Source organism: Vulpes vulpes, chromosome 4 (genome assembly GCF_048418805.1).
Source record: "Vulpes vulpes isolate BD-2025 chromosome 4, VulVul3, whole genome shotgun sequence".
Lineage (NCBI taxonomy): Eukaryota > Metazoa > Chordata > Mammalia > Carnivora > Canidae > Vulpes > Vulpes vulpes.
Genome location: NC_132783.1, coordinates 93137931 through 93269985, shown reverse-complemented (window position 1 = coordinate 93269985; position 132055 = coordinate 93137931). Strand labels below are relative to the sequence as shown.

Genomic DNA, 132055 nt, shown 5'->3' with positions numbered 1-132055 from the left:
GGGTGGTCTCCGCCGCCGCCCCCCGCCGCCCTGGCGGGCCGGCCTCCGCGCCGCCCGGGCCCGGCCTCCCCCCTGCACCCGGCGGTGGGCCCGGGACCCCCGGTCCCTCCCCCGCCCTGCACCTGGTCGTGGCCCCCGGACCTCCCGGCCCCTCCCCCCGCACCCCGTCGTGGCCCCGGGAGCCCCGCTCCCTCGCCCCCCGCATCCGGTCGTGGTCCCAGGACCACCCGCCCCGCCCCCCGCACCTGGTCGTGGCCCCCGGACCTCCCAGCCCCTCCCCCCCGCACCCCGTCGTGGCCCCGGGAGCCCCCGCACCCACACCCCGCGGCGCAGCGGCCCGGGGCTGGTGGGCGGGCGCAGGGCGGGCGCGGGATCCCGAGGGGCCGGTGACCTGGGGGCGCGAGGCCCGGGGGCGGCCGTGCAGGGCTCAAGGCCGCGGACTGCGGATCCTGCGGGGCCCCGCGTGCCCTCCGCCTGGAAGACGCGGGGAGCTGTCACCGCCTCCCTGGCCGCCCTCGGGGCCGGCGCGGGCACAGGTAGTCGGTCCCGGGGTCCCGGGGTCCCGGGGTCCCGGGGGAAGCCGTAGGCCGCCTTTTAACGGCCCGAGGTGGCCCGAGTCCCCTTGGTAAATGTTGCGACTTTGTAGCGCGGTAAATGAAGTCGCTACAAAAGCTGACTCCTCTAAAGGCCCTTTTATAAAGTCCCTTTTGCAGCTAGGGAAAAGGAAAGAGGGGAGAAAAAGAATGTGCCAGGCACTGCTATTTGTTTTTATACATTCTCCCCTAAAGAGATGTTTAGATTCCAGAGTATTCCCTTTTAATCTTGTTTAAATGTCTAAATTCTTTTACATTCTTGTTTAAAGACTTTTTTTTTTCTTTTCCTCCTCCCTTTTTCAAACCACCATTGTCCTTGTTACTTCAGATACCTTCTATAATTCCAAGTGTTTGTTTGTTTTCAACTCTGGTTATTCTCTTAAATTTTTTTTTTTTTAATGAACTCTTGGGGTGTCTCAAGTTTGAGAGTCACGGGTTGTAGTGTCTTGCTGGGCAGGGAGGATGTGCGATAAGAGTTTTCGTGCATCAATTAAAACATCACTTTCGAGTTTTTGATATTTTTGCTTTAATTTCAGGGGAAAGAGTGGACCTTTTGCTTAAGGAGATTCAGACTCATTGGCCAAAGAACTCACTGACGTATGCTGAGCAATGTGTCATGGCAGATAAAATCATGACAAGTGTGTTAATATACCCTCTGAAGCCTACTTTGATTTGGGGGCATATGAATCAGTCCATAAAATAGACAAGAATCTCAGGCTAAAACTTCAGTACATCAGATTTCTGAAACGTAGAAATTGGTGTTGCCCGGTTTTGTTATGTGTAGAAATGGCAGCAAAACAGAGGCCCCACGTTGCAAGTCATGAAGCCTTTGCCTCTCCTCTGTTCAAGTCTTTCAGACTTTACTCAACATCTTTTGTTCTCCGTAGAGAAAGCCCACCCGGTGACCAAGCTTAAAACCTTAGCATTTTCGTGGCCGGCAACCTGCCTGCCTACACCTGAGCCGGGCACAGCGTGCCCTCTAGTTCCTGGCATGTGCATGCACGCCAGCCTGTTTCTCCAGTTTGCCCACTAAATGAGCAGAGCAGCCAGGAAGCCCAAGGAGACATCTGGACACCTATTATCTGACCCCCAGATTCAGGCAACACTTCAAGGTCCAAGTTTAACAGATCTAACACATTGAACATTCTCTAACGTGACAGCTTTCTGTTAAGCATGTTAATAGGGTAGCTGGACGTGGGCTTTTTTTCTCTGCACAGTTTGAGGTATAAGGTCCCAACAGTCGAGGCTGTGTGCTCCAATCACCGAGCCTTAGTTGGGAATGTAAAATGACCCTTCTACAGCCCCCATGTGCTCAAAGACACCTTCCCTGATCACTTGTCTTAAATTAGCACCCAACACGGCCCAATTTTGTTTTCTTTATACCATTTTTTTACTAATTGAGATGACCTTGTTTGGTTGGTTATCAGTTTATGGTCTGAGTTTCTCTGCCCTCCCCGCCCCCCCCCCCCCACCCCCCAGAAGGTAAACTCCATGAGAGCAAAGACCTTGTCCATCTCGTTCTCAGCTGCTTCCTCAGAGCCTAGCTCCTGGCACACAAGTGCTCATATCTCTCAAACAAATGGGCGAGATAAGGATAGAATTTCCTCTAAGCATTTCTGAACCTTGTCATTAAGGACCTAGCTTTTAAGGGTTGGCATGGACTATGTTGAAAAGGATAAGGGTGGGTCAGGGCAACTGGGTTATACCATTTTCAGGGAAGGCAGTAGTTCTAGATTGATCCAAGTTAATCTATCCAAAGTCATTTTCCTATTGTAAAGATTGTGTGAGGCAAAGGCAGCGCTAAGGCTGTGGCTACGGGGAGAAGTCAGAGCCCGGCAAGGAGGAGCGAGGGCAGCAATGCCCTGGGCACGGTGAGACTTGAGGTTCGCTTAAAACCCAGTGTTAGATGGACAAAAGCATCGCAAAGAAAGGAAACAGCTACATTTTTCAGCGTGGACGCTGACAAGTTCTTGTACTGGTTAGTAACGCCTGTCATGGTTTAGAAGGAACAAGCCGAAACAGAAGTTGTGTTTAAGAACAAGGTGGTAAAAAAAAAAAAAAAGAACAAGGTGGTCATCTACAAATCAGTGCCCAAAGTACAGTTCAAAAATCTCAAGCTTTTCTTGGTAACGGACTTCTTTACTTTTCCTCCTATTTTGACTTCTCAATCACTTGCTCCTCTTTCTATTTCCACTCCTGTTTGCTTCAAAGCACTTGTGTACAGGGATTAAAAGATGGTTCACCGAGACTCTTGCTGCAGAGTAGCCACCCCTCGATCCCACCCAGCCGCAGTCACAGTCCTCCTGTCCATGCTCTGGGTGCACCCCTGTCCACAGACCCTCGTCGTCCCCTGGCCCTGTGGCAGGAAGGCTTCCCAGAGCCCCAGGCCCAAAGCCAGGACCCAGACGTGCTTGGGGAGCCCCGACCGTGGCACCTTTCTTAGAACTGACTTTCTTAGCCCTTTCCTTGTGCTTGAAGCCCTGGCCTCCCAACCCATGTGGAACTTGAAGTTTCTCTGCCTGCCTGGACTCTGCTCTCTCGAGTCGGCCCCAGCCCTGCAATGCACTCTGCTGTGCATGGTTTCCCTTGGTGGCAACACTTAGTGACCTCCGGCTGTTTGTTCCAGATTCCCTCTGCCCGTATTCTGCCCATGTGCTAGGCCTCCTCTCCCCATTACCTCGGGCTGGACGTCCTGATGCCTGCTGCTCTCCCGGACTACCACCTGTTGTTTGCTCAGCTCTCTGGCTATCAGGCTAGAGGCCTGGAGTTCCTCTCACCCGGCACCTGGAGCTGGGGCCTCCCCACCCCAGCCCCGCAGTAAATCTTTTCCTTCTCCATTTTTAGCAGTCCCTCACCCTGCCTTTCCCTTTCCCGAGAGCAGTGGGTTTATGACTTACTGTACTTTGGTTATTTGTTAACCAGATAAAACCCAAACACAACTGGGGCGCCTGGGTGCCTCCTTTGATTGTCTGCCTTGGGCTCAGGTCATGATCCCAGGGTCCTGGGATCCTCCCCCACATGGCGCTCCCTGCTCAGTGGGGTGTCTGCTTCTCCCCGCCCCCCCCCCCCCCCGCCCCTTTCTCCACTCACCCCTGCTCATGCTCTTTCTCTTGCTCTCTGTCTCTCAAATAAATAAAATCTTTAAAAACAAAGACAGCAACAAAAAACAACTATATATATTATGTGTGTGTGTGTTTGCTTTTATCTGGTTAACAAAGTATAGGAGGTGTGTGTGTAAAAACCCATATCTGATTCTACTTGCTGCTCCTAAACACCGGTTCTACTCAAGTATTTCTTTGGGACCAGAAGCACAGAAACCCCTGCCTCTGGAGCTGAGGGTGATTACCTTGTGAATGGCTAGTCGAAGGAAGACAAGGTGTCGTGGTAAAGATCTGGGCTGAGATAATGGGGGAAGTGCAGTCCTGGATCAGGAGTGCTGAGTCATGAGCAGCTGTACTGCACCTGCTCTCTGTGGCCTGCATGGTTACCCAGATGTGTCCCAGGTGTGGGGGGTGCCACCGATGCGACCAGGCATTCTGGTTTATCCACCACACACGTTGGGGGTGCCTGTCCTTCTGCTGAACACAAAGTTCTGGGGGATAGAGACCATCTTATTTTCACTCCCCTGTATCCCCAGGATCTAGCATATGGCCTGGCATGCCAGTAGGTGGTTAGTGAATACTTAGTGGATGAATGACTGAATGCACTGGCATTTTATTGGACTCCTATTTTCTAAAGGTTTAAAATCTAGTAAAAAAAAAAAAAAAAAAAAGACCTGCAGATAACTCCTTCATTTGATATTTGCTTCTGAGTCAAGGTTTATTGCCCTGAAGATTGTTGATACTTCATTTTGTTCTCTACTGCTAGTTTCCCCTTACTCATTTATTTTGTTTTTATCAACTAAGGCAGGGTTGTATCATTAACTTTGAATTCCAACAGCTGGTTTTCAATAAATACAACTTGAGTTTTAGAGTTCTATATGCTCTTTAAGACAACTTCCTCACTTCTTTCACGGGGAAGCATAATCATACAGATATTCAACCAGCAGCCAATACCTGTCAGTGTTTCTATAAAAATGTAGATTATTTTACATGTAGTTTGCTGCCCGCCTTGACACCTGTCTTCCTCACTGTCTACCTGAATTGTATGAGCTGTCCTCCGACTTGGTCATTCCCTCTTTAACTGCTCTTGCTCAGTTTTTCCAGCTTTCTCTTAATGAAACAATACTGTGATCAAACATCTGGGAGCCACAGACGTGTGGCAATATTCTGTTAGGCTGGTCTCTCTGACCCTGCAACATGGGCCACATTCATTCTTTTGATGTGATTCCTGCCTGCGATGCCCAAGTACCACCTCTTGTGGGAGTCATCCTCGATGGCTCCATCCTAAACCCCTTAGGCTTTTCTCTCTATATCATTGACATTTTTCATAGTCAACTCTTTTTTTTTCATAGTTTCCTAGGTGTCTCTCCTAAATAAGATTTTATACCTTGATTCTCTTACATGTGAGTAGGGGCTTCTGAGCCCCCCAGCCTGGGGAAGGATAGGTAAAGACTGTCAGCATGCAGGGGGTCTCAAAACAGTAGCCCCACGCTGGGGCCTACCACTGTAATTACGAAAGTCTTGCTTCTGCCAATCCTTTGTTTTCAAAGTCCAACCAGAGTCAGAGGTGGTCCCAAACTCCTCAGCGCATCTGCCGGGCTGCCTCAAGGTCAGAGAGGGCATTCCTCCCTCCTTTCTGCCCTCCCTTGCCTGGCTCTTAGCACGGTTGCCGTGGTCACTGCACTGAGCATCAGGGTGCTTACCTCGCAGGACTTGACACCATTTGGATCCTGCTCCGTAGGAAAGGTGCTCCTTGGGGTTATGCAGCCTAATACCTCCACCTGGCCCTGCTGAATCCCAGAAAGCTACCACCCCAATTGCAGGCAGGGAGCCTCATCCCAGGCTTGCTTGAAGAACCAGCTTTTTAATTAACATTATACGTTTTACATAATGTTAACATATAATAATACGTACATGTACTATATACGTGTAACGTATCTTATTGTATAACATTAAATACCTTATACCTGGGCCGCCTGGGTGGCCCAGCGGTTTAGCGCCTGCCTTAGGCCCAGGGCATGATCCTGGAGACCCGGGGTCGAGTCCCACGTCGGGCTCCCTGCATGGAGCCTGCTTCTCCCTCTGCCTCTCTCTCTCTGTGTGTCTCTCATGAATAAATAAATAAAATCTTTTTTTAAAAAAATGCCTTATACCTTTCAGGGCATTTGGGGGAAATGAAAATGGCAGGATGTGTATTTGTCAGAATTAAGTCAGTGAGAATCCCATGTGAGATGTATGATTAATCAAAAATTTTATTTATTTGATCAAAGTGGATGTTCTTAATAACAAAAGTTGTTTTGGGTTGCCTGGGGGGCTCAGCAGTTAAGCGCATCTGCCTTTGGCTCAGGGCGTGACCCCGGGGTCCCGGGATCGAGTCCCGCATCGGGCTCCCTGCATGGAGCCTGCTTCTACCTCCGCCTGTGTCTCTGCCTCTCTCTCTGTGTCCCATGAATAAATAAATAAAATATTTAAAAACTATATTTAAAAAATAACAAAAGCTGTTTCATTGTTATACTTACAAAAATACACCCTTCTAATAAAAATTTAACCATATACACACCATATTTCATCAAAACTACGATGTTACCGGTTGTAAGAAGCATTATTTCATGTACAATTAGGAAAGAAAAACACTGCCAATTAAATTAAACTCTTGACACATTATCTGTTTTAAGACATTTGAATTTCAAAGATGATGGAATGTCTAAAAATGTGCATCTAAGAATTGATGAAATACAGTGTGTTTTAAGGCATCTACAAGGCAAAGCAACACCATACAGGCCAATAGTTTGAAATGCTGAGTTTCTAGGTTTTGACATATAATCTTATTTGTTTGTTATGCACAATCCTCGAATAGCCACACTATGAATGTTAACCACAAAAGCAGAAACAGCACAGTTCAACTGTATATAAACATGTAAAACAAAAGTGACTATCTTGGGATTCAGTCACAAAGTTCAGAAGAAACGCCAGCATCACGTCACAGGCATGGGTTATATTACAAATAAAAAAGTAACTTTTTGACAGCTGCTTATACTGAAAACATGCAACGACCAGAAGAATTGTAACGTGGATGTTACCCAGGTTTTTGTCTTTGGAAAAGTCAAACCAAACAATCAGAAAAATCTCGGCGGCGCAGTAGAATGACTTTACATCTATCCCGGAAGCTGAACAATAGTGCTCGTAGCTTATGGGGCCATCAGGAAAAGCCAGCTGTGGATTTCTTTCTAGTACAATTAATTGCTTCCGCTGTATATAAAATTGAAAGAATTGGGTGCTTTAGTGCGGAAAAAGGATATCCTGCTACACTGCTCCTATTTCCTCACAGAGGCTATTAGGGAGCCTTTTGCCATTAATTCACATGCATTGGATTATCCTGTGATGAAAGACCGAAAGGCTTTTCATTTTTATAGTTTCTTATCTCTTATTTATTTGGCACCTCTCTGGAGATACCTGCTCTTCTCCCAGGACTGGCTAATTGCTAGGATGTCAGAAGGTGGCTAATGACTGACTTCCTTTCCAGAGACTAATTGTGAGCCTGTCTCCGTATTTTTCTTTCTTGGAGTGGTCCTTGTCATCGCTGAGGAGTATTCTGAGCTACGTCATTATGGGAGATGACGGATGTGGCCTGCTGGTGCCAAGTGTCAGTCCCTGCCCGTCGCCCGCTTTGGGACCAGCAAGCGACCCATCTCTAAGCGCCTGTGGGGGCCTAAACTGCAGGGGGTGCGATAGTCACAGGCCGTGTGTCACTGTGTACATTTTAACTCCGTTCGAAGTAAATAAAATTAAAATTCAGTCTCTCAGCCTAGGCCCCCTAGTGCTCAATCGCCACGTGAGGTTAGTGGTGACCGTCGTGGAAGAGTGTGGCTAGAGGACATTTCCAACCTCACGGAAAGTTCTGTTGGCCCCGGTGGTAGTGCCTGTGACCTGATCGGCTCGGGCCTCCTGAACCTTATCTGAGCCCGTCTCCCGAACTGACTCTTCTCTGTTCCTATTCTCACCATGCAAAACAAAGGGCAGACAGACGGCTACCAGGCATCACTGCTATAGTTTGCTACCAGTGAAGTCTTGGTGGACGTGTCAAAGTGCCAGAAATAGAGGGTTGCTGTTCACGAGGTATAACATTACAGTTACGTGATAAGTGTTCTCACCACAGTAAAATAAATAATAAAGTTTTTAAAGAGTAGAAAATAAAAATAAAATAAAACCCTAGAAAATAAGCCAAAATACTAATAGTGGTTGTCTCCAGGTAGTGGGACTAGGATTGCTTTTTTCTTCTTCCTGTTTATACGTGTTTTTTTGGATTTTATTACGTATTGCTTTCTTAATTAAAAAATTACATCTGTTAAGCTTCAGGCTAAGGTGGTTTTATCCAGTCCCTTAGTCTGAGACAGAAGGTAGTCATTCTGAGCCACTGCTTCTTTAAAAACGACTCCCAGCCAGCAGCTTTTAATTGAGAGATCAGTATTCCCGTTTGATCGTTGATCATAGCATGAAAACCGTCAGAACCAGCCAACGGGGTGCCCTCGAGCCCTGCTAAATAGAACCGCAGACCATCCCTCTGGAAGAGAGGGCTCAGGGTCACTAGCAGCCCCCCCCCCGCCCCCCATCTGTTGATCTGTTGAGCACCTCGCCCTTCTAGAGTGCAGGGCAGTCTCCGGATCAAGGCCTCGCAGGTTACGGAGGCTCGTCGAGCTGAAGAGGGCTCTGGTTTTACCGCTGAGAAGAGAACCATAAAAAGGAGCCCTCGTTTCCTAAAAGTTCAGGCATGATCGTACAGGTTTAATTAGGAACAGCAAGGCTGTTTACAGCAAATTATAAACTGTATAAAGCAGACCTCAGAGGACACGCCCAGAGGATGTCCCATGAACCCTTACTTCTCCAAGTCCAGATTCAGCAGATCTGGCCTGGCGAGGTCGGGTGCTGCAGTGCCAGCCAGAGGAGTATCCCAGAAGTCCCTTTCCAGAACTTTCCATGACCAAAGGAGATGGCCAAATCGCTCGTGGAAAACGTATGTTTTTCTTTCCTTTTGTCCTCAAAACTTGAAGCCAATCCACCGTTTTCTGGCCTGCTACTGCCCTCACCCAGCAGAGAGACACTTCAGAATGAGCTAAGCAGTACGATATGGTGCGCAGAACACCAACTTTGGAGTCAGCATTCTGGCTGAACTTCTTGATTTTTGACCTTGTGTGGACTTGGTCAACCTCTCTGAATCCCAGTCTCTTCCTCTGTAACACGGGGACAAGTAACTAATATCAAACCTAATGAGACTGATGTGAAGATGACCTGAGAATATATGGAAATCAGTTGGCATAGAGTCAACACTCAATTAATTCTTGATACCTTTGTTTTTCCTTCTAGAAAGTGATCGGTCCATCAGTGTTTATGTTGAAGGGGAAAGAAAACAAACTGTAAAACTCTTAATGAGACTTACTTCAAATACAGCCCAGCACAGTTCAGTAATTAGTATAGAAGCTCTGGTGCAGCTTGGGCTGGGCTCCAGTTCTCCGTTCCAGCGTTCACTCAGGAATTTCCTTCCCTAGGAAGCCTTCGCTGCCCACCCCAGGCTGAACTATGTCCCTCCTGACTGGCCCCGTGGCACCTCAAGCTTATTTCTGGCCTATCATTTACCTCGCATTCTGCTTCTCAGTCCACAGTACCTAGCATTGGGCATGGAGTACATGATGTTATGGGGCATCTTCTCCAGGGCATCAGTTTACCTAATAATAAATGACTTAAAGCAAAGGGTGTAAAAACAAAAAACCAAAAAACAAAAGCAAAGGGCGTACCTTTTTTTTTTAAGCTAAAACATTAGATTATAAAAGAAATTTCAGAATTCCATAGGGTCCCTGGAGTGTTGGTTTTTTTGTATGTTGGTGGCCCTTTGCTTATAAGTCTGCTTTGCAGAAAAGCTGGAGAAGCATTTATTACCATAGGATAGTGAAATCACAGGGAAACTTGTGAGCTTCTTCCACCAGACTGTGAGCTCTTTAGGGCAGGAACTGTGCCTCATCAACCTCTGAACTCACAATATATAGCTACTTAGCCTGAGGCCAGGCTCCAAGTAGAGGCTCCATGAATGTGGACCTGAACTCAACTGTCTTCTCCCAGGACTTTGAGGAGAATATCGTATTTCCACTCAAGACAGGAACTTTGAAACTGTATAACGGATAGGACTTCACATTGAGTCTCTAATGGGAAGAATACAATTCAAGCTGTACTTTTTGGGGAGAGTATTTAACCTATCTGACCTCTGGCTTCCCGACCTGCCAGGGTCATGAAGATTCAGTGAAAAAAGATTCATAAGTGCCAACCACTGTCCTTGATACAGAGAAGGTGCATGGAAAAAAAAAAAAAAAAGAAAAAGAAAAAGCTTCTTTACTTTCCCCTGAAGTCACATTCTGGTTGTTAATCTACAAGCTTAGAGATGATTCTTACCATTTTAATGATTCCAAGCATCTCAAAAAGGACCTGATATCCATGGTTCGGGCTGAGCCAGTGCCTGGGGCTTCTTGTGTGACACTCTGGTCCTTCCTCCTAAACCTCCGACCTAATATTATATTGCCATTCCACAGCTTACTTACTGCCTCAGTTACTTTTCCATCAAATCTGGGCTTATCAGCTGGGAATAATTTAAGAAGAGGGTAGAAAGATACAACCACCTGTTAGGAGCTACAGGCTGCGAGTCAGGGCCCATTTCAAGCCTTACCTCACTCAGTAATCTGATTTACTCTCCCCACTTTGAGGCATGTCTCTGTCCTGGTTCTGGAGACAGCCCTGGACAAATATTGCCAATTCCTACCAGAGCATGAGCCAGGCAATCATGATCCCCAGATGGCTTCATTCTATTGGCCTGGGTCCAGGCTAGCTTTACCAGGAAACTAGTGAAGCTTAAGCGTCAGGGTCCCTCACTTTCAAAGGCCCCTGTGAATGCTGAGGGGCTGGAATGTTCTAGATTGAGAGAGGGAAGTCAGGTTACAACTGGGGAGCCTTCCTCCTTTTTTTTTTTTTTTTAATAAGATTTTATTTATTTGTGAGAGACACACAGAGAGAGGCAGAGACACAGGCAGAGGGAGAAGCAGGCTCCCTGGGGAGCCTGAACCCCGGGGTCATGGCCTGAACTGAAGGAAGACGCTCCACTGCTGAGCCCCCGGGCACCCCAGGGAGCAGTCATATGTACACTTTCCTGACAATCTGCTTGTAGAGCTTTCAGAAGAAAGAGACCTAGCGATCCCATGGTTCTAATCATTTGTTCTGATTCTTTCTTCTCATTTTATTTTTATTTTTTTTTAAATTTTTTAATTTATTTATGATAGTCACACAGAGAGAGAGAGAGAGAGAGAGGCAGAGACATAGGCAGAGGGAGAAGCAGGCTCCATGCACCGGGAGCGCGACGTGGGATTCGATCCTGGGTCTCCAGGATCACGCCCTGGGCCAAAGGCAGGCGCTAAACCGCTGCACCACCCAGGGATCCCCTTTCTTCTCATTTTAAATGACTGCTTGGTTTTAGAATTAATTTGGTGTTTGGAATTTTATTATAGTCTTTTTCTTAAAGATGGACCCGTAAAACCTAGATCCCAAACCAGATCAGGTCCTTACCCAACCTTTGCCTACTTTTCTTCAGTGCCTCCTTAGCCGAAGAGTCACAAGCGTGGAAGGGGACCCTGCAGGGGTGTCTGTAGTGATGATGACATGCAGAACGGACGTGCCCTCACTGCTGACTGTCTAGCTTGGGCCGCAGGCACACACTGGAGGCCTTTCACCAATTCTGCAAATGCAAGGACCCTTTGGCATTCAAAGTGCTTCATTAGAAGTGAAAGATAAGGCTCTGGTAACTGGATTCTCCCCCTGAATCTGCAAACTCTTTTGAAATAGTCTCTTTATACCTACTTTTATGCATCAATGAGACTTTGAGATGGGCTCAGGGAAGAGGACAGCTGACGTGCAAAAGGAATTGCAGCCCTCAGAATTTACTTAATGAAATGTTTTGGTTTTTTAAATGGGATTTCTTTGTGAAAGAAGGAACTCGGCTCCCAGTTAAGCCGCATCAACGGTGCCATGCTTTTGCCATTTCAGTCCTAAATCTCCCCAGCGCACTGCCAAGCTGTAGATGGGGGTAGGGGGGGATGGTGACCAATGCTTACGCTGCTGTGGAAAAGCGTTCAGTTTTCACAGTTTGGCTAACCCATAAAGGTGCTCCAAATGGCTGTTGCTTCTAGCTGCTTCTTGTGTAAACAGGTGAGAAAGACTTGGATAAACAGTCCGTTATTAAGTAATGGGAAAGTGCAAGAAGGCTGTGGAAGTACTGAGGGCAGAACGCTGGCCCCCAGCGAGGCCGGGACCAGAGGGTAAGGCCATGACAGGGCGACAGGCAGGGAAAGCAACGGGGCTGGCATGTGGGGTCTCGTGTGCAGGCCACTTTGGGCTTCACTGAGGGGTGGCGGGCAGCCGTCTGTTGGGGGAAGCAGGAGGTCGCATGGCCAGATTTATGAAGAACTCACTACGGGTGGTGAGAGGGAGGGGGCTGCAGGGGGCCCAGGTCCGTGAGCTGGGGACCTGACCGCGAGGGAGCCATTTGGAGCCAGGAGGGTCCTGAACTCTCCAAGACAGGTGAGGACATAAACCAGGCAGTGTGTGGGAGAGCGACCCGGTGACTCCCAGATTTTTGGGCACAGTGTTGGGGTGCCATCCCCTGCGGGGAGCAACGCGGTGGTGACTCGGCCAGGCAGGCCCGGGACTCCTGGGGGAAGAGGTGCCGGCAGCAGGACGGGGACTGGTCCTAGGCTACGTGCGCAAGACCAAGCACCAAGCACCCCGGCTCTTCAGACGGACGGCAGGGGTGAGGAGTGGCAGGCAGGTTACGGGGGCTGAGTTCACCCTGAACTAGTTGGGGGGCTCCTGGTTGCAAGTGACAGAAACCCAATGTAAACAAGCTCGAGGGGCGAGGGGACAGGCCTTGAATCAAGAAAGAGCTGCAGGCCCCGGCCCCAGGCTCCGTGCTGCTCACGTCTAACCTCGGTTCTCGGTGCGTTGGCTCTGTGCCCTCCTGCCTTGGCACTAGCGGCCTCGCAGCTCAGCCGCTAGCCAGGGTGAAGCCCATCTCCCTCCAAGCTCCGGGTTCAAGCAAACCTCAGGGGAAGGTTCTGGTAGTTCGCTGTGGTTCGCAGACCTGCTTCCTGAACCCAGCACCTGCCTGAAGGGAACCCGGGGAAGAGAAGGCAGGACTACAGCCACGGCCACTCCTCCGGCCTCGGCCTCGGGGGAGGCTTTCAGGTGGGCCAGGAGGCTGACCCCGGATATGCGGGTCCGAGGGTCTGAGGGGGCGCCCGAAGATGCAGATGTTTACCCATCAGAAAAGCAGCTCCCGGCCTTGTCAAAATTCATGGCTCAACCTATTCCCACAAGCTCAATAAGTAGATTAATTTAGGATCATTATTATTGAGATATCTCTTAATATGGATTTTATGGGGTTTCTTAATCTATTTTTTTAAATAATCTCTAGGGATCCCTGGGGGGCTCAGTGGTTCAGCGTCTGCCTTGGGCCCAGGCCATGACCCCGGGGTCCCAGGATTGAGTCCTGCGTCGGGCTCCCCGCATGGAGCCTGCTTCTCCCTCTGCCTGGGTCTCTGCCTCTCTCTGTGTCTCTCATGAATGAATGAATGAATGAATGAATGAATAATAAAATAAATAAAAAATAACCTGTACACCCATCTTGGGGCTTGAGTGATGACACTGCGCTCAAGAGCCACATGCTCGGCACTGAGCCAGCTGGCGCCCGTCGGGGTTTAGGCAGGACCCGACTGTGAAGCTCGTAGTTGAAACGTGAACGGTTCCCAGAAGATAGCGGGTCTCCGGGCAGTACGTGTGGTAGGACTCCAGTCAAGCAGGACACAACGCGCGTGCGGTTGGCGCGGCCGCGTGCACAGCGTGGGGCTGTTTGCCACGTTTCGGAGGCCGGCGTGGGCTGCGTGCACAGAGCGGCCTCCCACCCTTCACACAACCGCGCAGAGCCTGCTTTGCCATATGCAGCCAGAACTGCTGATGGACAGTCTCGATGTTTTTTTTTTCAAGTGAAAAGTATTGCAGGAAAAGTTAAAAAATTTTTTTTTTTGCTTTTTGAGCGAGGGAGCGAGCGGGGTGGGGACAGGGCTGGAGCGGAGGGAGGACCCTGAGGGGAGCCCACCCCGGATCGGCCTCACGCCCCGACATCACGGCCTGAGCTGCATCAAGAGTCGGGGCTTGCAGCCCACGAGCCGGCAGGTGCCCCGGGACGAGCCGAATGTATTCTTCTCTGCAAGTGGGAGTTCTCGCCTTCCCCCGACGGCCCTGGCCACCCTCCTGCCCCCCCCGACCCGGGCCCCCCAGGCCGTCAGCCCCACCTCAGCCCAGGTGTCACCTGCCCAGCAAGGTCTTCCCCGTGCGGCCCAAGTGGCGCCTTGCAGGCCCGGCTGCTGGGTGTCCCCGCATGTCTCAGGTCACAGCGTCACCCGCTTATCGCTCGTCCCCCGTCCCCACAGCAGGCCTGGCCGCGGGCTGAACGGCCGCCGCCGCCGGGACACATTGCCCGGCTGGAGCTCTGCGCTGTTAGGAGCCGTGAGAGGCGGCCACCCGCTGTCACCGGCCCGGGACGCCCGAGCAAGGCCCGGGCGGGTGCCATGTGGTGCAGGAGCAAGGCACCTGGGGAGCCTCGCCGTGAGCCTGAGGCCGCTCTGAAAACTAAATCTGCTTTTTAGCAACAACAGCAACCACATACGGTGGCCCAGGTGTTGAGAGGCTCTCGGGGAGGGACGGGAAGCCGCAGGGGCCGCCCCGCGAGCTCGGCCGGGAAGCGGGGGGCGGGAAGCCCACGCCGGCCCTGCAGTGCTCTCCAGTGGGTCCCACCGGCTGCACCCAGGCAATAGGCGACAGGTGAGGGCCGGCCGCAGGGCCTGAAGCCCTGGGGGGTCAGCAGATGCAGCCACGTCCCAGGGCCCACCCAGAACCCCTTCTACGTGCCAGGTCTGTATCATTAAGGAGCCTAAGTGCAGGGCAGCCCAGGGGCGTGGGGGCCCAGCGGTTGAGCACCGCTGTCAGCCCAGGGCGTGACCCCGGGGTCCCGGGATGGAGTCCCACTTCGGGCTCCCTGTGTGGAGCCTGCTTCTCCCTCTGCCTGTGTCTCTGCCTCTCTCTCTCTTTCTGTGTCTGTCATGAATAAATACATAAAATCTTTAAAAAAAAAAAAAAAGACTAAGTCCCGCTGAATGCCAGCGGCTACCCCTGGAGCAGCTTTAAATGATCATGTATTTCTCTTTAGAACCAACCCAACAGCAGTCAGTTATCATCCTGTTTTGCTGATCCAAACTGCTGGAACCTAAGTTCCGGGAGAATAGTGGTTTTTGTCTCTTTTATTTACTATTATGTTCCCGGGGTCCAGAGCAGCGTTTGGCATATAGCAGGTGCTCAGGAAATATCTGTCGAAAGAACGAATGAATGTACCAATAAACAATTCTGTGAAAAGGGCAGAAATTTAAAAAAAAAAAAAAAAAAAAAAGAAAAAGAAAAGGGCAGAAATTCTGGTACAAGGTAATTATACCAAACTCTGATCTGGGTGGTTCATATTTCTGGGCTATTTGTGTAACATTTCTCTTTTTTAAAGATTTTAATTAACTTATTTGACAGAGAGAGAGAGAGGGAGGGAGGGAGGGAGCCCAAGCAGGGGGAGCAGCAGAGGTGCAGGGAGAAGCAGGCTCCCTGCCGCTCAGAGAGCCCATGGTGGGGCTCAAGCCCAGGCCCCTGGGATCATGAGCTGAGCCGAAGGCCGACGCTTAACCCACTGAGCCCCGGTGCCCCATGTGATAGGCATTCTTGCTGCCCGCTTCCCCCAAGCATCTCTTTCTGAAGGGACATGTGGAAGGATTTAAGGAATCCAAAGATGGGACCACCCCATTGCTGGTAACGCTGACGATCCTGTTGGTATTTCCAACAAAAGTCATTGCATTTGGCTCTCGAAACACCTGTGAGGCAAGTGTCATTACCTCCACTTTGCAGAGGGATGAGAGACACTCTCCCAGTGTCACTGCAGTGATGCTAGATCAGCCTTGACCTGAGCCCTGGTCTTAACATGTCAAAGCCCCTGCTCATTCCGGGGCCCGCTCCCACATCTGGAAAATGCCCAGGGGCTCTTAGAGGCCCTCCAGCTTTACAGTCTGTGACTCTAGGAGCCTGGGGGCGGGGTGTCTGCATCTAAATTGCTACAGCTTTAAAAAGTGCTAAAATAGCATCTTGTTCCTTCTTGCAATTGCACAGCTCTTCCAAAATCTGATTGAGGTGCTAAAAAACTCAAGTAAATTGTGAAAAATTTCTCTTTTTATGTAATGCCTGGAAACAGAATACCTTAACAAAGAATGAATTGGTTTTGTGGATCATGATATCCTCTGAAAGGTCTTCCTTTTTAAAAAAAAAGAAAAAATTGCCTTGAGAGGGTTTCTCAGAGCTTATCTCAAAACAAAAGACATGGAAGAAAATACAGCAACTTTTCTAGAAATGAAGCCATTTAGAATAAAAATAAATAAATCTGAAATATTTCATCACCTAGTAGCCAAATAAAAAAACCTTTCCAGAAAGAAAAAAGCAAAGCTTGGTCTTCACTTTATTATTTACGTGGTAAATTCCCTTTGTATGCAAGATATTTGTATTATTCGCATATCCCTGTCTGTTGAAACGAGTCAATTAAACTGCTTGTTGGGCCAGACAGCCAACAGAGCAAGTGAGTTTTATGTGTGTTCATACTCCACAGGACATTTTGTTTTGTCTCAAACTTTTTTTTTTTTTTTTTTTTTTTTTTTGCAGCCACACAGAAATAATCTGCTTTTGGTGTCATGTGAAAAAAAAAAAAAAAAAAACCTTAACACAGAAAAATCTGTATTTGCACATCCTTTTTAGGTTTTATTGTGCTAAAAAGTAGATTCACACAAGCAAAAAAACAAAACAAAACAAAGAAACATGCAAAACATTTTTGTGCACACGTCTAACACACTTTCTACTTTTGAAATCTGAAAATTAAAAAAAAAAAAAATCCCAAAGCAAGAGTACTTGGGTTGAAACGCTAACATTATAAAAGCTACATTCCTGACACGAACACTGCAGACACAAGTCACTCCGTTGCAAAAAGTTAAGGTTTCTAAGTGTTACATAAACGTCAATAATGAGGAGACAAGAACTGTAGATCCAACTTGTACTCCCCAGAGGAACTATTAGAAATTGCCTGGCGTCCTAGGACACCCTGATGTTACCTTAAAGTAGATCCCACCTTAACCCCAAAGCTATACCCACCCTGCAAACACTGAGGGAACCCCGTAATCAGAACTACCTCCTTCTCCTGTTGCCTTTAAGATGGTTTTGCCCTTCTTTTGTGTTTTGGTGAATGAGAGTCCCTCGGATCGACACTCGGCTCTGAGATGTGGAAAATCCAAATCAGTTAGTGACCCGACGAAGTCCTCCAGGAGGCCTCCTTTCTCGTTCCATCCATCAGGTACTTCGAAATGATCGCACGTGCACGCGGGCACGGCCGTGTGTGCATGAGGCCTTTTAAAAGATATTTTTGGAGACTTAACTCTCAGGAACTTTTCTTTCTTTTCTCGAGACCAGTCCCTGAAAATGTGTTTTTGTTTGTGCTTGAAGAGAAAACCTTTTTTTTTCTTTTTTCCTAGAGCTTTTCTGTACAGCCAGCGACCTCCTTATCCCCGTATATTTGAACTTTCCAAAATTAACAGAATGCTCCAAGGTACTTGTTTGCAAGTCCTGAAAAATCTCAGTCACTCCCAGCAGGTTTTACTGTGTGGTCCTGGAGATGGACTTTCTTACCGTGCCGCAGGTGGAGAAGGGCCCTGTGATAGGAACACATTTAAGGCCCTCCTGGTGCTCCCTCGGGGACGGCTCCCCCCTTGGGAGAAAGGCCAGGGCCTCCTGCCGCTTCTTAGGGACGCATCCTGCGGCTTCTTTCTCCCCGGGGAGAGGGGACACACTCGGTAGGAAGGCAAGCCCTTGGAAGCCTCAGTTCTCAGAAGAAAATATGTTCTAATGCATTCTCGGAAAACATGCAAAGAGAAAACCCAAAGCAGGAGCGAGGAGAGGGGCGGGGCGTTGCAGGGGCCCGGGGCAATCGCCTGGCACCCCTGGAAGGCCTGCATCCCGTGGGCTCCGTGGGCCCGGGGCTTCCCAGAGGGAGAGGCTGTGCCCCAGCGGCTCCGCCCCAGCTGGGCCCTGGGGACGATGCCTCGACAATCTCATGATCTTGACTCTCAGCCCCAGCGGTGGGCAGGTACGTGGGCCCTGTTCCCTCCCTGTTCCCTCCCCGTTCCCTCCCGACAGTCAAGGCCATGGCCCGGGGAGGCCAAGCAGGCCCGGGCGACACCTGCCTCTAGGGACACGGGAGTGCGCTCCCCTTCCCAGCCTGGCTTGGGCTGGAGGGCGGGTGGGGGGGGGGCGGAGGGGCATTCTGCAGGGCATGGGGGTGCTGGAGGGCAGGGGGTGCGGGGGTGTGCTGGAGGGAAGGGGGGGTTGGAGGACAGAGGGGGGCCGGAGGGCAGGGGGCTAGAGGGTGCCAGGGGGGGGGGGGTTGCTGGAGGGCAGGGGGTGCTGGAGGGCACGGGAGGGGGCTGGAGGGCACGGGGGCTAGAGGGCGTGGGGGGGGCTGCTGGAGGATGGGGGTGCTGGAGGGCAGAGGGGGGCTGGAGGGCACAGGGGTCCTGGAGGGCAGGGGGGCGGGGCTGGAGGGCGGGGTGCTGGAGGGCACGGGGCGGCTGGAGGGCGCGGGGTGGGGGCTGGAGGGCGGGGGGGGGGGGGGGGGGTTGGGGGGGGGAGGGGAGGGCAGCCCAGGGCTGGGGGCGCAGTAGGAGCGCGGCCCCACGGGAGGCAAGACGCCCGCCGAGTCGCCTTGAGATCTCCTCTCAGGCAGCAAAGCAAAACTGGAGAAGGGCAGCTCCACCTCCCCGCGCACGTCAGGAAGGAGCTAAGCCTTCCGGGGACATGGGATGTGGGAGACGGAAGTGCAGTGGCGCAGGGCCCAGGCGGTGTGGGGTGTGGGCCGCAGCCCCCCAGCCCCCTCCCCGGCCCCCCTCCCCGCCCCTGGGGACACCTGCTGGGCCCCAGCCCTGCCTGAGGTCTCCCTCCCGAGGGACAAGGGACTGACGAGGAACATGCTTCCTTTTTAGGCGCCGAGAGCCACCCTCAGCCTTGGCTCTAAATATAGCCAACGGGCGGGTGGCCCTGCAGTGGCGGCCTTGCGGGGGTGGCCTGCGGGGATGGCCCTGCGGTGGCGGCCTTGGGGGGGGTGGCCTGCAGTGGCCGCGGGTTGGCTCCCCCGCCCGGGAGCGCGGTGCCCCGCAGGGTGACCATCGAGTGTCCCTGCAGTCCTCGAAGCCTGCCCCAGCCCAGTGGGGACCTACAGCTGCAGCCGCGGACTCCCTGGAACTCGGTCAGGCATCTTCGTTTGGCTTCTAGACTCAGCTATGCAAGTACGCACTCTGCGTGCAGAAGAAGGACTAAAATCTTACTTCAAAGGGCTCAGTAGCTTCCTGTCTCCCCCTTTACCCCCAGAAACACCAGCCTCCTTGCTCCTCTGTCGCCGGCAGCAGGCGGCCGGCCTGTCGGCGTCAGGCGCTCCGGGCTCCCTACACGTTGATGGCGTGCGCGTGCTTCTTGCACAGGGGCTTGTCCTTCTTGGAGTAGAACGGCTGTCCCTCCAGATTCACATGGCACACCTGCGAGAGAGCGTGGCATGAGGCACGGCCTACCTCTCCCCGCCCCAAGCCCTGGCGTGCTTTCTTTAGATTGTGTTTATTTATTCCTGAGAGACACAGAGAGAGGCAGGGACACAGGCAGGGGGAGGAGCAGGCTCCCTGCGGGGACCCCGAGGCAGTCACGACTGGAGTGGAAGGCAGATGCTCCCCCGCTGAGCCCCCCAGGCGCCCCTCACCACTCTAAAGTCTTAATGCCTTAAGCAGAGTAGAGGGTCGAACTACAAAAAATTTAAGACTTCCAAAGAGGAGCTGGGAACTAAATTCAAATGAAATTAAATGGAATACACAAAATACAAAAGATGAAGATGATCCATCGATGCTCTCCAAAAGGTACAAGAAACCAATACAAACTCATGAGTCACTATCCGCAGAGGCGATTAACATCCAAAAAAAAAAAAAAAATACCGTGAGTAAATGAACAAACCCATCAGAAAAAATTATCCTCACTAATAATTAAAGGAAAAATAAATCAAAATCTCCGTGAGAGACCACTGGGTACCTGTTAATCTAACAAAATCAAACAAACAAAAACCCTCAATCTTTTGTTACCTTTAATGTTACAAAACCGCAGCCAAAGTAAAAGAGAAAAAAAAAATACAAGCAACAGTAAACAATGCCAAGAGGGTCAGGCCTCCTTGCGCCCTGCTAGGGACACAGCCCAGGGAATCGCCCCAATCTCCTGCGGGGGATGCGGCAGCCCGAGGGAGCCCTACCGCACAGGAGGGGTTTATCTTGCCAAACCTACTGCATGGGACAAGGTAGGCTCAAGCGCAAAACCGAAAACCACTAAAACGTCTCTCTGCAGGGAGACGACGACGTAAATTCCCGCCGTACGTTGTCCAGTGGGATGCGGTCACGGGAAAGGTCAGTCCAACATGGGAAATGGCATGCGGGGAGATACTACAGGAAACGAAGAGGCAAAGTTATATGTCCCCGTGATGACAACATATGAGGGCAGTTTGAAGATGGCGACATCACAGAAAGAAGAAAACCAAGTAATATTTGTTGAGGTTACGGCAGGTCAGGCGGGAGGCCAGACCCTCTGTCTGCATGATCCCATTAATTCTCACGAAGACGTACGGGAAGGTATGACTTTCCCCCATCTCACAACTGAAAACTGCAGCTCCGAGAGCCAAGTGTCTCGCTGAAGCCGCAGACCAGGCAAGTTGGGGAGCTGGGTCTCCAGCTCCAGCTCGATTTCGATTTCCCCATGCCCCCCAGAAAGAGGGGCTACACTTACTTGAAATTGTTCTGGGCATACGGACGTGCACGGAGGTAGCCCTCCACGTTTGCTGGACTACGGGTGTGTAGGCCAGCCCTGGGTGCGGGATAGGCCAAGGTGTCGGCGTCCGCTGGGAAGTCACAGTGGCTGGGATGCGGCCCAGTGTCATAGAGGACACGGAATACACCAAACAGGGAGCACAGCTGGGGACCACATCCCAGACACTGACATCAGAACAGGTGCAGGAAGGGCTGCTCTTGTGGCTCAGCGTATGCCCTTAGGCTCAGGGCGTGACCCCAGGTTCCCAGGATCGAGTCCCGCATCAGGCTCCCTGAAGGGAGTCTCCTTCTCCCTCTGCCTGGGTCTCTGTCTCTCTCTGTGTGTCTCTCATGAATAAATAGATTAAAAAAAAGAAGAAAAAAAAAAGATTTTCTCTCCCTCTCCCTCTGTCCCTCCTCCCCTCTTTGAAAGAGGCGGCAGGGAGAGTTCTCACATACAGAGGCACGAGGATAGACAAATCAGCCTCTTGAGAGGATCTCAGGTCTGCACGTGTGACGGCTCTGAGACAGCTGGAAAGAAAAGTGGTGCCATAGTGGGCCCCTGAGCCAGTGAGAATGTTACGCCTGGGATTACTCAGGATGGCCGACGGGCCCTGGAAACCAATGACCTAAAACAAGTGACTGAGTGGCGCCTGGGTGGCCTGGTCAGTTAGGTGTCTGCCTTTGGCTCAGGTCGGGATCTTGGGGCCCGGGGAACAAGTCCCACATCAGGCTCCTCGCTCAGCAGGGAGGAGCTCCTCCTCGTCCTCCCCCATCCCTGCTCCTGTGCTTTCTCTCTCTCTCTCTCTCTCTCTCTCAAATAAAGAAATAAAATCTTTAAAACACAGAAGTGGCTGAAAGCATCGCAGGTGGGCGCGGTGATGTTGAGTGTAACCAGGCTCTCGTGGGCTTCAAGCTGCTGGTGAAAACATGAAGTTGAGCCCAAGGTCCGACCGTGAGGATGGGCCAGATGGAGACAGGCGGCTCTGGAGCCAGTCATCAAGGAGCTGCCTGAGGACATCTGGGGCTCGGCTGTGAGACCCCACCTTGTCTGGGACAAGGCTGCCCACTTGTGAGACCTCTGGGGTGAGCTGGAGAGCTACCCGGAGGCTAAAGACCAAGAAGGGAGGACGGCCAGAGCCTTGGGGGTGGCCCATTGATAAGATGGAGCTGAGGGCAGAAAACATCATAGAAAGGTCGGGCTCAGTGTCCTGGGCTGGGAGACTGGGGGATGCACGGTGGCTTCCTAGTGGAGACCCCCAAACTACTCAGCAGAAGGTCCAACCCGCGGGCTCTGTGGTCTAGTGACATCAGGACCTGGTAGGAAGGAGTAGTGGTCATGGCCAGTGTTGGAAGGCAACGAAACAGAGCAGCGGTCGCGGCCTGTGGCACCGCCTGCAGGTCCTCCGCTGCCCTCCTCCCCGATGCCCACACCAGTGGGGATGGGCTGGAGGCCGGGAAGACTCCCGGGAAGAGAGGAGCCCCAGGAAGACACCTCTGACCCGCTGAGATGGGCCCCACATCCCTTCCGTTGGAACTCAAGTTCCAAAGCCAGGCAGGAGCTTAATCCCTCACCCCACTTGACACAGCCCTTCTCAGCCATTATTTTATTTTTTTACTTTTATTGTTGTTTTTCTTATTGAGAGAGAAGGACAGAGAGAGAGAGAGGGTGAGCATGGAAGGGGAGAGGGAGAGGGAGAAAGAATCTTCAGCAGGCTCCAGGCTCAGCACAGAGCCTCATGCGAGGCTCAATCTTGCAACCCTGAAATCGTGAGCTGAGCCGAAATCAAGAGTCGGACGCTGAACTGACCGAGCCCCCAGGGGCCCCATCTCAGCCATCATTTTATATGCCTGAGGCTTTGGAGGGGCTGTCTTGTTCTGTAATTGCTTGTATGTGCCAACTTTGTTTTCCTTTCAAGATCCAAACTCCTTGAAGGTGGAGATTTGTATTTCCCCAAACTCAAGCAATATTTGGTAAATTGAAGTAGCCTCAAGTTATCTGCTCTCCTGAGATCTGACTGATGGGAAAACAAGCTTATCAGCTGGAAGAGCCAGTTTTGATCTTCCTAAGTCTGTTTGTTTTAGTTATAAGAAAACATATGTTCATCAAAGATGAGTTAGAAATATAAAGTGATGGAAAAGGACTCCCCTTGCCCCCCCCCCCCCCAAAATAATCCTCAGAGTTTTGCCATCAAAAGATTGCCTTCCAAAAATCAAAACCAAAACCATGTTCCTCTTCGGTACATCTCAGCAGGGCAGTGAGTGGCCCAGAGGCCCATCCTGGTGGAAGACGCAGGATTCACCAGGCTGAGTCTCCAAAGGACAGGATCTGCCTGGCTTCCCGGGTAGACCCTTTGGCAGCGCGACGGGTCTCTCAGGCCTTTACTGGAACTTGCTTGTAATCGTGGCCTGAACAACCCTATGCTCTCCTGCTCCTTCTGGTTTCTCTCTGGGGTTTGTGCCACTGTCAAGCTCAGCCAGACTCAGTGGCGCAAGGGAGCAGCCTCAGGCTCACCCTTTGCCATGGTGCCTTCTGCATGTGACATCAGCCTGCCCTGAGAGCACAGACCTTCTGTGCCACGGCCTGCCCTAGACCTTCTCCAAAGTCTCTTGGATCCTTCTAGAAGTTGGGCCACCAGGCTTGCAGGCGGTGTCTTAGCCTCAGACAAGCCGCGGCTTGAACGTAGGGGTCGGAGGGCCCTGTGGGCCTCGCTGAGCCGCGGCTCTGTAGGGGCAACCCAAAAGCTCATAAATCTTTTTTTTTTTAAAGTCCGTAAATTAACATTGTTGTCCCTCTTCGGTGGGGAGGGCCTGATGTAGGTAAAGGACCCTAAAAGGCCATTAGAAACAAATTTTCCAAAAGCTGGAAAATCAGAGTGTTTTGACTGAATCGTGTTGTTTCCTCCCCCAAATTCACATGCTGAAGTCCTGACTCCCGGGACCGTCAATCGACTCAGCACGGGGACACACCGGTGACCTTATCCAGAAGCAGGATCTTTGCAGATATAATTAAGCTGTGAGTTAAGTAAGATGAGCCCTTAATCCAACACGACCAGCGTCCTTATAAGAGGAGAAGCATATAGAGACGGACGCACGGAGAACGCCGCATAAGGACACACACGCAGCGGGCAGGCTGCCGGGTGACCCCGGGGCCAGAGACTGGGGTCCTGCGGCTGTGACTCAAGGAACATGAGGACTGCTGGCAACGGCTGGAACCTAGGCCCTGCCGACACCCGAAGCTGGACTTCCAGCCTCCAGAACCACTGAGAGCAGCAGCGTTTAGTCGCTGAAGCCATCAGACTGTGGTCGTGTAACCCCAGCCCTGGCAAGTGAAGGCTTGGAGTCAACACAGGGCACCCACCCCATCACCCCCTAAAAGGTGGAGTGTGGCTGTAGCGTGGAGCCCGGAGTGCAGCAGACTTTCTGGCGAGGGTGGTCCTCTACCGGAAGTCTATAAAATTGTCCGGTCTAAACCACGTGGATGCCTTAGACATTGCCACACTTCACCTCGAGCAGCTCTGCTAAAACAAACAGGACAGTCGTCATCGCAGCTCGCTGGTTTTCCCAAGTAAAGTCCAACCGATCGCAGACTCACATTACAGGCCTTTCCCAGGGAGGAATAATTCTCGGATCTTTTTTTTTTTTTTTTTTTTTTTTTTATAATTCTCGGATCTAAGCAGAGTCTCCACGTCAGTGAACTGACTTCCGTGTCCCCTCTCCAACCCCACCCCTCGCAGGGAAATGCATCTCACGGGGAAATGACCCGGCCGTTGAGTAGACCTCGACGGCACATGGGTAAGAGTTCATCCTGGGCCCATGTCAAGGCTGCCTGTCATGTCAGGAACTCACACTACTTAGGAAAGTAAAGGGATGCAGGTTCTATCAAAGGAGCCTTCTCTCAGCTTTTCATAGAATGAGTCAACGGGCTCCAATCCAGTGTTTCAGGGTGAAAATCTGGGGGAAAAATGCTCGAATCGCTTCATCATATCCACAGCAACTGCTAGGAAACCAGCCTGCTTGGCTCTGACCCAAGCATCATTTGCTGCTTCCAACTATGAGGGCCATGCTGGTGAGGAAGCTGCTGGCTTGAAGATCCTGAGAGGACACCCTGTTTTCCTTAATGGAATGGGGAGCCACAAGGCCACGTTGGTTCCTAAGTAACTATCAGTAATAAAACTCCGCTAGACTGTGACGTACGGAGGCGCCACGTACCTGCCGGCTCTTAAAAACCATCAGAATATCAGAATGTCACACTGAAAGGATGTGGAGAGCTGACCGCGCGGCCCCACTAGGCCCCTCCTGCCCCTCCTCGGAGAGTGAGAACCCCGGCCAAACACATACTGCGCAGATGAAGCAGGTGTCGTGCCAGGTATGCCCCAGGGCTTCGATGAACTTGTCGCCGGCCTCCACAGGGAAATCACAGCCATGACACTTGGTGCTGAACAGGTTGACGTAGTCTGAAATGAAAGGCAGAGTGAGGACCGGGCCTCCAGGCAGGCTGGGAGAAGCATGCTGGCCATGCTGACCCGCTGCCATAGCAATGACGCAGCCCCCCGGGTCACCAAGCTGGGGTAGCGGGTGGGACCTGCTTGGTTCCTCGTCATCATGCAGACAAAATGCTCAGCTACAGGGCTGTGTTCTTTTCCTAGCAATAATTGGCCCTGGGGTCGTATGGATTCACGCTTAGTTGCTACTCTGTGCTGGTTTGATTTGCAAACACTTTCCAGATCTCTCATTAACTTTCTACAGGGTGATTTTCTCCTCTTTTCTCTGTCACCCAAACAGACCAATCTCCCCAAAAAAGAAAAAAAAAGATGTTTCCCGATAGCTATGCTTAATTTGGAAGAAGGAGAGCCCTTAACATTTTTAGCTGTTAGACAGTATGTTCTTTGCCTAGCGGTTCTTTGGTCATTGGGCATTTGGGTTCATAACAAACTTCCGCTCCTGGAAACAATATTTGAGCTACTGCGTGAAGACGTGCCTCCCTGCCCCACATCACCGAAGCGGTAACAGTACCAAGTACTGTTTGTATGATGCTCTACAGTTCGCCAAGTGTTCCCGCACACATAGCCTCCTCCACCAGCATCTCGATGTCCTGATCCGTGGGTTAGTCAGTCCTAGTTTTCTTCCCACCCTCGACATGGTGCCTGGCACACAAGTCAGTACCCGACACATACGGCCCGAGAGCGTGAATGGATGAACCAGTGAGTCAACAAGCCCATGAATGAACTTAATCTTCTAAAAAAGTCCCTCAGACATTGAACTTTCATTGTTTTTCTGTTTTGTCTTGTGGATGAGGAAGCCGAGGCTTGCCAGAGTCACGGAGCTGAGATGCGGTGGGCCGGGTCCCAACTCCAATGCAAGGGCTGTGTTCTCTGGGCACGGGGGCAAGCGGCCGACCACTCGGTGCAGAACCTTCCAGATTCCTTCGGAGCAGCCGGACGCCTCTCACAAAGCCTTCATTCCCCTCCAGGTGCCCTCACCTCTCCTCGGCTCTGCCGCCCATGGCCTCCCCTTACAGCTTCCCGTCTCTGCTCCAACCTCCTGTGGGCGGCGTGCGCGCTCGCCACCCCTGCCCGCGAGCCAAGAGGCAGTGTGCCACGGGGACGGTGGGTTTGGGTTCTGAAGAACCAAAGCTCTGAGCTCAAGTCCTGGCTCTGTTCAGGAACCGGTCCTTCCAGGGGGAGTTGCCTAACCTCAGCGCCTGTTTCGGCGTCTGCAGAACGGGAGCACGAAGCGGTACTCGGGTCCCCGGGCCCTGAGCCATGGGCTTGCTGTGCGGGCTCGGGAAGGTCACGTATGTGGAGGGACTTGGCACAGGACTCAAAAACGTGGCTCTTACTGTGAATGTCTTTATAAATGACGAAAGAAGGGGAAGAAACGTGGTTCCGGGGCCTACTCGGCCCCAGCCCCATACTAATGCTTTTCTAGGTTTCCCGTTTCATCTTCACTGTGCAAAGATGCATTATTCCCATTTTAAAGACGAGGCAACTGGCCGCAGAGGTTCTATCCCACGGGCAGCACGGGGCCAGCTCCCTCCTCTTTCCAGGACTTCATATGGGGCCGAGGTCTCTCCTCTTTCCAGGACTTCCCACGGTCTCTAGCTCTCTGTCTGCCTTTGAGCTCTGATACCTTCCATCTCTCGCCTACTTTTCCCGATGCATGGTTTCCCGGTCCGGGTCTGACTGGCATTTGCCACGTGCAAATGCTGTCACAAAGTCAGAGCAGGTTTACGACTCCTCTGTGCTCTGCAGGAGCCAGCATGGGTGAGAAGCGGGGCCCCGGCCTGCCCCATCTCCGTTGGGGTGGAGCCCCGCGCCCCTCCTCGGCCTTCTCGCGCCTCACTCCGGGCCCAGGTGCCCTGGGCTCTCTCCTCTACCTCAGGCTTGTGCAGGAACCAGGCCCGGGCCTGGAAAGCCCTCCCTGCCTTGCCTACCTGGATCTCCCAGCCCTTTGGGCCAGGTCTTGCTTCCAGAAAGTCCTCGTCCCCCACCCCACCCAGGACGGCTGAGCTGGCCTTCCTGAGGGCTTCTCTGGGGTTTCCCTGCCTTCTCACCAGATTCGTTCATTCATTCAATCATTATCTCTTGACTATCCATTTATGGGCCAGCATATCGCAGGATAAGGTATCCGCTTGAGGTTTTTGAGGGCAGAGACCCACTCCTAATGCTCAGCGTCTTTCACAGTAACTGGCACACATTTGACGGACACGTGATGAATGGACAAATAAATGATTCGGGAAACCTTATTGATGATTCCTTCTCTCGTTGTGCAGCCTAATAGTAAAGCTCTTACAATGGAACGTCCAGTCTTGCCTGCCGATAGGTTTTTCTGCCTTGTACTTGATTCCGTATGGTCTGGAGAACTGCCACTTTGCTTTAAAATCTGGTAGCACAGGTCTTGATCCTAAAATTTTTTTTTTAAAGGTCACATATTTCATCATTTACCCCACCCCCTAAAAAATCTGAGAATATAATTGGAATTAAGTTTGTGCCTGTGGCTTCCCCACCATGAGCAAAATCTAGTTCCTCATGTATTTATTTCTTTATTTCTCCTATTCGGTCTTTGTAATTTTCTTTGACTAACTCACTTATGCCCCAAGTTGAATTCATACCCTGTAGTTAATGGATTTTATTGCTATTGTAAAAGGGTTTCCATCCATCAAATCACAGGTGCTCTCTCTGTTGAAAAAGGGCTTAGTGCTTTCCGAGAGCGGTGGTTCTCCAACGTTAGGATCACTCCAAGCGTTCACTAAAACACAGATTGCTGGGCCCCACTCCTCAGAGTTTCTGATTCAGCAGATCTGGGGTGGGGCCCAAAGATCTGCATTTCTGTGATCCTGATACCGCTGGTCTTGGGATCATACTTTGATTCTCAAACTTAACTGAGTATAGAATCATCTGGGTGGAGGTAGGAGGGTGATGAAATTCTGCATCTGTAGGTCTGGGAATTGACCTTCTATACTTTAAAGCTTCCCAGGTGACCATGATGCCCCATCAGGTCTGGGTGCTGCTGCCCATCCGTGAGGGGGGCTGACCTTCCTAGCTCTCTCATTCATGCACAAGGGATCATATGTGACAGTGTCAGCTCATCGTGGCAGTTGAGAAAATCCGTGAGGGGGGCTGACCTTCCTAGCTCTCTCATTCATGCACAAGGGATCATATGTGACAGTGTCAGCTCATCGTGGCAGTTGACAAAATCTTTTTGAGTCTAGATCCTATCATTCTGGCATTCTCCCTTCTGTCTTTTCTTCCAAGTTGTTGATAAAAATGATGACAAGGTACCACAACAAGACACCACCTCACCCTCATTAGGATGGCTGCTATCAAAAACCCAGTAAAATAGCAAGTGTAGGCAAAGATGGAGCAAAATCGGAACCCCGTGCATGGTTGGTAGGATCGTAAAATGGTGTGAGGCTGTTATGAGCATAGTATGGAGGTTCCTGAAAAACTCAAAAATAGAAATACCATGTGACCCAGCAATCTTACCTTGTGGCATATACCCCCAAAGAACTGCAAGCAGTTCACAGCAGCATTATTCACGATAGCCCAGAAGTGAAGCAACCAAAACGTCCATCAGATTGGGGGGGGGGGCGGGTGTTACTATGGAGAGGGGCAGTGATCATAGTAGAAATCTATCATTCTTCTGCAAGCCTCAGACACGAATTCTAGAAGTTGTAATGCTTTTAGTCAATTAATAATAGCAATCCAGGTTTTTGTGGGTTTTTTAAAAGGTCTTATTTATTTATTTATTTAGAGAAAGAGCATGAGCAGGGAGGAGGGGCAAAGGAAGGGGGAGAGAGAGAGAATCCCAAGCAGACTGCGCACTGAGCGCAGAGCCCAACATGAGGCTCCATCCCATGACCCTGAGATCATGACCTGAGCTGAAACCAAGAGTCGGATGCTTAACTGACTGAGCCGCCCAGGTGCCCCAGTAACAGAGTCTGTACTGGCAGGACGACACAGCTACTAATTATCTACTAATTATCTAACAATTATCACCACACACTCCCAATAAGGGAAAAGACATTCTTATGTTCTCCCTTTTACAGATATGGAAACTGAGGCACTGAGTGACCAAGTAGCTAAGTCATTCAATGGGTGAGACCTACAAAGAGATCTCAGCCAAGAAGCTTTTTGTCCTACAATCTGTTGCCAGGGGAGAATAGTGTTGCTGCTCTGCTTGCCCCCTGGAGGGGCTGCGGTGTTCTCTCCCTCCTGACTCTCAAGTCTGCGAACTCCCTGTGTTTCTTTCTGCCCTCAGCTTTGCTGCGCAGGCGCCGTTGCTCTGTTTCCCTTCAGCAGCAGCACGCTGGCTTCTCCCTCTTTTACTTGGTGCTGATTTTTTAGTTCGATCGTCTTAACTCCATGTCTAGGCACCTCTGCTGGAATCAGCCTCGCATCCTCTTCCGAGAGAGGCAGTCTAAGGGGCGCCTGGGCGGCCCAGTCGGTTGAGCTCCTGACTCTGGATTTCGGCGCAGGTCATGATCTCAGAATAGTGCCATCAAGCCTGGTGTCCAGCTCCCCCCGGGGAGTCTGCTTTTCTCTCTCTCTCCCCCTGCTCCTGCCCCTTCCCCACCCCACCCCCGACTCAGGCGCTCTTTCTCTCCAAAATAAATAAATAAGTCTTAAAAAAAATAGGCCGTCTATGAATAAATGAATAAATAAATGAGAAAGTGGCTCATCAGCCAGGACAGCTAATTCTCTAATGGAGCGCTCCCTCTACAATAACTTATTCCAAGTTTTAAGGTAAAATGTAACATTTTGGGGAACATAGAAACTCTGAATTCAGGCAGGGAGATTACGAGACTCTGAAGGAACATCGGAGGAGCAGGGAAAGGGATTTTCACGGGCTCCTGCTTGAGGGTTGCCCACTTCCTGGGGTTAGTTCTCACCACGCCACGTGGGGCAGGTGTTTCACAGGCCCCTTTGTACAGATGCGGGCAGTAAGGCTCAGACAAGCTGAGTAACTCGTCCAGGGTCACAGAGACAGCCCAAGGTGGAGCCTGAACAGAACCTAAAACAAAGTCCAGAGCCACAGCCTTTTCAAACTCCAGATCAAAATCATCTGGAAGGTTTCCCAGGTGGTTGCAAAATGCCAATGCGTGACCCACATATTTGGTGCAGAGAAGGGAACGGAGATCGAGCGTGCAAAAAAAGAGAAGATGAAGAAGGCGGCGCTACGGGCCTGGCCCCCGCCCAGCAAAGCCCGATTTGGCTGCTGGGAGCCTCCTAAGGGTGCCCCGGAGTGCGTGCAGGCAGGGGTCCCCATGCTGCTGCCCCCCCACGTGGGGCCTCCCCCAGGCACCGCGGTCCTACCTTTCTCACAGTAGGGCTCCCCGTCTTCCATGTGGAAGAGGCTGTTCCCGAAGGGCTTTTTGCAAGCTGCGCAGACGAAGCAGGTGGTGTGCCAAGTCTGCCGCAGGGCGTGCATCACTTCCTGGGGGAGAGCCTCAGCTCAGGCTGGGAGGGCCGGGGGCAGCGGGAGCTGGGCGCCCTCGGCCTCCGCGGGCGCATCCCGTCGGGGAGCAGGGCAGGCGAGCCCGGGAAGGGGGCCCTGGACGCGCGGAGCCCAGGCCCAGAGGGCAGGGAGCTCACACTCGCGTAGCGCTTGCTGGGGGCCAGGTTCTGTGACCAAAGCACCCTCGAGGCTGTTAGGGAAGCTGTGGTTCTCCCAGCTTTGCCTAGAGGGAGCGGCTGCCAATGGGAGCCGGGCCACCTGGGCACGGTGGGGTCACCGAAGGCAGCCTGTAAATGGACTACTTGCTTTGCAGCAGGGGCCCCGGCACCCAGTCACCTCTGCCCCTGCGCTCCTGGGGCACAGCACCCCCCCCCCCCCCACCCAGGACAGCAAGCTGCTCTCGCTGTCAGCCACCTCCTCCTCCTAGCTTCCCAATGGGGCCCCATGGAGGGGGTGGACGGGCAAAGACAAGGGTCAGGGGAGAGGTGCCGCCCACTTACCCCCATGATTTTGGTGTTGCACTTGGCGCAGATCGGAGCAAAGAACTGCTCATAACAGCGCTCGCAGTAAACGTTGCTCTGCTCCTCCACGAAGCACACGTCCGCCAGGGAGGTCTTGCAGTAGGCGCAGTTGAACTCCTCCGGGTGCCAGGAACGGCCCATGGCTACCAGAAAGGGGCCCCTGGGGGAGCGGTGAATGGCACCTGTCAGGCACCCTGAAAGCCTGGGGCCAGAGATTCTGGACCCCCAGCAGCGTGCAGACTTTGGCCCGATGACCCTGACTTTGTGATCGTTCTAATGAGCAAATGTGAAGTTCGGAAAAAGCTCTATGCAAACCGAGATTCATCGTTGCATCAATAACAATAAAGAGACAGCGGGGAGGGACTCTGGTATCTGCCGGTGGGGGGCAGGAGGCACGGCTACCCCGTCCTTCAGTGGACAGCTGATGACCGATGATCCACCGAGGAGGGCTCCCCTGCCCCGTGCGGCTTAAGAAGAAACGCGCCTTTGCCAGCTTGTTTAGGCCTCACAACAACCCTAACAGGTAGGACTGTGGTCCCCACTTTCAGATAAGGAGGCTGAGGCACAGAGAGGCGAGGCCAGCTGTTCAAGGCTGCAGACCCCGGGCACAGCCTGGGCAGCCCGGCTCCAGCCTAGCAGCAGAGCAGTGAGACTACGAGACGTTTTGCATTTTATGTTTTACTTTTCTGAACTCTCTACGTCCGTGAAAGGACTGGGCTTCCTTCCAGGGTGGCTGCTGCCCACCTCAGGCCTGAGCGGCCCTGGCCTGTCCGGGAAAGACCCAGGGTCAACCCTAAGGGAAAGCTGGGTCAAGGCCAGCACCACCCGCCGGCTTGCAGCATGCCCACCAGACCCACCAACAGCAAGACCCGGGGTCCCCGAACCCGGCCTTGGCCTGGGGGCGGCCCTGGCGCCCAGCAGCCTGCTGGGAGCTTCCTCCACTTACCTCACGCAGTCATCCTGACTCCCCAGGGACATGGGTGTCCCACGGGTGTGGAAGCTGGAGCCCCAACGGGGCCAGACAAGCTGGCGAGCCGGGGGAGGCTGAGGCCACCAGCGGGCAGCCTTCGTGTCCCCCCCACCCCAGGGCTCAGGGCACAGCTGACCATACCTGATGACGTTGTTGCAGTGGCCGCAGAGCGGGGTCCTGCTGCTGGCTGGGAAGCGCTCCGCCCGCTGCACGATGCCCCTGGCCAGGGGGGACACTTGGGGCCCCGGGGGGCCGTAGGCGGGGGCCCCTCGCGGCAGGGTCTGTCTGCTGGCCGAGCTGCTGCTCTTGCCAGGGGCAAACTTCTGAGAGAAGCTGTCATCCGCCACCCATGGGGGACGGCTGGCTGACTCCACGGGGCCGCCACCGTAGGCTGCGGACGGCGTGGGGCTGTATCCCGGGCCCGGGGCCGGCGAGGGGGTGTAGGGAGCTGGGCTGTAGCTGGGCCCCGGGGAGGGGCTGTAGGTCGCCGCGGGCACTGCCAAGCCAAAAACAGCCCAAGAAAAGTGCATCAGGAATTCCTTTCCCCCACGCCCACCCCGGCCAGGGCCCCGGAACGGAGGCCTGTGACCTGCCGCCTAATCCCCGTATTTGTGGAGGATGCAGTCCCCAACCTCCGGACGCCCAGTGCTGGACCCGGGAGCCCGCATGGGCTGGGAAGGGACATCAAGTCTCCGGAGGCGCCACCAGAGGCCTGCAGGTCGCGGGGAGCGGGCCCAGCGCGCCTAGGTCCCCCCGCTGGGCCGGGCCTGGAGCCGGGCAGCGTGGCCTTGACCCCAAGTGCTCTCAGTTGCACTCTGACTGGCAGCGGGACACTTGAAGTGCCTCAGGCCCGTGCACTTGCTGAACCGGGACCTAGTCCAGACCTTGGGACAAAGGGGCGGTTGGATTTTCGGGTTCAGGTTTCACGTTTAGCCATTAATCATCAGCTCAATTTGTACTGGGGGGAGCATTTCACCTTGGTTTGATCAGGGTGGGGGGTCTGAACCATTCAGAGGGAGCCTGCACACAGGGGCTGGGGTGACACAGATTTTCTGGCTGCCTCTGGGAGCCCCTGCTCCCCATCATGGCTTTGGGGGGCACAGAGTAGGCCTGGGCAGCTGCGAGGACATCACCGTGAAGTCAGAGCACAGGACAATGTGCTGCGTCCCTTCTGGAACCCCTTCCTGCAGCTTTCCCAGAGCTGAAAATTCTTTTGGGGTGACGACACAGAGGAGCACTGCAGCTGCTCACCCGAGGCCCTCCGAGGCCCGGGCCCTCAAAACACAGGCTTTGAGGTTCTGCTTCCTCCCACGTGGAGCCTGCACGCACATTCCAGCCAGGGAGGTTCCAGAAGCCTCACCTGCCGTCCTGGGGAAGCGTGTTGGGGCAGCCTCCCTCCATTCCCTAGCCTGCCCCTGTGGCTGCATATGCCGAGTGGTGCTGAGACAGACCCGTCGGTGTCCAGCTGGGAAGGAAGGTCTTGCTCAGGGGCTCATGTCCCCCCTGCCTCTGTCTCTCCCACCTGGCCCTCCTGACCACCTGGGGTGGCCTGTGGCCAAATGCTCTCCTCCCAGATGACTGGCCCTTCAGAGCCAGGTAACACAGGAACCTGTGCTGTGGGTGGGTGGATGGTGGGTGGGTGGGTGGGTGGGTGGGGAGCGGGAGGGATAAGTCCTCCAGGCCCCGCACTGGGGCCATCCTGGGAGCGATGCTGGCCTCGGAAGGTCACACCCTGTCTGTGAGGAATCCATCTTCTTCCCACTTACTAAGGGAGTGGCTGGGCTCCTACCAGGTCACCGGGCTAGTCTCCTGAACCATGAGGTCACTGGGGTGCAGACAGAGCCAGTAAATGGCAGAGTGAGTCTCCAAAACCATTCCTTTGCCCCAAGCTGCCTCTGTAAAGATGAGTCTAATTTCCAGAAAATCTTGCCGCACCATGTCATTGAAGAGTAACGACCGACTTGGAGGACATCCTACCCACTGGCATCTGCGCAGCACAGCCCTAGGTCGGGGCCCAGTGCTACTATGCCCTGGCCGTGTGTCCTCGGGGAAGTCCCTTACCCTCTCTGGGCCAGAATGTCCTTCTTTAAAAATGGCATTAATCATTCTTAGTACCTTGCGGGGTTATCATAAGGATTCGAGGGGACAAGGAATATAAAGTGCTTAGCCCAGTGCCTGGCACAGTGCATCACTTCACGTTAGTGAGGACAGTGACTCTGGGTCACCGGGTCTCTGGGCCTGGGTGGACTGTGAGCTCATCTAACTGCCTGATGGGCACCTGAGGGAACCGGTCCAGGGAGACTGAGGGGTATTGGGGGTGGGGATGCGAGATGTGACATCCTGAACTCAGATAACCTGGAACTGAGTCTGTGGCCAGAGGTAGGAAGCATGATGCCCCTGCCTGCCTCAAAGGGAGTGGCAGGGACCTCCTGGAAGGACATGATGCATGCACTCTGCAAATATGGGAGGCCTAAAGTCGAAGCATCAACACGCTTCCTAACAACCTGTGTAGCACCCAAGTGCCCAGAGTAGGGGGTCTCAAAGTGCTAGCAGCAGGGGTGATGAGGGGAATGTCAGCAGGGAGATGGTGTGAGGATAGCTGATCTAGTAGAATTTCAGTGCAGCTTCATTCCTCTCTTTTACACATAATGGGGTCCTAAGCAAGATTTTGTCCCCCACTCCTTTGCTTTGTAAAGTGGGGGATCTCGGTGGAAGGGGATTAAGAACAAAGCCCCAATCCTATGCCACTGCACAGCCCTCTGTGGCCAGTAAACTCTTGAGATGTGGCGAGTCCAAATGGAGATGTGCTACAAACATAAAATACACGCCAGATTTCAGGGTTTGGCTAGTGTAACGCTACAAAATGCCTCATTAATAATTATTTTATATTGATCATATATTAAGATGATGCTTTAAAGATACTGAGTTAAATAAAATGTCAACATTATTTTCACCTGCTTCCTTTTCCCTTAAAAATGTGGCTCACCAGGAAATCTGTTTTTACTGGGGCTGCCGCCCTCATCAGCACAGCGGCCACCTGGTCTCGCTGCACGCAATGCTTGCTGCGACCGGTGAGGCCCGGGGTGCTTTCCATCCCGTTCTGCAGCCGGAGGAGCGGAGCTGGGTGAGGAGCCTGGGTGACACCACAAGGTTTGGGGCTCCGATGTCCTGCTTAACCGCGGAACAGGCCGAGCGTGCCCCTTCCAAATCGGGCCCTTGCCCACTTTCCTGCTTCCCTCCAGCAACGCGAGCCTGTTCCCTCCGCAGGGCAGACTGTCCGCCCCCTCCGGAAGGCCTTCTGGGCTCCCCGGGCCAGCCTGGTCTGCACCCCCCCCCCCCCCCAGGGCTCGGCGGGTTGGAGGCCTGCGGACTTGGGCCCTGCTGGGGCAGCGCTAGGGACCTCGGGTCCCGCTGGGCTGTGCTAGGGGCCTTGGGTCCTGCTGGGGCTGCGGGTAGGGACCTCGGGTCCTGCTGGGCTGTAGGTAGAGTCCTCGGGCTGTGCTGGGCCGCACTAGGGACCTCGGGTCCTGCTGGGGCTGCGGGTAGGGGCCTTGGGTCCTGCTGGGCCGTGCTAGGGTCCTGGGCCCCCGCCGGGCTGCGGGTAGGGCCGGAGGAGGGTAGGGCCGGAGCAGCCTCCCCCCCCCCCCCCCCCCCCCCCCCCGCCCCGTGGCCTCCGCGCCCTTCCCGCCCCTGCCCGCGCCAGCAGCCGCTCCGCATCCCACCTCCCATCATCTCCCACCTCCCATCATCTCCCACCTCCCATCATCTCCCACCTCCCATCATCTCCCACCTCCCATCTCCGGGCCGGGGCTGTTGCTATTTCTACCCGACGGGCTGAGGCCCGGCTAAATTAGAAGGTGCGGGTCCATCTCTAATTGGCAAGTTCAAAAGGCCCCTATCGCACTCGGGGGCCGCGGGGATGTGTAATTAAACAAGGTGATTTCCGACTCCTTCCAGGTCGGGCCTGCCCCTCCCCCCGCCCCTCCCCCTACTCCCGCGCCCCAGGTGCTCCGCAGGGCGCCGCGCAGGCGCGGAGGAGGCCGGCGGGGTCGGCGGAGGGCGGGAGCGGCCCGGCCCGCGTCCCCGCGTCTCCCCGGGCCGCCTGCCAGCCGCCGGGCTCCCGGGACAGGGGACAGGGGCGGCGGCCGGGCGCCTCCTCCCCCGCGGGCGGGCGTGAGTTCACGTCTGCGCGGCCCGGGAGCCGCGGAGGGAGGGGCCGCCTGCGCCCGGCCCGGGGAGCAGGGGCGGCGCGGGCCGCGCGTCTTCGGAGCCCTGCCGCCCCCTGGCGGATCCGCCGCCGACAGCCCGCGCCCGGGGCCGCCCCAAGGTGTCCCGGAGGCCTCGCCTGCGCAGGGAGCCGCGCCCCGCCGCGCCGAAACGCTCCTGCTCCTGCGCGGGCGGGGGGCGGGCGGGGGGGGGATGCAGAGCCTCACCTGCACGGGGGAGTGTGTGTGTGCAGAGCCTCACCTGCACGGGGGAGTGTGTGTGTGCAGAGCCTCACCTGCACGGGGGAGTGTGTGTGTGCAGAGCCTCACCTGCACGGAGGGGGGGGGTGCAGAGCCTCACCTGCAGGGGGGGGCGCAGCCTCACCTGCATGTGTGTGTGTGTGCAGAGCCTCACCTGCACCGGGGTGTGTGTGTGCAGAGCCTCACCTGCACCCGGGCTGGGGGCCACAACCTCACCTGCACCCACTGGGCTCACCTGAACTCCTCTCCACCCTCTGTCCCCTGGCCCCAGCCTCAAAGGGCAGCCGTGTCCTCCGGCTCCCTGGATCCCTGGGAGATTGTCCCCCATCACAGCCAGCTCCGAATTGCTCCCTAATCCTGTGGATTTGGAACCTCAGAACTCGGAGTCCCTGCCTCCCCAAGGACAGGGGAGGACACATCCCGGGTGCCAGGTGCTGGGCCGCATGCTTCATTTCATCCCCAGAACACGAGGTCTACATAGCTTCCTGCCCATTTTTCCAGAGCAGGGAATTCAGGCGGCGGGGATGAGGTGCTCCGCCCGGGTGGGTGTGGGTATGAGGCCCACTCAGGAGCCGGTGTGATGCTGAAGTGGCCCCTCCGCCCTGCCTTCCGGGTGAGGGCCCCCGCGGCCCCCCGCAAACACCCAGGCAAGCTATCCGCAGTTGAGGCCCTTGCTGCCCAGTCCCCAGCTGCCCCCCACATCAGCTCTCCAGCTCCCCTGAGGTCTCTCATTGTCCCTAAGAACTCCCGTCTGCCTCTGCTGTTTCCTTTACCTCATCACTTCTTGATCAACTCTCCCTCTCTTGCAAGACACAGAGAAGCCCCGTCCCTGTCCCCATTCTTCCCCAAACGAGTCATCAGCGTCCTCACCCCACCACTGTTACCATAGGTAAGCAGAGTGCGAGTGTAATAATTTGGGAGGGGGCGGAGAACAGTGGGAACACTACTGCAGGAGGAAGACACCACCATGCCCTTGTATTCAGGGTGGCCCTAAGAGAAAGTGTAATGCTCTCCACGAGAAGTGTGCGCGCACCTCAAATCCTGTCTCAGCCACCCATGGAACTCGCACCAGGGTCGCCCTGGGAGCCCTTGTGACCACGGCCCGTGTGTTTGGCCGCCAGAGGGCACGGTTCACAGCCTCTCCTCGTGCCACTCCTTCCCCCCGACGTGGGTTCCTTGCCCGCATCCACACACTCATTTATACCTTCACTCACGACCTGTGCTGAGCAGGCCGAGTTCTAGGCCTGGGTCGGGTGCGGGGTGTACAGGGAAGAAAACCCGCCGCAGCCCTCCCTGCCTTCCTGGGAAGGAGGGGCCGGTGGGGTCCCCGGCGGCGGCCGAGATGCCCACAGCCCTCCTGTGACACACCCATAGGCCAGGCACACACGCCCCCCGCCAGCCGGGGACATACCAGCTACAGGGCTCTCAGCTGTGCTGCGGGGGACGGGGGCTGGGGTGTAAGCCACATTAGAATTGCCCTCGGGCTCTGGGGAGCCTGCCAGCCTGTGCCTAGGAAAGAGGGGCTCCAGGCCGAGTCCTCACGCCTATGAGGGGCTGGGCAGTGATGCAGTAGGGACCAGAGCAACAGAGCCGACGGCCGAGTGAGCTCGGCTGGCCCTGTGCTGGGTCACCGCTGCTGCTGATGGCGCCCCCCCCCCCCCCCCCCCGCCCCGCGCCCCCAGCACCCTGCCTCAGCGCAGGAAACCAGCACCAGGCGGGATGCGCATCAGGGCTGCCAAATCCCGCGGCATTTTCACTGCACCTGCAGCTGCACCTTGCAGCTCTCGCCCGCCCCACACTCCTGGAGGAGCTAGCTCCTGCCCTGAACCCTGGCGTCCTTCATCTTGAGCCTGGAGATGCCCAGCCAGGAACCCTACCGTCCTAGAGCTGGGCGGCTCCGTCCCTGGCTGCCACCTCCTCCCCAGGACCAGAGGCAGGCTCCACAGGACTCTGGCCCACACTGGGGGCAGGGGTGGGTGGGTGGGATGGCTCGGAGTCTCATTAGCAGGGTGCCTGTGGCCACAAACGCTCTGGGATGTGGCCGAGCAGCCACGTCCAGCCTGACCACACGGCCTCCCCTCTCTTCTGCCTCTCACCTGGCTGGTAGACAGAAGGCCGGATGCTGGCGGTGGTGACAACCCGGGGCTTGGGCGCAGGGGCAGCTGAGGCCTCACTGTATGTATGAGAGGCGGGTGCCGGAGAGGTCGCCTTGGCAGGGCTGTAGGCAGAGGCCTGGGGCCTGGAACCAAGGGGGGAGGAGTTAGCAGCCAGAAGGACAGCCCCACCCAGGCCCTGGGGCCTGCAGCCCTGGCCTAGCTCCTCCATCTTCAGGAGCCCCTGCGAGGAGGAAGCCTGACAGAGGTCACTGGGGAGCTACCCGAGATCCTGAAAGAAAGACCCTGGTGGCCTTGGAGGAGGGGGAGCTGCTTGCGAGTCTGGTTAGAACATACAGCCCCCTGCTGGTGCCGCCACCTGGGGAGGAGTCACCAGCCACACGGGGCGGGGCGGGGGGGGGGGGACATATGGAGGAAGCCCCTGACTCCCTGGGGAGTCAGGTGGGGCTGGGCCGAGCAGGAGCGGGCGAGGGGGGCAGAAGGGGGTAGCTGCCCCCATCCCTCAGCCTTTGGACCTTCTGGGGCACAGCCGCTGACCCCCCCATTCCCCTTCCTGCTGTTGCTGGAGGGAGCCAGCAGGCCTCAGGTCTGGGTGCTCCAGGGAGGGCTCCTGGGAAGCCGGGGACCCCCATCCCCAACACACACACACAAGTACATGCAGAGGCTTCTCTGCACAGAGTTCCTGTTGGCCTCTTCCCACGGAGTTGGCGGCCAAAGGCTCTGAGCAGCCTCTTGCCCCTTATGACCCAGGAACCATGGGATCTCAGGGCCGGGGTGGGGGTGGGGGGGAATGTGCCCCAGTTTGTCGCCCACCCTCAGGAAATGCCGTACTGGGCCCCTCCCCTCGGAGAGCTAAAGGCTGCAAGAACTGGGGTGAAGCAGCGTGTCCAACTTGGTCTCATTCCCAGTTCCACTCATCAGTGAACAAGCCCCCCCCAACCCGCCCTTTTTAAAATTTAAAACAGAAGGACACCTTATAAGCATACCCTTGGTCTCTCCCTACATCTTTCAGATCCCGTTGGGGACCACAGGTGCACACCCTGGGCAAACGGGGCCTTGATGGGGATGCTAGTGACCCCCCACCCCTGCCGCCAGCCCATGGCTTCCCACCTTCCTTCCAACTGCTCCCCATGGGCTGGGGCGCTGGGCAGAGTCAGTGGGTCAGGAGCCACCTTCTTCCCCAGGAGGGGTGGCCCTGGGTTAGATCCCACTGCCAAGCTCCTGAGTGGATCCATAAGGGTGTGCGGTGCCCCCGATGGTACAGAGTAGAAGCAGCCCTGAGGCCCGTGTCCCAGGCTGTGGGGAGCACACTTACCGTGCCCAGTTACCTCTCCTGGTGGGGCCGGGCCGTTTTCTCCCCTCCCCGAGCCTGCCTGCCCTGCTCTGCCCAACCAAGTGCAGGAGGGGCCTTACTAGAGGGGGCAGCACCAAGGGGTGCTCAGCTCCCATGGCGGCAGGAGGCTGGGGGTCAGGGGGCTTAGCCACTCTCCGTCGTGGAGGAAGCTTTGCCAGCACCCCGGCAGCCACAGGTCCTGTGTCAGGGGTTGGCGCTGGGGGAGGAGGCAAGGATGGAGGCAAGTCCCCATGCCCCCCACGGGCTCCCGGGGCGTGGTCCCTTCTGCCCCACACAATGCTGGAGCTCCCCCCTGAGCCGGGCCGGCGTCTGGAGCTTCTCCATCCGACTGGGGCGCATCTGCGCACCTGCCCACATAACAAGACATTCCTTACCCCTGCGAGCTTTCTTCCGTGTGTCCTTACCTGGAGAGATTCGTGTGCAGGGGCAAGCGACGCACTAAGGGACCCCAGGAAGCTGGAATCCAACAGCCCTTGGAAGCCCGGACGGGCTCCCCCTGAGGCTGGAGTGGGGCTGGGCAGCACTGGGTCCTCGTGGAGCGGGGGTGGCCGCGGCACACAGGCCCACGGGCCACTCTGCCCACCCTCCGTCCTGCCTCCAGCCGCACCAGGGGCCTCTGAATCCCGCCCCAGGGAACCCTGGACCTTGGCAGCGAGACCCTGGGAGGGGAGCACGGGACACTGGGAAAGCAGCTTGACAGCTTGAGGTGCCCACAGAGGGTCGTCCGTCTGGCAGCGACCCCGCGACCCCCCCCACCCCACGCCCCAGCCTCGGCTGGGAACGCAGGAGGTCAGACTGAAATGTGGCAGCTCCCGACACTCAGGACGCCCTGCGGGCCAGGGGGTTTGTGCCCACTGTGTCCCCATCCTTAAACACAGATGTTGCGTCGATGTCTTAGCAGATGAGAAACTGAGCTTCAGAGAAAGTAAGTCATTTTCTGTAGATTAGAGGCGGTAAGTGGAGCAGAGATTTAAGTCGCATGACGTCAGGTGCCTCTGGTGTCACCCGCTCTCTATCAAGACAGCAGAGAGGGTGAAGGAAGAGGGCGCACCAGTCACTAAGTATCTGCCCAGACCTGACCCACTTTACATGGTCAGGTCAACACTGCCTCTGCTGCCTCCTCCAGGGAGCCTCCCTTGACTTCCCCAGGCCATAGGGACAGTTGCCATTCTTCCCTTTATCCGGGTGGTTCGGGGCCTCTCTTTGTTATCTAACTGTGTGTGTCTGTGTGTGTGTGTGTGTGTGTGTGTGTGAGAGAGAGAGAGAGAGAGAGAGAGAGAGATAGAAGGAGAGACAGAGGCAGAGGGAGAGAGGGGGAGACTTTGTTCCCGTCTTCAGAACACGTGCTGGACGCAGGGCAGCACGGCCCCGGCCCCGCGCTGAGCCCCGCAGTGACCCCCAGTCTCCCTTTCGCTCTCAGGACCAGCGCGCTGGGTCTGGCCCCCCAAGGACCCCGGGGTCCTCGCCCCCTTGGACCCGGCGGCCAAGGGGTGGACGTGGGCAAGGCCTCTCCTGCCTCCCAGCAGAGGGCACGGCGGGCACTGTGGGCAGTTACCTCGGGCTGTCCGCAGGGCTGGAGGCGGGGGTGGCGGCGGCGGCACGGGCAGCGGCTGCGCTTGGGGGTGGCGAGGCTGCACTGCGGGGGGCGGCAGCGGGCGGCTGGGCAGAAGCGGGTGGCAGCGGGGTGGCAGCCTGGCTGGTGCACACTGGAGCATGCTCAGTGGGGGTGCTGATGAGGTGGGACCAAGAAAGACAACAGGTCAAGGGGGCCCCCGGCACGGGGGGTTGGGGGGCTGCGGCAGAGGCAGGCTGGGCGGAAGGCACCATCCACACTGCAAACGGAGTAGAATCTTCCGGAAGGCGTGCTTCCGGCTCCAGGAGAAAGCTCCTGAGGGCCCAAGAAGGAAGGGTGGCAAGCACTTGGGGGACCTCAGGACCGCCAGAAATGGTCTCCAGCCTGGCGAGTCCCCCCCCCCCCCCCAGTTTCTGGGTACGTCCTAATTCGTCCTTCTCGATCTATACTGTGAAGATACAGTGTGGTGGGAAAGCGGACTGCAGTGCCACCTGGGGCTCCGCCCCCATCCGTCTTCCTGCCCCTGCCCGTGTGGGCGCTACAGGCATGACGCGGGCCCGAATGCGCCCGGAGGTGGATGGACGCGGGCGGCCAGGTCGACGGCACCTGGACCAGAGGGGCGGCAGGGGGATTCCAGAGGGCAGGCAGCGGTGTCCCCGACTGGGAGAACCCCCGGGGTCTCCCACTCGCGCTGGCTACGGTCTGGCCAGCAGACCCAGGCAGCCCAAGGATCCCCGGGCCCTGGGAGGCTGCCCCACGCTCCCGAGGGATGGGCACATGCGGGCCCTGCAGTGGGGACAGAGAGGTCCTGTGCTGCCAGCGTGGATGGGCGGCCCGGGCGGGGGGAGGGGAATGTCCCAGCAAAGGGCGGCAGCAGCCGGGGACCAGGTGCCCGCAGGCCCACCTGCTCCCGGGCTCCTGTAAGTGCCCGTCCCCCCAGCCAGGCCGGGCACAGGAGAGCGTCGGAGCCTATGGCGACGGGACTGGGCTCCTGCCATCCGCATGGCAGGGCACCATAAAGATGCAGTTATGGGAAAGCAAAGAAATGCACGTTCTCTGCTCATGAGAGTTTGCACGAAGACTTGTAGTCGCTGCAGTAGCAGCAGGACACACAGCTCCCACAAGCGGACGAGACCGCCCAGGTGCCTGAGTCACTGGTCGGGCTCCTACCACCTGCCAGGCACGCGCCTGTCCTTCGTCCTCACAACAACCCCCGGTTACAGACTGTTTCACCCACGAGGGAGTGGAGGCTGAGGCAAGGCAATCGTGCAACCTGAGCCCGCACTGGTGCTGCCTGCAGGATCCAAGTGACGTGCAGGGGTCGGGGGCCTTACCCAGCGCCCCACGCGGAGCCTCAGGGAGAAAGAAACTTCTTGTGATTAGCGAAGCAGACTCTTTGCCCAACAAAACACACTCTTCCCCCTTGAGGACAAGCGGGATCCTAACCTCCCCTCTGGGTGTGCTTCCCGGGCCTGTGCTCAATGACTGAGCAAGGATCCCCCCGTTTGACCCCCGCCACGGCCCTGAGCAACGGGCATTGCCCTCCTGGCTTTAGGGGTAAAGAGCCCGAGGTCCGGAGAGACCGAATCTCCACTCCGCGGCACACAGAACCCTGGGGAGGGCTGGGGGCGGGGCTGGGGGGACGTGAGCCCTAATCACCGCAAGCCTCAGCCTTGAGGAAGGCGGGCTGCCCGGGAATCTTGGTCGAGTGTGGCCTCAAGCTTAGCAGGTCTGGGGGCCGGGAGTCTACACTGCGATCGGCCCGCTCTGAGCTCGTGGCACCATGGAGGGCCACGGAGCACCACGGAGGGCCACGGAGGGCCACGGAGGGCCACGGAGGGCCACGGAGGACCATGGAGGGCCACGGAGGGTCGTCCTGTCCCTGGCAGAAGCGCGGCGTGAGAGAGGCAGGCGTAGGGAGCGTGACCGGGCCGGGGAGAAGGGCACGGCGGGGGCCATGGCAGGTGGCAGGCGCTGTCTGCGGGGGGGCGGGGGGGGGGGAGCGTGCTTCGGCCCCGTGACTGTGCCACAAGCATCCGGGGTGGACAAAGCAGTGGCCGCGTCCCGTGCAGCCCTTTCGCAGCCTAGCAGCCGCGCTCTCAGGCCTGCGTCAGCGCCACGAGGCCACGAGGCCGCCCGCCATGGAAGACCCTGGTTTCTGGAAGCCATGCCTGTGAAGTCCCTGCCTCAGAAGGCACAGGGAGCGGCCCCCAGGCCCCCCAGGCCCTTCCCCCCGGCATGGGCAGGTGTGTGGGAAGGCTCGGGCTGACACAGGGCAAGCGTCTCCCCTCTTTGCCCTCCTTGACCCCGTTGCCTGCTCCTAGTGGCTTCTGGGAACCGAGGACACCCTGCAGGGCAAGAGTGATGGCGTCATGAATTCTGGGGGTGGGGGGGCGGCTGCAAGCGGGCCCCGGGAGGATTCATGGTCTTGCGTCCTGTGGTGGACACACCGAGCCGCCGGGGCCTGGGGAGGCAGGGGTGGCCCTGAGGCTGTCCCGCAGGATCTTGGGTTCTTGTTCAGATCCCTCTTGGCCTGAAGTTCCACAGGCCCCAGGATCCCGAGAGCAAGCGCCCAGGGAACGTCCCTGCCCCCACTGCAGGCTGAGGCCCAGGATTCGACCACCACCCCAGACTCAGTCATCATCCACCTTAAACATCAAAGCAAAACCCAAGCCAAACCAGCAAACCCCATACATCCTCCGACGCTCACAGCCCCACGGGGAGGAAAAGCACAGTCTGGCTGCGGCCCCCGGCTCACGTCTCCCTGCAGCCTGGTTGGCACCAAGGAGAGCGTGGCCATCCCGCCCCTGCCGGGTGCGATGGCCCCTGATGGGGGGAACGGCTGGGCTTGGGTGACGTGCTGGCTCTCAGGATCTGGGGTCGGCGGGCCTGGGCTGGCACCATGGGGGTGGCAGTACCATGGCTGAGCTGGGGCGTGGCTGCCCCCACTGAGGCCGTGATGCTTTTGCTCTTTGTTAGGAGAACGGAGCGTGAACGTCTCCACTGATTGGACGACGGCTGAACAGCCGTCCGGCGGCTGTTCTGGAAGTCGTTCACGCCACCAGCGACCTAGCTGGCATGCCATCCCACAGCCTCGTGCTGTTGCCCAGGCGGCCCTGGCCACATGGGAACAGTGGCGGGCGATCCCCGTGGGCTATAGTGTGAACCCTGAACCTCTGCTTGCTCCACGTGGCCTTCAGGGTGCCAAGTCCCCCGGCTCCGGACCACTGACTGTGATGTCCATCCCAGCCACAGGGGACTAGCTCATGGTTCCGGGACACCCCCCTTCTCGTCAGCACCCGTCGCCCCACTCAGCGCACCTGTCCACCCCCCCCCGCTCCAACGGCACCTGCCCCATTCCTAAGTAGTCCTGCAGATGCCCTCCTCCAGGGGGCTTTCCTGGTCCCGTGCGGGGAGGTGTGCCCCCCGTCTCTGGGCCTCGCGCGACCGGCCCCGCGCCATGTTCAGCACCGTCCACAGCAGCCCTTCTCACTCTGTTGGCACCCAGGCCGTTAGGCTCGGTGCCTTGGCCAATGCCCACAGACGCTGAGCGTCCCGTTTACTCCAGGGGGCTTTATGCAGATCCCCGGCCCGGGGCCGCCCAGGGCGCTCGTGTAGGGGCCGGGGTGTTGGGAGACACCAGGCAGGCCGTAAGCTAAGGAGGGCCTTGGGGCGGGGGGCAGCGGGAGGGCTGAAGGCAGGCGGCTGCGAGCCCGGCAGCTCTGACCGGTTGGCCCAGGTCCTCTGCCAACCGCAGGATGCCCATGGCCTAGGACGTGTCTCCCTCCGGCAGCCTGAGGCCCCCGCCTGCCCCTGGGCCTTGGAAGTCCCACTAAAGTTCAGCTAAATATAGGAAGGATGCCCTGACATGAGCAGAGCCCGCACCTGCCCGCCCACCCTCCCCCTGCACCTGGCCTGGCCATGGCCCTACACTCAGTGCGGGAGCCAGGGAGGGGTGCGGGGCCCAGGCGCAGCAGGCTGGCGCGGCCTGGGGCGCAGCTCCTGGTGGGCGGAGGGGCTCTCTCCGCGGCCAGCCCTCCGGTGGGTGGCCAGGTCCCTGGAGGCACAGAGGAAGCCCAGGCCCCGGTGAGGGGAGGGGAGCCACGGGGGCAGCTGGGGGGCCCTGGGGGACGGACCTTGGCATCTGCCTTTATTTCCAGCCTGTGGTTCCCTCAATCGGGGGTGGGCTGAGGGGTGGACGGGGGCAGGGAGGACAGGACCTGGCAGCCGGAACCCTCCTCAGTGCTCAGGGCGAGGAGGGGGGCTTCCACACCCGCCTGCCTGTCTCCCAGCTCCCCTCCTCTGAGTCCCGTCCGGGTCCCACCGAGGCCCACAGCGGTTCCCTCGTGAACTCTTTAGTCGGGGGGGGGGGGGGGGGGGCTTCTCTGGCTTCCTGGACCCACCCGGGCTGGGCGTGACTCCTCGTCGGGGGAGCTCTGACCTGGGGGAGGACGGGCTCACCTGCTGCTTGCGCCTGGCTGTGGGAGGGCAGGCTGGGGCATTCCAGAACCACCCCCAGCCCCACCGCCCGCGGGGTCCCTGGGGTCGGGACGTCAGCAGCGGGGGGCTCTGCTCTGGGCCCGCCCCCGCCCCGGGGAGCCGTGCCCCTGTCCTGGTGGTGCCTGGCCTCGCCCGCCTCGGGGAGCCCTCGCCCCTTGAGCGGGGCACGCACGGGCACAGCAAGACGGGGGCCGGTTCAGTTCATTTTAAATCCTCTTTATTTCAGAACAGGCCTGCATCTATGTACAGGGGGGAGCACTAGGGACACAGCACACAGCGCGGAGGAGCGCGGCCAGCGTCACTGCGGCCTGCGGGGCCTCGGCCTGCCCCGGGGACGCATGCCCTCGGCAGAGCCTACTCCGGCCGCCCGGGCTGCTCCGTGGGCTTATTCCGGGACGGCCCCGGCCAGAGCGCCTCTCCCCAGGGTGAGGATGCTGGCACTGGGCCAGGGGCACGTCCCGCTTCCCTTGGGTCTGGGCTACTTGGCAGCAAGCCCTGCCCCGACCTCTGATCTACCGCGAAGGGCCTTGGCGGGGGGCAGAGGGGTGCGGCTGGGCGGGGCGGGCCGGGCGGGGACCGGACCTCTGCTGTCGGCTCTGGGGCGGGCGGGCGGCTATCAGAGGCGCCCCCAGCACAGCCGCACATTCTCAAGCATCACCGTGGGGCTCACATGCCAGAGCTGTGTGGGGGGTGGAGGGTGGGAGTCCAGCCTGAGAGGAGTGGGGGGTTCCAGACAGCCTTTTAGCTTTTAACATTAAGGATTTGGGCCGAAAGGCCATGGTGCCAGTTGCGCAATTTGGCAAAACGTGGGCTGTTACGTTCCGTTTCAAACCTTTCCCTGTGGCACAGAGAGAGAGAGAGAGAGAGACAGAGACAGAGACAGAGACAGAGAGAAGAGGAGGAAAGAAAGGGGTTAGGGGATGTGTCCCATCGCCCTGGTGACAGCTTGGGCAGGGGGCATGGGAGTGAGGGGGCTGGTCCGGAGAGGCTTTGCCACCCACAGAGCGCTTTCCGGGCTTGAGGCGGGACCAGAGTCCCGAGGACGGGATGGGGGTGAGTGGGAAGCTGTGGACAGGGGCCTGGCTGGTGGGCCTGGGGGCCGGGCAGGGCTGCTTTGGCCGTGGGCTCTGGGACTGCACCAACAGGCAGGTGGGCCTAGCGAGGTCCCTGTCCCCAAGCTGGGCATCAAGAAGGAGCAACGCCTGTTCCCGTGACGAGGAAGCCTCCGAACCACCACTGACTGTTCCCCCCGCCCAGGCCTGAGCACAGCCAGGCACACGAGAGCACACGCGCACTCACGAGGCCACCGGCACACGCACAGAGGACCCGGACGTCCCACCGCTTCCCCCCAGGGGGGCCTCTGGGCTCCCCACCCAGCCTGCTGGGCCCCGGGCGCAGGACGAGACCTGCAAGGCGCCCCCAGACACGTGGGGACCCAGGAGAGGGTGCGCCTAGGGGACGCCAGGGCTGCAGGTGCCAGAGTCCTAGGCCATGCAGGTGGCAGGGCCCGCTGGCATCCTCCAGCCCAGGCGTGTAGCAGGCGGCCCAGGGGCCACGCGTGGCCACACACGCCACGTTTCCAGGCATGTTTAACCCGCACAGTGTTTGAAACTCCTTTTGAAACGTGATGGCTACATCCAGACTGGGCGGTAGTTAGTATTCAGTCGCCAACAGACACAGATGACCAGCTGGCACGCCCAGTAACTTGGGCGAACCCCCAGGGAGTGAGGCTGACAGGAGGAAACCAGCCCCGCAGGTCACGGGCTCAAGGATTCCGCGTACAGGACGTGGAGACGGAGGACAGCAGCGGCTGCCTCAGGCTGCGGGGCGCGAGCACGGTGGGGAGGGGGCTGCACCTGCAGATGGGGGAGGCCCCTGGGGGTGACGGAAACACCCCACGAGCGACTTTTTGCCGCAGGTTTGCAGATCCGTGACCGTGGGACCTCTCTGCAGGAGGTCTTAGGACATGCAACTCCCTCCTGACGCGACGCTGACCCAACGAATTGCCAGCAGGGAGCCGGGAGAGGAGCTGGGTCCCCACGTGGGAGGCTGGAGCAGTGCTGGTCTTACGTTCCTCGCGCAGCCACCTTTCCACCCGCCCACGTCTGCCCAGCGGCCAGCTCGCCCTCCATGCCTCAGCCCTGCTCCGCGCCTCCATCTGCGATTCCTACATCAGCCGCCCGCGGCCCACGTACTGGGAACTGAAGCCTCCCCCGTGCCAACGGGAAGCCAAGGTCCAAAGCCCGCGGAGGCTCAGCCGCAGGGCTGCGCTCTACCTGGGATCTCGGGGCGGGGGGCAGCCCATGCGGGGGCCCTGCTGGTCGCACGGTGCACGGCAATGGTGGGCCGACCCATAGAGACGCCCCGGACACAGACCCGGCCGCCATCCTCGGTGCTCAGGGACAGCCCCGGACAGCGGGCGACTAGCGGGGCTCTTCTGCTCACTGCTGTTGGTGAATCCCCAGGAGAGAAAGGATATGGGGATGTGCTGGGGCTTCTCAGGTGTGCCTGGCGGGGTCCTGGTTCCTCCAGGTGCGGTCGCCAAACGTTCTAGGCTGGCGAGCGCCAACAATGAGAAATCCCCGAAACGGACGTTCCCGTGGGGGAGGGCTGCAAGCTGGGCTGGCAGCAGGGGATGGTCAGCCCCTGGCGCGGGGACACAGCGGCCTTCCCCGGGGGGGGGGGCGTGGTGGGGAGAGGGCACTGAGGTGCCCAGAGGGGCCGCAGAGGGGACTGCGAAGACCCAGCCAGCCCCTGGGCTCTGTTGGGGGTGGGGCCCCGGATGGGGACCTGGAAGGGTTTTACGTGGTTTGTGGAGGACGGCGCGAGGCCACCCTCACCCTCGCTCCTCTGTGAACGTGTCACTTCCCACTTTGTTCCTTAACACTTGAGGCCTAAGGGAGGTGCCCAGGCAAGCACCAGGGAAATGCAGAAATCGCTCCGGTAAGATGTTTGAGCTACGAGCTGGGGGCCAGAGGATGTCCCTTGTGCACAGGTGACCTCCGGGATGGTTCCCCCAGGCACCAACAGCCCTAACCCGGCCTGGGACAAGCAAGGCTCGCCTCCACGGCCACCCCTGCCAGGGCTGCCCAACGTGGGCCCACCTCCAAGCCAGCAGACCCCCGAGCACGGGGGCAGCTGTGGAGACCTCTCGGCGATAGGAGGCTCGCTTCCGGATGGAGGCACCGCGGGCGCTCTGCTGCTGCAGACGGAGGCCAGCAGCCCCGGTACCCCTGCCCCTGTGGGTTGCCGGCCTACACTTTCCTAAGGCACGGGGGCCTCTCCTAGGAGGGGAGCCAGGTCCACGGCGGACGCCCGGGCTATCCAGGGGCCCACCTTGCCTCACCTGTAAGGACAGGGGCCCTGGAGGGTAGGCTCTGCCTCGGGCTGGCCGGCAGGTGGGCACCGGAGCCCCAGAGGGGAGCCACCTGCTACCAGGGGCCGCCCAGGAGGACGGCGGGGGGCTCCTGCGGACCGGGGAGGGGAGAGCATGTGGGGCCCTCTGACAGGTAGGGCGGCCCCGACCCCAGGCCACCAAGCTGCCGCCTGCTATGGACCCCTGCCACGGCTCATGCACTCCTGCCTGCGCCCACCACACAGCCAGTGGAGAGCAAGCACCTCTGCAACACGCAGAGGACACAGCGGCCTCTAATGGCCTGTGGGCCATTAGCCGCCCCGGGCCAGCCTGGCAACCTCAGTGGAGTCAGCGACTGGAAGCCCCCCAGGGGAACCCTGAGGTTCCTTCCTGCCAGCGCGCCAAACCGGGAGAGAGAGGAGGCGGCGGCCGCCCTTGGCCCACAAGACGGATCCACAGGGCCTGGGAGCGCGGCTTCTACCTTGGGCGTGCGGAAGTGTGGGCGTGGGGTTCGGGCCCTGGGGAGCAGGATCCCTGCCCCACCCAGACCCCGGCTGGGGACAAGTGTGCTGCGTCCTTCTCCCGGTGGCCCCTCGGGTGAGCCCGGGGCCCTGGCCGTGAGCAGTGGCCACAGCCACTATGTCGGACGCCGATCACAAGCTGAAGGGCATCGCCGCACCCGCTGTGAGCCTACTCTCAGGTCCTCGGGCTGCCAGGATGCAGGGAAGCGCCAGTGCCCACCCACCTCCTATGGCGGTGGGGAGAGTGCACATTTGGGGGAAGGCTTGGAGGTCGACTCCCCAGTAAGTAAAGTAAGGAAGAGGGAGAGAAGCGGGAGGCCTGTGCCCTCCAGGCCCGGGCGGGCAGGTCAGCAGGTGCCACAGGGCCCTCACTGCAGAGCCAGGGGCCCCGGGCTGACGGCAGGGCAGGGCCTGCGGGGGAAGCCGCTTTCTCGGGGTGGGGGCCCACACTGAGGGAGGAGCGGGAGAGAGCCTCTTGCTGGGCCCTTTTTCCAGGTTTCCCTTCAGAAACTCCTGCAGCAGCAGCTGGCGGGAGAGGCTATAAGGCCTGCAACCGAGTTATCACACCCCAGGATCCCTTGCCTCCTGCTGGGGGCTGAGCCATGCCCCCCCCCCCCCAGGGATCGGGCCCCTGGAGGAAGAACTAACCTGCCCACATATCCCCAGGACTAGGGACAGCCAGCCCCAGCAGATGCTTCTGGAAGGAGGGAACGGCCCACGAGGCCCGGAGGTGCCCCTTCATACCCCCTTCGGTGTTGTCACTCAGTAGCCCGGCAGGTGTCCCCGAGGAAACACGCAGGAGGGGAGTCCTGCCTCGTACACGGGGTCTGCTTAGGGTGACTGGCCCCCGAGGGACCCCCCAGGCAGGGCTCTGTGTTGTGGGAGGGACGGGACAGCCCGTGGGCCCCTGGCGGGGGCTGGGGAAGCTGGGGCGTTGTCAGGCCCTTCCATCGGGGCGCCCACTGGGGAAGGCAGCAAAGCCGACACAGCGTGGCAGCGACGGAGCAGAGCAGCAGGGCGGCCGCGGTGCCGTCCCACCCCACACGCTGCCAACTAGCTTTGGAGCGCAGCATCTCATCGTCCCGGTTCACGCCCTACAAGGTTAGGACCCATCTGCGCCACATGAGCAGGCCCGGGGTACCGCACCCCCAGCCGGGATGCCCCAGCCCAACAGCTGGAGTGGCCGAGATTGGCCAACATAAGGGCCCGGAAGCAAAAGCCACGTCAACTCTGAGCCGGCGCTGGAGCCCCACTCACCACGCAATCCTGGGGTCACTACGTGCAGGTGAGCCAGGGCCCAGGTCCAGGGGTGCCTGAGGCCCCGCCCTGACAGGGAGGCCGCTGCACGGTGTGCCAGCCCCAGCCACTGGCCCCGGAAGAGCGCGCATGACCCCGGCCGCCCGACATGGAGCTGCCTTGCAGAGCCCTGGCCTCACCAGGGAAGGCCCTAACAGGTCCCGGCGGGCTCCGGGGTGGCGCGGCCCCTTGCGCCCAGGTTCACGAACACCCGGCGGGACGCAGGTGGAGGTTAGTGGTCGTACCCCAGGCCGGCCACCGTGGGGGGGATGTGCCTTGAGCCCCCAGCCCGGCAGTGGCGATCGTGCCTCGAGCAAGCCACAGAGCTCCTAGGCCAGCATACTGGTGTGCACGGCCGAGTCCCAAGGTCGGTGCCCATGCCCAGCACACCCTCGGCGGGCCTGCTGCCCAGCCTCCAGACTCATGGGGGACGGGCCCAGAGGGGAGTGGGCAGGCGAGGCGGCCGGCTCGGTGCCCTCGCAGGGAGAGGTGCCCTCGTTCTCAACAGCCCAGCATAGGCCAAAGCAGCCCTGCCCCCTGCCCCGGGGACAGAGCCAGGAGAGCCCACAGTCCTGATGCCTGCAGCCTGGGCCCGGGGGAGACGCTCGCTGACCCCCTCACTGGCCTGGGACCAAGGCCCCCAGCCAGCCTGTGCTGGAGCCCGTCAGGGGCCAGGACCTTCCAAATACGTAAACTTGAGAGGTTCCTTCCGTGACTCATGTGACCCGGGAGCTGCCTGGGGAGGGACTGGGTTACAGGAGGGACACGGCCACCGAGCCTGAGTCCAGGCACTTACCTTGACCTCCGCAGAGCTTCCTCATCAGGGTCTTGCACTGTGGGTAGAAAATTGCCAATGAGGAGGACATGCGGGGGACACAGGGGTCCCCACCGACGACTGAGCGGCGCTTGGCCCTCGCCCAGAAGCTGGCAGGGGAAGGCTAGGCCCAGGGTGGGGCTCAGCCGTGGGTGGCCCACCGCTGGGGTCAGATGCTGGGCGCAGGACCCGTGTCACCCCGCAGCCCTCCCCGAGGCGCCATCTGTCCTGACGGCCCAGCCCCCGTGCCTCCCTGGCCGCCCCGTGCCCGCCTCACTTACTGTACTCTGTCCCGGTCATCTGGGCCAGGATGCGGAAGGAGCGAGACTGCAGGTTGGAGGAGCGGCGGGCCCACTCGTCAGCCTCGTCTTCCGGCTTGTTCTGGTTCTTGATCACGGCCTGGTACACGGGAGACGCGCTGTCCACGGCCAGGTCCTTAATAGGGAGGCTCCTGCGGGGCGCAGGGATGCCGTGAACGGGGGTCCAGGCTGGAGGGGTTCCTGACCCCGCGCTCCGCCCCGAGCCACCCCCTGCTGCTCACCTGCTCGCACCCCACACCCCGCACGCCCAGCCCGCCGTGCCCTCCCCCCACAGCCCCCCGGGGGCCCGGACGGGGCTTGGCCTGGGTCCTCAGTGCTCAGGGTGGACGGCGAGACAGCGACTCCTCTCGGATCCCTCCTGCCTCCCCCCAGCCCGCCCTGGGCTGACTGCACACACTGACCTGAAACCCCCTGCGTCCCAGCCGCCTCACCCCCCAGGGGGACGGCTGGGTCTCTTTTAAGGGAAGGAGGGGCAGGATAGGTCGTCTGAAATAATTTCCACCTCCCTGAGCAGCTCAAGTTTGGGGCTGGGGACGAAGGGCCTCCGGGGGCCTCAGAGGCTTCTTCAGGATCAGTCCTAGTCCTCCTCTCACTGTGGGACCCACACGGGGAGCCCCCAGGGCCGTGACCACCCTGGGAGGGGCTGGTGGGCTCCTGCTCAGCAGAGGCTCGGTGGGGCGGTGGCGTGAGGAGCCAGGCAACAGGCTTGTGGGCCTGGCACTGCCTGCAGGGGGAGGGAGGGCCTTCTGGGCTGGGAGGGCGAGGGGCAGGGGGCCATCAGTCCTCTGCTCCAGGGCAGCATGGCCTTTGGAGGGGGACCCGGTGACCTTCCCTTACACCCCCAGGGTCTGGCACACAGCAGGTGCTCCAAACGTATTTGAATGAATAACCTTAGCTCAGGGCCAGAAGAGACCCCAGAGCCCCTCGGGTCCAGTGCCTCCCAGCCTGAATCCAACTGCCCCGGCCAGTGAGAGCTGGGGGCCCCCCTCCCAGGAGTTAGGGTGAACCAGGCTCAAGCCTATAGCAATGAGGGCCTGGCTCCCCACCCTGCGGACCCGGGTAGTGGGGTCCAGCCTCTGCCTTATGGACGCCAACACTAAGGTCCCCGCAGGTCAGCCCATGAGCTCTCGGTGACGGCACCGAGGGGCCTGCTGATCACAGCCCAGGCTTCCCGGGTCCCACCCACTGTCCCTTCCCTCAAACTTGCTGCAGCAGCAACAGCTCAGAGAGGCGGTGTCTGCCCACCGGGGTCTCGCAAACCCTGGATGCTCACGCCTGGAGGCATGGCCCGGCCCAGGCGCTCGCTCAGCCTGGCGTCCCCTTGCCGCTGCTATGGTGGCCCCTCCCTGCCCGCCAGAGGGCCAGCTCCTAGGAAAGGGACCTCCCCGGGGCCCTCATCTTCTGGTCTCTCTGCAAGGAGCTGGAAGGAGGCACTCGCCTACTTTCCCAGGACTGGTCCCCGTGTCTGGCTCAGCGTGGGCTCTCAGCAGAGGTGCACAAAGGAGAGCAAGACTGCATGGAGCTGCCCCTGCTTCCCCGAGGGCCCTGCCCTGCCCCACAGAGCGACAGCTCCTGGCAGCCTCGGATCAGGTGGGGAAGACCAGCGGATCCTCGGGGCCCAGCCGGGAGAAACCCGGGGACACGCAGGGAGCAGCGGACATGGTAGGATCTCCCTGGGGAGGCCGCTTCTGGCACCGGCAGGAGTCCCAAGGGCTCCCAGGCAGCGGGGTCTGCTGCCCTTGAGGAAGGGGTGCAGTAGGGGGCACACGGGAAGGAGGAGGACCGTGCCACGGGAGAGGGAAGGTGTCCGCCCAGGCCCGGGCCTGCCCTGAGCCTGTCTACACAGCTCCGTGGTCCAGAAAGTGGCTGCAAGGTGGTGGCTGCCATTTCCCTGGAACGTGCCCTTGAGGTGACTACCCTGCTCCCTCCATAGCCCCGAGGGCTCCAGAAAGCTCCGCGGGTGAGTCCCTTAGGAGTCACACGGGCGGCTCCACTTCCTGCAAGGCTGTGCCAAGACCAGGGACTCGTGCTGCTGTTGTGACGGGCACCGGGAGTCGAGGGAGGATGGGACGTGCCCCACGGTCCTGGGCCCTGGGTCCGAGGCTGCTCTGGAGCCACTCCCAGAGAGATGTGGCCTCCCAGAGGCCCCCGGCAGGGGCCTCTCGCCACCAAAAGCCTTCACAGTCACCACAACGTCAAGGTCACCCCGGACACTGATTCCCCTGCAAATCTGCCTCGTCTTTGGCCTCGCCTGGGTGCTACTGCAGGCACTGGCTCCTCCAGGTCCATCTCCGGTGAGGATCCCAGGGGGCCTCCAAAGCCCCCTTGCCCTCTTCCCCCGCACAGTGGCCGGGCATGGATTGCGACATTGGTCTATGCCGTCCCAGAGCAGACAGGAAAGGCGGTGGGGAGCGCCCGCAAAGCACAGCAGAGATCTGTTCCCAGCCTTGGGTGCAAGGGGGCCCGTGTGATGTCATGACTCTGATTTCCCCGTCCGCAGGGACCTTATTCGAGGCGACCCCCGAAAGCACTTGCCTGCACAGGCCGCTGAGCATGTCGTTTGGCTGTGAGGTGGGTGTGAGGAGGAACACGCACAGAAGCACCGTCCTCGGGCATTTCCCACCAAACCCACACACCATCCCTCAACCAGACAGACGACGACGGGACAGACACCGCGGGATCTACTTACGCCAGCGGCGATGCCCTGCCAAGCAGAGGAAAGCCCAGCAGTGAGTGCGTGTCCATCAGGGGATGGCAGGGGCCGCGCACACACAAGGGAGCGGGGGTAGGGTCGCAAGTGAGTTACGGGAGTGCGGGGTAACGGAAGAAGAGAAAGAGACAAAAAGAAAACTGTCAGTGAGGAAGGAACTGCGGATTCACAGCAGAGAAGGAGCACCTTAGGGCGCAGGGGGCAGCGCCTCCCCTGCACCGTGGCAGCGACAGCCCCGCAGGGCCCAGTTAGAAGGGAGCGGCGGGCGCGTCGCTCCCCTGCACGGGGCGGGAGGACACGGGAGGGGACACTGGGGCAGACAGGAGAGGGACTCTGAGAAGCCCAGATTAGGTCCATGGTGCATCACCTTAAAAAAAAAAAATCACGGGTGCCCCAGGGGTAAAACCACGTGATAATCATCTTTTTTTCCAAGGCACAGAAAATATAAAGTTAGCGAAGAGCCATTCTTCCATTATTTTCCACCGAACTTCCCTTTGGCGACGGTCACCACTCTTGAGAGCACACCAAGGACACACAGGGCCACCAACTGTTCCCAGGAAATCCCTGCAAGCCTCCTGGCTTAGTCGGGCAGCCTGGGTTTTCTGGGCGCACATGAGCTAACGGTTGTGTTTTTAAGCTGGCGGGGTCTTATTTTCTGCTTTGAACAGTGGGATTGAATAAATCAGCACTGTCTGGAGTTCTCCCAAGGGCTGCAGCTCCGAGCCTGGTGGGGGTGAGGCCCAGGGCTATGGGGGCAAGCAACCTCTGTCCCCCGGGGGCCCCAGGGAAATGGGTGAGGCTCAGAGGGGAGCCGGGGGACCGCACCACACTCCGTCCTGGGGCCGCTGGAGCCTCGGCCTGGGAGCGTGCATGTGGGTCCAGGCCACAGGGCCCGGGTTCTGCAGGGGCCCGATGCCGCGGGAGTTAGCCCGGACTCTGTACCCATTTGTCCCCCCGCCCCAACATCTGCTTTCTCTGCAGCTTCGGGAAGGAACACAACCATTGCTTAAGACTTCCTGCCTTGAGCATTTTTGAGATCCTGACTTGGGGATGAGAAGTTGTCCAAAGAGATAATCGGTCGATTCCTACAGTCAACGACGACATTGTCAAGTGGAAAACAGTGAGAGTGTGTGAGAGACAGAGAGACGGACAGGGAGGCAGAAGCATGGAGGTAGAGAGAGACAGAGACAGAGAGGAAGGCAGAGATAGAGAGACAGAGACACAGAAAGGGGGAGATACAGAGCGACAAAGAGAGACACAGAGAAAGAGAAAGAGACAGAGAGGAAGACAGAGCTAGACAGACACACACACAGAGAGATACAGAGAGACAGAGTAAGAGACACAGAGAAAGAAACAGAGAGGAAGACAGAGATAGAGAGACAGAGACACAGAAAGAGAGAGATACAGAGAGACAGACTAAGAGAGACCCAGAGAGAGAGACAGAGACAGAGAGGAAGACACAGAGACACACACAGAGAGATAGAGACAGACTAAGAGAGATGCAGAGAAAGAAAGAGACAGAGACAGAGAGGAAGACAGAGATAGAGAGACAGAGACACACAGAGAGAGACAGACTAAGAGAGACACAGAGAGAGAAAGGGAGAGCGGTCCCTATCAACCTTTGCACTATTAGCGTTTCTTTCCCGCAAGTGACTTCAGCCAGCCGATTCCCTATCCAATGCTCGCGTTCCTCAAGCAGAGCTAGGAGGCAGACCCGAGGAGGGAAGGACGTTCCAAACCCCAGTGTGCGGGGCCGGGGCGGCCCCAGAGCACCAGGAGCGGGGGCAGCTGTGCTGGCTGCTTCCCAGAGGGCTGACTGCTCAGCACCTTGGACGCCCACCCGGACGCCCCCCAACAGGACACCTGGTCACGCGTCGGAATCGCTCTCCTCATCGGAAGAACGCGGCCAACCCAAAGAATGGCTTAGTGTGTGAGAAGACTGGCTTATCCAGGACGTGACCCAGGGTTCCAGAAGTCTCTTTCTAAACCGACCCCCTCGTGGAGCCCGGGAAGACGCAGAAGCTGCAAGAAGCGCTTGGAGCAACCACCACGTTCTTCGACTCTCCACCCTTCTCCTAAAGCTGACTGTGAGACTGAATCTGGAGGGAGATGGCGGCGTTCCGGAAGGCCCTGGCAAAGCGGGCTCCCCTCCGATGGCTGTGCCCAGAGGCCCAGGGCGAGGGGGGAGAGCGGGTGGCGAAGCCTAAAGTCTCTGCTGGCGCCCGGCGGCCTGGTGCCTTGGCCTCCACGGGTGAGGAGGCCCAGCCAGCGGCGGAGGTTGCCCGAGGAGCGACGGCGAGGAGGGGAGGCGCTTACCCACTGAAGTCACTGCCCTGGGCCTGGGCCTGCCCAGCAATGGCGTCCATGATGGCGTCCTGGGAGTACATGCTGATGGGCGTGTTGTACTGCGCATGGATGATGGTGGCCTTGCCGCCCAGCCCCTTCACCTCGATGGGCTTGTGGGTGGACAGGGCCGAGTCCTTCAGGGCGCTGGGGTTGAACCGCTCCTGGTAGTCGGCGCTTGGGGGAGGGCGGCGGGGACGCAGGAGGAGGGAGGGGGGGAGGCAGGAGGAGAAAAGGCAACAGGTGGTGTTACAGGAGGCCGGGCGGAGGGCGGGCGGCGGAGACACTCCCCAGGCCGGACCGGTGGCCCACCCGAGCCGCCCAGCTGTGGCCCGCTGGCTCTGGAAGGGAGAGCCCTCAGCACCCGAAGCGCTCCGCAGGCGGTCCTGCCCGCCCACCGCCCAGGGCAGCAGGGGGCGCCAGGCAGCGGAGCGCTCTCACCCCGCGGCGGGAAGCGGAGACACGCGGGCGGCGAGCTGGGCCTCGAGCAGGCAGCGGCGGCCCAAGCCCAAGCAGGGTCAGGAACCCCCCAAAGGCAAAAAGCAGCCGCACGGGGCGCCCTGGGGCTTCGGAGCATGTTCCTCCACCCAGGACCTCGTCCTGCTGGGCCTCCCGCTCGGTGGCGCGGGGCTCCGCTGCACCGGGGGCTCCGGGGCAGGTGCGTCTTCCTCCGGGCCGGACGCAAGGCTGCTCGGCCTCCCGCAAGTCCACCTGGCCGCGGCCTCCGGGGCCCGCCCAGCGCGCTCTCCCCGCCTAGGTGAGCACGCTCGGGTGAGAGGGGCGCAGCCCGGCCGGGGCCGCCAGGACGCCGGCGTCTTCGGGCTCCCGGGGACCCAGTGGGGCACACCTGCGCAGCACACCTGCACCCCCTGCCCCCACAGCCGCCTGCCGGCCTCGAGCAGCCGCAGCAGGCAAGAGGGAAGGGAAGGCAATGAGACAGCGCTGGCGCCCTCCCCGGCGCCTCCACTCCGACCCTGCAGCTCCACACACATGCAGGCTCGCTCAGGGGCACGTAGGCACGCCCACGCACACATGCACACGCATGTACACATGCTGCCACGGCCGCGCTGTCCGGGTCTACGCACACGGACGCATGCGGGGATGTGCACACGAGCGCACGCACATGCTTTCCTTTGATACTAACTTGGCTGGAGAGTTGGCTACCACCTGGGGAGGAAAGAGCACAGAAGACAGAAGCATCAGTGAGGTCCTGCGGGCCAGGGCGCGGGGACCACCCCCAGGACCACCCCGCGTCCGCAGAGGACGGGGTGGGGGGGGCGGTGCGGGGAGCTCAGTCAGGGGCGGCCAGAGTTTGGGTCGGAGGTGCTGGCGGCGCTGTGTCCCCCTCAGTAGGCGCACAAGTCCCCAAAGCTTTGCCGGGAATAAGGGGTCTCCAGTCCATGTTCACAGGCACCCCACGCACCCTGGCTGGAGACCCCAAGTCAGGAAGGCGCAGAGGGAGACGGGACGACGGGGGCTGCCCTGGGCGAACCAGAACCCGGGCTGCAGGTGCCCCCAGCTGGTCAGCGGCTCCGGGCCTCCCACTTACAACTTCCACATTTAACAGGGTCAGTTCTGGGGGCTCCTCTCCCGGAGCAGGACTGCCGCGGTGGCCGCGGTGCTGGGGTGCATGCTGGGGTCACCCACCACCCCCTGACATACCCTCCCTCCCGGAGGAGGGCAGGCAGCCCTGGCAGCTCCTTCTGGGGCTCCAGGGTGGGTGCAGTCCCCAGTGACTGCCCCTAAGGGCCCCATGGAGGGTCAGGAGAGCTACTGGCTCCGGGACTTATTGCAGGAACGACCCCTGCCAAGGCAGCCCAGCTTGGACACAAAGGGACCCCACCCTCACTTTTGTCTGGAGTGAACCTCCGGGAACACTATGTCCTGGGGGACGCAGGGCCTGCGGGATGTTTCCTTAGATGCATATCCCTGGCAGGGCAGGCCCTGGCGAAAACCTGAGAGGAGAGTGCAGAAGGTGGTACCCCTGCCCCCAAACTGCCACTGTCCCAGCTCAGGCCGCTGTGGGCTCTGGCTGGGAGCCTGGGCCCCAACTGCCTGCCCCTGCCCCTCCCTGGGCCAGCACTGAGAGGAGCCGGGCCAGAGCCAGGGGGCGTCGAGCCCCAGGCCCTACGCTGCTTGGGAGCTGATATGGTTCCCTCCATTCCAGGTCCTCTGGCTCCCACGGCGCCCAGCGGAGCTATATTAGGAAAGACGTTCCATCCCGTCTCCATTTCGGGCCAGCGCCGACAGCTGCAGGGTCAGCCCTCGCCCTGACCAGTAGGGAGGGTGGCGCCAGCCAGGGTGGGAGGGGTCCCGGCACCCGGCGGCCAGCACCTTCCTTGGCTTTGACTCTGGCTCCCTGCTCAGCTCCGCCTGAGGCCCTGGAGGCTGAGCGCCCGTGGGCCAAGGTGGATGGCTTGGGGCGGGGCCAGGGGACAAGAAGCTGAGGAGGTAGGACCCACCCAGCAGCCCGAGGGATTGGCCTCTCACGCCCTGTCACGGAGGAGGGAAGCGGGCTGCAGGGACGCTCTGCCACCTCGCCCCTGCTCGTCCCTCCCATCCCCCCGAGGGGACTCAAGCTGCCAAGCACCCGTGAGTCCAGAGAGGACCGGAGGGAGCTCCCTTCCGGAGCCAGGCTGGACAGAGTTCAAATCCCAATGCTGCGTCCTCCTGGGGACTCTGCGCAGGTCCCCGCCCGCCAGTCTCAGCCTCAGCCCCTCACTCACGGAGTCGGGATGGCGGTGCCCACGGCGCAGACGGGTCGTGCACCCTAAACAGAACGCTGAGCGTAAAGCCCTCGGCATGGCTTGAGCGTGTACCAGGCGGATGCGGGGATTGGCCTTTACCAACCCTGTCTCCCTGGAGCGCTTAGCCACTGGGCCACGGCGCAGCCTCGGCCAGCTCAGGTCAGGGGCTCCCCTCCCGGCCCACGTCACCTGGGGGCCACAGCGCCAGCCTTGCCCGCAGGTGAAGCCCTGTGCCCCTGTCCGCGGCCCGCCTCCCCGCAGACACGCTTGGGCCCTGCTGCTCTGAGCGCCCAGTAATAATCAGATGTTCGCCAGCTTCCGGGAAGCCCCTGCAGCAGCAGGAAGGTGCCACCAGGGCCACGGGAGGCTGGGGCGGGGCTGGCCCTTGACCTCCCCGGGCAGCCCGTCAGGTAGGGAGGAGCCAGGCCTTCCCAGCGCCCAGCCTGTCTGCCCTTGCTAGCTGTGTGCCACCTTGAGCCACTCACCCACTCTGGGCGTCTAGGTCGTGCTAAGAGGAGGGAGAGACATGGCTGACCTCTGAAGCTGCGGGGAGCCAAAGGTCACGGAGCACGAGGACCGTTAGCTAGCTCCAAGCCTAGACTGCGGGCCCGTAACGGGACTGCCCCGTTCTTTGGGTTTTCTGGCGGAATGTCCTCACTAGGAAAAGCCCATGGCCCATGGCTCTGCCACTTAGGTCCAAGGGAGCGAAGGTCCGGGTGCTCGGGCTGTGGCGTGCACGAGGCCAGCTTCACTCGGGGTCCCAAAGAGCTGAGGGTCATGGGTGGCTGGCGGCAGGCGGGGGAGCAGCAAACTGTTGGGGGGCAGGCCCTCGCTGGAGCAAAGGCAACAGAAAGGCACGGACGCGGATTAGGATTGGACGCGGGGGCGCATCCGTGTGACCCAGGGAGCACACGGCAAGGGCGCCCGTAACACAGAGAGCCTGCACGGAGGGGAGCCCTGAAGCCCTGACCGCCGGGCTCAATAGCCTCGACTCCGTGTGCTCTGCCTCTGGAGCACACGGATCCTGGAATCGCGTGGGAGAAGCTAGAGGACCCACACAGGAAGGGCGTAGAGGCTGGTAGGGCTCGGGGGTCTGTCCCCTCAGCCCCCACACGATGCCCAACCCAGGCTGTAGGTTCCTTTAGCTCCTGCGCTCGCAGAGCCCCACCAGCTGGCTCGGGGTGGGGGCGGGCCCCTTTCCCCTTGGGGTCCTGCTTCCTTGCTTCGTCCCTCCTCAAGGGTCAGTCCTACAAGCCCAGGACACCCACCCCATCGCTGCAACTTTCTGCACCCAGCTCAGGCGCCCCCTCCTGCAGGCAGCCTTCCCAGCCCACGCCCAGCCCCCAAATCCTGCCCTGCTCCTGCCTCACGGCTGCTGGGGGGACCAGCCTGACCCTCGGCCCAGTTCCTGGAGGCAGCAGGCGTCCCCCTACCCAGGGCGGCGGCCTGAGCCTGGGGAAGTCCGCGTCTCTCGCATTCAGACCTCACTCAGCCCCTTAGCAGTGGGACAGCTGGGCCTCGACTAGACCTCCTCTGAGCCTCAGTTTCCCCCTCCGCAGGATCCAGCAGTCACCCCAGGCTGTGTAAAGCAATGACCCGTCGGCTCAACTACCTCAAGGCAAATCTACCCGTGGGGCTGTTGCTTATCTGGCTGGGGCCTGGCCACCTCCTGGGCCGTGGAGGGACGCTCCTTGGCCACCGCCTGCCAGGCCCCGGTGAGCACTGAGGACCCGGCCCGGACCAGCTGCAGGGAGCCGGGCGCTACCTACCCTCCTGGGAGTCCGGCCCCCCAGGCCTTCCCTCCGAGGCTCATCCGATACACCTGAGCCATCTCCCTCAGGGTCTCGGCCGAGTACAGGCCAATGGGGTTGTTGTACTGCACGGGCCTGCCCTGCCCTCTCGGTCCCGGGGCTCCCTCCGTGCCCGGGCCGCCCCTTGGGGGGCTCTGGGAGAAGGAGTGGCTGGGGCTGGGCCCGAGCTCCGGGGGGCCCGGGGGGCCGGGGCTGCGTGCCGTGGGGCTGCCGCTCGTGTCCCCAGCAGGGTCCTGGCCAGGGCAGCGCCGTAAGGGGAGAGAGGAGAGAGCAGTTAGAGGCCACAGCGTCCCAGCACCCCTGCACCCCTGCGCTCACCTGAAACAGGGGCGGCTGGCGAGCACCCTGCGCCCCCCAGCCTGCACCCCGTGTTCTTCATGCACCCTGTGCCCCACACCCCACATCCTGCACCCCACAGCCTATTCCCTGTACCCACACCTGTGCCCCACACCCCACATCCTGCACCCCACAGCCTGCACCCTGCACCCACACCTGCACCCCGTGCCCTGCGTCCTACACCCCGCGCCCCTCAGCCACTGCGCAGAGCTCAGGAGGGCACAGGCCGACACCAGACACCTGGAAGGGAAGGGCTTTGTTGGCAGGCGGAGGGAGCCCTGCGTCCCTGGCCCTGAGGCTGACAAAGTGGGGGCCCCACCTGAAAAGTCAAGCCCTCCTACAGGGCTGGGCGGAAAGGGGCGCAGATCTCAGGAAGTTGGGGAGCCCCTTCTATCCTCTCTCTGCCCCCCTTCCCCTGAGTGGCAGCTCCTGTGGCCCAGCCCCACCTCCTGCCCCGCCCCCCCCACCCCACACTGAGATGCCCCCCCACCGCCCCCCGCTGGCAGGTGCAAGGGGGGGAGACTAGGGAATGACCTTTGGCTCACAGCCCACCTCTGCAACTTCTCCCTAGCAGCCCTCTGCCCCTTTGCCCAACCTGTCACACACCCCAAGCCCGTCAGCCTCTTCCTGTCCCCTGCCCCCCCTGCCTATCCCCCCCACCCACTGGACAGACAGGGGGCAGTATGGGGTGGTGCAGGGAGGGGTGAGGCGAGTGCCCCCGCTTTGGGTCAAGGCCTTCTGCCCACGGGCTGAGCTGCTTACAGGGACCCGGGAGCATGGCAGGTGTGCTGGGGAGGTGTGTCCCCCTGCACCTGCTGCCTGGCTACCACCCGCACCTCCAGTGGGGCTGACGGGTGGTCAGTAGGGAGGGAAAGTGGGAACCGCAGTGAGACCCGAAGTCAAAGGATAAACCCTGAGGCCCAGCGGGCCCCTCCCTGCCCGGGGTGGCCTCCGGCTTTCACACCCCCTCCCAGCACCCTGTAGGCGAATGAGGGTCAGAGCCCTCCAGATACCTGCGCCCTTCGCCCCCCAGGCTGGCAGGTTGGTCCCTCTCCTAAAAACACCACGGCCTAGGCTGGGTTCCCAACAGCCCAGCCGTGAGGCCCCGGGGGGCGCGAGCGCCCAGGCAGGCAGCCCACACCCGGTATTTCACGGGGGCTGCCCCGCAGCATCAGCAGGGGCAGGGTAGGGCTGCGCCAAGCCAGGACCAGGCAGGCCGACTCGGCGCTGTACCCCAGGAAGCGCAGCCAACCTCAGCACCTACCTTCTGGTGGGGGATCACCGGCAGAGGGGAGTGGACCGGGGGCGCTGTTGTGGAGATGGGGATGGGGCGCTTCGACCTGGAGAAACCAGAAAGAGGGCCAAGTGAGGACACTTGCCAGGAGGACTAGGATCTCCTGCGGGGGCAGGGCTGGTGACAGGAGAGCATCAGAGAGCTGGGGAGCCAGGCCAGGGACCCCGAGGCCCGCTGTCTACCGCACGGACTGGGGTGACCCCAGGAAGGCCCCGGGCCTGGTCAGGATGGAGGAGGCATGGCCCTTGTGCACTCCGCACTCATGGCCTCTGTTAGGTCCCTGGGAGGCTGTCTGGGGCAGCGAGGAGGCAGGGAAGACCCCGGCTGCCAGGCCCGCCTGCCCACACGCTGGCAGCACTGTGACCACCCCCCACCCCCCGACCTCATCCATAAAGTGAGGCTCAGGCGTGGCAGGCATGGAAGGCCTGGTCTTCCTGTCCAGAGGCTGCCTCACCTCCCCGTGTGAGCCTGCAGCACGGGCCGGGCCCATGTGGCTGCTGCAGACACCCTGTCTTGGGCCCAATGCCCCCACCCCTCGACCCGTGCCCTGCAGAGCTCCACTCACTTCTGCAGCGTGAGACTCAGGTTGTAGCTGGCAGACTTGATCTTGTTCTGGGCTTCCAGGTGGGTCATGGTGTCTGTGTTGACTCCATCGATGGCCACCACGAGGTCACCCTGGCTGAGCTGGGACTGGGCGGCCTTGCTCCCCGGTGTGATCTGAGAGGATGGCAGATGGGGGGGCGGTAAGCCCACGAAGGGGGGCTGAGGATGGGCCAGTCGTTGGGGAAGAGTCCCCTGGGGTCATCCAGTAGAGGCCTGCCAGGTCCTCTTTCGTTCACCGTGGCCAGTGCCCGCTGCTCGCCACGTGTGACTCCCCCGCCCGGCACACCGCCACCCCTGTGCCTAGCGTCCTGTGTCGAGTTCGACCGCGAGACTAGCTCTGCCCAGGGGACAGGGGCGGGAGCAATGCCACCATCTGCAGGCCTGCCCCCAGCACCCGTCCTTACCACGCTGCGCTCCCTCTGCTTGTCGGCAGGCTGGGCACAGAGGGCCCAGAGGGGGACACTGAGCCACTAATGGAGGGACCCGAGCCCTATGGTCGCTGCCTGGAGGACGGATGATTAAGAAGCGCTGCATCAGATGTCACACGAGTGAGAAATGAGCTTCTGCTAGGCTAAGCCGTTGAGGCCTGGGAGCTTTGTGACACCAGGTCCCCTAACCTGCAGTCTGTACGGTAGCACTATGATGTCTGCACCCCCAAACACCCACGGGGCACTTTCTGGGCTCCGGGAGAGAGGGTATGCGTACAAGCGGACACTCAGCACCACCACAGACTCGATCGGGCTAGCAGGCAGGACATATGCACCGTCACAAAGCGTCCTGGTGCAGGTGCCTAGTGCCACCATGGCAGGTGGGGGAGCTGGGGAACCCCGCCTGGGGAAACCAGGTCCCCAGGGGCAGGCGGCAGGGCTCAGGGCTCTGGGGCTGGCTCTGTACTTCCAGAAGGCGTGGGGACCATGTCCCAAATCCCTGCCAGCTAATGACATCACCGCGTGTTAGAGTCCGAGGGTCCCCCACCGTGTGATCACTCAGAACACTGTAGATGCGGCACCCCGAGAATACACGCACGTCAGGAAGGCCGCACTCCAGGGACATCACCTAGAATGTCATGGTGGCTCAGACCCTCTCCTGATGACGTCACGCACAAGGCCAGACCCTGCAAGCCTGGCCCCTGGTAGCGGCGGGCTGAATGCGGTGGTAGCCGCCCCCCTCCTCGGTGACGTCACTCGAAGCGCAAAATTCTGGAGGGCCTGGGTGATGTCACCTACAATGACTTGACGGCTGACCCCTAGTGACGTGATGGATGAAGCTCTGCTTCTAAAGGCGTCTCCTGGAATGCCACAGAGACTGGCCTTACCCCGCACCCCACATTGTGTCACCGCACAAAGTACCAGGCAAGCCCTACCCCCTACCGTAACACGCAGAATGACCTTATGACGCGACACCCAGGACATCACGGGGAGGCCCCCCTGGGACACCGCGGGGAATGCCGGCCAGGCCTCTGGGAGGCTGTAACTGGAGGACGGCCCTTGGCTCTTCGTGCCAGCACGCCCACCGGCCAGCTTCCTGGCTTCCCAGTCACCTTCCTGTCTACCCCAGGGACAAGGCTGGCTTCTCGAGCTGGCGGGAGCCATTTTCTGGCGCTGGCCCGAGGGACCATCCTAGGAGTCCGAGGAGGACTCAGGGGAAGTCCCCTACCCTGGGCGCCAGGCCTGGGTGAGCCTCTGGCCGGCCTCCTGCCCCGCCTCCCTGTGGGACCTTCCCCAAGCAGGGCCACCGCGTCACCAGCCTCCAGTCCCCGTGGGCTCTACAAGGCGGGCCACGAGCCGCGAGTGCTAACCCGGGGACAGCAGCAAGAGGGGGGGTCCTTGCGGTGGCAGCGCCCCGTTCGCCCCGGGCCCACGCTAACTTCACAAGCACTGGCCCCTTGTGCCCAGACAGCCCCCGCCCCCCCGGACCCGAATCTGCTGAGCGTGGTGGGGACAGCGAAGGCAGCACCCCTGGGCTCCGGGAAGCCAGGCCCAGCCCCCTCTCCTGCTCTTGCGGGCCCCTCCCAGGCTCGTGGCTGCGGGGCCTGCAAGACCCACAGGAGCCGGTTATTTCCTCTGATTTCAGGGCTTGAACAAAGGGTAGAAACAGAGAAAAACAAAACACTTCCTGGCCGAGAGGGGACTCCTGAGGGCAAGCTGCCTGCCCAGAAAATCGCCTTTCCCGAATGTCAGACCCGTGTGATACCCGACGTCGGACTATCCACATCCTCAAGCAGAGAAAACCCGGAGAGAATCCTACGGAGGGCCTGCACACGCCTCGGCGGGCGTCTACACCAACAGGATGGGTGTCTACTGTGGCGTGGTGGGTGTCTACCCTGGCATGGCAGTGGGTGTCTACCCCAGTGTGCGGCATCGTCTGCCCACCTCTCGCTGTGTCCCCCACCTTAGTCTACACGCATTGCCCAGAAATGGCAGATACCAGCTTGCTTCCTCAGGTGAGCTGTACAGCGCCTCTGCTGCCCTAGCAGGACACCCTAGGGGGGGTCCCACTGGACTCCCCCCACCGGGGTCACTCCCCAGGCCCCCCCACCGGGGTCACCCCCCGGGGCCCCCTACACGAGGGTCATCCTCTCAGGGCCCCCCGACCGGGGTCACCCCACCAGGCTCCCCACACCAGGGTCATCCTCTCAGGGCCACCCTACCGGGGTCACCCCCAGCTGCTTCTCACCATGTCCAGAGCAGTAAGGCGCCCCGAGGTGGGCCACCCCAGACCCCAGACAGAGTGGAGGCTGCCAGGGGTGGAGCATGTTGGGGGAGCACAGATGACCGTCGGAGCAAGGACACCAGGGTGGCGTCCAGGAGCTGCTGGGCCCGATGAGCTGGGGCCACGTGGGCCTGTCCTTGTCCCCCGCCCCCAGCGGCCCGCGACATCAGCCTCCTTAGGAACCAGCGCACCACACCTTCCCACCAGGCCACTGCCTCCCCCTTGCCCACTGCCCGGTCCTCGGGTGTAGGCTGGGCAATCCCCATTCCCGGGGTCCCAGAGGGCTCCTGCCTGCCCCGGCGCCCTCCTCCTGCACCTGTGGCTGCTCGTCAGGGCTCGGCTGGCCCGGGCAGGGTAAGGGTGCCGGGGGCACTGCTGGGGCTCCAGGAGCACAGTCCGGTCTCAAGCCCCTTGGGACAGGCTCTCGGTGTTTGGGGGGCCAGGCCTGCCAGCAGGTCAAGGAGCCCTTCCTCCTCGCGGGGCCATGGTCGAAGGCACCTGAGAGGGGACCCAGGGCTAGTCGGGGTCAGGGTCAGGGCGCAGCCATGGCCCCCGATACCGTGGGCACCTGGTGCGAAGGCAGTAGAGCCGGGCCATGGGCCGGAACCAGACCTGAGAGTACAGGGCGGCCTGCACAGCCCGCGTGAGGACAGCGGCAGCGCCCTCCTCCCACGAGGGCCGGGAGGGTTACATTTTTAAATGTGTTGCTCTGGAAGGAGGTGCAGAGCCGAGAAGGTTTCCGGGGGGCTCCTGACGGGGGAGGTGCGGGCGCTGGCTGTGCCCCGGCCCCTGGAGGGTGCCCGGCTGGAGGCTGGGAAGCTGCATCCCTGGCTCTGCGGGGAAACAAGATCTGGAGCTGGCGGGGGGCCCCTTCCTACTGGCCGGGCCCAAGCCAGCCTGCTGTCCCCAGAGGGGCCCGAGCATCAGCCGGAGGGGAGGGTGCTGCCCAGGGTCCTAGGGAAGCAGGGCACTGGCCGGGCCCAGCTGCCAGGGGCCTCTGTTTCCCCAGGTCCCCGCAGCAGAGTGGGTGACGGGGCCCTCGACCATTCCCAGCCGTCACGCTCCGTGCTCAGAACCACAGGCCTCACTGCCCCTCTGAGTGTGCGGCGTCGGTGGGGCAGGGCCCAGGTGGCATGGGGAGGTAGCAGGTGCCGTGGGCTGCGCAGTTTCCAGCTTCTCCTCCGCACCCGCCCACGTCGACCACCCCAGCACACTTGCCACAGAGCCCTAAGCGCATTCGGCTTCGTGTGATTAAGTTACCATCCCCTGTGCTCTGCTCCCTTCCCATCTGGCCTCCCCGGGGGCCTTGCTCCATCCCTCATGCTTTCACCGGAACCTTCTGTCTCTGATAAAGAAGCCAGGGTCGTGTCTAGGCTCCAGAAGCCCCTCCTTGCACAGAGGATTTCTGTGGCAGAGAGAACATCTTCTGTGATGCCATGTTGCGGGTCTGTGTCGTTGGCCCCAGCCCGTGGAGGGAACAACACGAGGAGTGGACCCACGTGTAAACTGTGGACCCTGGGTGATACTTGTGTGCCAGTGTAGGTTTAGGATTTATAATAAACATGTCACTCTTGATAATGAGGGGAGGGAGGCTGTGCACGTGTGGGGCGGGGGGCATCTGGGAACTCTGTACCTTCCACTCAATCTAGCTGGGAACCTAAAACTGCTCTTGAAAAACTAAGTCTGGGATGCTCGGGGGGCTCAGCGGTTGAGCGTCTGCTTTTGGCTCAGGGCGTGACCCCGGGACCTGGAATCGAGTCCTGCGTCGGGTTCCCTGCATGGAGCCTGCTTCTCCCTCTGCCTGTGTCTCTGCCTCTCTCTCTCTCTCTCAGGAATAAATAAATAAAATCTTAAAAAAAAAAAAAAAAAAAACCACTAAGTCTTAAAAAAAAAAAGAAAAAAGGTCCTCCCTGCCTTAGCTCCTCCCACTGGCTCTTGTGGTCTCGTTTCTTCCCCCTGCTGGCTTCTCCGAGGACAAGGATGAGCAGCAGGCCCCGCTCCCCGCTGCCTCCCACCCTTCTAGCGCCCAGCCCCACCGCTTCACACATTCCAGTGACCTCCCTGTGCCCCAACCCAGGGACACGGGTCCCCTCTCCTGCTGGCCACACCGTTCCCTGGCCTCCGAGCCTGTCTCCCCGGATCCCGCAGTGCCGTGTCCTGGTGCCAGTAGAAGGCTCCCATGGGCCCATCACTCCCAGTGGGCCCCAGTCAGCCCCAGGGGGGGCAACCCCTTCGTGCCTCGTGGGCTGCTTCCTGGCTCCAAGGAGGCGCCGACGCTGTGTGCAAGCCGGCCTTGCTCAGCGCTGCCGTCCCCCCGCGGCTTTAGCTCAGGAGCCCCGGGGCTGCCCCAGATGGGCCGGTCCTGTGTCCTGTGTCCTGTGTCCTGGCCATGGCCGGGAGGGTGCGCTCCTCAGGGCCTGGCCGCCTCCGCCACCGCCTCCGGAGCCCTCACAGGGTGCGCAGCGGCTCCGCACTCCCGAAGGAGGCAGGCCGGGCTGGGGCCTGGCAGGGACCTCCACGACGCGTCCCCGGCCGCGGCCCCTGTTGGGTTAGCCTCCCCACTCGCGGCCGGGGAAGGGCCCTGCCAGCCTCCCGGCAGCCTCCGGAGGCTTGCCTGACCTTCAGCGCGGCTATAAACAGCTCAGCCTGTCAACACCATGAGGCGCTGCCCGAGAAACCGCGCTATGGCCTCAAAATTCCAGGAATGGCCGGCACAGTTAACCCGGAATAGTCCCGGCCTGCCCCGGGGGCCCTCCGTCCTCTGAATCCCCACGCCCCCCGCAGCTAGGAGATCTGACACAGACTGGAACAGAGAGGCGCGAAGGAGCAGAGGCCTCTGGGCTGGTGCCCCGGGGAGCCTGCAAGGCCCGAAGGATGAGGCCGTAGGGCCAGGGCCTTGGAGCAGGGAGCCGACCCCCGCCCCGGGGGGCTCCCCAGGCTCAGCCCACAGCTCCCCAGCCTCGCTGCCGCCCTGCCACAGGGGGAACCAGGAGGAACGACAGGTGCCCGCGGCTGCCCTGGTGGTGCTGGACGCACTGCCACGTGCACGTCCCCGCGTCACAGAGGCCATGACAAGGTTGGGCAGGAAAACCCTCTTTTCTCAGGCGACACTGGGAGCAGAGGACCAGGGTGTGCCTCTTCTCCTGGCCAGGGGAGGCTGGCCTCTGCAGCCGCTCCTTGGGCCCCCCACCCCCACCCCTGGAGAGCTGGCTGGGGCTGGGGGGCGGTGAGCGGAGCTCATGTTGCAGGCCCAGCCGCACCTGTCTGGGATAAATAAAGGCATTTCCCCTCCGCCCTCCCATTCTGCCTCCTGCGCCCCTTCTCTGCGGGTCCTCAGCCTGGGGGTGGGCAGACCGCCCAGGGCTCTCCCGCTGATCCCTCGCCCAAGGGCGGAGGGCGGGCCAGGGACGAGGGGTGACTGAGGTCATGGAGCGCCTGAGTCTGGGTGAGCAGGCGCCCACCTCTCCCAGGACGCGCCCGGCCAGCCCCCGCGGCCCCGCCTCGCCCCCCCCCCACCCCCGGCAGATGCCACCCGCGCCCTGCCGCAAAGCCTCCAACGGCCCGGGCAGCCACTGCGGGAGAAGCCCCCCACCCAGCAGGACACGCCGCAGCCCAGCAGGACAGGGGCCCAGCGGCCGGGGCTTCGGGGATCGGGGCCCCCAGGGAACCGGGGTGCCCAGCACAGCTGGCCCGTGGCCCTGACGACGGGGGTGCCCCTGAAGGAAGCCACCGGGCCCTGCACCTCCGCCTGCCGCCCCCCGGAGCCACGGCTCCTGCTTATAAAAGCCCTCAGGCGTGGGCTCTGTGCCGTCCCAGCGTGGCTTTCCCTGCGGTGGGGACAGTCTTCCTGCCGTCTAACTTAAGGCCTCCCTGCTGCAGTACAAGCCCGGGCGGCCGAGGCCAGGTGGCACATAGATCCCGGGTGAGGTCATGGGCTATCCTGGTGCCACTGAGCCCGGAGGCTGGTTGCCACCCACTGGGGCAGGGGCACCAGCGTGAGGCCTTGAGGACTGTGGAGCTGGGGGACACATGGCTCGGGCCCAGGCCTGGGGGGCTGTGGACCCATGACAGGGAGGGGGACAGCTCCCGGGCTGCTGGGGCACCATGTGGGGCCCTGGGGGCCGGCCACTTGCACAGGGCTCAGATGCCCACGCAGCACATCAGCAGGCGGGGGTGCCAGGCCCTGGGTGTCCTTGGGGCTGCATGCTGTGGTCCCCAGGGTGGAGGGCCTGCAGCCCAACCTCCAGTGGGTGATGAGCATGGCCCCTCTCTGAGCTGGAGCCAAGCCAGTGCCACCCCCCCACCCCGGGGAGCATGGCCTCTCTAGCTGTTACAGCAGCCCTGAGGGGGCTCCTCCTTCTTGGGATCCCCCCGAGGGCCACTGCTCCTGCACCGCCTCCTCTGCCGAGCCCTCCAGACCTCCCGCGGCTGCCCACCTGCCCGCCCCCACCCCGAGGCCCACGGCAAGTCTCTGTTGTCCTGGCCCATCCGTCCCCGCCCAGTGACAGCCTGGAGCTTCAGCCCACGCCCTGGACCCCACAGCAGCAGGGACCCCATGAGGCAGGGCTGGTCTCCACCCGCCCACACCTCACATCCCACCCTGAGCCCCGGGGTCTTCACCCCAGCTCTGCCAGACTTGCTGGGGGCTGCTCAATGAGGGTGACCAGAGTGCCCGCCGCGCTCTGGATGCTGGTGTAGGTCCTGGGGACCTGGCAGCGCTTGAGACCCGGAAAGCTTGGTCCCAAGCACATCGGGCTTCTCGCCTCTCTGGACCTGAATGTCTCTGGCCGGGCCAAACACGGACTGAGCTGTGATGCCCCAGCAGGCTGTTTCCTGACCACAGACGCCACAGAACTCATGCATGGGCCGTTCCCCCCGGGTGGGCAAGTGGAACGAGACGTCAGACAGGCAGTCAGGGCGGCTGAATGGGTGGGGGCTCGGCCAGGGGAGGAAGGAAGCTGCTGGAGGTCCCCAGCAGGCCCCGGAGGGCTGCAGGGTGCTGAGGTGACATGGTCACCCAGGTCCCATGGCAGCGTGGGGGCTGGGGCACAGTTACTGTCCAGCGCAGGCCCGGGCCCCGACAGCGGGCAGCCAAAGTCATCAGTCTACCTGTGTCCACCTGCGCTCTCCGTGCTAGGAGTGCTCTGGCCAGAAAGCAGCTGCCCAGGTCCCCCGAGACGCTCCAGGCTTGGGGGCACCCTGGGCCCACCCTTCCTGGGGAGGCCTTAGGCTGGCACTACACCTGGCCACCTGCTGCCCATGCAGCAAGGGTGGCATTGCCTTCTTGGCTCAAAACACCCACCACCTGCCCGTCTTCCGCACCCACGACGGGCTGGCGGGCTCAGGTAGACCACAGCCATGGCCGAGACCAGGGCCCGTGGCCGGCGTATCCCGTTGGAGCCCCAGACTGCCGATGGGCACGCATGGCTTTGCCGGAGCCTCCGGGAGGGTGGTGGAGGGATGGAGGGAGCCCACCGCCCCCTCTGGCTGTGCCCTGTCCCTGTGGGTGCCAGGCTGCGCAGGCGGCACACTCACCCGGGAGATAGTGAGCGGCATGTTGAAGTCCTTGCCCCCCTGGAGACGGAAGCCCCAGGGCCCGGGCCCGGTCAGGGTCACGCTGTACGACATGCTCGTGCTGACCACGGCGGCCTCTGCGGGTGAGACAGGAGGGGAGTGAGGGCCCGCGGCGCCCAGCTCCCGCCTGCAGCGCGCCCCACCCCGACCCAGCCTTGCCTGCTCCGTCCCTCAGTCTGGCGGCTGCGTGGAGCTCCCGAGACGCTCCTAAGAATAGCTGGGAACGAATGCCCTGGACACTGATATCTGCCCTCTGCTGCGCCCATAAATGGGCTGTAACCCTACACTCCGCCGCCCGCCGCCTCCCACCGTGACTCACCAGCTAATATTGCCCCTGGGGAGGGGAGTCCGGCACCCAGCACCCCCCGGGGGCAGGACGGGGGGGGGGGGCCGGCCGCGCTGGCGATAACGCTGCCCCCGCCCTGGACAACCCAGATGTGTGTGCTCCCCGCTGCGCTCAGTCCCCGCCCCTCCACCCAGGGATGCGGCAGGCTCCCCGGATGGGGCTCCGACGCGGGCATCTGTCCATCCTCGCTGCCTGCGGAGCCCCCCGAGGGTGCGGCATTTTCCCAGGACTGCCCGGGACCAGGCTGCGCCTCCAGCTGCTCTGGACAGAGTCTGCCCGGGAGGCCGGCGCCCGGCCCAGGGTCGTCCAGCTGTAAGAGTGACGGCGATGGTAACGGGAGCTCTGGGCTTGGCCCCGGGAGCCCGAGGGGCCACCCCACCTCCCTGCGCCACCCGGGCTCAGGGAGGTGACGTGATGTTTCCAAGGTCACACAGGGAGCACTCCCAGGCCACCTGGAGCACCTGAGTGCTGCTCGTTCCTTCTGCTCTCATGCTGGGTAGTGAGAGCCCTGCAGCCGTTGGCGGCTCCCGACGCCCACAGCAGGCACTGAGTGAAGGGTACAGGGGCCTGGCTCAGGGTCGGGAAGCGGGTTGGTGCCTGGCAGGCTCACACCCTCCAGACCCCCCAGGGGCCCGGAGGTTATTCATGGCTCTTCTGTCTCATTTGTGCTCTGGAAAACTTGACAGCAGCATGGAAAGCTCCAGCTGCCAAGGTCGCATGCCAGGTCCCCGTGCCCTTTGCACTGGAATGGCAGGGGGGCAGGGAGGAGGAGAGGAGATGCCATTTGCTCAGCTGCTGGGACGCGGGGCCAGCAGGCATAAGGACGGGGAAGTGCGTGCGGCGTGTCAGCCCGTAACCCAGAGACAGTGTGTTCTGGGCAGGGTGGGTCCCGGGCCCACAGGTCTCTAGCCAGGGAGGCCTTTGGGCCAAGATCCCTCCAGAAGCCCTTCCTCAGAAGAGACCTCAGGCCCTGTGAGGCCTGGAGATAGTTCAAGCCTTCCTGGCTCTAGGCTGGGGAAACTGAGGCTCACTGAAGGGGAAGGTGACTGGACTGGCTGCTCCGCGGCCCTGAGGACCCAGCGCATGGACTGCAGGCCTGGCAGGGGCCCCACACCACAGGGGCACCTGTAATCTGTTGAAGTCCACAAAGATACTGAGTGCAAGGAGCAAAGAGCAACGTGTACCCCTTGCCCACTGTGCCACCTCGCCTGCTGTGTGTCCCATAGCCCGACCTCCTACCCCAGTCACATCTGGCCCAGAAAGCCTGGCGGGGGCCAGCACCCCACACCCCCCTGCCCCAGGCCATCCCCTGCCCCAGCCCCAGCCCCATCCCATCCACCCCCACCTGCAGTTTTACCCCCTTTCCTGGGAGGGGCTGTTCCTGCCAAGCTGGAGAGGACCCAGCAACCAGTCAGACTAGGGTGGGGAAAGGATGGAACCCGAGCTGCCCCCACAGAGGGAGGGGAAGCGGGAGGTGGGGAACCGAGGGCGGCCTGTAGGCTCTTTCTGAGTCTTTGGTCAGGGTTAGGAGCCTCTGGGGATGGAGCAGGAAGGATGCTCTTAAAGGAGAAGGCCAGCCTCCCTCCATCTGCCTCCCCTGGGAGGCCAGAAGCCAGCCCAGCCAGAGAGCAGCTGGTCCCCACTGCAGGCACAAACTGCTTCCTGCTAACAGCAGCTCCTGGGGCAGTGGGGACGGCTGGTGGGCAGGGGGGACGGTTCCTGGGCAGTGGGGACGGTTCCTGGGGCAATGGGGATGGCTCCTGGGGCAGTGGGAATGGCTCCTGGGCAGTGGGGATGGCTCCTGGGCAGTGGGGATGGCTGCTGGGGTAGTGGGGACAGCTCCTGGACAGTGGGGATGGCTCCTGGGGCAGTGGGGATGGTTCCTGGGGCAGTGGGGATGGCTCCTGGGGCTGTGGAGATGGCTCCTGGGCAGTGGGGGCGGCTGATGGGGCAGTGGGGACGGCTCCTGGGGAGTGGGGATGGCTCCTAGGGCAGTGGAGACGGCTCCTGGGGCAGTGGGGACGGCTGGTGGGGAGTGGGGACATGGGAGCCTGCTGTGTCCCTCCTCCCTCTGCCCCTCGCAGGTTGAGATGGAGGCCTCAGGAGTGAGATCTGTGGGGCGGGGGACAGAGAAAGAGGCGGCCCAGGGAGGCAGAGGCCAGGCCTGGGTCTCTCCCCGTCCGGGCACCACAGACGGAGACCATGCTCGTTGGGGAGAATTTGTCTGCTCTTTATTTCCCTCCGCCGCTGGAGCCGTGCCCCCGGGGCGACTTGGACAATGGATTGGAGGCAAAGCGCAGGCGGGAGTGTGCACACTTGTGCGTGGTGTGGGTGCAGAGGCTCTTGTGTAGGGGAGCATGGGCCACGGGGGTGAGTGGAGGGGCAGCTCGGCTGCAGGCTTGTCCCCGTCACTGAAACGCCCAGCCCGGGTGCAAAGGCGGGTCCCACGCCGCCGTTGCCGTCATCACCACCTGGACAATCACAGCACACGGCGTCTGAGGACGGGTGGACAGCTCAGGGCGCAGGAGGGCCGGTGCTCCCACGCTTGGGGCTGAGCCAGGGGAACAGGCTGGGGAGACGAGAGGTGGGTGCAGAGCACCCGCAGGCAGGGGTCGTGTGGTGCGGGCCGTGGATCCAGCATGGCCTGGGGGACGAGCCACTTGCAATGCCTGCGGGCTCATGGGGTCACCCTGGGTCTGGGGACAGGGGGGAGCCAATGGGCGCCCTCCCTGCTGGGGTCCAGGCTGGGGAGCCGCCCCTTGGTTGGCAGACGGCACATGTGTTCAGTCCAAGGAGCACCCCCTCCCCCGCAGCCGTGTCCCCGTAACCCTCCCCGGACAGGGTCACCGAGTGGTGGAGGGGGGCTGCTTGGAGGGGGCAGGCTGTGCCCTGCCATCTCCGACACACCACATGGCCGGATGGCCCAGGTCACCCACAGGACAGGACGTCTCCCAGGCTCTCAGGCTCCTGCAGTCAGTGGGGGGACCCCGGCTCGCCTCCCCCCCACTCCCGCCTCCCCTTTCCCTGCAGCCTTCAGGGTGTCCCACATGCCCCAGCTCCCGCAGGCTTCTCTCCATCTGCTCCCAGCCCCCGCAGGGAGGCCCCGGGCCCCTCAAGGCTGCCCCAGCCATCCCAGGGCCTCCGTGGAGTCCTTCCAGGGTCCCCTGTGCCCAGGCTCGCGGCTGGACGCGAGCTCCACACCTGATCCAGCCGCCCCCTCCCCCAGTTCCCGGCACCTCCAACCTTCTCTCCCTCACCTGTGTCCCCAGCGCCCGCTCCCAGAGTCCCTCTGGCTGCTCCCGGGCACACAGCAACCCTGTGTCCCAGGACACAGCTGGCCTCCCAGGCCCCGCCGCGTTCGCACAGCCTAGACCGCGCACCATGACCCCCCCAGGCAGCCTGGAATCTTTGCTTCACCCCCACCTTCGCTGGGGAGCCCTCGGGGACTGGCCTCTTCTTTCAGCACCCTGTGTGCTGATACCTCGATGGCAGTGCTTATCGCATGTGTTAGGTGACTGCTGTCATGCTGTCCCTCCTGCCCCGTGCCCCGACCCCGCCAGGACTCCCCGCAGGCCAGGCCCGGTGCCTTTCATCACTGCCGCCCGCCCTGCCCCAGCCCAGGGGGCACGCGTCTCTGTCCTCTGCCCAGTGCCGGGTTCAGGCTGGGGACTTGGTCCTCCCTGGGGCTGGAGCTTCAAGGGAGTGGCCAGGCGTCCCCCTCCCCGGGACCCCCAGGGACCAGCCTGGGGACACTTGCGGCAGGACGTGTGTGGGGCCCCTGGGGAGAGCCCAGGAGCTGGGGTCCTGGGCGGGTGCCCGCGGAGGGGCGGGTGGGGAGCTGTGCGCTGGGGGTGGCCTCGGGCCTATGCACACGGCATTTGCAGCGTTCCAGAATATGGCCTTCTCTAATCGCCATCGACATTCCGTTCCATAGGCACTTGGGCTGACAGCTGGCCTTCTTTTAATAGCCACAAGTATTCTGGGTGACATCCTAATCTCAGGGCACTCAGAGCAAGCACACACACGGCTGGCGGCACCCGCCCCAGGTATGTGCTGCCTCCAGCCACACACAGAGAGGTACACGCCACCCACGCTGGGTCACTCGCACCTCAGACGTGGTGGGGCACACGCAGTCCTGGCCCCTGGGACACAGGGACGGAAACACGCGCCGGGCACAGGGTCACACTCCCTTACACACGTGCTGGACAGCTACCACCACGGGCTCCATGTGTGCAGAGTCAGGGTCACACAATCACACCGACACTCAGGGGCCATCACAGAGCACACCCGGGCCTGCTGGGGGCCTCTTGGACTCACAGAGACGCCCCGTGCCTCCCTCTCACCTCCTGCCCCGTACCCCAAGCAGGCAAGGGAAATCTGGGTGGGGAGGGAGGGACACCCAGAGAGCACTGGCCTGCCCAGGAGAACCACTCCCTTTCCCGGGCCTCCCCTGGGTGACCAGCCCCCCGTCCCCACCCCTTTACGGATGGGCAGGGGCCAGGCCCAATCACCTTCCCAGGCGTCTCCACCGCCTGTCCCCGGGGCCTGAGAGGGGCCTTGGCCTCCGCGTCCTCCAGGCCCTGAGTGCAGAGGAAGCGCCCGCCTGCTGGCTGGGCAGCCCCCCACACAGCTGCTGCCTCCGTGTCCATCCAGCCCTGGGGAGGGTGGAGAGTCCCTGTGAGGTGCTCCTGCCCCCTCCCGGGCCAAGCCTGCCCACCCTGCACACAGGACCTCCCTGAAGCGAGTGAGGCCCATGACGGCGGAGGCTTGTAGTCAGCACATCCTCGCGTACGATGCGCCCATGTGCACGCGTGTGCATGTGTCTGTGAGCACGTGTGTGTCTGTGAGTGCATGTGCGTGTCTGTGTGCATGTGTCCCTGGACACATGTGTCTCTGTGTGTACACGTGTGTGCATGTGTGCGTGTGTGTCTGTGCACGTGTGTGAGCACAGGTGCACATGTGTGGGTGGGTGTCTGTGCATGTGTGCACATGTGTCCCTGAGTGTGTGCCCATGTGCAGGCCTGTGTGCATGTGTGCACATGTGCATGTGTGTCTGTGAGCGCATGTGCACACGTGTGGGTGTGCATGTGTGCACGTGTGCGCTTAGGCTCGTGCCCCATGTGCCTGTGGAGGCGTGTGGGATGGCTCCATGTCTGTGAGGGTCTAGGCCTCTGTTGACAGACAACATGCACCCCTTGCTGCTGTCTGCTGCGTGCACAGGGGAAGGGGTCCCGACAGCTGCCCCCGAGGCCCCTTGAGCCAGGCCCGGGAGGGAAGCAGTGGGGGGAGGTCGCAGGAGGCTCTGGGGGCCGCCCTGGCCCCCCGGTTACGGAGACGGAGGAGCCCCACTGAGGCTGGGTAGGGAGCACGGAGGGCTCCCCTGGGGCCCTGGGCCGGGCAGGCTGGCAGCTCCCAGGGCTCACGAGCACTATGCGGTCAGCACCCCCTCACTTGTGCCCTGGCCCGTCATGCACGGACAGACGACTGTTGTCCCTTTCAGAGAAGGACCCGGAGGCCCAGCACGGGTGAGTGACCTGCGCAAACTCGCGCGGTAAGGAGGCGGTAGGCGGAGGCTTGAAGCCGGTCCCCTGACTTCAGGGCTGGGACGCCTTCCACTGCATGCTCTGGGGTCCCCACGGCCCCCTGGGGAGGGCATTAATGCTGAGAACAGGGGCCCCGAGCCAGCTCCTGCCTGTCTCTGGGAGGCCCCCCCGAGGGCTCTGGGCCCCCGAGGTCCTGCCGGCACGGAAGGCAGGTGCCATGGTGGGTGGGTGGGTCCTGGCCCCGCTACTGGGTGACCTCGGGCCCACCCCCTGCTGGCAGGGCGGAGGCCGGGGGGTGCGAGGGGCGGCCGTGCCCGGCTCTTCCTGCCAGCGTCCCAGGGTCCTGAGGTTAGAGTCCCAGAGGCAGCCCTGCCCCGGGCCTGAGGCTGGCGGCCGAGGGGAGGAGGCGCGGTGCCAGGCTCCGGAGGCCATCGCAACCTTACCACCTCGCTCTCGGAGCCCAGGGACGCCTGGCGCCTGCGTCCGGAGATCCAGCTGAGGTCCGAGGCCTGGCTGCTCAGGGTGGAGCGATGGGTGGAGCGGTAGCTGGTGTAGGGACCCGTGCGCTGGCCCGACACACCCAGCAGCACCCCCAGGCAGGGCAGGTGCTGGGCAATGGCCATTCTGCAGGGGCAGGACATCTGGTTAGGGGGATGGACAGGCGGACACCAGGACACGATGGCGGATGGACAGACTGATATGGGGCTAATGGGGTGGACGGGATGGGGAAATGCGGTGGCCCAGACATGGGTCATGAGGACAGACAGACTGGCAGGCTCATAGCTGGGGAGGGACACACAGACCCTGGGGCCACGGGCACGGAGGGAGCGCCTTTGGGTGGCGGGTTGGGCAGGGGCTTGGTGTCAGTGCCCAGGTGGTTGGGCCAAGCCGTCTCCCACAGTGAGGACCAGGGACAGTCCCAGCAGCCTCCGGGGCTGCAGCCGGCCCCAGACGGGCAGCGCATTGCTGACACCTCCAGGCAAACGGGAGCACCGACAGGCCTCTGGGGAGAGCGGGCAGGGCTGGGCTCCCGTCAGCCAGCAGAGCCCCCCACCCCAGGCCAGGCAGGGGGCTCCAGGGTACTGCTGCCTCGGGCCTTCGCTCTGTGGGGTACCACTGCCGAGCGGCCATCCTGGCTGGCCTGGATCATCCATCCAGGCAGGACTGGGCCCTCGTGTCACCCCAACCACCCCCCGGGAAACGGGAGCAGCAGAGGGGGGCACATCCGCTCCAGACCCCGCCCCGCATCACGGCTACGTGCTCAACAGGAGACCCGGAGGATGGCCTCGGCCCCGTGCACTCCTTCAGGCCCTCCACACCGGGGCGCACCTGTACTTGGGGTGCGTGATGGCATAAATGATGGGGTTGTGGATGGCGGAGGCCTTGGCAATGACGGCTGGCACGGAGTTCATGTAGGGCGTCAGGACGTGCGCGTACCTAGGACGGAGGTGCTGTGGTCCCCTGCTGGCTGGCCCTCCCCGGCCCTCTGCAGCCCCCTGCCCTCTCAGGGGCCTTCTTCCTCTGGGCCAGGCCCTGAGGGGTGTGGCCTGGCCTGGCCCAAAGTCCTTGGCCCACGAGAGGGACTGCTCTGACACGGGGCGAGTGGGGCCCTGGGGGGCGTTAAGGCAGGGTCGCCAGAGGACGGTGGGCCAGGCTGCGGGGTCTCCCAGGGCTGTGAACCCTGCCCACCCCCGGGGCCTCAGTGCTGAGACCCCTGCCCTTCCACTCTCTCAGACTGACTCCCCAGGCTCCCAGGGCCCAGGCCCTTCCTGCACAGGCAAGTGTCGCACCCAACCCCCCCCAGGTGGGTAACTCGGCCCGCGTCACAGCCGAAGCTGGCCGGTGTCCATGCCGCTGCAGCCATCGCAGTCTGCACCTTCCGGCCATGCAGGACCCGCGGCGGGAGGCCTGCAGCCCGGGGGAGGAGGGAACAGGGCTCGGGGACATCACGTGCTCCCATGGATGTGGCAGGTGTGGGAGCCCTCGGGGCCTCAGGCCCAATCCAGCGGGGCCCACAGAGAGACGGAAGAGGCGTGAGGCCCATGCGGCAGGGAGGCTGGCTGGGCTCCCGCTTGGGCCCTGCCATCCCCCCGCACCCCCACCCGCCCCAGCCCCTGCGCACGCTCACCCAGCGAAAGCAGTCAGAGCCACGGTGGAGTAGGGAGCCCAGGAGAGCACAAAGAGTAGGATGACCAGCAGCTCCATCTTGGCCATCTTCCACTCTCTCTGTAGCCGCTGCCGCTGTCGGGGGGACCTGGCCCCGCCCTCGCAGGCCCTGAAGGTCTGGAGAGCCCTGGGGGGAGCCTGAGTCTGACCCGCCCTGTGGCCGTGAGCCGCCCTCCTTCGGGGCTTGCGGGGTGGTGGCCCGGGGAGCCCAGGCACCCCAAGGCTCCCCATCACGGCCCTGCAGCAGCCTCCCCGGGTCCCCCCATGGGCCTCCCCATCAAGCCTAAAGGCCCCGCCCCAGAAGCCCCCCCAATTCTCCAGGCTCCTCCCCCCAAGCGCATGTGCTCCTCTTGCCATGGCCTCGGAGCCCGGAATGTGGGGAGGGTGTCCTGGGAACCTTGGGCAGCGTAGCCCCCCCTTCCCCGCGCCCCGCGGCCGCCCTTACTGGCCTGTCTCCCGGATGGCCCTGAAGATGAACACGTAGCAGTAGACGATGACCAGCAGCGGCAGGAAGAACACGAAGCAGAAGAGCAGCATGGTGTAGGCACGGACCGACGGCGTGAAGCTCATGTAGTCCCAGGAACAGGAGGTCAGCAGCCCCTCGGGGACGTAGGCGCCTGGGGTAGCAGCAGGTGCTCAGCCAGGGGCCGCAGGCTTCGGGCTGCATCTGCCTGGGAGCCCTGGACGCTCGTCCCAGGGCCCGCCCTCGGGAGCTCCATGGGAGCCCGGGCGCCTGGAGGAGAGCTTCCCGCCCGCCGCAGCCTGTTTCCCCCAGCTTGGAGCAGAGCCCTCACCAGAGCCCCCAGCGTTTGCCCAGGGTTTTGATCCTGCCACTGAAAGGTGGGAGCCTAACTGCTACCTCTCCCCGCTGCGGGAGCCTCACACCCCGACACCTGCCCCGCTGACGCTGTGGCTCCTATTAGATGCACCTGTGCCTTCCCACCAAAACTGGGGGCGGGAGCCCGGTTGTCCTCTGATTGCTGATGGTGTGAACTCAGTTTCCCCTACTGCAGTCATATCCCCTCAGCGTCCACCTGCCTTGAGGCTCAGGTGCTCCCTCGGGCGTGCGGGCCAGCCCGTCTGCCCACTGGCCCCCTGAAAGCCCTTCCCAGCGTATTGTCCTCTCCCGGGGCCCTGCGCACTCACTCCAGCCGAAGAAGGGCGGCAGACTCCAGGCCAGGGCATAGAGCCAGACGCCCAGCAGCACGAGCGCCGCCCGCCTCTTGGACACCACCCCGACGGCGGCCAGGGGGTGCGTGATGACCAGGTAGCGGTCCAGAGCGATGGCCGTCAGGGTGATCATAGAGGTAATGCCGAACAGAGCCCCGCAGAAGGCATAGAACTCGCAGCCTGTGGGCATGCTCCCTGACCTCAGAGGGTGGCAGGAGCTGGGAGCTGCCCCGGGAGGGAGGGCTGGGGATGGCACAAGTTCTCCAGCAGCTCTCCGCGTGTGGCCCAGAAGCTGCGCCTCCCCTCTGGTGGGCCACCTGGTGTCCTGAGGCCTCCCGCGGCGGGGTGTCCCCTGCCACAACCCTCCCCCTCCCTCCAGCCGGGGGGTCCTTGGCCATCTACCTGCCTCCCCAAAGAGCCACCGCTTATGGAGGCTGCTGGCAAAGAAGACAGGCGCCTGGGTGAAGGACATGAAGAAGTCGCTGACGGCGAGGTTGATGATGAACATGTTGGAGGGTGTCCTGAGGCCTCTGGTCCTGTGAGGGCGAGGAGCAGAATCAGGAGGTGCGTGCGCCGGGGAGCTTCCCCAGGTTACACGCGCACGCACACGTGTGTCCCTGCTCCGGCCCTCCGGCCCCCTCTGCAGGACCCACATCCCCTTCTCAGGCACACCCCTCGTTCTTGGAACCCTCCAGGCTAATTCTCGCCGGGGGCTCCCCCTCCTGCGTGCTCAGCATTCCCCGAGCTCCTCACACCTCCGTCCTGCCCAGGCGCCCCTCTTCTAGAATCTCTGCACTGTTTGTTCTCAGGGACGGCCCAGGGCGCAGAGGCCGGCGCTTGCACAAACGCCTCCCCCACACCTGCCGTCACCGCCTTTGCTTCTATCCCTCCCTCTTTCCTAGAAGGGAGCACTGGGGCCCCCGCTTGTCCAGACAACAAATCCTACAAGCGGCATGGCCAGGACTCTAGTCATTTGATGGGCCCCGCAGACGTGGACTTGCACAATCCTACATCGACTCCGTGAAGCGGATCCCGCCGCATCTTGCAGACAGGAAAATGGACCTGCAGAGGATAAGTGACTTGCCCAAAGTCAGTTCGGCTAGTAGGTAGCAGGGTCAGGGGGTCCCTTTGTCACCTGCCTGTCAGCCATTCAGCCCGAGAAGGGGGGCGGCTGGGGAAGGGAGCTGGGGTGGTGGCCGGGGGGCTTGGGGATGCAAGGGCTGCCTGCCGACGCCGAGGGAGGATGCCCATGGGGGCAGGTGGCCTGGAGGTGAGCTGAGAGCAGGGTGCAGGGAGCAGAAGCGTGTGGGCCCTAGGGACCCTCGTCCTACCCAGAGGGTGTGCCTGGAGCCCAGCTGGCATTGCCACTCACGCTGCCCTGGACCACTCCTGGCCCCTTCCCTAAGCTAGAAGACAGAGGCCCGTCCTGAGAGCTCCGAGGGCTTGGCCGTGCCGTCCCCTCTGCGGCTCAGCAGTGTCCTGGTGGAGCTGGCCCCGCACGGCTGGCTGCCCTCGGTGCCCACGCCCGCCCCACCCACCAGGCACCTGCAGAATGTATAGATGACCATCAGGTTGCCCAGCATCCCTGTGAGCCCCACCAGCAGGATCACGGTGCCCAGGACGTAGTGGGCGTGGTCTGGGACATCCACCGTTGGGAAGGGGGCCCAGGCCGCAGCCCGGGCCCTGGCTGCCTGCGGAGACACAGACCCCAGCTCGTCACCTCATCCCGCCATCTCCAGACAACTGACGAGGAACCGTTGGGGAGACCGAGGCTCAGCGTGGCACAGCCGCTTGCCCGCCATGCCCGGAGGTGGCTGAGCCCAGGTGGAAATGCAGGGCCCTCCCCGGTGAAGCCCGAGCACACCTGCAGCACGGCTCAGAGGGGACGCTGAGGGCTGCCGGCCACTCGGTCCACCACCCCTGGTGCAGACCCCGGGGCTTCCAGGGTCAGCTGCGGAGGCTGCACAGACACACGGACACATGTCAGACAAGCAAGGCCACGGCCGGGGTGAGACTATGGCTCCCTGGGGGGGGTGGGGAGCCATGCCCGGGTGCTGCCCCTACCCCCGTACGGCCCTGCCCCAGGCCCTCCAAGTGGTTAGGAGCGGTGCTCCCGGCCCTGTGGACCCCGGGGGGGGGCGCTCTCCTATGGAGCTGACCCCCAGCCTCAAGGAAGGGCTTGGACCCCCATGACGGGGTAGTGCTAACCTGGACACCTGGCAGGAGGCACAGGACAAGAATTCCCCTTATAATAGGACGCTTAGGGGCACCCGGGGGGCTCAGCGGTTTAGTGCTGCTTTCGGGCCCAGGGCGTGACCCCGGGGTCCCGGGATCGAGTCCCGTGTCGGGCTCCCTGCAGGGAGCCTGCTGCTCCCTCTGCCTCTCTCTCTCTGTGTCTCATAAATAAATAAATAAATAAATAAATAAATAAATAAATAAAATCTTTTAAAAAGAAAAGGAAGCTTAGGGGACCCTTTGCTGGCAGAGGCGCGGCTCTTGATCTTGGGCAGGGTGAAGGTCTGAGCCCCACGTTGGGTGCAGAGAGTACGTAAATAAAAACATAAACTTGGCCCCTTGGGTGGCTCGGTGGGTTAAGCATCCAGTGCTTGGTGTTGGCTCAGGTCATGATCTCGGGGTCATGAGGTCAAGCCTCGCATCGGGCTTTATGCTCTGCAGGGGTTCTTAGGGTTCTCTCTCCCTCTTCCCCTACCCCCCCATATATAAATAGATCTTAAATAAATAAATAGACGTAAAAAAGAAAAAAGAAAGCCTGGGTCCCCCAGGGTCCCGCAGGGAGGTCATGACCCTGTGAGGCCAACACAAGCAGCTTTAAGGAACCCTCAGGCTGGCTCCTTTCCTAGGAAGGAGGGCAATTGGGTCCCTGCCTTGCTCCCCGCAGCTACAGAGCCTTCCCCCACCTCCAGGATGCAGGCCGGCGTCCCGGGGCCTCGGGGCCCCCTCAGCCTCCCCAGTTAACAGGGGGTTGGCGGGCTGTGACCCTGGGGCCCCGGCCAGACCATGGAGGCGGCACAAGGCACCCAACAGGGGACCCAGAGGCCCCTCCTCTCTGGAAGGCCCCTTGGGGTTTCAACCACCCTCAGAAAAGACCGGGTGCAGGTATGGGCTGTTCCTCCAGTCCTTTAGGGCCGGCTTTTCTGTTCCTCGGATGCTTTCCGTGGGGAAGGACATTGCCCGCACGCCCTCTCTTGGCCTCTTTGTGTAGGACAGGCTCCACAGGTCCCGTCACAGGCCCAAGGACCCCGCAGGGGCTCGGGCCTTTCCTGCCCCCCCCCCCCATCAGAGCCCCTGTGTGTCCCCAGCGGGGAGGCCGGGCTGGGGAGGCTCTGGGCACGCCCACCTGGCCCGGGCTTACCGTGGGACCCGTGGGCAGTGCCTGGTCCAGGCCGACGGTGCTGCGCGGGGAGCCGTGCCACCTGCCAGGCGACGCTGCGGTGGCCACGCAGCCGGGCTCCTGGGCACTGGGCCCCAAAGGGGGGTTCATCCTGGGGGTGGTCCCTTCTGGAGCCCAGGAGAAGCCAAGGGCCCGGGAGCTCAGAGCATCAGCTGTGCCCACCCGCCTGCCGCCTGCCCTCTGCCGTGTGCAGCCGGCCCGGAGCTCTCCCCACTGACGCCGCTGCGCCCAGTGAAGCACGACGGATGAGTCACGGCAGCTGCGGGGTCGGCCCGGCCTTTAAGGAGGGCGCCAGGCGTGCACGTGCCCGGTGGCTCAGCGCCGCGGGCTCCCGGGTGTCTGTGCGCAAGGCCTGAGGACAGCGGCGTGCACGTGTGAAAGTGCGTGCGTGTATCAGGGGAGACGGCCCTGCTTGGGCCCGAGCTCATCTGAGCTGTGTGTCCTGCTCTCAGCCTCCCGCCAGCCAGGGCCACTCGCCCTCCGCCCGGCGCCCATGGCAGACGCAGAGTGAGGACCGTGGGATATCACGGCAGAGGGCTGAGATCAGGTCACGAGGCCCTTGTTTGCTTGTTGCCTTTTGACAAGAAACTTCTATTGAAGCATAAAGATTTTTTCTTAAAAAAAAACCACCAAATGCAGAGCTGGTGGGAAGTCCGGCCTGAGACGCGTGAACACCGGCAGTGGAGGGGCCCCGGCCGCAGCCGGGAGCTCCATCCACCCTTGCGGGAGGGAGCAGGAGCTGGAGGGGATGGCAGCTGGGCCATCCTTAGGGGGCCACTCCGCTGCAGAACGTTCTAGTTGGGGCGTGTCCTGAGACTCAGTGCGGGCGGAGGTTCGTGGAGCCCTGGAGCGCAGGCGGCACCATCTCTTGCTCCAGGATGCCCCCCCCATCTTGGATCTTCACAAACAGTGGTCCTTGAGCCCCAGCGCTGGGCCAGGGTGGGAGCGCCCCCTCCTGCAGGGAGAAGCTGCCTGCCCCACGGTGTCAGCTCGGGGCTTGGACGCTTCCTCCGGAGGCCTTTCTTGGCAGGTCCTAGCTCGCAGAGGCTCCCCCTGGGTGGAGGGGGAGCCTGGCCCCCGCTGTCCCCCGTGACACCCAGTGTGGCCTCCCCAGCCCTCGGCTCCCTGCTGCGGAGCCTTGCCTACTGGTCCCAGCTGGGAGCAACACCGAGCTGCCGGGGGCCCGGGGGACATCCTCGAGGGAAGCTGTGGCCCCAAGCCATAGGGTTTGTTGGGTGGGCCAATGGGAGGGGCCCCAGGGCACCACAGGCCCAGGAAGCACCTCTCCCGCTGGGGAGCCTTCGGAAGCCCATGCTACACATGCTCATGTTCCCAGAGGGCTCCTCCCAGCCTTACTCCCCATTGTGGGGCCCCCCGAGTTGCCCCCTGTGTACCCCATGGCAGCCCAAAGTGGGGCCGCCCGGGGTATTGCTGTGGGGCAGGGTGGGCCCCTTTCCTATCCCTCAGGAGCACCACGGGGGCTCCTGGGCTTACTGCCTCCCGGCCTGGTGTCCTGACCCGGGGCCTTCAGGACTTTCCGGTGCCTGTCGTGCCCGGGGCCACGCGTGTTCTCAGTAAGTCTCGTCGGGGTGTCCCAACCTCACTCCGTCCCAGGACCGCGCGTTTGTCAAACGACCACTGTGTGCTAGCACCGGGCCCGCATCAGTTACGGCGGCCACCCTGGCACCTTCGCTGTGTCACCGGGAGGGGAACAACCCTCAGCCCTCCTCCCCCGACCCCAGAAACTAACCTCTTCCTGCCCGTAGCTGGAAGCTTCTGTCTAGGGCAGTCAGGGCAGGTTCACAGGTGCAAGAGAGGAGCAGGGACACAGAAGGTCAAGGAAAGATGAGCAAGGCCAAAAGAACCTTTTTTTTTTTTTAATTTTATTTATTTAGAGCAAAGCACATGGGTACGGGAGCCGGGCGAGGGGCAGAGGGAGCGGGAGGGTCCCAAGCGGACCCTCCTGAGCTCCGAGTCCGACCCGGGGCTCCATCCCACAGCCCAGGGCCCAAGTCAAACCGCTGAGCCACCCGGTGCCCTGGGAACAAACTTTTATCCTGAAAGCTGACCACATGCCCTGGGGAGGCGTGCGCCTTGGGCGCCCCCGGGAGCCGGCGGTTGCAGGAGCTTGCCACCGGGTTCCAACCCCGGGCCTCACTGCCAGAGCCCTTGACGTTCCCGGGGCTTGCCGAGCGCCCGCCGGCGCACACACGTGGTCCTGGGCCATCTTGGGACTGTATACATATATTGTTTTGTTTTGACGTTTTGGTAACATGCTGGAGCCGCAGAGGAGCAGCCTTCCCCACACGATGCTCTGGCCTGCAAGGTGGCGCGCGGCTGGGGGAAGGGGCCCAGCGTCCCCGCGCTCTGTGACGCTTGGCTCCTGGCCAATTGAGGGGACAGGCGTGTCTCCAAGGACACGGAGGCGTGCTGGGCGCAGAGCAGCTCTGGGGGTTGCCTCAGGAGCCAGGGGCCCCATAAGGCCTGGGGTTCCCAAGCGTCCGCGTGCGGCCCTGGCGGAGCTGAGTGGGGCCCGTGGACCTCAGACGGCTTGTCTTCGGGTGTGACTGCAGCACTGTGAGCCTGGTGGGGGTTCCAGAGGCCCAACACGCTCGGTGCCCTCCCAAGCCAGCCCCGCGGTCGGCAGCCCTGGCGGCCCCCAGCTTGGCCCGGCTGCTGTCAGGACCTGGAGGATCAAGACCACGGAGGCTTGGTGTCCTCTGCAGGGCGACAGCGTGGACGCTTGGTCACAAGCCCCGCGGCCTCACCCAGAGGCGGCCCGAGGTTACAGGGCTTCACCCGGCTTCACCCCGGCTGTGATGCTGGCCCAGGACAAGTGCCAAAGGACCGTGCAGCCCGGGAGCTGCGGGACTTAGGAGCTGTCCCCAGCTTCAGGGAACATTTCGTCACCCTCCGAGGGCCCCTCCCCATCTGCAGGATGGACATGGCTGCACTTCATCGGCGGCGGGGCTTCACTTGAGTCAGCGCCCTGGAGCCCAGTAGGCGGGAACACCGCTGCCCGCAGTCCTTCTCCATGCCGCGGGGGACCGAGAGGACAAGCAGTCTGGGCAAGGGCAGGGGTGGTGGGGTGCAGGGCAGGCGTGGGGGGCGCAGCCCTGTTCCCCGAGTGGGGAGGCGAGCGAGCGTGAGCCCCTTGCCCCAGAACCCGGCCGCGTGTGCCCAATGACCTGGCCACACGCAGGAACCTGGGGACTGCTCTTTGGGGTGCCGGGGCTGGGGTGGGAGGTGCTTGTTCTCTGCTCTTAGAGGCCCCCCGACTAGGGAGCTGCCGGCAGTTTCCCACAGCAAAGCCAAGGGCAGGGGCATCTGGCACCCTCTGCTCCGGGCTCTCAAAGTGAGCAGAAAGCTTCAGAGCCCCCAGCCCCCCTGCAGCCCCCCACCCAGTCCCCTCCCCTCTCGGGCCGCTTGAGGCCCTGCCCTGAGGCGCCCGACCTGCTGGACGAACGTCCCGCCCCCTCCCCGCCGCCGCCGGGTCCCCGGAGTCACCAGGGAGCCCGGAACACGGCGCGGAGCCCCCCACAGGGACTCTGGCTCCCTGGACCCGGGGTGCGGCCCAGGCACCGGGATTTTGCCAAACGCCGCCTGACACGAAGGCTCACGTCTCTGCTTGTGCCTCGTACACGCCCACCTGGACTCACCGTGAGCCAGCGCCCACCTGCAGTCCCTCCTCGCCGTGGCGGCCCCCCCGCCCTGGAACAAATACCACCCCACCCCCCCACCCCCCCACCCCCGGCTTCTCCGACCTGGGCAGGGCCCCAAGTCAGGCTCCAGCGGCCCCGCCTGCGCCCTGCAACCTAGGAGAAGGGCTGGGCCCCAGGGGTCTGAGTGCCTGGCGCCCAAGGGTGGGGGGCTCAGGAGCGGCAACAGAGGCAGGGCCCCTAGCCTAACCCCTCCTAGTCTGCAGGTGAGGCCGGGCATCCACGAACTTGGCTGAGGAAAAAGTGGTGCTGTCTGCAGCGACCTGAGCTGGGACCAAGCGCTCTCCTCCATTAGCAGCATGCACAGAACCCCCCATAGTGTTGCCCGTGACTTTGTCACCCATGGAAATCACTGCGACTTTCACAGGCCGGTGGGACTGTTGCACATGGGCACAGTGCTGGCTTTGCTCACCACTGCTTCAAAATGACGGGCCTGCTTACACCTGCCAGCAGGCCTCGTTGATCTGTTAAAGAAGAAGCAGGTTACGTCACCACATATTTATTCAACATTTTAGTGATGACATTTCACCGGGATTGGTTTCCTCTTTTATTTATCATATGCATTTTATGCAACATTCCTGAAAAGGGCCCCATAGGCTGTGCAAGACTCCAGACGGGTCCCTGGTGCAAAGGTTAAGAACTGTGGCATAGGGGCACCAGCGTGGCTCAGCAGTTGAGCAGCTGCCTTCGGCCCAGAGCGTGACCCCGGGTCCCGGGATCGAGTCCTGCGTCGGGCTCCCCGTGTGGAGCCTACTTCTCTCTCTGCCTGGGTCTCTGTCTCTCTCTCTCTCTCTCTCTCTCTCTCTCTCTGTGTGTCTCTCATGAATAAATAAATAAAATCTTAAAAAAAAAAAAAAAGAACTGTGGAGTAGAGGTTGAGGCAAGTATTCAGAGACCAGGGTGTAGAAGCCACGATCGAGGGCGATCGGCCTCCCCTGAGGACACCAGGGAGGATCGAGGCTGCATGGCCTCCCCTGAGGACACCACAAAGGCTGCCTGGAGGTCTCAGGAACCGGGAGACACCTGCCTCGGACAAGGCCCTGGATCCTTCAGGGCTAATTATGTAGCTTGGCCTGGGCCCCCTGAGGCAGCCAGAGTCTGGCCAGAAGGGCCCGGCCTCGAAGCCCTACCAGCCACCCCAGTCCCTGAGCCCTGGCGCCTGGCTTTAAGTCCTGCCTCCCCCTTTTCTCAGATAAACCTCGATTCCTCGCAGCCACAGAGCTGACCGACAGCCCATGAGGACAGAGTCTGCAGGAGGCCTTGGCCACCCAGAGACAAGGGCACCCAGAGTGCAGCCGCCGCCCCCGAGACAGGCCCAGAGCAAGGGAGTGTGCCTGGAGCCTGCCTTGCTGGCAAGCCAGACGCAGCCTTTGGGGCAGACCCGGGAAGCTGCTGGGCCTCTTGGAGACTGCCAGCCGGAGAGCAGAGGTGCTGTGGAGAGGGGGCGGTGGGCACAGGTGCAGGGCCCGCTTGCAGAGCCCGGGGTCCCCCTCCACTGCCAGGGGGAGATGGGCACAGGTGCAGGGCCCACTTGCAGAGCCCGGGGTCCCCCTCCGCTGCCAGCCAGCCAGCGCACACGGGACGGAGGCCCCCACACATGCCCCATAGCACGGACCCTGCAGCCAGGCCCCTTTGCTCTTCTCACTCTGAGAGGCTGTGGTCTCCACCAGGGACTCGGCCTTTCCCTCATCATCTAAAAGCTTCTCAGAATCCTGCTTCTGAGAGCAAAAGCTTCACAGCTTCTCCCTGAGGACTGGGAAGGCTCGCATCACACAGCTGCTCTGGCCACCCCCGCGCACACAACCCCACTTGGGACCCTGTGCACCAGCCGCAGGGTGAACAACCAGCTGACGGGTTTGAAGAGTGAGGGCTCCCCGGCCCCACAAATCCCTGAGAACGATGGGACAGAGCGAGGGAATTCCTGGGATTGTTTCCTAGTTTTTATCTGTGTGATCTAATGGATAATGGCACATCTTTTAAAAATGAAATCTTGCGGGCACCTGGGGGGCTCAACCAGTTAAGTATCTGACTCTCGATCTCAGCTCAGGTCTTGATCTCAGGGTCGTGAGCTCAGGCCCCGTGTTGGGCTCCACCCTGAGCATGGAGCCAAGTTCAAATAAAATAAAGTAGGACAAAATTAAATTAAAAAATAAAAGAAAAAAAATAAAAGAAAGTAAAATAAAATAAAATAAAATAAATAATAAAATAAAATAAAATAAAATAAAATAAAATAAAATAAAATAAAATAAAATAAAATAAAAATGAAGTCATATTGAAAGGCTTATATGAGAAATAGTGCCCTGTCCATCCCTCCTTCTCCCTGGTTCCACCTCCCGGAAGCTACCTTCCATTAGCTGTCTCCATAGTTGTACACAAAAGGCTTAAGCTGCTGAATCTTGTTCAGAAGGATGTGGAAAGGGGTGCCTGGGGGGCTCAGCAGTTTAGTGCCACCTTCGGAAGCTCAGGGTATGACCCCGGGGTCCCGAGATGGAGTCCTGCCTCGGGCTCCCTGCATGGAGCCTGCTTCTCTCTCTGCCTGTGTCTCTGCCTCTCTCTCTTTCTGTCTCTCATGAATAAATTAAAAAAAAAAATAGAAAGATGTGGAAAGAGACTTTTTCTGTTGTTGGTACAGCCCCACAGCAGAAGCCGAGCGGCTTCAGGGCCCCCACATTGTAGGAAGAAGGTCACAGAGCTGCTTGCCAGCTGGGCAAGGTGGCCTCCGAGGAGCCGGACTGGCCCTGCCCCCTTCCCCAGCGAGCCAGCCTCCCCCAACCCCCCCCACCCCAGTGCTTGCTGGAAGCACCTGCTGTCTTCCCTCCCAAGAGGCTGGAGGCCCAGTGAGTCTCCTGCCCTCTACCCCTTCACAGGGGGCCCCGTGGGCTATTTCTTGGGGGACCCTGACTCCAGTTTCCCCGGAGAGGAGCACAGAGGACTGGGCTGCTGGGGAAGGGGCACCTCAGCATTCACCCAGCCCCTGCTCCGGTTCGGTGCCTGCGCCTGATGCCCCCGACCCGCGCAGACCCCCTGATTTGCTGCTCCGGAGGGGCCCTGGGCCTTCGCCGAGCCGGGAAACAGCTGTGCGGGGTGGGCAGGGGGCTGATGGCTCCAGACACGGCGACCCCCCGTCGGCCCCGGTCGCCCTCACGGTGGCCAGGACGGCGGCCCCCACGAGGCGGAGGGACTGGGGTAGTTCCTGGGTGCCCCTTGCTGGCTCCGGCCCTGGCTTTCTCGGGCCACCTGCTCCGGGCTCCCCGGCTCCGCGCCCCGTCTTTGGGGGTTCGTGTTGGTGCAGTGGTTCCTGTGGAAGAGTCAGAGGGACAGGGCCAGCCCACGTCCTGACCTGGAGGTCCCGTCTGTGCCCCGCGGGGCAGGAGGGGCTGGGTGCTCCCCGCCGCAGGGCCAGGGCCAGGGACCCGCCCTGCCTCTCCTCTGCCAGCGGGTGACTGAGGACCTGAAGGGCCTGGCCCGTTCTGCCTTCTGCAGGCGCTTCCCTAGTCGCAGGGAGAGCAGCTCCTGCCAGCTCTGTCTCGGAGGTGCCTGATCGGGTCCTGGGCCCGTCACTCCCCCCAGGCCCTGCATGCCCACCCCCGGGGGCCAGCAGAGGAGAATAGGCTGCCTCAGTGTGGGGGCTGGGGGCGCGGGGGGCTCAGCCTTCAGCTCAGGTCCCGGCTGGGGTCCTGGGAGGGAGCCCGCTTCCCTCCTGTCCTCCCCCCTGCTCATGATCGCTCTCTCACTCTCTCTCTCAAATAAATAAAATCTTAAAGAAAAAAAAGAAAAACATTATTTGATTTTACAGAACCCTGAACCTAGAAATCTAAAAGTTCGTAATACATGCCCCCCCACCCCCAACCCCAGGTCTATAACTGACAAGCATTAGGAGCCCTTCGAATCCCCTCCCTAACAGCCCAGCCCCGAGCTGCAGTGTCCCTGGGTCCAGCTTCCTGATCTCGAGACTTGCTGCACAGGACAGATGTGTCCCCAGGAGAAAGAATCTGGGCCCGCGGATCCCATCCCTCTGCTCTCAGCCCCACGGCAGACAGGCGGCCTGCATCTCTGTCTCTTACAGATTTTGCTGATCCTGTCTCTGGTTAGTGCCCCTAGAATTGGGGGTGGGGTGCTGGGTTCGAGACCTCCGGCACCTGTGAGCCCCACAGAGGGCACAGGGCTCCCTCCTGGCCCTCCAGGGCCCGGAACCTGCTGGGAACACAAAGACGGAAGTCTGCAGGAGCCGGGGCAGGGCTTTGAAGAGCACACTGGTATCAGGAGAACAGAGCCTCCCGTCGGAGCTGGGGTGGGGGTTCCTCCCCAAGCATGCACGTGCCTCCCCGAGGGTCACCAAGGGTTGCTAAGGGTCGCAGCCACAGGCCCTCTCTGGGAAGTCTGCTAAGGTCCTTGCCCCTCTGCCCTGGCCCCGGGCCTGGCCTCAGCCATCCTGTGCTGAGCTGGCTCCTTGCAGAGCCTTGCAACAGGGCTGACCCAGGCAGGGCCCCGGATGGGTCCCCCAACATGTCCTCCCTGGACCCCTGCAGCCTTACAAGAGGAAGGACTGTGGCTGGTGTCCTGTGGGCCCCCGGCTCACCGTGCCAGCCACTGGACCCCAGCCCCCAGCCCCCTGCAGAGCCTGGAGCAGGGGCCCTTCCGGCTGGCTCTTGAGGGCTCTTGAGCGTGAGCAGCGTGGGGAGCGGGAAAGTTGGCCAGAAGTGTCCTGTCCCCATCTCAGCCTCCGCCTGATGCTCCTGGGAGCTCGGAGTGAGCGACCCTTGGGGCTTAATGGAACCTGTAGACGAGAGACATGAGGCCGCTGTGCCATGCTGTGGGCTCCCCTGCAGGCACCCACACACCCAAGCACTTCCAGCTCACTCCAGGGGAAGAACACCCAGGCCTGCGGAGTGGCGGCTGCAGGACCCAGGCAGGGCCCCCGAAATGCCCGCTGCGCTGAGCAAGTAACAGGGATGAGCTTCCCCAAAAGGCCGGTGCGCAGTGAGGCCCAAAATCCCAGAGCGGGAAGGAAGGCCGGCGGTCACTACACGTGGATTCCCAGCTTCTGGTCCTGCTCTGTGGGGATGGGGGGCTCCTTCCTCCACTGGCTAATGTTGCATATTTGTCATCCTCTCCCGAGTCCACCAGAACATCCTGTCCTGCAGCCTGCGGGGTCAGGCTGGCCACTTGGCGACACAGAGCCTTGGCCAGCGTCTTCTCAGGTGATAGCCAGGACCCCAGGACCCCCTCACCTCATAGGCTTTCAGGAAAGAGACCACCTGGCCGACAGGGTTTCTACTGCGTCGAGCCACAGCTCCCTTCCCCCTGCTTGGGGTTTTTGGAGTTGGCCGCCAATAGACATAAAGGCCTAAGTCTTCTAGAACTTTCCCTTCCTCCTCTTTCTATTTCTATTATACAGTGGGATGTTGGTCCCCTCATCTCCCTGGGCATGCCCCGCACCCCTAGGGCTTGGGGCGCGAGGACTGCACCTGCCGTGTTGGCCACCACGTCCCTGAGGCCTCTCCGGGTGCCCAGCAAGCAGGAGGCGGCGCTAAGTGACTTTGATCAGAAAGGATGTCACGGGGTTTCTGTGAAAACAAGTGTGAAGAGTGAGCCTTGTCTCAGCCTAAGCACCCTGGGAAACAGAATCTGAGGCCAGAGCTTAGATGCTGACGCTTTCTGAGGAGTGAAGCCCAGGGCAGCAGGAGTGAGGCAAGCAAAGGGGAGAGAGGGCCCGGGGGAGGGCTGACCCCAGAGCTGGGGCGGGCCGAGATGGCTCGCCTGAGCCTCCCTGACATCAGGAGGTCGGCCTCAGACGAGAAAGGGGCAAATACGCTCCTGTCCCCTCGCTGAGTTTCCTGGATGCCCCCCGGGGCCTTTGTACCCCTGCCCTTACTGCAGTGCCCCCCGGCCCCGTGGGACCTGGGAGCCCTGGCTCCCGGGGTGCAGGAGGACCCCTGGGGCAAGGCAGCCGGACCGAGGCCAGGGCACACCCCGACTGCTGGCTCGCAGCCCCAGCCCTGCAGGCCGTCATGCACGCACAGGTGCCAGGGGTCTGCAGGTGCCTGCGTCCCCGCAGGGACAGGCCCCAGGACGGAGGAGAGCCGAGCAGCAAGAGCGTGGGGCCGGGGAGCCACAAGGCGGGGCGGGGCGTAGGCTGTGCCCCGCTCAGCACACCCTGCCCGCTGAGGACCCACACCTTCCCCGTCCTCCGGGGTGGGCGGTGCCACCTGTATGCCAGGCGGACAGCGGCCAAGTAAACCCAGGGACACCGTGGACTGGGTCTGGCATAAGCGCTCCCAGCAGCTACAGGAGAAGACTGCGCCTGCCTCGGAGCTGCGGGGCTGGCCCCATGTCACTCAGGTCCCGTAACCCCGGTTCCCACAAGGAGCTTTTGGGAAGTGCCCTGAAAGCCTGAGACCTCGGCCAAGGAGGAGGGAGGCTGGGGCGTGGGGCAGCGCTGAGGAGCCCGAGCCCATGGCCCAGGGAGTGGGCGCCCTGGAGACGAGAACTACATGGGTGGAACTTCGCCTCGTTTACGGGTGAGCGAGACAGGCCGAGGGACGCGAGGGTCACCTGCAGGACTAACGTCCCCGAGGGGGAAGGTGCCAGGTGGGCGAGGACCGGCCGGAGGACTCCCCTGGGTTTGGATCTGCAGCGATGCGAAGGCGGCCTCGGGGTCCCAGGGCCATTAGCACAGGACGCCCCCCCGAGGGCCAGCAGTGCCGTGGGGCTGGTGGCCACCGTGGGCACGACACACGTGCTGGAGCCTTCGCAACGCTGAAGGAGGCCGAACAGGCTGGCGCTGCACCCCTAGGGTGGGCGGGAGGACAGTCCGGGGGAGTGGAGGCTGCGGTCACCCGGGAGGATGCGGCGTGGGGGCTAGAGGAGCGGCGGGCCCATCCTTCAGAGGGTCAGTAGCCGGTGACCTGCAGTGCCCCCCACCCCGCATCAGGGCCCCACACGCGTTCCCGGCCGGAGTGCGGCAAAGCACAAGTGGCCCGTGGCCCCCCCGACCACGTGGGCAGACCGGAGCAGCACCGATGGCTCAGGGCCAAAGGCCAAGACCAGCTCCAGTGACAGTTGGAGGGTGTGTGATAACCTTGGACATGCTTAGCGGTTTCCTGGCCGTGAGCCTGGGGGCTGGGCGGGAGCCTCCCTGCTGCCGTGGGGGTCCAGACGGGGCGCGGGCTGCAGCAGAAACAAGGGTGCCCCGAGCCATGCAGGGGCAGGCCGGCCTGTCCCCACCCACGGCGCAGGGCGGTGGGAGTCCGGGAGCCCTGTCGCCCCTCCAGGCTGCCTGGGGCCTCCGTGGCAAGCACTACTGGCTGGGACGATGCCCTGCAGAGAGAAAGCCACCACTGGTCACGCACCCGCCAGGGGAGCAGAGGGGACTGCAGGCCTGCACCTTTGGCCTGAACTTTGCCAGGTGTGCCCGGGGAAGCTGGAAGCCCTGCTGGCCCCCCGGCCCCTCCGGTCCCTGCAGAGCCTCATTGGCTTAAGCCCGGGGCGTCCTCTAGGGATCAGCAGGTTGTCTGTGCGCTGTGACCAGAGAACCTCTGGGGGGTCCAGTCCGGGTGACAAGACCCTGACGTGGCAAGGCGTCTGTCCAGGGCACAGGAATGCCAGGCTGTCAGCCTCTGCCCTCGGTCTCCGGGGCCCTACCTAGGATTCCGAGACTAGCGTGGGCCCCAGGCACCAGCACGCTCACACCTGGCTCCCGGGGTACCTGCTGTGCTTGCCTCGTCCCCCTCCTCCCCAGCCCTGGGCACCAGCCGTGCTCTTCATACCCCCCTCCCCATGCTCCACACCCAAACTCTACTGAAGTGCCTGGAATCTGACCCCGACTCCCCATCCCCCCCCCCCCCCCCCCCCCCGCAGGCCACCAACCCAGCCCCAGGTAGCAGGACTCGAGGTGTGGAGAGACCAACGCACCCAGCAGCAGAGCCACAGAGGAGGTGCCCCCCCGGGAGACTGGGACGCCCCCCCTCCAGGACGGGAACCAAAGCAGACTCGGTTGGCATGAATGGGACTAGCAAAGGGAACCGGGTCAGCGGTGAACGCAAGTGCACGTCAAGGCAGGATGGCCTTCTTCCCACTTCACCTGAGGCTCGGGGCCGCACACACCGGTGCCTCCGGGGCAGGTCACACGACTAGCCCGTGAGCCACTGCACAGACCGAGCTGGGCCCCAAGACGCAGCAAGCCTGGCTGAGGCCAGGGCCGCTCTCCTGGACCTTCTGGGTCCCCCGCCGAGGAGGACCTGCAGGTGGATAGACCGAGCACAGCCAGGCCGTCAGCTGTGCCCCCTGCGTGGCCTGGCCAGGCCCGTGGAGCACCACTGGGTCCCTTGGGGCCCTCCCAGGTGCTTCCGACATCCAGGCTAGAGGCCTGCTCTGGGGCTGGGTGCCGGGGGAACCCGCACTGTGGAGCAGCCTCAGTAGCCTCTGAGACGGACTCACCCCGACCCGGCTTCAGCAAGGAGAACCAGTCGCGTGGGGAACCCAGGTAGCTCAGTCGGTCAAGCCTCTGACTCTTGATTTCAGCTTAGGGCAGGATCTCGGGGCTGTGAGATCGAGCCCTGCATCAGGCTCCATGCTGGGTGTGTTAAGATTCCCTCTCTCTCTCTCTCCCTCCCCCACTAAAAACAAAAACAACAAAATCAGGATGCACGTCCCTTGCCAGGCAACTCTGTGCCCCCCTTTCTGTGTAGTTCGTGCAGGCATTTGTCACAGACCCGACCCCATTGTGTTGCTTCTCTCCCCCAACACGGGGCGGCTCTCCAGGTCACGCTTAGTCACGCTTCAGCTGTGGGGAGGGCAGAGGGCCCCACAGGCCACGGAGCAAGGACACCGGACGGCAGGTGTCCCCCCTTGCTGCCTCACTGGCTCAGCCAACATGGCCCATGGAACTGGAACTAAAGATGTTCCAGAAGCAAAGGTGGATGGTCCTTGTTGATTTTCTTTCAGACAGCTAGCTAGCACGCCAGCACTGCCCACGACGATGAACTACCTCCTGGGTTACGTGTTCTAGTCTCAGGGGGGCTGCAGTGATGTCTGGGCTCACTCTCTCTTTTCTTTAAAGATTTTATTTATTTACTCATGAGAGACCCAGAGAGAGAGGCAGAGACACAGGCAGAGGGAGAAGCAGGCTCCCTGCAGGGAGCCCAACGTGGGACTCGATCCCAGGACCCCGGGGTCACGCCCTGGGATAAAGGCAGACGCTCAACCACTGGGCCACCTGGGTGCCCCTGGACAAAATATTTTTAAAAGCCAACTGTTTGAAAGCATTTGAGGACAAACAAAAGTAGGCAGAAACTAGAGGGCATATGATCCTTGAAAAAAAGGGAAAAACTTGGAGTGAGATCCCCATTTACTCAACTTTTCTCCCAGGTTTCTCAGTCTGCAGTGTGGGACCGGGTGGAGCAGGTGTGGGTGGAGTGGGGGTGGGGATAGATCTCAAGCAGAAGGAAGTCAACATACCTGCCTGAGGAATCACAGGTCAGGGCCTCAGGGCATCTAACATTGAGGGGGGGACCCCAGAAAGAAGGGCACGTTGGAGGGAGAACCCCAAGATCTGTGCACAGACTCCTCTGGAGTCCTTGGTTGACTCCTGTGCTGCGCACGTGCAGGGCAGGACTCTGAGGAATCCAGAGGAAGGCAAAAGCTAAGCGGAAATTTCAATTGCCATCCAATGCTAGAGAAACAGAAGTTTGGAGCTCAAATCCTGTCAAGTTAGAAAAGCCTGCTAAACATTCTACTTTCCACTGAAACCCCAGAAGGTCCACACCTTAAAAGGAAGGGTTCCACTTCCTGGAACCAAGGACTACACCCTAGGACTCGGGGCAAATTTTAAATTTAGATGAAAAAGTCTAAAACCAAGGCTTTGTAGGATCCAAATGATCTGCCTGTGGTTTAAGTTCCTTCAAGAATAAAACCTGACATTTGCAAGTGGAGGATAATGAAATTTAGAGTCTCTAAACTGTATCAACCACAATGTTCAGAAGCCAATAAGAATGTGCTGGCCATGCTGAAAAGCGGGAAAATGTGACTCATAATACAGAGGGAAGTGGTCACGAGGACCATACAAACACATGGTACAGATGTTGAAACTAGCAGACAAGGATTCTAAATACATTGAAGAATGTATGGGAAAGATAAACATAAAAAATAAAGAGATGGGGATTTCAGGAGAGGTGTAGAAATTCTAAGAAAGAAACCAAAGGCAAACTCTAAAACTAAGCACAATAAATAAATAAATAAATGAATGAATAAATAAATAAATAAATAAATAAATAAATAAATAAAAACTAAGCACAAACAATATCCGAAAAACTATTATTATAGGATTTCAGCATCCTGATAGATTAAGTTTGCATATTATAATCTTTAAAGCAACTACTAAAATACAGTGCAAAGAGCTCTAGGAAAATGTCAAAAAGGAGATGACATACAGTACTAAAAAAAAGTGCTCCGTGGGGCGCCCGGGTAGCTCTTGGTTTCAGCTCAGGCCGTGACCTCACGGTCCCAAGGTCAAGCCCCATGGTGGACTCTAAGTTTGGCTTGGGGTCGACTTGAGATTCTCGCCCTCCCCCTCCCCGTTCCCCAACTTGTGCACTGCATGCTTACTCTCTCAAATAAATAAATAGATTTAAAAATAATAATAAATAAAAATAAATAGATAAATAAATAAATAAAATCTTAAAAACAAACAAACAAACTTGTTTGACCCAAAAGAAACCAAGACAGGTGATACAAAGCATAAATAAGACAAATAATAAATAGGAAGATGGAGTACTTAAGCTCAATCATATAAAAATCACACTAAATAGAAGTTATTAACTCAAATTAATTTAGAAGGCAAAAGGTAAGGGGTGCCTGGCTGGCTCAGGTAGTAAAGTGTATGACTCTTCATCTCAGGACCATGAATTCAAGCCCCACATAGAGGAGGCCTAGAGCCTACTTAAACAAATAAACAAGCAAACATAAATAAGCAAGGGTGCCTGGCGGCTCAGTTGGTTACATGTCCCACTCTTGATTTTGGCTTATGTCATGATCTCAGGGTTGTGAGATCAAGTCCTATGTCGGGCTCCATGCTGGGCGTGAAGCCTGCTTAGGATTCTCTCTCTCTCCCTCTCCCCTCTTCCCCTCTCTAATAAATAAATAAATGAATAATGAAAACAGTAATCATAAAAAATCTGATAGGGCTATACTATTATCAGATTAGACTTTAAGGCAAGGAGTCCTACCACGGGTAGGGAGCGACATTTCATTATCGTTCTAAACAATTTGATTCAATCCACTGTATTCGCAACAACATACCCACAGCTCTTTCTTCTCAACTCCGTCTATCTCTTTAACTCAGGTACCTTGAACCCATCAGGCATGGTGGGGGAGTGTTGTGGGATGAACTGCACCACCCCCACCCCAAATCCGTATGTTCAAGTCCTGACCCCCAGGACCTCAGATGATTTGGAGACAGAATTATTTTTTTACATTTTGTTTATTTAAGTAATCTCTATATCCAGTATAGGGCTCAAACTCACAACCCTGACATCAAGAGTCCTATGCCTCTCTGACTGAGCCAGCCAGGCACCCTGCAGATGGGGTCTTGAAGAGATAATTGAGGGGCACACGTGGGTGGCTCAGTTGGTTAGGCCTCTGACTCTTGATGTAGGCTCAGGTCATGATCTCGGGATCATGAGACCAAGCCCCATGTGGAGCTCTGCGCTCAGCAGGGAGTCTGCTTGAGATTCTCTCTCTCGCTCCCTTTCTCTCTGTCCCTCCTCCTGCTGGCTCATGCTCTCTTTTTCTAAAATAAATATATATATTTTTTTATTTTTAAGAAGAGATGATTAAAGTAAATGAGGTCCTTGGGGTGGACTCTAATCCAATTTGACTGGTGTCTATATAGGAAGAGGCAATTAGGACACAGACACATACAGAAGAGAGGCCTCATGAAAACAGGGGGGAGAAGATGGCCCGTCTAGAAGTCAAAGGGAGAGGCCTCAGGATGGAAGCAAGACCGCCACAACTCACTGCTCCCTGCCATTCCTGCTTAGGATAACGTAGTCCGTTCTTTCCTGAGAATGCCTCTTGACGTATCTTGTCTTATGTAGTCAATGTCAACCAACACAAGCTACTAACGTTTGGTTTTTTAGAATCTTCTAGAGTTACAGGCTTACTGGTATCATGATCTACCTTCCAAGTAATTGTAGGTGATGGTTTTATCAATTGTATCAGTGAGAAACAGCTTCCAAAACCAGCCCCATCAGTGGACTCCTAAGTCAAGGCCACAAAAGTTAGGTTGTTTTTTTTTTTTTTTTAGATTTTATTTATTTATTCATGAGAGACCCAGAGAGAGAGACAGAGACACAGGCAGAGGGAGAAGCAGGCTCCATGCAGGGAGCCCCACGTGGGACTCGATCCCAGGATTGAGCCACCCAGGGATCCCAAAAGTTAGGGTTTTGTGAAGGCACACTTCATCTCTTGGCATCAGTTCCTTCTTCTTCTTTTTTTTTTTAATTTAAATTCAATTAGCCAACATATGGTCCCTCATTGGTTCAGACATGAGTTCAGTAATTCATCAGTTTTGTATAACATCCAGTGCTCATCCCATCACGTGCCCTCCTTCATGCCCGTCACCCAGTGACCCCATCCCCTCCACCCACCTCCCTTCCAGAGTCCCTCAGTTGTTTCCTACAGTTAGATAGGAGTCTCTCGTGGTTTTTCTCCCTCCCTGATGACTGCCATCCAGGTTTCCCTCCCTTCCCCTACGATCCTCTGTGCTGTTTCTTCTATTCCACACCTGAGTGAAACCATAAGATAATTGTCTTTCTCTGACTGACTTACGTCACTCAGCATAATGCCCTCCAGTTCCATCCACATTGATGCAAACGGTAGGTATCCGTCCATTCTGATGGCTGAGGAATATTCCATTGTGTACGTGGATATCACACCCTCTTAGCCAGTCATCTGTTGATGGACGTCTCGGCTCTTTCCACAGTTAGGCTATTGTGGGCATTCTCAGCTTCAGTTTCTGTGTCAATCAGAGTATGGCAACTGTCTTCTGGGGACAGCACCTGTAGGCATTCAGAATGTTCCAGCGTTTGATGTACGGCCGTAAGCTGTCCTACAAGACAGCCTCTAACAGACCTAGGCTGTGCTGAACCCCTGGTAATAGAATCGTTTACCTTTGTCCCAAGAAGATTGGGAAAGCACCAAAATCTGCCCATGCAAGTGCCCAGGCGGACCTCGAGGAGTTTGTGCTGGAGACCCCCAGTGCTCAGGAGCTTGTCTAAAATGAAAAAACACATCAGCGGGGCCTGTAATGGTTCCTTGTGTGCTGAGTGTGTTTGTGACAGGATCAAGCGTGCCTTCCTTCCCAAGGAGCAGAAAACCGTTGTGAAAGTGTTGAAGGCGCAAGATCAGAGTCAGAAAGCTAAATTTAAAACTGAAGATTTTTTTGAGTAATAAAAAAGGCAAAAGAAAGAAAGAAAGAAAGAAAGAAAGAAAGAAAGAAAGAAAGAAAGAAAGAAAGAACCCCAAACCAGCTATGCTAAATTATGTCAAAACCTTAATGTTATGAAACAACAAAGTTTGGGCAGCCCCGGTGGCTCAGCAGTTTGGTGCTGCCTTCGGCCCGGGATGTGATCCTGGAGTCCTGGGATCAAGTCCCACTTTGGGCTCCCTGCATGGAGCCTGCTTCTCCCTCTGCCTGTGTCTCCTCCTCTCTCTGTGTCTCTCATGAATAAGTAAATAAAATCTTTAAAAAACATAAACAAACAAAAGTTTTCTTTCTTGTTCATTCTGTATGTCTATTGCTGGTTGCTGGGTCCCTTGACTTTCTCACTCTGGGATCTAGGCTGATGGAGCCGTCACCATCTTGAACACTGCCAGACTCACAAGCAAACAGATTGTTCTGGAGGGTGACAAATTGGCAACTAGATGTTCTGGTCCTGAAGTGACACATCTCATCTGATCATAACTGATTGGCCAGAAGTGCCATGTAGCGCCCTACCCAAGCACAAGGAGACAAGAAGTGCAAACAACCAGGTGCCCTAAGGTAGACAGCAGGAGATATTTGACCAACACCATCAACCCCCCCCCAGATAAATACACAATAAAATAAATAGTTTTTTAAAAACCAGCATCACCCAGCTGCATTTGAAATATATAATCCAATGTACTCTAGGTCTGGTGAGTAGAGGCCCAGCTTTACTAGAGGGCAGCCCCAGGTGAGCCCACTTCCAGAGCGAAGAGGCCGCTGACCATGTTTAAAAGCACGAGTGTGTCCTATACACCCTCTTCCTAGTCTTTTACCAGGAACGTGTGGTGATCGTGCCGGGGAACTGTGCGACGTAAAGAAAATCCCCCCAAACTTTCAGTTACAATTATCCTCACTCTAAGATGGAACTAATTCCTTGATACTCAGACCACCAACGTGGCCCACCAGCCACGGCCTTAGCAGCATCAGATGACAACTGAGGCTTTAACCAGAGTCAGCACCAAGCCCTACGAAGCAGTAATCATCCGGGGCATTCCCGGTTTCAGAGAGTATAGGTGGCGCAGATGGCCTGAGTGCTGCAGACTGCCGCGGACTTGAAGAGTATATCCATTGTAGGGACGCCTGGCTCAGGGTGTGATCCCAGGGTCCCAGAATCGAGTCCCACATCGGGTCCCCGCAGGGAGCCTCCTTCTCCCTCTGCCTGTGTCTCTGCTTCTCTCTCTGTGTCTCTCATGAATAAATAAATAAAATCTTTTTTTTTTTTTTTAAAGAGCAAGTCTATTATAATAGGAAATACCAGGGAGAGGCCGCGGCATAGCCCTCCCGCAGAAGAGGGGCAACAGAAAGGAAATGAACTCCCTAAGGTCTGAGGTCCTTGCAGTTGTATTTGCCTTGCTCAGCACTTGACTAATTGCTCCCATGTACCATGAAGGGTGCATAAAGCTAGGGGAAGTGCATGGGGGGGGGGGGGAAGCCAGCAGAGCCTCACATAAAAGGGGGCACAGTGAGTGGTACCTGAGGATGGTCACAACCAGGGACCAAATCCAGAGCATGTTTAGAAAGTTCTCTGTGTGGTCCAAGTGCGAAACCTAACCAAGAGCAATGGAAAGAGGAGTGACTTCCCAAAGTTCAAAAATAAATAAATAAATAAATTAATTAATTAATTAATTAATTTAAAAAATGTGGAAGGACAAGGGAAGTCAGAGTCTTCTCTGGAAATGACTCTCCTTCTGTAACTGAAAAAGCACCTTATACGACCCAATGCGTGGCAGCTCCTGATCAAAACATCTCAGTTTTTCCGACTTCCGTTCATTGTGACCATGTAAGACTTTAGAGATGTAGGAGAAATAGTTATGTCTGTGTTTATCTAATTTACTAATTTAGCTAATCATATTTTTAAATGCGTATTTTATAAAGTAACATTTCAATCTACAAACTTTTGCTTGTTGGTTCCATGTGGCGTGAAACAGCCCCAGTGTTTTTATGGCCCCGAGAGCCTCTTGGGGAGTCACCCAACAGGTCTCTTTAAAAAACTCATTTCTTGAGAACAACAAAACCAGAAAGCCTTGAGAATTCCAATTCCCTGCTTACCACCAAAAAGGCCTCCAGGAAACAGGTTTTCATATGGTGCACTTATCATAGGTGGAAATGGGAGCCCCCTTGACAGCTCTGCGGAGGTGTGAAGCTGGCGTGACACCAAGGGAACGCCGGAGCACTGTCTCCTAAAGGGTGGGAAAAGCAAACAACCCTGTGGCTCGCGACACGGTCACATCAGATTAGGTTATGGACAAAGGGTCCATATGGCTGCCTAGGTGGGAAAAAACAAAAGAGGGGAACTTTGATAGATTCAAAGAAATATAACAGTCATGTCAAAAGAATGCAATGAGTGACTGAAACAAACATTTGGAGAAAATCAGGGAAATTTGATCCTCAACTGGCTATTAGATGTTTTAAACAAATGATTTTTTTTTTTTTTTTTTGCAAAAATAAGATGATGGTATGGTGTTTGTGTTAAAAGAGTCCTTTTCTGGGCCACCTGGCTGGTTCCGCCAGAAGAGAATGTGACTCTTGATCTCAAGATGGTGAGCTCCAGCCCCATGTTGGGTGCAGAGATTACTTAGGTAAAAACGTTTTGTTAAAAAAAAATTCCTTTTTTTTTTTATAGGTATATAATGTATAGAACTTAATTTAAAATAATCCAGCAGCAGAGGTTGGGGAGGAAACAGGGAGGAAGTCTGCGTGTGTGTGTGTGTGTGTGTGTGCGGGCATGTGCATGTGTGTTGGGGGGGAGAGTAAAGAGGAAACAAGATTGGCCACAACTGATAATTGGTCAAGCTGCATGATGAGCACTTGAGGGGTGATTACACGAATCTATTTTTAAGTATGACATCCTCTAATATTAAAATATAGATTAAAATGTTTGCAAAAGTTTGTTTTTCTGATGTAATTTAGAGGGTGTCCTATAATATGAGAGGGTTTTAAGGACTAGACTACTATTTTTTCCAACTAGGCCATTATTCATTAGTTTCTTGAAGCTTCAGGTACGTATTATAAGTATGGAATGCGGCATAGATATGGTCCCTTTCCCTCCCCTTCGAGCAATTTGCAAAGCTTCAAGAGGCTGGTTGACAGTTGAACAACTCTTTACATTTTCATAAGACCTTGCCAGAAGATGTTGTCATGTGTTATCAAAACCACCTGTCACCCCTTGCTAAAATGCTCTGCCACTTAAAATTGGAAATAAAAGTTGAACCTAATAATAATATTTCTTTCTTTCTTTCTCTCTCTCTTTTTTTTTTTTTTTGGTAACTAGATTGAAATTTTAGCTCTAGAATTTTCTACATGTCTTCACAAGTTCCTCCAGGGGCACCGGGTGGCTCAGTCAGTTAGGCATCTGGTGTCAGCTCAGGTCGTGACCCTGGGTCCTGGGATCGAGCCCCGCATCAGGCTCCCTGCTCGGTGGGGAGTCTGCTTCTCCCTCTGCCTCTGCCCCCCCATGCCCTCTCTCTGTCTCTCTGTCTCTGTCTCTCTGTCTCTCTATCACTCAAATAAATAAGATCTTTAAGAATAACTCCTCTAGCAGGAAAGAAGGCCTGCCACTCGTCCTGCTTGGGGACAGGAAGGAAGCCCTTTGGCCCCAGGCCAGGCAGCTTGAAAACTTCCCAGCTTCAGGCCGCAGCAGAGGAGCCGTGGGGCCCCCATCCCGGGCGCGGGTCACAGACATTGCAGGCGGCCCTTCCCCCTGAAGCAAATGAAGTTGTCTTGTGGGCAGGCAGCTCCGCAGCTGGGAGTCCGTCCCCTGCCTCGGGATCTAAGGGATCGTCCGCCTCCATCCTACAGGCCCCAGAGCTCCCTCAGCATTGCGCACACTCCATCTGGGATCGCTCTCCTTTCTCCAGCTCGGGGACACAACTAGGCACAGATCTTTCCCGTCTCAGGTCACGGTCAAAGGCCCCCACGGAGTAGGACAGGCTGCAGGATCGTAGAAGGGCCTGTGGTCCCGGGGCCGGTGCCAGCCGTCGGAGGGTCCTCCTGTCCAGGCAGCGGTCAGGACAGAGGAAGTGGAGGGACCTGTGCTGCCACTCCGGGCTATGGGGCCGTGTCCTCAGCCAGTGCCAGCAAAGTAGCTCTCAGCGGGACCCACCTTCCCATCGCGGCTTTTTTTTCTTGCCTTTATCTCCCATGGCCAGGACGACTGCTGACTGGTCTTCCCAGTTCAAAGCACAGAACTCTGTCCCAATGGTGGTGACATAGCCTCCTAACTGGCAAAGGGCCACCAGGCTGGTGGGGCCATACGCGGTCACTTGCTGTACACATTTGCTGGGAAAACCCCACTGGCAGACCTTTTTTGCAGGAATATCCACAAAGAGCAAGGAGCCCCATGCAGGACTCAATCCCAGGACCCTGGGTCATGACCTGAGCTGAAGGTAGATGCTTAGCCGACTAAGCCACCCAGAGGCCGAGCATCTGACTCTTGATTTCAGCTCAGGTCGTGATCGCAGGGTCATAAGATTGAGCCCCGCATTGGGTTCCATGCTGGGTACGGAGTCTGCTTAAGATCCTCTCTCCCTCTCCCTCTGCCCTTCCCTCCCACGCTCTCTCTCTCTCAAAAAAAAATTAATAAAATAATAAAACAAAATCTTTTTTTAAAAAAAGTACAGTTCAGTTAAGAGAGTTGCTATTGTATTTTTGAGGAAATAATGTATTAGTGAGCTCTGATGTGGTAACAAACAGTCCCCCACCCTAATCTCAGTGACTTGTGACAATGCACATTTCTCATTCACACTGCGTGTTGGTATCCGTGAGTCAGTGGGTGGCCCTGCTTCATGCGGCTTCTCATTCTGGAACCAACCTGAAGGATCAGCCCCAGTTTAGGATATGCCACCTTTATGGCCAAAGAAAACAAGCAAGAAACAGACTGCTGACCCATCTAAGGGCTCTTAAAATTTCTGCTTCTGTGGTGTATATCAGACCTGCTCACGTCCCGCTGTCCTGCAGTGCAAGTCATACTGACAGTGGGGCAGGGGGTACACCTGCCTGCGGGAAGGCACTGCAATTACATGTATAATCCCCTTACAGGAAGAGAGCAGGTGGTTGGAATCAATAACCCGATGGCCTGCATCTTCTACTGTTAACTGTTGCTGCGGTAGATCATAGGAATATTGCCGTCATTTTTCTATTCTCATATTTTCCATTTTTGCAGTACTTATTTGCTCTTTATAAATCGGCATCTGTTCTACTGGGGTACACCATAGTGTCCATTACTTGGCCTTTAGTACCTTGGAGACATTTGCTGACTATGAAAATCGTACCATTTATTTTGCATCAATCAATCGCTTCACTTGATTTCTTTTAGAACAGAGCCCAGACTGCCCCACTCCTACCTTTACTGCACTTGTGATTGAATCCTGAATCCTGGACACCTACGAGCATTAGGACAACTATGTGTATGAAAGAAGCTAACAGGTAGTAGATATTCACAAAGTCTTCTTAAATCTGAATTGTGTGTTATTTGTGTAGATAAAAATTTCAATGCAACATAATAAAAATATCTGATTTTATTTATAACACTTTATTTTGTAATTCAACTTGTGTTACAAAAGTAACAAATGTTCATTTTAGGAAGTGACAAAAATATAGAAAGGCAAAGAACCGTGGGTAAAATCACTAGTCACCTCATACCCCAACATAATCACTGTTAACATTTTAGCGACTATGTTTTTAGTGATATTTCTAGTGTATGTAAATATATGAAAAGGGATCATTTTGTGATTGACTAGTCTCACTTTTCATATGATGTGACTAGCTGTCGATGCCTTTAGGTATTATCCTACATTAGTAATGGTTGCACAATATCCTATCCTATAGAAGCACTATAATTTAACTAATTCTCTATTAATTATCAATAATTCTATAAATGTCCTCATGCTCACTTCAGTAACACATATTTTATAAATTTCTGCATAAATGATTAACTTCAAACAGCCACAATTAAAATTTCCATAGATCAGCTTTCTAGGATCAGAATCCTAGAGCAAATGGTTATATATAATTTTCAGTGCCATGGTATTGAATTTAAAGAAAAATACTCAAAATCATTTTATTTTGACAAACAAACATAGAACAAAAGAGACAAACGAAAAAAACACACTCTTAACTATAGAGAACAAACTGCTGGTGACCAGAAGAGAGGGGGGTGGGGGGATGAGTGAGATAGGTGACGGGGATTAAGGGGACACATCATGATGAACACTGAGTAATGTTTAGAATTGGTGAATCATTATACTGTACACCTGAAACTAATACAACACCGTATGTTAATTATACTGGAATTAGAATTAAATCTTATTCATTTATTCATGAGAGACACAGAGAGGCAGAGACACAGGCGGAGGGAGAAGCAGGCTCCAGGACGTGAGCCAAAGGCAGACGCTCAATCTTGAGTCACCCAGGTGCCCCTAAAATAAATTTTTTAAAAAATCCTTGTATTTTGGTATCTAATATGTGATTGCAGATCACCTATGCCTTCAGTCTTCCTGCATTCCTCCATCCTCTAGAGAGATACCAAGCTATGACACAATTTTAAATCAAGGAAAAAAACTCACTTTCGGAAACAGTGAACTCAATAATTCAGAACTAAGCTCCTCTAGAAGACAATGAAGATAATTCATATGAAAAAGTTTTTTCCTAAAAGCAGAAAAAAAGCTAACAAGGAGCAAGGAATCACCTTGCCAATTATTGGCAAGAGACAATTGCTCAGAAAATGTGAAAATTCAGAGACGAGAGCTCAGTTTGGGGGCTACTTTTGCAACTAGAAGGAATGGCCAAAAAGCTGAGGGAGCTCACGCCATGTAAGTTGGAATCTAGGGCTTTTCCAGGCAGGGTCAACTCCGGAAAACTGCTGCATGCTCAGGCCTGTAATCCTGAGGGGTGCACCCTGGAGGTAAGAGCAAACTGAAAGTAAACTAGCTAGTTCTCTCCTGTACTTCAGCTCAGTTTCAAGTGCTCTGGGTGATTCAGAAAAATCTCAAGCGCTGACAACACCTAAGGAGCTTCCAGGCTGCTATTGCCCCTACGCATTTGCAAAAGTCAATGAAAACCCTTTCTATAAGAAGATATTAGTCTTAACATTACCCCAATAATTTTTCAAGTACAATTTTCAGCACACAAAGAGAATCAGACATAGAACTCTTTCCCTAGTAGCTGTATCCCAGAGAAGGAGTGATTCTGGCTTTGAGAGATGAAGGAGCAGCTCTGGGACAAAGGGGAGGGACATTCTGCTCCCCCGGGAAGGATGTATCTACTCTAAGGTGAAGCCAGAAGCAGAGACATCTTAGGTCTGGGTTCAGATGGAGGGAAAAAGGGGGGACCACCACAGCGGGCCCAGGAGGGAATGAGGAAAGAAAGTAAGAGCAAGAGCCAGTATAAACACTAGACAATAGAGTTTCCACACAGATAGTCCAGACAGTGGAATTATTAGACATAAACAAGAAAAAAAAAACTATTCTAGCATGGTCATTAGGATAAAATTTGAACTTTTGATACAAAATTAGAAACGAAACAAAATAAAAGGTGGGGCACGTGGCTGGCTTAGTCAGTAGTAGACCATGAGACTCTTGATCTCGAGGTTGTAAGGACAAGTCCCATGTTGAATGGAGAGATTACTTAAAAATTTTTAAACTTAAAAAATATATATTTAATTTATTTATTCCTGAGAGACACACAGAGAGAGACAGAGGCAGAGACACAGGCAGAGGGAGAAGCAGGCTCCATGCAGGGAGCCTGATGCGGAATTTGATCCTGGGACTCCAGGATCACGCCCTGGGGCAAAGGCAGCCGCTCAACTGCTGAGCCACCCAGGCGTCCCACTTAAAATAAAATCTTAAAAAACAGAAATTGAAGATTCAGAAGCCGAATAATATAATGGGACAAACTAAGAACCGAAGATCCAGGTCTAAAAACAGTTTGATGAAGAAGGTAGCTTTGAAGAATCCATCCAGAATTTAAAAACTCGCATGTGTTTAGACTTTTACTCTCTGTAGGTTATCTTATGAGTCAAAGATCTATTTAATATAGTTTTTCAGCTGCTCAGGGCCCGTATTTCCCTATTTCCATCAGAGATGACTTTCCTCCTTGCCTACAGGGTGAGCATCTGTCATATTTGCTACCATGTTTCTCATCAGTTCCTGCGGGTGGGGGAAGCCACACCTGGGCTCCGACACACCAGGGTGCCTCATTCCCTCCTGGGCCCGCTGTGGTGGTCCCCCCTTTTTCCCTCCATCTGAACCCAGACCTAAGATGTCTCTGCTTCTGGCTTCACCTTAGAGTAGATACATCCTTCCCGGGGGAGCAGAATGTCCCTCCCCTTTGTCCCAGAGCTGCTCCTTCATCTCTCAAAGCCAGAATCACTCCTTCTCTGGGATACAGCTACTAGGGATAGCTGATTAGGGAGGCCTACGCTTGTAATGAGTCTTGCCAGTCCCAAAAGCAAAAAGGCTGGAGGGTAGGGGCGACTCAGGGAGAGGAAACAGCCTCCTCTTCTGACATCAGAAGGCCTGGCCCCAACAGTATGACCTAGCGCCTTCTACTCCTCCAGGCCCAGAGACGGTGTGACACTCCCAGGACCGCGCCACGAGGCCACGGCAGCCAGGACCAGGACGAGGTGGCTCACCAGGCCCCATGGGAGGCTGACCTCGCCCAGGCCCGTGCTGCGGGGTGACAGGGACCCACACAGCCCCCACCCCAGGGCTGCAACTGAGAAACAGGGGCGCAGGGAACAGGATGGGCGCGCGGCCTCCCGCCTTCAGGCAGCTTCACAAGGCCACGGTGTCGGTGGCTTCATCACCCCCGTTTTGCGGGGAAACTGAGACCAGGGAAATTCAGTGACCTGCCTGCAGTGTCAGATCAGACGTGTGCAAAGCGGGGCTTTGAATCTAGGCTGCAGGGCCGCAGGTGTGTGGGGGCGGGGGGTGGGGGGAGGGAGGGGGCGTGGGGGCGGCGGCGGCTGAGCCTGGGGAGGGAGAAGGGACCCCACGGGAGGCGGAGCACGTGCGCCTCCGGACCAGCAGCGGGGACCTGGCCGAGGGCAGCGGGAGGCTCGCCTGGAGTCCCTGCCCCTTCTGGCCTCGGCTGTGGGGTACGGGCAGGCCCTGGGGAGGGGTCCCCGCCCCCGCCCCGCCCCGCCGAGCGCTCAGCAGCGGGGGGTGAGGGGGTGGGGGTGGGGGTGGGGGTGGGGGCCCCGGCGAGCAGCCGCAGCACAGCCGGCCCGCCACTGGGTGGCACTGTGACCGCTCGGGGACCGGACGGGCCGCGGGGACGGGGGACGGGGGCGGGGGGGGGGGGAGCAGGGCGGGGGAGCGGGCCGTGGGGGCTGGGGGGCTGGGCCGCGGGGTGGCGGGAGCGGGCCGTGGGGGGACGGGGGCCGGGGGGATGGGGGGCGGGGGGGGACGGGGAGCGGGGCGGGGGTAGAGGGCCGCAGGGGTGAAGGGCCGCGAGGGGACGGGGGGGGGGGCGGGGAGCGGGCCGTGGGGGGACGAGCCATGGGGGGGAAGGGCCGCGGGGGCGGGGAGGGCCGCGGGGGGGGAAGGGCCCCGAGGCGAGGGGAGGGGCCCTGGGGGGGCGGGCCCCGGGAGGCGGGCGGTGCGGGAGGACCGGCGGCGGGGCGGGGGGGGGGGGGGGGGGGGGGGGGGGGAAACGGGCCGCAGGGGTGAAGGGCCACGGGGGGGGGGGGCGGGCGGTGCGGGAGGACCAGCGGCGGGGCGGGGGTGGGGACGGGCCGCAGGGGTGAAGGGCCACGGGGGGGGGGCGGGGGGGGGGCGGGCACCCGGCTCTACTGCGCTGGGCATCGGGGTTCCACGAAGCACAAGGCCCGGTCCCGGCCTCCGGGAGCCCGTGACGGGACAGACAGGCACGAGGGTAACTAGCTGCCCTCCCCCCCCCTCCCCCCCCCCCCCCCACCCGGGCCGCTGCGTGGGGAGTAGGAGCCCAGCCCGATGCAGGATGCGCCACCCCAGCACCTGGAGGCCGCGGCGGGCCGGCGCCCGGGGCACAGCGCACAGCGGATGCTGGAGGATGCTGGGGTGCTGGAGGATGCTGGAGGATGCTGGAGGATGCTGGAGGATGCTGGAGGGTGCTGGAGGATCCTGGAGGATGCTGGAGGATGCTGGAGGGTGCTGGAGGATCCTGGAGGATGCTGGAGGGTGCTGGAAGATGCTGGAGGATGCTCGAGGATGCTGGAGGATGTTGGAGGATCCTGGAGGATGCTGGAGGATGCTCGAGGATGCTGGAGGATGTTGGAGGGTGCTGGAGGATCCTGGAGGATGCTGGAGGGTGCTGGAAGATGCTGGAGGATGCTCGAGGATGCTGGAGGATGTTGGAGGATCCTGGAAGATGCTGGAGGATGCTCGAGGATGCTGGAGGATGTTGGAGGATCCTGGAGGATGCTGGAGGGTGCTGTAGGGTACTGGAGGATCCTGGAGGGTGCTGGAGGGTGCTGGAGGATGCTGGAGGATACTGGAGGATGCTGGAGGGTGCTGGAGTATGCTCGAGGACGCTGGAGGATGCTCGGGGATGTTGGGGGCACCAGCAGCAGCGGGGCACTGGGGTGCAGTCTCCCCGCCAAGCTCCTCTGGGCTCAGCCTGCAGTCCCAGCCGTGCTACCAACCTGCTGCGGGGTCTGGGATCCCACACGCAGCTCTTGGGGCTCCATGACCACCTGTGTACAGGGGTCTTCGTGGGCACAGATATGTCAAAAAATGGAAAAGTTTAGTCAGAGGCCACAGAGTGGGGGAAAGCTGCCGAACAGCTTTCCTCTCACCTGGGGGCACATCCCAGTCTCCTCCCGGCCAGGGGGCAGCTGCGGAGGAGGCCTGGCTCCTGGCACAAAACCAGGCCGTAGCCCTTCGTCCTTGGAGAACAATTTATCTCCACAAAGTCTGTAAGATTTAATAAGCAGAACTCTGCAGCAGGGAAACAATTTAATATCTGGTAGATAGGTTTTCATTAAAAGTTTAAACATGGAACAAAGAGTCTTTTCAAATCTCCGATTCAGGAGTTGGCTCATCTGGCGTCGAAATCCACACGGACGCGGTTGAACTGAAATGAGCTTCCTAAAGCAGGACGCAAGCAGAGGCGGGTGGGGAAGTTTGGGACTGAGGGCTTCAAACCCGCCCTGGTCGGTTGGCCCGGGCCTGCCTGACTCTGGTCAACATGCACCCGTCCCCACGAAGGGGCGCCTGTTGTGCCCCTTATCCCTCCCTGGGCATTGGCGTCACCAAGGGTGCTCAGGGCCGCAGACCAGGACCCACAGTATCATCTCAAGCCGATGCTCCCCACCTCCTGTTCCCATTTACCAGTGAAACTGGTAAGAGGTGATAAGGCGCTTGGAGGACCCCAGAGCCTGCCAGGGAGGGCGCCCCCCACCTCCACCAGGGTCCAGCCCCAGAACCAGACTTGCCCAGCCCAGCTGGGAACCCAGTCCTGGCTTAGAGAGATTATTCCCCTCCCCGTGGAGGCCCCAGAGGAGGCACAGCGCAGAGCACGCACAACCTGTTCATCTAAGTGACACATTACAGTTCGGTTAAGTTACAGTTTTCTGAAGATGCTTTTATTTACACATTTCACTGTAAACAACGCAAATTTTATGTGATTATTTCAATAATGATGAGGGGAAGAGGACAGAGGAGGAGAGTTGGTGGAGACTGAGGGAGATAAAGCCCTTCCAGTCCCTCCCTCTCCTCTGCCTTGGTCTCTTCACTCCTAACCAATTCCTTTTTGCAAGAGTAAAGAGTCAGCAGTAAATCCAGAAATGCTCTTGGCGCAGGCTTTGGGGTCCCGCAGTATAGTCAGATGGTACATAATAACATCCCCAAACTGACACGAAGTCAGCTCAGACCAGACCAGGTGCAGAAATGCTTCAGCTCTATGCACAGAAAACTGGCCATGGAGGAGGGCAGCTGGAGTTTCCAGAAGGCACGATACGACGCCCACACACAGATTTATTACCTGCAACTTTGTGTCCCAGAAGAGGCTCTTGAGGCACATGGAGAGTTCTCTATCTCCATCCGTCCCTATCTGTCCTGCAGACTGCTTCGAGTCTCCAGCAGGGCGTCCTGGCTCCGCTGCGGTCCTTTGATATGCTCTAGAGATGGAACTTAACAGCAAGTGACGTTGTGACGGTCAGAGCTTACTGTTGACTGTCAGCATCTCGGTGGCGTGTTATCCTTAACCCGCAAAGAACACATACAAACCAAATTTCAAAAAAATGAGTGCCCCAATTGAAAAAAGGCGAAAAGACATGAAAAATACAATCCATACAAGGCCGAGAAATGCCCAGTGTTAGCGAGGTGCCATAATCCCTCTCCTCCTATGCGTATGTGTATAATTTCATACAATTAAGGATCGTTTCCAATGTTTCCAACGTGTACACTCTTGATCAAGCCCTTCCATTTGTGCGAGTGTAGCCTGTGGAAACACCTGCCCCATAAGCAGAGACGGAGGTAGCAGGATATTCCTTGTAGCTTTATTTGCTATAGGAAATCTATTACGGAAAAACTGGGAAAAGGCATAAAAGTCCATGGTGGGGGCTCCTCCAAGCCTCGGCCAGTGCACTTCTTTCCGCCTCGCGCCCAGGCCCCTGTGCCCAGGCTCCCAGGGGGCCCCACTGAGCCCCCCACAACAGACACCGAGGGTGGCAGGGGAGCCAGCTCCTCGCCCACACACCGCCCCCCCACCCTCTGTCCCCCCAGGACAGGCCTGTCCCATCAGCAGGCCCGCTCTCCAGGTCACCTGCCACCCTGGGGCTGTGGCCTGGGGGCACAGAGCCGGTGCCAGCTAGCCCCATGGTCCACCTGCACCACCGTGGCCCTCACTGACCATCCTCACCTGCCAACCTGTACACTCTTTTTTTTTTAATATTTTATTTATTCATGAGAGACACACAGAGGCAGAGACACAGGCAGAGGGAGAAGCAGGCTCCATGCAGGGAGCCTGATGTGGGACTCGATCCCAGGACCCCGGGGTCACGCCCTGAGCTGAAGGCAGACACTCAACCACTGAGCCTCCCAGATGCCTCCTGTATGCTCTCTTGATATGTTCACCTTCAGGTTTTCTCAAATGAAGGTCAAAGCAACGCTCCCTCCTAAAAATAATAGATTGGTTAAACTATTGGTAAATTATACACGGCCCACGAGACTATGAAAAAGGATAAAGTAAACCCATACCTCTTGATGTGTGCCAACATGTCCTCAAAATATTGTCAAGCAAAAAAAAAAAAAAAAAAATCAGATTAAAAACCAGTACATTCCCTATGAGTTCTTCTATGTAAACAAGTAAATTTATATAGACATAAAACCTGGAAAGTTATGCACCTCATTAAGCTTTTACGATTGGCTACCTTTGGGGTGGATTTAAATTTAAATTTTTGTATTCTCTGGGACATCTGAGTGTCTCAGTGGTTAAAGTGTCTGCCTTCAGCCCAGGCCGTGATCCTGGGTCCCAGGTCAAGTCCTGCATCGGGCTTCCTGCAGGGAGTCTGCTTCTCTCTCTGCCTGTGTCTCTGCCTCTCTCTGTATCTCTCAGGAATAAATAAATAAAATCTTTAAAAAAAATAAATTTTTCTATTCTCTATACATCTGGATTTTTAAAAACCTTCTGTATTTCTTAGTATTATGATCAGTAAAAACAATAGGATTCCCAATTGGGGAAAAAAACAAATATTCCAACACTTTAATTCCTGTATCCTGTTACATTTTATGAGCTCTCTGCCTTCTAGAGGTCAGGGAAGAAGCCCGTTGCATCATCGCAGTCTTACACACGGGCACCTTGAAGCCCCAAAACAACAGGTAGCTTGGCCAGCACCACACAGAAGCGCATGCTCACTTCCTCAACTGGATGTTTCACAGTGAACTTTGTTTTGTTTTGTTCTTTCTGGGAGCCATCCTCTCTGCCCCAAGGATCTTCAAGCACAGCCACGCTGGAATCCCAGAGTTTCCTGTAACAAATGCTGCCAATGCCCTGCATGTAGCCTCTTAACCTTTATCATTTCATGGCAAGCCGGCCTGACTTCTGAAGGCCAACGGCTGCAGGTAATTGCCTGAGCGCATCTTATGGCTGCTGGAGCCCACTCTGCCTTCAGAACAATCCAGAAGTGACAGAGCGTTAATCCCTCCAGGTAGCAGCACTGAACTTAATCATAGGCAGTAGCTGGTGTATAAATACCCCAGCACCCTCCCCTTACACCTCACAGGGTAACACTGAGGCAGGTGGTTTACACTGCCTTCCAGAGTTCTGTCGTGGGACGGACCTCCAGATGCCTGCAGTGGTAACCTGCTTGGTAACACATTCTGTGTTGACTTCCTTCCCACTTTCCCACACCCTTTTACTAGTATTTCTGGGAATCTCTTCCCAAACAGAACACTTTCACTGAAATCCTTATCTTAACAGTCTTGGAAAAATTGGACAGCCACATGCAAGAGAATGAAGCTGGACCACTATCTTAGACCATACACGAAAATTAACTCAAAATGGATTGAAGACTTGAATGTAAGGCATGAAACCGTAGAACTCCTAGGGAAAAAAACATAGGAGGTAAGTAAGCAGTTTGACATTGGTCTTGGTGATCATTTTTTGGATTTGACACCAAAAGCAAAAGCAACAAGGGGCGCCTGGGTGGCTCAGTCAGCTAAACGCCTGCCTTTGGCTCAGATGCCTTGACTCTGGGATCAAGCCCCGCATTAGGCTCTGTGCTCAGGAGATAGCCTGCTTCTCCTTCTCCCTCTGCTGCTCCCCCTGCTTATGCTCTCTCTCTCTCTCAAATAAATAAAACCTTAAAAAAAAAAAAAGCAAAAGCAACAAAAACAAAAACATATTGGACTACATCAAACTGAAAAGCTTCTGCACGAAAAAAAAAAAAGCTTCTGCACAGCAAAGGAACCCATCAACAAAATGAAAAGACAACCTGCTAAATGGGGGTAAAAATTTCCAAATCATATATATATATATATATATATATATATATATATATACACTTTGAATTATATTATATATAATATATATTATAATATATATTATATATATTATATATATATAAATGCTTCTCCCTCTGCCTCTTCCACTGCTCATACTCTCTCTCAAATAAACAAAATATATATTTTAAAGATTTTATTTATTCATGAGAGGCAGAGACACAGGCAGAGGGAGAAGCAGGCTCCCTGTGGGGAGGGAGCCCCCCAGGCGCCCCTTAACGAAACCTTTAAAAAAAAGATGCTCAAAATCACTTATCCATAGGGAAGGCAAGTCAAAACCATAATGAGCTATCACCTTACACCTGTTAGAATGGCTATTATCAAAAAGACAAGAAATAACGAGTGTTGGCCAGGAGGTAGAGAAAAGGGAACATTTGTGTAATGTTGGTGGGAATATAAATTTGTAAAGCCACTAGGGAAAACAGTATGGAAGTTCCTCCAAACATTAAAAATAGAACTACCACATGATCTAGCAATTTCACTTTGGTATATTTATCTGAAGGCAACAAAACCACTAACTTGAAAGATATATGCACCCTCACACTCGTCACAGCATTACTTCCAACAACCAAGACATGGAAGCCGCCTGAGGATCCATCAATAGATGCATAGATAAACAAAATGTGATACAAATAATGGAATATTATTCAGCCATAAAAAAGAAGAAACTTCACCATTTACAACAACATGGGTAGAACTTAAAGGTATTATACTAAGTGAAATGTGGGATAAAGAAAGACAAATACTCTATGATTTCACTTATATGTGGATTCTGAACAACAAAGCAAACCAAAACTCAGAACAGATTGGTGGCGGCCAAAGGTAGGGGTTGGGGAGGGAGGTGAAATAGAGGAAGGACGTCAAAAGGTACAAACGTCCAGTTTTAAAATAAGTCCTGGGGATAAAATGTATGGCATGGTGGCTAAAATTAATAATGCCATGCTTTATTAGAAGTTGCTAAGAAAGTAGATCTTAAAAGTCGTCATCACACAAAAAATGTGTAACTATGCGTGGTGACAGATGTTGTGGTCCTTTCACAGTGTATACATACATCAACTCGCTAGGCTGTACACCTGAAGCAAACTAGATGTCAACTGTGCCAATTATATCTCAATTTAAAAATATAAGGTGGAAAAGAAAAGGCAGAAACAGAACAGTGTAAATAACATGCTACCTATTTTCGTAAAAAAGAGTAAAAGGGGCACCTGGGAGGTTCAGTTGGTTGAGCATCTGACTTCTGCTCAGGTCACGATCTCAGGGTCCTGGGACTGAGCTCCGAGTGGGGCTCTGCACTTGGGGAGTCTGCGTGTCCCCCTTCCCCCTGCCCTCACCCCTCCCCTTGCCCCCCCCCTCATGCACATTCTCACTTTCTCTAAGTAAATAAATTTTTTTTAAAAGGTGGGGAAATAAGGAAAAAAATATGTTTTTAAGCCACTTTATTGAGGTATGATTGATATACAAAAAGGTGTACAAATTTAACATGTACAACTTCATGAGTAACAGATACTTATCTATATTTAATTTTGATTGAGTTATAATTGACATATTAGTTTCGGGTGTGCTACATAATGACTCACTATTTATACATATTGTCAAATGATCACCTTAATAAGTCTAGCTAACATCTACCACCCCAGGGACACCTGGATGGCTCAGCGGTGGAGCAACTGCCTTTGGCTCAGGTCGTGACCCCGGGGTCCTGGGATCGAGTCCTGCGTCAGGCTCCCTGCAGGGGGTCTGCTTCTCCCTCTGCCTGTGTCTCTGCATCTCTCTCTCTCTGGGTCTCTCATGAATAAACAAATTCTTAAAAAAAAAAACCATCCATCACCACACATAGTTACAAAACTATTTTTCTCGTGATGGAAACTTTTTTTTTTTTTTTAGATGTATTTACTAATTTGATAAAGAGAGAGCAGGCTTGCATGGGGAGGCGGGCAGGTGGGGAGGAGCAGAGGGAGAGGAAACTCAGGCAGACTCTGAACTGAACACAGAGCTGGAGGTGGGGCTCAATCCCAGGACCCTGAAATCATCACTCGAGCCGAGACCAAGAGTCGGACACTCAACTGACTGTGCCACCCAGCACCTCATGATGGGGACTGCCTCAGCCATCCCAGCAGGCGATATACTGTTATTAGCTTCAGTCACCATTCTGTAGGTTATGCCTATATTTACTTTCATTTGCATAAACAAACACTGGACGCATTTGCAACAAACGAATAGGAACGGTGGTTTACGGAAGGCAGCGGGGAGGCAATGGGCTGAAGGCGGCACAGGTGCAACCAAGGCTTCTAAGCATGAACATTGTGATACTGTTTTGATATTTGAAACAGGTGTTACCTTTATGAAACTCCCAGCAACACGGTATCATCAAATCCAGTGAGGGTGCAGAGAAGCCGTTTTACACTCAGACACACACAGTCACCCCTGCCCAAGCAGCGTCACTCATTTGCCAACCTCAGAGGTCATTTTTCAGCTTGTTTTTAAATTTTTTTTTTCTTTAAATCTTCTAGAACTCTGCGGTACACTGCAAGGAAACGGGACATCAGGTGATGACTGGCCGCACACCCCAGAAGCGGGGAGAACTGTGCGTGCGGATGGCAAGAGGGAGCCTCGGCTTCCCTGGAAGGCTGCGCAGCCCTGCCCAGTCCCCCCGGGGAAGGCCGAGGCCACCGCTGGGCCCTGCGGCGCACCCAGGCCCAGTGCCCTCCTGCAGCCCGGCGCAGAGGGCGCTGACCCCCGGCCCTCCGGCCCCACCTGCACTCCGTGCTGACCCCGCCGGGACCCCCGGGACCCCTCCAGCTCTGCTGTCACTGTGCAGCGGCCCTGGCCGCCGAATCTGCGGCTGCACAGCTTGACCTTCCTGCAGTGCGGCCCGCGTCTCTGCGGGTCTCCCCCGATCGCCCTTCCATCTGCCCAGATTGGCTTCTGCGGCTGTGGCACCTGACTCCGGATGGCATTAGGGGTTCTCTAGCTGTGGATCGGGGGAAATAAGGGAACCGACGGCCTATAGCCAGGTCTCCAGGCCTTTACCTCTGGTGGAAAAGAAAGAAGAGGAAGGGGCACCTGGGTGGCGCAGGCGGGTGAGGGTCAGCCTCCAGCTCGGTCACAATCCAGTCCTGGGATGGATCCCAGGCTCTCTGCTCGGCAGGCCTGCTTCTCCCTCCGCCCCCCACTCCCGCTCATGCTCTCCCTCCCTCTCTCTCTCTGATGAATGAATAAAATCTTTAAAAAGAGAAAGAAAGGGATCCCTGGGTGGCTCTGCAGTTTAGTGCCTGCCTTTGGCCCAGGGCACGATCCTGGGGTCCCAGGATCTAGTCCCGCATTGGGCTCCCGGCATGGAGCCTGCTTCTTCCTCTGCCTGTGTCTCTGCCTCTCTCTCTCTCTCTCTCTATCATGAATAAATAAATAAAATATTTAAAAAAATAAAAAGAGAAAGAAAGAGATAAGAGGGTAAAGCAGTCCCATCAATCTTAAAACTGTGCGTGTGCATGCGTGTGCATGCGTGTGCGTGTGTGTGCGTGTTACAGGGCAGCAGTGGGGGTGGGAGTCAGACTGAGAACACAGAGTCTTTCCTGAGACGAGGCCGCTGGTCCTGGCTCCCGGCTAAGCCGCATCTAAACGTGTGGGGAAACCGTGACAGCTACACACAGGTGACGGCTGAGGCTAATTAACGATTGCAGGTAAAAACCTGCGAGTGAGGTAGGATGAGGAATCTGTGAGAGCGAGCTTTCTGCCACATAGTTACAGTTTGAAATTGTATGATTTTTTTAAAAAGATTATTTATTTATATGATTTTTAAAAAAAGATTATTTGTTTATTTATTTATTTTAGAGAGAGAGAGAATGCTTGAGCAGTGGGGAGGGGTAGAGGGAGAGAGAGAGAGAAGCACGCTCCACATTGCGGGGCAGGGGTTCGAACCCAGGACCATGAGATCATAACCTGAGTCAAAGGCAGATGCTTAACTGAGCTGCCCAGGCACCGCACATTGTATGATTTTTTAAAATCGTGATCCTGCGTTCATATGGCACATCTGGCCTTAGAAGCCAGAGGGACGAAGGGCTGCAGGGGCGAAGGCACGATTGCTCCTCCGTGTATATCCAGAAAGACTGCGATTAGATCTGATTCATTTATTCATTTAACACAAGCTCACTGAGCAGATGCAGAGTGAATTAAAAGTGGGAATCTAATTTCACTCCTCTGAAAACCCCAATAAAACTTCAACAAAGGGGTTTATAACTCCTGTTTTCTGTGGATCTTTATATCTTTTTTATTGTGGTAAAATATACACAATACAAATTTTTATCATTTTAACCAATTATCCCGTATGCACTTCAGTGGCACTAAGTACACTCACGACGTGTGTGGAGCCAAGCCATCACCCAAGTCCGGAACTTCATCTTTGCAGACGGGAGCCAACAGCCCTGCACACCCCGGCCGTGGCCCCAGCACCTCCATGCCTGTGACTTTGCCCACTCCGCACGCCTCACATAAGCGCGACCCTACAGGATCTGGGGTTTGGCTTTGCTCTGGCTTACTTCCCTTGCAGCATGTTTTCAAGGTTCGTCGCGTTGTAACACGTACCAGAACCTCCTTTCGGAGGCTGGCTGGCACTCATGGTCTAAAGCATCACACAGCCTATCGCTCATCTGTGGAGGGGCCCTTGGGTGGGGCCCCCCAGCTGCTGTGAAGACGCTGCTGTCGACGTGGGTGCGCACATACCTGCTGGAGCTCCTGCTTCCTGGTCTCTGGGGATGGCGGGAGGCATTGCTGGGTCACAGGGTAATGCTTTGCTCAACGTTCCGGGGCCTACCGTGCTGTTTTCTACAGCAACAGCGTCTTTGGTTTCCCCACCAGCAACGTACAAGGGTTCCAAGTTCTCTGCATCCCCAGCAGCACTTATTTTCCATTCTCAAAAATAAAAGCCCTCCAAGAGAGCATGAAGCGGTACCTCACTGAGGTGTCGTTACTTCTTGATGCACAACCTCACTAAGCCAGGGACATACATCCACGCCTGTCGGACCTGAGCTTTCTTACTCCATATCCTGGTCCTTTTGAGGCCCAAGCACATTCGTTTTAATGAAGTAGAACATCCCCAAACTTTGCAAGACTTAACTTAGATACGCAGTCTTCGGTGTTGATGCCGGGTACCTCATCTTCAGGCCCACACGCTGGAGCCTTGCCTCAGGAACTTTGGGAAACAGCCTCAAGGAAGACCTGTGCTGGTGCATAAAAACATCCACCACAACATTTTCTTATAAAGGAAAAGAAAAAAAATCTAAAATAACATAAATGTACACTAGAGGAAGGCCAAATAAATGGCAGCGTATGCTCTTCATGGCTCTCACGCAATGGTTACAGGACGATCCCTACGAAGCCTTGTTGAGCCACGGAACCACTGAAAACCCCATCAGTGAAGAAAGTGGTCTATATAGCTCTACAGTAATATGAAGTCATACGAGCAAAGACCAGAAAACACATTCCCAAAGACAATGTTGCTGTCTTAGGGTGTAGGATTAGGGGTGATTTTCTTTTTAAAAAATGTCACACGTGTCCTTACTTTGTATTTTCAATAACAACAATGGCAACAAAAGGAAGGACTCAGGGCGCCTGGCTGGCTCAGTTGATAGAGTATGTTACTTTTGATCTCAGGGTCTCGAGGTCAAGTCCCACTTGGGCATAGAGCCCACTTTAAAAGGAGAGAGTAAATAATAAATTTTAAAAAAAAGGAATGCCTGGGTGGCTCAGCGGTTGAGCATTTGCCTTCGGCCCAGGCCGTGACCCCGGGATCCTGGGATCAAGTCCCGCATCGGACTCCCCGCGGGGAGCCTGCTTCTCCCTCTGCCTATGTCTCTGCCCCTCTCTCTGTGTGTCTCTCATGAATAAATAAATACATATATATTTTTTAATTGTACTCTTCCTATTTTTTTAAGATTTTATTTATTTATTGGTGAGAGGGAGAGCATGCATAAGGGGCAGAGGGTGAAGGTGAAGCAGACTCCCCTCTGAGCCAGGAGCACCATGGGGCTCCATCCCAGGACCCCGGGATCACGACCTGACCCGAAGGCAGACGCTCAACCAACTGAGCCCCCAGGTGCTCCAAGAACTTGTTCTTTTCACTTAGTGATATATTGTTAACAACTTTCCAAATGAGTAAATATAGCTATTCTGCATTTTAAATGGTGGCTTCATAATATTAAGCCACAGCTTTTACGAGTTTTCCCAAGCTGAATATGCCACCAAGTAACACTCATCTATAGCCGGATAGCTTGTTGGTTCATTCGTTCTCTCACTCACTCATTCAAAACCACATGAAATGTTCACTAAATGCCTAGTGGTGGTTTTGAGAGCATCAAGAACTTTTTAGAGCTGTAAGCCTAATTTTCTAAAGATAATTTTTGCTTAAGTTAGGGGAAATGGTCATCTTCTCTAAACAGGGTTGATTATTGTGATGGGCAACCTTTAGATGGTTCCCACAGGGATCCCTGGGTGGCGCAGCAGTTTGGCGCCTGCCTTTGGCCCGGGGCGCAATCCTGGAGACCCAGGATTGAGTCCCACGTCTGGCTCCTGGTGCATGGAGCCTGCTTCTCCCTCTGCCTCTCTGTGTGTGTGTGTGACTATCATAAATAAATTAAAAAAAAAAAAAAAAAAGATGGTTCCCACAGCTCCTCCCCTCCTGCTGTTTATCTGGATCTAGTGACCTGCTTCTAACAAATATGCAAAAAGTACTGGGGTGATTAAGTTACAAAAGGCCGGGACCTCTGTCTTGCCCTATGGCCCTCTGCATTTGCAAGCTTTAATGACGCTGGCTGACACGTTAGAGAGGTCCAAATGGCAAGGAACTAAACAGCCACATGAGTGAGCCTGAACACGGATCCTTCCTCAGTCCTTATCTTCAGATAAAACCACAACCTTGACTGATAGCTGGATTGCCATCTGGAGAGAGACCTTGACATAGAAGATGTAGGTAAGGGACACCCGGGTGGTTCAGTGGTTGAGCTTTGGCCTTCGGCTCACGGCGTGACCCTGGGTCCCGGGATCGAGTCCCACATCGGGTTCCCTGTGAGGAGCCGACTTCTCCCTCTGCCTGTGTCTCTGCCTCTCTGTGTGTCTCTCATGAATAAATAAATAAAATCTTAAAAAAAAAAAAAAAAAAAAAAAGATAAGCTGTGCCTGGATCCTAACCTGAAGATACTGAAATACCAAACATGTTGTTTCAATATCCTAAATTGTAGAATAATTTGTTATGCACCAATAGATGACTAACAGTAATTGTTTAGGGATGAGACCTTGCAGATTATGGCATGTGGTTTCAGAAGAAGTGATTTAACTATTGCTAAGGGTTGCTTGGGATGCAATATACACTGAGGCAAGCAAGGCTCTGGGGGTCCTAGTGGCTGCCGTCAGAAAGCATCATAGAGGAAACAAGAAATTCAAGGACTACAGATGGGTGAGGCCATTGCTTTGAACACTGGACAGTGTAAAGAAGAAGCTCGAGAAGCACAAGTTCACACCTTCGTATTCCCCTTCCACTTCTGTTTATTTTTACTCTTCTCTTCTCTTCCCTTATGTTCCTGGAAAGTTCAGTCCTAAAGGCACTAGGCAGGACAGAGCGAGGAAGGTACACTGGGTCAGGAGAGCACCTGTGTAGGAGAGAGGCCTGCGACAGAAAGTGGGAACCCGAGCTGCCTGAGGAGGAGCAGGGCATTTACATAGGACGGTGGCTTAGCATAGGTGTCAGAGCTGGAGAAGGGTCAAAAGGACAGCACTGCCAGGGGGTAGCTCGGTGAGGGTGTCGCAACCTGAGCAGGGTAATGAAAGTGCATTAGTTACCTCTCGTTGCATTAGAAATTACCCTCAAACCTAGTAGGGTAGGACAATAGTCTTTCACTATCTCAGGGTTTCTGGGAGTTGAGAATTCAGACAAGGCATGGCAGGAATGGCTTGTCTGCTGTGTGTTGTCTGAGGCCTAGCCTGGTGGACTCGATGGCTGAGAGCTGAAATAATCTGAAGTCTTGGCTGAGGCTGCAGGATCTGCTTCTATAGCGGCTCACTTCATGCCTGAAAAGTCGGCTTACAAGTTGATTTCTTTCTATGTGGACGTATCCACACATGACCCCCTCCGCAGGACTGTTGAGTGTCCTTATAACATGGCAACCGGCTTCCCTGAGAGCTGGTGATGCCAGAGAGTGAGCCAGGAAGAAGTTATCTTTTCTTAATGAAGTAACACAGGAAGTCATATGGCATCATTTCTTTCATATTTTATTCATTAAAAGTGAGTCACGAAATCCAACCCATAGTCAAGGAGAGGAGAATTAGGTTAGACCTTTCGAAGGGAAGAGTATCAGAGAATTTGCAGATATGCTTTTAAACCACTACAGAAGACATGGAGGGGCAGCCTGGTTGGGGCTGGGGGTTCTCAGACCTGGATCACAGGGGGGAGGGCGTGTATGCACAGAGGGGAAGCATGGCATGGGTTTTCAGAGCCTGAGCAGGATGGAGAAGGCATCCACGTGGGAGAAACAGACTGGCTGGGAAGCTGAAGCCCAAATGTATTTGAAGAAGGCATCTGTGCTAGTGTGGGGGTGGGAGTAGTGCTGGAAGATGGTTTGCATACAGGCGATTGATCACATAAGTAAATATATTAAGGATAATTAGAGCCAGGCTTCAGGCTTCTCACTGTCAGAAGAGTGAGTTACAAATATGGAAAGAGAGAAAATAACATAAATCCTGTGATCTTGGATTGGGGACTGTAGGTATGAGTGTGAACTCATGGCTTTCAAGGCGGAAAGATGGATAGACAGACAGGAGGGGTGTGTGTGTGTGTGTGTGTGTGTGTGTGTGTGGGCGTGCATTTCCTGTTGCTATCCAGAGGGCCTGGAAGAGCAGAATCCTAATAGCAATGAGTACCCAGAGCACCCAGGAATACCATTTCCCCTAAAAGGAACCAGCATTCTTTAGAGAAATGGCCGATTCCAGACTTAGAGCAGGGAACATACAAGATGAGCCCAGAACCCCATTTTAAACTAGAAAGCAAGGACTTGCTCAGGAATGTTGGGGGCACGTCAAACAGGGCTACGAGCCAGCACCAAGGGGCTCCCACTGGCCAAATCTGGGACAGTGTGAGCCAGCCAAAATAAAAAAATGCCATTAAGAAAATATATCCCATTGACATAAAATAGGAAAGCATGAATCTATATGTACTAATAAATGAGTAAATTGATGAGGAATGCGGTATTTACAGAGTTTCAAAGCGTCTACTAGGTACTTATTCATTTCAAAGGGGAAACAGTGGTTTACAGTGGAGAAGCAGGTGCCATCTTCATGAGCGGCCAAAATGAACACCACCGGTAATGTGACAAATCAAAATCACAGGACACCTGACTGGATGCAGACAGAAGCGTGTGGTATCACTTCTCTGACAACCTGAATCTGGTCATGAGGAAACAGCAGACAAACCAAAACTGGGGGCTCCAGAATAACTGGAGAACAACCTTCCAGAGTATCAAGGACATAAAAGTTAAGGAAACATCGAAGAATTGTTTCGGAGTGAAGGGCACTAAACAGACATGAAAACTCAAAGCGAATTGCCAGTGTGAGATGGATCCTGATGTTTTAAGGGACCTGTGGCAAAACTTGAATGGGATCTGAGGGTTAGATGGCAGCAACGCCAATTTCCTGATTGTGATGTGGCTTGATTCTTTGTAGGATGGACATGCTTAGTGTTCTATCAGAGAAGAACAAGGAGCCCTGATACCTGGGGGCACCCCAGATACAATATGCATAATTCTCTCCTTCGCAGGATGCTAATTATGTACCATCTGTGGGAGAATTGGAATAAATGGTCCCTCAAATCCTTTTCTTCTCTTGCCATATTCCATTGAGGAACCCTGGTTGAGAAAGCCTGCACTTTAGTCTTGTAGGATGATCCTGTCTGGGGAAGGGAAAGAAGGAAGTCTGAGGTTGTTTCAAGGTCAAAAAGAAAGAAAGAGTAAAGGAGGAAAATGCTACAGATTCTTAATCCAAGGCACAGCCCAGGGACTCTCTATAATTCTGCTGAAAGAATCACTAAACCTCTTGTAATCACAGGGCTGAGGGAGCTAAAAATCAGATCCAAAGTTTGAGCAGTAATTTAATAAATTACAGTATCAGTTGGATTCATAGCCTCACTATTTAAAAAAAAAAGATTTATTTATTTGAGAGAGAGAGTGAGAAAGAGAGCGGCGTATGTGCATGCACACACACGAATTGGGGGGAAGGGCAGAGGGAAGGAATCTTCATGTGGACTCACTCTGGGTGTGAGCACAGTACAAAGCTCTACCTCACTCCCCACGAGATCGTGACCGGAGCCGACACCAACAGCCAGTCACTGAACCAACCAACTGGGCCGCGCAGGGCCTCCTGCCTCACCATTTCTTAGGTTAAAGTTAAGGCAGCGGAAGAGCGGGCTTCTCACAGTTCAGAGAGGGTTACAGTACCTCAGCCACACCCCGCCTCCCGTGTCTGCGGGGTCACCTCGAGCCTGAAGACCCCCTAGAGAATCGAGAGCCAGCGCCTACGAAAGGAAGCCAATCCCACAGTGCTGGCCCTACACCTGCTGTTGGCCGCTGGAGTCATCACCTAGGAAATCTTCAAACTCATCAGATCTCTGGATTGCATGCCCAGAAATTTTGATTATTGAACTGGTCTGGGGTCCAACCTAATTTGGGTCTTAGCAGCTCCCAAGGAGATCCTAACTTGCAGCCAAGGCTGAGGACTGCCTGCTGAACTAGAGATAAGACCCAGCATGCCCAAAGCTCAGATGACAACATAAAACCCAGGAACAGCCTCATACGCAAAAGGAATTGCAATATTCGGCTAATTTATGCCAGCAACATATATTAGTTGGAATTTTTCTTCCAAACGGGAGGTTTGTCTTTTTTTTTTTCCCATTTAAAATTTTTTTTTCAATTGTTTATACCAGTATGACTCATGGATGTTTATATTTTGGATTATAATATAATGCTACTCAGATGGCTCAGATCGCTCCAGTCTTAGCCATTAGGAGCTCTTTGGGTTGGCTTCTGTGTCTGTCCCTTTGGCACCCCACAGCATTGTGGGGTCTTGTTTTTCAGTCCTTCCTTACTTTCTGGCACTCTGAGGTGCTCCAGGTTTATTTGTCACCAGCTACACCTTGAGACCTGACCTTCACTGTCCACCTTCTTGTACTCATGGACGTGTCTCACCTTTTTCCCTTAAACTCTTCTTTCTAGCTTACCTCTTAACTCAGGCAGATGGAAACTGAAACAACCCCTCAAGCCAAAGCAACTGCCTTGACAAGACCTCTGGCCAGCCCAGAGCACCCAGACCAATTTGAACTTAATCCTTGACTCATGCCTGTGCAGAGTCACATGGAGTGACCTATAGAATGACCCACAACTACCTTTACCCCATTATAGCACTAAAATCTCCACTCAAGAAGGAGCACAAGCCTCATTTGTGTAACAAACAGTGTGTATAGAAGCATGTTTCCTTAAGACACACGTGCAACCTTATGCCTGTGCCTACGTGAGGTGACAAGGCTATCTAGCTAAATATTCATCTAACCCTAAATAAAAGGAATCTTTTTATTCACCCTTGCTCAAGAGTTACAGCTTTGGAAGTCATTCCCTGTGATCTCCTTATTTGCTGCAAATAAAAGTCTTATTGTGCATGACAACTCAGCCTGGTTCAGTTTCTGACTCACCAAGGAGCAAACTCGTGTTGGTTAGGTTACATTATCTTGCACATTTCTTGTCCCAGTCTTAGAGTCAGCTCTTTCTCCAGGGTCCCTGGTTCCTTTTGTTGCAGAATGGTATTTGAAACCAAAATCTGAGAGCCAGGTGTAATTTTTATACCCTGCTATACTACAAGTAAAAAGCAAAACAAAACAAAAAAAAGACTCAAATAAAAAAAACCTGTTGGAGTTCCCAGGGCCAAGCTCCCCAGATTGGCATACCCAGCCTAGGAATCCTTTCCCTTTCCTGGCTGTCCTTTGGGAGTCAGAGTTGCAGGCTCTCCTGACCATTACTTGTTTGGTGGCCTTCCTTCAGGGGGGCACCAGCCTGGCTCCGGTGGGCACTGATAAATAATAGTGTAGGAAGTGCCCAAAGAGAGGAAAGTAAAGGTTCACAGAGCAAGGAGAAACTAATGTCGTGGGGAGGAGCTGGAACAATTTTTGAGGCTTGAGGGCAGCTCAGGAAGTGCTGCTTGAGAGCAGACGCCACGGCTGACAGGGCCTTGGTACCCGGAACACTCAACCTGCTGCCTGGCCCACCCCCGTCCTACACGAGCACCTGCTGGTGGTTCCACTCCACTGAGCTCAGAGCAGCCCACAGGATACTTGCAGAGCCCTCAGTCTGGGATGCCCGAAATAATGCTCCAGCCCTGCTGCTCGTTCTAGGCAAAAGAATTCCACAAAATTTCTGATGCTTAAAAATTTATTCTAGGTGCCAGGGAGCCTGACTGGTTCAGTTGGAAGACCATGAGACTCTTGACCTCAGGGTGGTGAGTTCAATCCCCACAGTGGGTGTAGAGATTACTAAAAAATATAATAATAAACTTTGGGATGCCTGCACGGCTCAGCTGGTTAAGTGACTGCCTTTGGCTCAGGTCATGATTCTGGGGTCCTGGGATTGAGCCCCACGTTGGGTTCTCTGCTCAGCAGGGAATCTGCTTCTCCAGCTCCCTCTGCCTGTGCTCTCTCTGTCAAATAAATAAATAAATTCTTTTTAAAAATTTAAATTTAAATAATTTTTAAAAAGAATTTATTCTGTGTGCTTTCTGAAGGCGGATGGGAGGAGGGGAGGGTGATTTCATAGCTCCCTTGGTGGCACCAAAGCAGCATTTGAGAGATTATTTTGGAGGTGAAGGTACTGAGTGAGTCCTAAAGTCACCTATGCAACCTGATAAACTGGATGGAGATTAAAGGATGGAGAAGGTACAGAGAAGAGGGAAGTCAAGGCCCTGTCCCAGGCTGTCTGTTGTGGGGACTGAGACAAAGCCAACCAAGACTTAATGTGGAGCAGCAGGCTCCAGGTCAGAAGGTTCAACCAGGTGCTGTCGCAGTTGGGAGGTGATGACCCGTGGCTGCGGTGGTGGAAGGTGGAGGGTGAGGGGAAGGAGCTCCACGCGGGGGCTCTCCTGTAGGGCAGGCGATGGGAGCAAAAGCACTGAAGCCGCACAGCCCGGATACCTGCCAGGGGATAGTAAGGCAGGTTGGCAAGAGAAAGGAGGACAAGCAGGTAACAGGAGCCTGGGAAGGTCCTGGAACAGGTTTCTTAAACCTGGACACATTTCACGGCCTGGAGCCTGAAACCGGGTGCAAAATTGCGCGTGCATTTTCCAGGGCGCAGAGTTAACAGAGCGTTTCCTTTTCCCAAACCTTGACACGCCTGCGGAGCCTCTGCACCGTCCGAGACCTCCTGCAGCTTCTGGGCAGAGCGAGATAAAGCGAGAAGCTGCCTGGGAGCCGACCCTGCGGTTTACCAACAGCGCCAGGGCCTGGGCCGCCCGCCGCCGGGCTCACCGCGCCTCCTAAAACCCTGTGGGGGGGACGCGGAATTGCCCTCGTTTTACCCAAACTGACAAGTCATCCCCGCGCACGACCCCCGGGGCCCTCGCGGAGGGGCCTCTGTGATTCCAGGGAAGGGGCACGGCCGGGGCGGGCGCGGACAGTCCGCACGCAGGCCCTGGGTCTTCGGGGGCAGGGACCCGGGCGCGGACCGGACCGGGCGCGGCTTCACCTGGGCGGCGGGACCGGGCGGAGAAGGCTCGGGGCCCACGGGCAGGTCGTCCGCGCCGGGGGAGGCCCCGCAGCGGGGGTGCGGGCGGCCGTGGACCTGCACCCGGCGGCCGGGCCTGCGGGGGGCGGGGGCGCGGGGCGCGGGGCCGCGGGGGGCGCGGGGGGTGCGGGGGGCGCGGGGGGCGCGGGGGAGGCGGGGGCGCGGGGCCGGGGCCGCGGGGGCGCGGGGGCCGCGGGGGCGCAGGGGGCGCGGGGGAGGCGGGGGCGCGGGGGGCGCGGGGGGCGCGGGGGAGGCGGGGGCGCGGGGGGGCGCGGGGGGCGCGGGGGCGCTCTCGCTGCGGCCCTGGGGCCGCCCAGGCCGCGCCCCGACGGCGCTCTGGCGGCCCGGGAGAGGCGCGGGGTGTGCACGCGGGGGGCCGGCCGAGCCCTCGGGCCCGCGAACCCGGGAAAGCGGCCAAAGCCCAGGCCGCCTCCGTCCGCCTCCCGCCTGCGCCCCCCGCCGCCCCGCTCAGCGCCCCCGCCCCGCTCAGCGCCCCTACTCCCGCATCTGACCTCCCCCCCACCAGCGGGCCGTCCGCACCACCCAGGCCGCCCCAGCGGCGCCCCCCGTCTGGTAAACGCCAGCCCGGCCCCCGGGCGAGGGGGGCGAGGGGGGGCTGCGGGGGGCACCGGCCCGCCCCGCCCGCGAGCGCCCGCATCTGAAATGTTTCCGAGTCGCGGAAAGGCCGCGGAAGCCTCCGGGATTAATGAACAAACCGGCTTTTGGCCTGGGCGGGAACAGGGTAAACATCGTGGGTCCAAGAGGGG

At 58.0% G+C, this 132055-nt stretch overlaps 2 protein-coding genes and 1 pseudogene across 6 annotated transcripts; 1 reads left to right on the top strand and 2 right to left on the bottom strand.

Moving 5' to 3' along the window:
- Nucleotides 1–16593: 16593 nt before the first annotated feature.
- LDB3 (LIM domain binding 3) lies at nucleotides 16594–72860 on the bottom strand. 3 transcript variants are annotated; one of them, XM_072756419.1, is made up of 15 exons: nucleotides 72787–72860; nucleotides 72589–72704; nucleotides 64304–64455; nucleotides 63709–63784; nucleotides 58695–58717; nucleotides 57524–57727; nucleotides 55187–55201; nucleotides 52459–52628; nucleotides 52160–52196; nucleotides 38747–38889; nucleotides 32326–32680; nucleotides 31194–31374; nucleotides 30552–30672; nucleotides 25075–25190; nucleotides 16594–19434 (listed from the first exon to the last, which is right to left on the bottom strand). In XM_072756419.1, the coding sequence occupies exons 2-15, from the start codon at nucleotides 72679–72681 to the stop codon at nucleotides 19345–19347; spliced, it is 1776 nt and encodes a 591-aa protein (XP_072612520.1). In that variant the 5' UTR covers nucleotides 72682–72704; nucleotides 72787–72860; the 3' UTR covers nucleotides 16594–19344. The 3 variants fall into 3 exon arrangements, with proteins under 3 accessions (XP_072612520.1, XP_072612519.1, XP_025861620.2); XM_072756418.1 differs by lacking the exons at nucleotides 55187–55201; nucleotides 72787–72860; XM_026005835.2 differs by lacking the exons at nucleotides 16594–19434; nucleotides 25075–25190; nucleotides 30552–30672; ... (3 more) ...; nucleotides 55187–55201; nucleotides 72787–72860 and adding an exon at nucleotides 46392–47029.
- A 2322-nt stretch (nucleotides 72861–75182) lies between these two features.
- Nucleotides 75183–85792, bottom strand: OPN4 (opsin 4). Of its 3 annotated transcripts, XM_026010199.2 has the most exons (10): nucleotides 85226–85792; nucleotides 83398–83543; nucleotides 82255–82388; nucleotides 81829–82032; nucleotides 81128–81299; nucleotides 80645–80809; nucleotides 79846–79953; nucleotides 78960–79140; nucleotides 77485–77628; nucleotides 75183–75444 (listed from the first exon to the last, which is right to left on the bottom strand). In XM_026010199.2, the coding sequence occupies exons 1-10, from the start codon at nucleotides 85352–85354 to the stop codon at nucleotides 75382–75384; spliced, it is 1446 nt and encodes a 481-aa protein (XP_025865984.2). In that variant the 5' UTR covers nucleotides 85355–85792; the 3' UTR covers nucleotides 75183–75381. The 3 variants fall into 3 exon arrangements, with proteins under 3 accessions (XP_025865984.2, XP_072612517.1, XP_072612518.1); XM_072756416.1 differs by having other exon boundaries at nucleotides 81829–82388; nucleotides 85226–85512; XM_072756417.1 differs by lacking the exons at nucleotides 83398–83543; nucleotides 85226–85792 and having other exon boundaries at nucleotides 81829–82586.
- Nucleotides 85793–102056: 16264 nt separating this feature from the next.
- Nucleotides 102057–102432, top strand: LOC112927884 (large ribosomal subunit protein eL34-like; annotated as a pseudogene).
- Nucleotides 102433–132055: the final 29623 nt, after the last annotated feature.

Coding starts and splice junctions, on each gene's coding strand:
- LDB3 (XM_072756419.1), bottom strand. CDS start 72,681: ATGTCGTACAGCGTGACCCTGACCGGGCCCGGGCCCTGGGGCTTCCGT. Junction 52,197..52,458: donor GATGACCGGGACAGAGTACA/GTAAGTGAGGCG, acceptor TTCTACCCACAG/TGCAAGACCCTGATGAGGAA. Junction 38,890..52,159: donor GAAGCTCTGCGGAGGTCAAG/GTAAGTGCCTGG, acceptor CCTTGGTTCCAG/GCCCCAGGCCTCTGCCTACA.
- OPN4 (XM_072756416.1), bottom strand. CDS start 85,354: ATGAACCCCCCTTTGGGGCCCAGTGCCCAGGAGCCCGGCTGCGTGGCC. Junction 81,300..81,828: donor GCCGCCCTTCTTCGGCTGGA/GTGAGTGCGCAG, acceptor CTGCTACCCCAG/GCGCCTACGTCCCCGAGGGG. Junction 79,954..80,644: donor GCTCTGACTGCTTTCGCTGG/GTGAGCGTGCGC, acceptor CCTCCGTCCTAG/GTACGCGCACGTCCTGACGC.